Source organism: Rattus norvegicus, chromosome 9 (genome assembly GCF_021556685.1).
Source record: "Rattus norvegicus strain SHRSP/BbbUtx chromosome 9, alternate assembly SHRSP_T2T, whole genome shotgun sequence".
Taxonomy (NCBI): Eukaryota; Metazoa; Chordata; class Mammalia; order Rodentia; family Muridae; genus Rattus; species Rattus norvegicus.
Window position 1 is genome coordinate 27,622,756 of NC_141542.1, and position 142,026 is coordinate 27,764,781.

At 47.4% G+C, this 142,026-nt stretch overlaps 6 protein-coding genes across 60 annotated transcripts in view; 3 read left to right on the forward strand and 3 right to left on the reverse strand.

Annotated features, from left to right (window-relative positions):
* Positions 1-32,536: 32,536 nt before the first annotated feature.
* Positions 32,537-46,668, reverse strand: Unc5cl (unc-5 family C-terminal like). Of its 4 annotated transcripts, none has more exon segments than NM_001106882.3 (9): positions 32,537-34,003; positions 36,124-36,237; positions 36,653-36,753; positions 37,562-37,629; positions 37,737-37,838; positions 38,505-38,767; positions 40,033-40,333; positions 40,811-41,260; positions 46,597-46,668. In NM_001106882.3, coding segments are annotated over 8 exon segments (1,557 nt in total). In that variant the 5' UTR covers positions 41,196-41,260; positions 46,597-46,668; the 3' UTR covers positions 32,537-33,780.
* Positions 46,669-49,434: 2,766 nt separating this feature from the next.
* Positions 49,435-52,822, forward strand: Tspo2 (translocator protein 2). Of its 11 annotated transcripts, XM_087568124.1 has the most exons (7): positions 49,435-49,500; positions 49,949-50,043; positions 50,164-50,291; positions 50,802-50,959; positions 51,232-51,421; positions 52,093-52,234; positions 52,453-52,822. In XM_087568124.1, the coding sequence occupies exons 5-7, from the start codon at positions 51,252-51,254 to the stop codon at positions 52,627-52,629; spliced, it is 489 nt and encodes a 162-aa protein (XP_087424250.1). In that variant the 5' UTR covers positions 49,435-49,500; positions 49,949-50,043; positions 50,164-50,291; positions 50,802-50,959; positions 51,232-51,251; the 3' UTR covers positions 52,630-52,822. The 11 variants fall into 11 exon arrangements, with proteins under 11 accessions (XP_087424250.1, XP_087424253.1, XP_087424260.1 ...); XM_087568127.1 differs by lacking the exon at positions 50,164-50,291 and having other exon boundaries at positions 49,889-50,043; positions 50,761-50,959; XM_087568134.1 differs by lacking the exon at positions 50,164-50,291 and having other exon boundaries at positions 49,889-50,043; positions 50,761-50,959; positions 51,327-51,421.
* A 16,510-nt stretch (positions 52,823-69,332) lies between these two features.
* Positions 69,333-82,880, forward strand: Apobec2 (apolipoprotein B mRNA editing enzyme catalytic subunit 2). Its single transcript, NM_001106883.1, is given in 3 exon segments — positions 69,333-69,586; positions 78,480-79,043; positions 82,501-82,880. Coding segments are annotated over 2 exon segments (675 nt in total). The 5' UTR covers positions 69,333-69,455; the 3' UTR covers positions 79,024-79,043; positions 82,501-82,880.
* Positions 81,312-91,607, reverse strand: Oard1 (O-acyl-ADP-ribose deacylase 1). 32 transcript variants are annotated; one of them, XM_087566999.1, is made up of 8 exons: positions 91,377-91,568; positions 90,973-91,243; positions 90,693-90,769; positions 90,189-90,333; positions 87,766-87,824; positions 86,704-86,816; positions 85,294-85,400; positions 82,862-84,065 (listed from the first exon to the last, which is right to left on the reverse strand). In XM_087566999.1, the coding sequence occupies exons 3-7, from the start codon at positions 90,729-90,731 to the stop codon at positions 85,298-85,300; spliced, it is 459 nt and encodes a 152-aa protein (XP_087423125.1). In that variant the 5' UTR covers positions 90,732-90,769; positions 90,973-91,243; positions 91,377-91,568; the 3' UTR covers positions 82,862-84,065; positions 85,294-85,297.
* Positions 91,608-91,880: 273 nt separating this feature from the next.
* Nfya (nuclear transcription factor Y subunit alpha) lies at positions 91,881-118,273 on the forward strand. 10 transcript variants are annotated; one of them, NM_001413345.1, is made up of 10 exons: positions 91,881-92,005; positions 100,632-100,772; positions 102,149-102,235; positions 105,592-105,738; positions 107,904-108,035; positions 108,142-108,247; positions 108,944-109,110; positions 109,387-109,560; positions 110,031-110,132; positions 115,898-118,273. In NM_001413345.1, the coding sequence occupies exons 2-10, from the start codon at positions 100,698-100,700 to the stop codon at positions 115,949-115,951; spliced, it is 1,044 nt and encodes a 347-aa protein (NP_001400274.1). In that variant the 5' UTR covers positions 91,881-92,005; positions 100,632-100,697; the 3' UTR covers positions 115,952-118,273. The 10 variants fall into 10 exon arrangements, with proteins under 10 accessions (NP_001400274.1, NP_036997.1, XP_087421122.1 ...); NM_012865.3 differs by having other exon boundaries at positions 108,962-109,110; XM_087564996.1 differs by having other exon boundaries at positions 102,149-102,232.
* Positions 118,274-139,928: 21,655 nt separating this feature from the next.
* The window catches only part of Treml1 (triggering receptor expressed on myeloid cells-like 1), a 6,738-nt gene continuing 4,640 nt past the window's right edge, over positions 139,929-142,026 (reverse strand). For both annotated transcript variants that reach the window (NM_001419518.1, NM_001192001.2), the window contains 3 exon segments: positions 139,929-140,487; positions 141,077-141,129; positions 141,537-141,622. In NM_001419518.1, the coding sequence (NP_001406447.1) occupies positions 140,191-140,487; positions 141,077-141,129; positions 141,537-141,622 (436 nt within the window). In that variant the 3' untranslated portion in view covers positions 139,929-140,190.

Genomic DNA, 142,026 nt, shown 5'->3' on the forward strand with positions numbered 1-142,026 from the left:
CGAGAATTCTGTCCTTTCCAGAATTCACACCTCTCTGCATTTTGAACGTCAAGAGCTCACCAGCCCACCCTTTTTGTCTTTGTGCAGAATCTCCCATCCCCATAATTCATAAAAGACCAACAGTGACTCTGAAATCACCTCAAGTCCCTCCAAGGCTGCAGACATAATTCACCGGGCTCCGAGTCCCAAGTTCCTTGCTGCGTGCTGCCGCTGGCTCTACAGACACCTCTCCTGACCTTAATTCGTTCTCCTCTTAGCGAAGCTTACTCTCTTCTTTCCAGTCGGAAAACCTTTCCTCGCTGGAGGGGAAAGAGCACACTAGTAATTAGGCTTCACCACATTCAATACCTTTGGTCGACATCCAATAACTTCTCTAAATAATGCCGTATCTAAGATTTTTGTTAGGATTTACTTATTTTTATTTTACACGCGTGAGCGTTTGCTGAATGGATGTCTGTGCACCATGTGCATGCAGTACCAGCAGAGGCATCAGATCTCCTAGAACTGGAGTTACAGACGGTTGGGGGCCATCACATTAGTCCCGGGAACCGAACTCAAGTCCTCTATAAAAGCAACGAGCACTCTTAATTGCTGATCTGTCTCTGCAGCCCTACCTATACTAAACCTTTGCTTGCCCAACAGAGATAGACAGCATTCCTTGAGCTCATCCCCTCTAGCTCACATGAGGCAGTTTGCTACCCTGCAGATTGTCCACGGCTTAATCAGCCCTCACCCATCATCTAGGGGACCCAAGAACCTTTCGCCCATGTCTTAATGTCCATGGCCACTTTCAAATCATAAACCAGTTGCTTTGATATCTGTGTGTCCTCTCCTGCTGACGACAACTGCTCCTTAGGTTCGGTTCCTCTCTTCCTAAGAAGACAAAGAGCTCTGAGTCCTGACCTTTGCCCTACTTTTTTGCTGTGTTTTATTTTATTTTGTTTTGTTTTGTTTTGAGGTTTCTCTGTATACCCTGGCTGTCCTGGAACTTGCTCTACAGACCAGGATGCCCTCGGAATCAGAGATCTGCCTACCTCTGCCTCCCAAGTGCTGGGATTAAGGTCATGCACCACCGCAACCAGAAATTTCCCTTGCTTTTTTTTTTTTCTTCCCTTAAGGACTGCTGTGATGGTTAATCTCAGTGTTGGGATCTGGAATCAACTGAGAGGCATTTTTAGGGAGGCCGAACTGAGAGGGAAAGACACACTTCCAGAGTGGGCAGAACTAGATTTAAGGAGGTCCAAGGGAGAAGCAGGGAAGCTTTGCCTGCCTACCTTCACTCCTTGCTGGTCAATGTATCTACTATGCTGTTGCTGCAGCTTCTAATGTGAGCTGGACACCAACAACTCACCAGGAGTCCTCCAGCCTTCAGCCCAGACTGGGACTCACACCCTGCCCTGTGAGCTGAACAACTATCAGATTCTCAGACTATCCAGCGTGCAGATGGACACTGTTGGACTACCCAACCCGTAAACACATAAGTCAGTCTAACAAATCCCCTTTGTAACGTATCCATTCTATTCCTCTAAAGAATATCCACTGTATTCCTCTAAAGAACTCTGACTAGCAAGACTAGCAATCCATCCTGCTGAGGAGAAGACCCTACTGCCCCTTCTTCAGAAACACTGTATCCTACAAAGCCCTTGATTGCAGTCCCTGGGGTCACCTGAATTTTCAGGCTTTGCATGCTGGGAGCCCCTCCAGTACCCTGGCATGTAGCTCCGATTCTGCCTCCAATCCTCACTATTTTTTCCTTCCGTTTTCATGCTTCGCCTTTTTAATCTAGCCACGAGAGAGATTCACCTAGTTCTTCAGTTAAATTACACCTTTCCCTCTCCACTGGCTCGGTGCTTTTTAAAGCAACAATAGCAGAGAAAGTAAATGAGAATCTAATGAAAACAGTTACCTGCAGGGCATGGGTGGGGGTGGAGTAAAGAGCTGGAAGCAGGACCGTGATTCCCCTGTGTGTGCTTTTTCATATACATACTCTTTCTTCAAGCATTCGAATGTTTTTTCTTTTCATACTCATGGAAAGGTTTTCAAAAAAGGAAAACCCAAAGTTGAATTTTTAACAGGCATGAACGAGTCTAACTCTAAATCAAACCATATAGAAAACTGTCATAAAATTCAAACCGTCTGGACAGTTTCTAACCACCCACCTTTCAGCAGATACATTCTTTTAAAAAAAGCAAAGAAACCTGGGTTTGGTCCCCAGCTCCGAAAAAAAGAACCAAGAAAAAAAAAAAAAAAGCAAAGAAACAATGTGTTCACCTGACTCTGGGGGCTTAGTGACGGTAGCATGGGTGCCCTTGTCTGTCTGAAAGCACTCACATGTGTTGCAGAATACAGAGTGCCAGTAAACCTGTTAACCCCATGACCAATGAGGAAGCCATGTCAGTGGCAGCACCAGAAGGGGAGGCAGGATGCTTTGAGCATCAGTGAGCATCTAAAGTTTGTCTTTGTGTGTTTGAGTTCATGAGCACATGCAGGGTAGTGTTGTTCAGGAACATGTATGTGCAATGCATATGTGTGCACATGTGTGTGGAAGCCAGAGGTTGCCATCAGACCTCTTCCTTGACTGTTCTGGATACTGTATTTGTAAGACGGGATGTCCTCACTGAATCTGGAGTGCTCCAGGTCACCCAGACTGGCTGGCCAGAAATTGCACTGTCTCTCCTCGCCAATATAGGTGCGCACCACAGAATCTGGAGCTCTTACGGAGTACTGGGAACTGAATTTCAGGTTCTCTTGTTTACCAGCAAGTACTTTGATGTCTGGGCCATCACTTTAGCCATAAATTCAAGGTTTGTTTTTAAAGATGGGACCTTTTACCTCCACCTGCAGTGTTTTATAAAAAAAAAAAAAAAGGAGACAAGGATAGGTTTGGTAGAGCTCAGTATGGTGCAGTAGGAGGGGGGCCTCTGCAGGCCCATGCTGAGGCATCCCTTCCCCCTGAGGTACCAGCCATAGAATGGTTTTAGTATAGAATGGAGTTTATTTGGGGCATGGGAAGGGAAGTTAAAAGAGAGTAGAGACAAAGAAAGTAGAGGGGGGTCATGGAAAGAAAGGAGGGCAGGGGGAGGAGGAGAGAGGGAGAAAGGAGTCAGACAGAGAAGAGAGTTGGAGGGAATAAGAGACTTAGAGAGTCAGGAGGGTGTAAACAAACCTATCTATAGTAAGCCAGACCTACCTGGTTACTGCCAGAAAACTACTGGGTGGAACCCAGAAGGAATGCTAACATTCCTCTGTTTTGGTTTGATTTTAAAAAGGAAAAACTAGAGAGAGGTGATGGTGAAGCAGGAATAGGTCATGACCTTCACCTACTTTCTGCTAACTTTGGGGGTGACATGTCTCTGGGAAACCTAAGAAAATGGGCATGGGGATGTTGGTCTAGTCTTAGGAGAGCTGGCTGTTGCCTTGCTGTCCATGGTCTGTGGAAACATCTGTCGGTAGAAGGAGCAGGTCCAGGGGCAGCATCTGTGTCTGTGGAAGTAGATTAAAGCATCTGTAGGTTGCTTCTCTGGAGCTGTCCTGGATATAGATTTTGAGTAAATGCCTGGACTTGACAAGATGCGTGCACACACACACACACACACACACACACACACACACACACACATATTATAGGTAGAGGATAAAGTTAAGTATGTTTGGAAGAAAAAAAATTCCCTTAGGTATACATTTGAAACCCTTAGGTCTTGATGGTTGGGGTGAGAGGAGTCCCAATCCCAGGGCACAGAAGAGGAGTGCCATCCTCTGGGACAGGTAGCAAGTGGGAACGTAGGTTATTGATTGACAGATGTACTTATCTGAATAGAGTCTGTGTGGTCCATGAGAGGTAGATCAGAGTGGGTTTCCCCAAGCTCCTAAGTTCGTAAAAGAAATAAGTTTGTTAACAATATGAACAGTCTTTAAGATGAGCTTACGGAAGACAAAAACCTTTTGCAGAGCAGAAGAAAGAAGGGCTTTTCTTCTGTCTATGAGACCAAGTGCATATACATTTAGCATAATGAGAAACATGTTTAAGTTTACATTTAAAAGACAATTAAAGGAAACTCAAGACTTTGAGCATGTGACTATGATAGCTGATCGTATAGTTTAGCCTGAGAAGCACCTTAAGTCTATAGTTAAAAGACAAGCAAAGGAAACTTAAAATTTGAACTTGTGGTTGTTAAAGTTGAATTGCACAGTGGGATGTTTTATTAGGGTTAGGATAATCTATAAGAACTCTACTGATTCATGTTAGGTCAATGGCGTGATAGTGGGAGGAAATATGAAGCATTAGTCACCGGGACTGAGTTTAGGTAAGGAAGTGACAGCAGGTTACATCTGTGAGAGCTCACATCTGAACTTGTGAATCCTTCATCATGAAGCCTATGAACAAGGCAAACCTGTCTCTGATAAGAGATCTGGTAGTCTTAACTAGTCAACAAATTGACTCGTGAGTTAGTATGGCGGTGGATTACCTTGGGGTAAGGAGCTAGGTCTGTTTTCTAGCTGTCAAGCTGCAGTTAGCTTAGCTATCAATGTAGACAGAAATCTGGGAAGAATAAATAATAATCCAGGAGTCACATATTGATGACAGAGGCTTGTCTATAGTCCACTACCCAGACAGTTCCCAGGTCCCGGTGGTCTCCATCTTAACTGGGGCAGTCAGTCTGGCTGTCAGGACAGAAGACAAGAAGCCTTTTCCTGTAAAGGAACATGGGCAAAATGATTCGCCTTGTCATAGACAATACAAGACATTTAACTGTCTGGGAATCCTCCGTCCACAGTGTAGGCCAAGCCCTGGCAGCAGGCAAAGCAATGGTGGTGTTTCTCAATTGTTAGCATACCACAGTCTAGGTAGAATCTTGTCATGGTGCTCATATCTTCTCAGAGACCTTGATCAGTAAACTGTTAGGCTTTGGGAATCTCTGTCCATCATAACAAGCTTAAATATTTAACATCATATTTAGCAGATTTCTGACAAGATTGAGAGCCAGTATCTATTAATCACATCTGAGTTAGACAACCTCTGTTTGTTTAACTATTTGTTCTGGATGTATCTAGCAAATCAAGAGAGCACCTGGTAATTTACCAGTGGTAGCAAAAACAAGGCCAGACATATCCTTAAGTCAGTAGTCTTTAACTTTTTTACTGTTGCAAATCTTAATTGGAAAGTGTCTTGAAAGGCTTAAGTCAGGCTGTACTCCTAAAAGGCAGCAAAGTGAGGACTGCCCATAACAAAGATGGGGGATGGTCTTGGGACTGCCCTCAGTTAAGATGGCGCTGAAATGGCAGTTCTGCCCGAGGGGAGTCACATGTTTGTATCTTAGGACAGAATGGCACAAGTGGCTAAGTATCTTAGAATGGAATGGCAGAAGCATGACAGAGACAAACATAAAGATGAATCTAAGCAGCACAGTGTGAGGGGTGCACCATAGCTTGGCAGCAGACGGTGGCAGTGCCCATGGAAGCATAGGCAGCGAGTACTAGGCAGAGAGCAAGAGCGAGGGGCAGGGCAGAAAGTGCACAGTGGCAGCAGAATCAAAGGGGGTGAGGAACCCGGAGTGGCAAGGGAATCAGTGGGAGGGGAAAAGCCTATGGATCACTGACAAGAAAGTTGTAGACGTTTTCCTTTTAAAGTGCCAGTGAGTGGGCATTTAGAGTTACTGGTTTGTAGATAATGGGGCCAAATGTAGCCTCTGAATTAGACAGGGAGGCGTGAAAGTGAAGACATTTCCTTCAGGGTGAGAGTAGACACTAGAGGCTCGACTGTCCAGGCATCCGAGGAAAAATGCAGTAGCTAGAAACAGCAGCTGGACCAGATCATCACATCATCATGGGATAAAATGTGGCTGAGCTCAGGCCGGCTCTAGGTGAGAAAAAGGAAGCAACTCAGAGGAGAGAGAAAGTTCTCACCCAAAGGAAAACATCTTAGAACGAAGGGTCAGCAAGAAGGCCAATCACGAAGATTGTGAGTGACTCCATCCTCAAGGATTCTAGGGTGGCTGCGAGCTCAACGGCAACCAGGGGACATTTACACTGACTAGTTGGGGAGGGAGTTTACGGGTTCACCAGTGTTTGGATGGATGTATTGAGCAATCTGATGTCTGGAAAGTCCACGAGGCAGGGGAGATGTGAACCTTCAAGTGTCTACTCCAAGTCTCACAGCACCAATGTTGTGTCTTCTAAAAAAGGAGACAAAGATGTGTTTGGTAGAGTGCGGGATGGTGTGGTGGGAGGGGATGCCTCTGAGGGCCCACAATGAGGCATCCCTTCCCCCTGAGGTAACAGCCATACACAGGCTTAGTATAGAATCAAGTTTATTTGGGGCATGGGAAGGGGAGTTGAGAAGGGAGGAGAGATAGAGAAAGGCGCACACACACACACACACACACACACACACACACACAGAGAGAGAGAGAGAGAGAGAGCATAAAGAGAGAGATGGAGGGGGATGGGGAGAGAGAGGGAGAAAGGAATCAGAGAGAGAAGAGAGTCAGAGAGAATAAGAGAGTTAGAGAGCTAGGAGGGGGCAAGCAGCCCCTTTGATAGTAAGCCAGGCCTACCTGGCTATTGCCAAGTAACTACTGGGCAGAGCCCAGAAAGAACGCTAACACCAGCCATTAATAAAACTAACGAATAGCAGTACCTCAAAGCCAGATGTGGTGGCGCAGGCTATACCTCACAACCGTAGGAGGCTAAGTCAGGAGGACAAGGCAAGAAGGGAGGAAGGAAGGATGAAGAGTGACAGGGAGGAAGAGAGGGAGGAAGGAAAAGAGGGAGGAAGAAGAAAGCAAGAGAAGAGGGGAAGGAAGAAGAAAGGAGAAAGTAGAGGGAGGCAAGGAGGGAGGGAAGGGGGAGGGAGAAGGGAGGAAGGGAGCGAGGGGAAGGCAGGAAGGCAAACAGCAGTACTCCACAGTAACAAGCACAACAGGATCTTGGCTTTTTTATACCATTCTCTGTGACAGGAGTTAGGGCTTCTCCGAGGTGTGTCCTATCCATCCATCCACAGAGCAGAGAAAGTTCAATCCTGGAACATCAAGTGGTCTTGAAAGCCCAGACAGTGCTCAAACACTAGTGGAGACCTGGCAGGGGGCCCAGGGCCAACCTGAGAGGCCAGGCCCAGACTGGGAGCACTAACTCTTTGCTAAGACCCTGAATCATACAGACTCCTTGAGCCCATGAGGACATGCAGAAGGTGGGCTGTCCTCTTTACAAGAGAACAGCTGCTCTGGGGGGCGGGGGAGAGAAGAAATGATGGAATTGGAAATTAGCGTTTTACAGGCATTTCCCCACAAGGGTCAGCAGTGAATCCGTTACCACCTGGTGTAAAATGGATCTGGCACTCACGTAGTCTGACGTTCCCACCCACCCTCAGGTTCCTTATTAACGAGAGAGGGGCAAACGTTTGACGGATGGCTACGGCGGACACCAATTAACCAGATGCTCACACAGCCTCTGATAGCCGAACCACCTGACACAATAAAGCATGAGAGTACTGCCTGTGAGGTGTGCTCACCAAAGCACTTCATCTCCGCCACCATCAAGAAACGGACTCAGAGATCTGGGTTGGAAAGTCCTGCAAGAGACCAGTGGCCCAGAGGGGGCTGATTTCCCAAAGAACTGTCAGTGTCCACGAAGTCCAGATCATTTTAGGTTCAAGGTTAAGAAAGTGGCACTGAAATGTATGATCCTTGGCTGAGAGTAGCCACAATGGGGACATTTAAATTTGAATAAGATTGAATGTGAACCGGTATCGGCCTGTATATCTCGAGAGCAACGCAGTGACTGTGTGAGAGAATCGTTTAGAAAACGCACACTGGCATGTTCTATGGCAGGCATTAATACGTCTCCAGCTTACACTCAAATGATTCAGATTTGTTTTGTGTTTTGAAACAATTTCTCGCAGCCCAGGCTAGCCTCAAAGTTGCTTTGCAATCAAGAATGGTATTGGCTCCTAAAGCTCCCGCATCTACCTCCCAAGTGTAAGAATTACAGATGTCAATCACTTCCTGTGGCCCTGGGGATCCAACCAGAGCTCCGTTCATGCTAGATGAGGACTCTACCAATGAACTACAGCCCCAGACCATAGTGAAAAAAATTTAAATGAGTGACAGAAGCCAGGAGTCACACCCGAGGCAGAGTCCTGAATTTGCTACGTAGCCCAAGCTAGCCTGAGTTAACAGTTTTTCTGAAAATGAGAGAAATGGAGACAAGATGGACACAAGCAGGCTAAAATATTAGTCACTACTCACATCCTACCCTTCTGTGCCTCGGTTTCTTCTTCTGAAACATGAAGGTCATTGTGTATACTATAGGGACATATTGTATGTATACTGTAGGGATATATTATATGCATATTGTAGAATGTATTGCATGTATACCATAGGATGTGCTGTATGTATACTGTGGGATGTATTGTATGTATACTGTAGCATGTATTGTATGTATACTGTAGGATGTGTTGTATGTATACTATAGGATGTATTATATGTATACTGTAGAGACATATTGTATGTATACTGTAGGATGAATTGTATGTATAGTGTAGCAACATGCTGTATATATACTGTAGAGATGTATTATATGCATATTGTAGGATGTGTTGTATGTATACTGTAGGATATGTTGTATGTATACTGTAGCATGTATTGTATGTAGACTGTAGGACTATTGAACTAGAACAAAGCTAATTTCATTAGGCCTGGTAGCACAAATCTGTAATCCCAGTACTCAGGAGGCATAGGCAGGCCTGTGAGCTCGAGGTCATCCTGATCTACATAGTGAGTTCTAGGCCACCAGGGCTACATCCTGAGAGCCTGTCGGGGGGGGGGGGGGGAGAGAGAGAGAGAGAGTTAGTTGTGTGTAGGAGCAGTCCTTTAGACACAAAACCCCTTATGAAGCCACTGTTGTTTGTCAACTTTCATTTCCTGCCTCCTCTGAGAAACCAAGATGAAAGACATAAGAGGTGGAAAAGTTGGGGCTGAAATCCACTGTGCTGCTGGAGGAGGAAAGAGGGAGATGCTGAGGCAGCCTCCTGGGAGTGGGCAAGGAGTTAGCATTCCTTCCAGGCTCCTCCCCACAGTTACCTGGCAAAAGCCAAGTAATGCCTGGCTTACTATAAAAGGGGCTGCTTGGCCACTCATCACTCTCTTACTCTCTGCTCTTTCTCTCCCTGCCCCTTCTCCGTCTCTCCCCATTCCCCTCCTCCTCCTCCTCCTCCTCCACTTCCTCCTCCTCCTCTTCCTCCTTCTTCTTCTTCTTTGTCTTCTTCTTCTTCCTCCTCCTCTTTCTCTTCCTCCTCCTCCTCCTTCCTCTCTCTCTCTCTCTCTCTCTCTCTCTCTCTCTCTCTCTCTCTCTCTCTCTCTCTCCTTGTCTGCCTTTCTCTGTCTTTACTCCCTTCTCAACTCCCCTTCCCATACTCTAAATCAACTCTATTCCATACTATATCTGCCCTATGGCTGGTACCTCAGGGGGAGCAAGGCACCCCCTTCCACCTCTACCAAAACATATCCTGCTCTCATTTCTTCTTTCATAAAACACAACAAAAAGAGTCTCGTGTGTGGAAGTGGTCAAAGACAGGGGAGGAAGGAGTCAGGAAGCTCCCTCTCTGCTCTCTTATGGACTGTGCTCTGTTGTCATGATTCAGAGTGTGGAATCAGACACAAGGCTCAGACCCCAACAGCACCCATTGCTAGTGTTATATCCTTGGGAAACCCCCTCAACTTCCCTATTTCTATGAGGTTGGTGAGGTAACTGTCTCGAGAATCACCTTCAGGCTTCGAGGAGGTACCGATCCTCATACAATGCTTAACCTGATTCCCAGCACTGAAGAAATCTGTGTAAATGTTTAATACTATCATGAATATTTCAGGGATGCCCGCTGCTGCCTCCTCCACCAGCTTGTCTCAGAGTCTGCCCAGAATCCTGGGGTTCATCGGTGCTCTGGGTGTGAGTCCTGATAGACAGATTCATACCATTTGTTTGAAGAAAACACCTCCCCTACTTCTAGACAAACATCTGGAGAGTTTCCTCAGAGAGAAAAGACTAGAGAACATAAAACCCTGGCAGGCTAACTCCTCCTCTGGACGAGAAGACTATGTCCCAAGGATAAATTTTACCTTTTCTGAGCTCTATAGCTGTCTTGAGTTGGAATCATATGGGCGAACTTGGGAGCCATGTAAATTAGCACAAATTCCACAGAGAGCAAAGTATAAGTAACTTCCAAAACTTTACACCTCCCTCAAACCTGGCTTCTAGGCTATTCACACACCTATGCTTGTGTGAATGCAAAATGCTGCCCGTACAGCATCAGCCTCCACAGAATTCATCCATTACAGTGAAGAACAGCACACAACCTAAATGTCTACTCGCTAAGCCCACAGTCTAAGACTGATCCTCGGGACCTGTTTTAGCCAATGTTCTGCTGCTGTGAAGAGACACCATGACCAAGGAAAGAAAGGTCCATAAAGGAAAAGATTTCGTTGGGGCTGCCTTACAGTTTCAGAAGTGTAGTCTGTTATCAACATAGCAGGAAGCACGATATCAGGCAGGCTGACATAGTGCAGGGAGGAAGAGAGCTGAGACTTCTACATCTGGGGTGGGAAGAGAGATGCTGGGCCTGGCTTGGGTTTCTGAAACCTCGAAGCCCACCCCCAGTGACGTACCTGCTCCAACAAGGCCACACTTACTAATTCCTTCAAATGGTGCTGCTCCCTAGTGACCAACTCTTCAAATCTCTGAGCCTATGATAACCATTCTTATTCAGACCACCCAGGACCCATGCAACAGGAAAAGAGAATCAGCTCCTGCAAATTGACCTCTGGCATTCATACATGTCTTTTGACACACGAGCCGCGCGCGCTGACTATCACACACACACACACACACACACACACACACACACACACACACACACACAGAGTGTTTTTTTTTTTTTAATGTTTTTAAAACTCTGGGCTAGTATGTGCTAAGTGGTAGTCCAGGGTCAATTCCCAGCACTGTAGCAGAGGGGAAATCTATGAGCATTATGAAAAGTTCTGTTTTCTATTGCTGTGATAAATGCCACGACCAAAGCCATTTGGAGGAGGAAAGGGCTTATTTTCCTCAGAGTCCGCTGTTGGGGAAGGGTACGGCAGACCTGGAGGCCTCCTTCAGCAGGAGCTGACGCTGAGGCCATGCAGGAGCGCTGTTGGCTAGCTGGTTTGCTTGCCTGCTCACCATCTTCCTTACAAAGCCAAGACTCTCCTGACTGAGGACCGTACTGCTCTGGGGCTTGGGCCTCCTAAGTCAGTTCACCAGAAAACTCCATCTGATGGACATCTGATGAGACCAATTCTTAAACTGGGACTCCCTCTTCCCAGGTGTGTCAAGTTGACCAGAACAGACCAGTGCACAAATCCATTACCAAGCGAGACGCTGGTGTATACAGACAAAGAAGGGGAAATCGAGGGAGACCCGTGTGGACCATTCCCACATCTCTTTAGTATGTGTAAAGTAACTCAGAAAGAAAGCTCCAGAAACTCTAGTGTCTCTTAGGAAGAGGACAAAAGACAGGATTATCCCTGGCTCCCCTCCTATGCGCCCTAAATCTTTAATGATGGCCATTATGTGAATTTAAGAGTACTAGCACTGGAGTCAGACTTGGTTCAAAGTCTAAGTGGCCGGGTCCCATCACCTCCAAACATCCATTTAATCACTCTAAGTGTCTTCCTATGAATGGCAATGGAACCTTGTAAGCAGGCCGCTGGGAAGCACTTTAAAGTATTTGAAAAACAAAACAAGTAGCCCGGTAGTCACCAAAAAGTTTACCTTTGCATAAACGCAAGCTGAGTCTGAATTTGTTTCTCTCTCCCTCTACTGAGATTACTAGAGGCAAGGATGGGCTCTGGTGGTGGGCAGAACAGAAAACAAAAACAACAACAAAAGTAACAACAACAACAACACCCCCATAAGGATTAATTGTCCTCTATCCACAGGGGACAATGGCCCCTCAGTACTTACACACTGTGGAGTCCAACCTATTCATTGTCCAAGTCCCCATCCCAAGATGCGGGATCCTTAGCAAGGATCCTGTGACCTGAACAAAGCAGAAACTTAGGGTGTCCTTTTATACGTGGGGACCATGCCAGGGAGGTGTGCATGGGTATAAAGAAGCCCATCAACCAACCGTGAGTCTCCAAGAAGAGAAGAGGGAAGAAAACCTGAGTCCTGTCTCTTCACCGTATCAGCGGCACCTGCACCGTGACCACACCTTCCAGGGCGCCGAGATCATCAGAGCTACTCTGCTGCCCTCGGCTCAGTAGCCAGGATGTGGAAGGAACTCTTCCACAGGAGTCAGAGTCACATGAACACAAGGCCAAGCGTCTACACTCAGGAAGCAGAGAGGGCTGCAGCTTGTTCTCTTCCGTCTATTCAGTCTGGGACTCCTTCATGGAATGGTTCCACTCTCAGAGCCCGTCTTCCCTCTTCCCTTAAACCTTTCTGGAAACACCCTCCACAGACACACCCAGGGGCCTGTTTCCAGGGTGATTCTAAATACAGTCAAGTTGACTGGTTTGGGACCCCTGACAAGGGACTGAGGTGTATATTTTACACATCAAAGCAGACCTGGTCTCCAGGTTCTCCCAATATCCCTCAGTTCCTACCTGGCAGACCCTGCCTGCCCCACAACCTTGAACTTGGGCTATCCTTCCCCCAGAAGCTCCTCCCTATATAGTCTAAACATTTTGTTTGCTTGCGCTTGCGCTCTCTCTCTCTCTCTCTCTCTCTCTCTCTCTCTCTCTCTCTCCCCTCTCTTACTTCTCTCTCTCTCTCTCTCTCTCTCTCTCTCTCTCTTACTTTTCTCTCCTCTCTCTCTCTCTCTCTCTCCTCCCCTCTCTTACTTCTCTCTTCTCTCTCCTCTCTCTCTCTCTCTTACTTTTCTCTCTTCTCTCTCTCTCTCTCTCTCTCTCTCTCTCTCTCTCTCTCTTTCTCTCTCTCTCTCTCTGCAGCACACACACTTTCCCTCTATCTCTTCCCCCTTCTTCCTTCTCTCCCCATGGTGACTCTCGGACTTCCTTCCTTGGGGCCAGCAAACTCAACACCCCCCCCCCCAAGAGTTTACCAATAAACCTGCCTTTAATATAACCTAACCTGGCTTGAATTGGCTCATTTCACTGGTGGAGAAATAACCTATCACTGACAAGGAAGATGGTCACACTCACAAGTTGCCCTCATAGGAAAATAGTGGCTTGCACGGAGTAGTTCTGTTCCCTGGGCCCGCATTGTAGGCACAGTATCCTTCTTCCATTGGCAATTTCACCGGCTGTAATTTCAAAATCAGGAGGCAAAGGTCCAAGAGGGGGAAGGATACAAGACTGGACACAGGGCAGAGGAGAGATTTGGCAAAGGTCCCTGGAATGACGGGGGAGGAGGGAGTGATGATACACCTGCCACATGGTTGAGACAGATGTGTCCCAGAGGCAGGGACCTGGGATGTAAGCCAGGCCAATGTCCTAGTTGGGGGGGGGGGTGAAACAGCAGACATGCTCCATGCATCACCTACAGGCTCTGTTACTCCCTCCACTCCCTTCTTTCTTATGAGCCTTAATTGTTTCAAAGACTGAGTCAACAACTCTTCTTCATAAAGGTAAAAGACCTGGACCCCAGGAGTCTGGTAAGAGTGGGTAAGCTTGCTCTATGGAGGATGAGCTCCACAGTCCTCCTGGAACTACCTTATTGCCTCCGTGTTTTTTTATGTGTGTAGGTTGTACGAGCATGTGTGCATGCCAGTACCCACAGAGACCAGAAGGAGGCCTCAGATCCCTTGGAGTTAGAGTTAGAGGACCCAATGTGGGCCCTGGGGTCACGACTTTCTGGTCCTCTGATAGGTCAGTAAGCACTCGTAACCACTGACCCATCTCTCCAACCCCATCACTCCCAATCTTCTTCCAGGAAAGGCTCAGAAGGAGAAAGCCATTCGAGTCCACATTACGATGACTCCCATGAAGAAGTCAACCTGGTCGCCATGTTTTTCCAGTCCACATCAGACTTGGCCTGTCTTTATTTACTGTTAGGAAGCAAACTACTTTCTGTGGTATACAAATCTGTACATGTGAGAAAACATCATAGACTTATACATGAAGGTACACCCTAAGAAAATGAGTGTAAATCCCTGCGTGTGGGTAACCGATTCCCAGACTCCTGCAGACTCAGTCACACAGATGTTCTCAACCTCTGTATAAAATTGGGCAATAGTAATACATATCCACATCCCCCTATATATTTGAAACCATCACCAGATGACTTATAACGCCTAATGTAAATACTTCTCACATGTATCGTTTAGGAAATGATGGTGGAGTGGTCATGACCATCCACACCATTTGAACACTTCGTCACCATCATTTTCTCCCTTTCTAAAACTAGCACGGGTGGTCTAGAGAGATGGCTGGACAGTTAGGAACCCATATTGCCCTTTGCAGTGGACATGAGTTAGATTCCCAGCACCCAAGTCAACAGTCACACCTGCCTGGAACCCCAGCCTCCGGGGATCTGACGGCCTCCTCTGGCCTCCACAGACACTGCTGTGCCATATCTGTAACCCCAGGCAGACACTCAGATGTACACATTATTTTTAAGATAACATAAACCTTTGAATGAGCTTGTGCTAATAACACAAAATATAATGGTAAAACAACGAGCTTCGTTGGGGTGGCTATCCATGTGTGCAGATAAGCACCTCATTTCTGTTCACCCCTGTTACCCCTCTCCCCTCCCTCCATGTCTCTCTCTCTCTCTGTCTTCTACTTTAACACCATCTTGTTTTCCAGCTGTGATCTTTTTTTCAAACAAATATTTTCTTTTTATTTGGGTTTTTTTTTCTTTTAGTTCTGTGTCTTTGTATAGCTTTGTGCATTTAAGCGTGATATCCAGAGAGGCCCAGCTAGCGTTACAAGGTAGTCATCACAAGCTTCCAATATGGATGCTGGGAACTGAACCCAAGCCCTCTGCAAGACCAGAATGTGCTCCTAACAGTTGCACCATCTCTCCAGTCCTCAATAGTTTCCGTTCATGGCTGTCTGGCTCCTTGGACATAGAACCTGAGAGACAAAGGAAAAGCTGCTCTTGAGAGGCTGGGGGTCTGAGGACGTGGGTCTGGTTAAGTGTCTTGTACCCATGTTCCCTCTATGGTTTTGATAATGCACTCGTCAGTCAGATGCCACCCTTGGGGTGAATGGCAAGTCCAGAGGAGCCCTCTGTTCTGTTTTGGCAACTTCTTGAAGTCTGTAATTTTTTTCAAAATAAGAAGCTGGCAAAACGATGTGTATAGAAACAGCCTATTGAAATGACAGGGCTAGAGAGAACCAGTGGAAGCCCCCCTGTAGTTCCTGGTGAGGCTAATAGTGGTTCCATCTACACAGGGCATTAGCCGAGGGCCCTGCTTACAATGGCTCATTACCATTACGGCTTTTAAACCTCAGAATGGTGTGAAAGCAAGCTGTGCTGGGTGGAAACCATGTTTCAAATGTTGGTCTTTCCCAGGCTGGCACTATCCAATTTCACCTCTGTCTCCTTGCCAGGCAGTAGCTGCTCCAGGTCAGCTAGGTGATTGTAGAGAAAACAATCTATTTGGACCGCACTGCTCACATCTGAGGAACATTGTGCCTTGCGTTCTCACATATCATCACGTAAAAAACACTTGAGTGTGTCCAACGTCAGGGCAGCAAGCCAGGAATAGCCATTCGTGAGAGATAGGACTTGCACAATTGACACTCTCAACTCTCTTAAAGAAGCAAGCTGGTGATGGATTATCCGTGTGACTAAATCTACTCTCTTCACACAGAAAAGAACTACACCGACTGATGTTATAAAGAAAAAGAAAAGAAAAGAAAACAAAACAAAACAAAAACAACAGCAAAAAAAAAAAAAAAAAAAAACCTTGGGGGGAAGAACTGAAGGACCCGAAGAGGATAGGGACTCCACAGGAAAACAGAGTCAACTAACCTAGGCTCTTGGGGGCTCCCTGAGACCGAACCACCAACCAAAGGGCAGGCGTGGGCTGAACCTACCACCCCCCGACACATGTAGCAGATATGCAGTCTGATTTTCATGCGGGTCCCCCAAAAATTGGAGCAGGGGCTGTCCCTGACTCTGTTGTCTGCCTGTGGATCCTGTTCCCCTAACTGGGCTGCCTCGTCTGACTTCAGTGGAAAAGGATGTATCTAGTCCTGCAGTGACTTGATGTTTCCAGGGTGGGTTGGTGATGGGGGCTCCCCCTGCTCAGAGGAAAAGGGAAGGGGATTAGGGAGAGGAGCTGTATGAGGGTGACACTAGGGGAAGGAGGGTGCAGCGATTGGGACGTAAGGTGAATATATTAATTAATTAATGAAAATAAATAAATAAATAAGAACCACCAAAAGAAGGCAACTTGAGATACCTTTCTAAATGTCATATTTACATCATCAAGTACATTTCTCTTATAGAAAATTAATAAGGAGCATATGCGTTTGCTTAATAAATGGTATTGTTTTAAATGAGAGAGAAAGAGAGACAGCAGGTGGTGGTAGTACATGCCTTTAATTCCAGTTCTCTGAAAACGGAGACAGAGGCAGGAGGATTTCTGAGTTCCAGACCAGCCAGGTCTATAAAATGACAAGTGTCAGGACAGCCAGGTCTACAGAGAAACCCTGTCACAAAACAAAACAAAACAAAACACAATTCAGGAACAACTGACAATCCAGACTAAGGCAAGAAACCTTTTTCCTGTGTTAAAAAAGCATTCACGTGCTCCTGGGTACACATGCACAGATGTTTGGAGCGAGTCACAGGGGCTCCAGGATCTCAATGTCATCGTCATTTTCAGAACACAGAGGCTGAAGGTGCGGAAGCCCTTAAGTAGGAGCTGACTAGGATAACCGTGGGAGAGAAGTTTTCGCCAAAACAAATATTTAATATTGATGAAATGAGCTTCTCCTGGAAGCGCCTGCCCCGGCATGTATTAGCCTCATCAGGAGTTCATGGCAAAGCCTGGCTGGAAGGCACTCAAGGACAGTGTGATGCTGCCTAGAGTGGGGATGGTGCGGGGATCAAATCAAAGCGTCTTCTAAGCTACCACCCAAAGAACCTCCCAGCATACAAGAATGTGAACATGCACATGGCTACCCTTGCCAAGGCTGGGGAGCCTGGACAGCACTGGTATTGTTTAAAGGCGTGGGTTTTAACTGATTAACCCGTCAATAGATTAGACAAACAACATACTGTTCAAGAATGCTCTGAACACTGCCTGACGTGACGGGAAGGACATGTAACAGCCTTGGAAAGATCTTGACTTTTTTTCATGTATATGTATGTAGTGCACGTGCATACACGTTCTTGTGGTGTGGGCTGTTTCACGTGCATACGTGCATGTGTGTGCTCATTTGTGCTTACTGGGCTAGATGTCAGGACTCTTCAGTTACTTCTCCCCCTTATTCCACCCCCCCCAACCCCAGAGCTGAGTACTGAACCCAGGGCCTCAAGCGCTCTACCACTGAGCTAAATCCCCAACCTCTCTGCCTTATTTCTTAAGACAGGGTCTTCCCCTGAACCTGGAGCTCACCAAGTGGCTGCACCACGTGGTCTTAGGGATCTGCTAGTCTCTGCCTCTCTAATTCAGGCGTTGTCACCCAGCTCTTTCCGGGGAGGAGCTAACTGTTGTTGCTGTTTGGTTGGTTGGTTGGTTGGGTTTTTTGTTTGTTGAGACGGGGTCTACAATGTCTTAGCCTGGCTAAGTAGGTAAACCTTGTGGATGACCTTGAACTTCTGATCCTCCTGCCTCCACCTCCCAAGTGCAGGGCATAGAGGCATAAACCACCACACCCAGTTAGGAGGTGCTGGAGATTAAATCCAGGACTTTATGCTATCTAAGCACTCTACCTCCCTGGCCTGAGTCGTTATCTTCTAAAGGCGGTCTGGGAAATGGTTCCAGCCTGAGAAGAAACCTGAACAGTGTAGCAGTAGGGCTCTGGGCAAGAGTTTGAAGATACATTGTCTCATCCTTGGGCTTTCTCTGCTGATGAAGAAATACTATGCCGTGGGAGCAGCCCCCCACCCCAAGTGGAAAAGGAACAGGATGCCTAGCTACTCCTGACTCAGCAGTCTTTCACAGCCTCAATTTTATGAGTAGCCCATGTTTCCACTTCATCTACCAACTCAGGGGCTTACCCTTTGAGCTACCACGCAGGTCACAGCAGTTGCCGCTTTTATCTGCTCTTACAGAACTTTATCTACCCTCCTCAAGTCACTTCCACACCATAATGCCTAGAAGTCTCTGGATGTATCCCTCTCACGAGCCACTAGCATTACTCACCCCACCCAGTCCACAGGTTCCCTCTGTCCTCGGGCACTCTGAAAGGTTTCCGAGTCAATCACGGAGCTCAGGATCCAAGAACTACCTCTTGATATGGGCGAACCCTTTGGAATTCTGTGTGGAAGGGTGAATGCCCAATCAAGCGCCGGAACTCCCTGCCTGAGCACCAAAGGAAGGCTGTACAGAGAGCCCATGTCATTCGCCACCTCAGACTTAGAGATGAGTACCAGCTTTGGAAAGGCAAACAGTCATCGATGGAGCTAACATTTGCTGAGCAATCGGCCCATGTTCAGCCTCGTGAGTAAACTTGTCTAATCTGGATACACAGGGAGTCTGCCGCAACCGCAATATCCAGTGCTAGCCCAGCAGCTTCCGGGGAAGAGCTCTTAGTTGTCAGACAACTCTGCTCAGGCAGAATGGGGAACTCTGGTTATTTCCATGTGGTTTTTCTCCCATTCCCTAATATGGGATCGTCTTTGGCACTCAGAAGCCAGGTGTATTTGCTTTTGACAAAACACTGGCATAGGTAACTTAAAAGAGGAGGGCTTATTTGGCTCATGATTTCAGTCTATGGTCCTCAGCAGTGCTGATCGTGAGCCTTTGGGGAGGCAGAACACTGTGCAGTAAGAGCCTGGGGGATCCTGCAGGACCCTCCGACAGAGGCCGGTTGCCTAGTGGGGAACAAGCAGGGAGCCAGAATTGATGGTGGGATGTATTCGATACTGTGATGGCTCATCTTGGTTGTCAACGTGACACAGCTAGGAAAAGGGACCCTCTCACTAGAAGAAATGCCTCTGTCAAACTGGCCTGTGGGCATGTCTGTGGGGAAGTTTCTTGATATGGAAGGACCCAGAGCTCTGTGGAAAGGACATCTCTGTGGAAGGTGGGCCTGGGCTATACAAGTTGAGGGTAAGCCTTGGAGCCTGTCCAGTTCCTGCTTCAGTTTCTGATCGAGTTCCTGCCCTGACTTACACTAAACTAAAGTGCAAGCCCAATAAACCTCTTCTTACCCGCAAGGTGCTCTTTGGTTACAGCCTCAGAAAACAAACCAAAGCTGTAGCTTGCCTTATAGCTGTGACAAAATACCTGGGGAAAGAAAGGAACCAAGGAAGGACAGGATACTTCTAGGCACAGGTCACATTGTAGTCACATGGGGGAGGTGTGGCAGGGAGAGTGCCAAGCAGCTGGTCACATTGTATCAGTCAGGGAACAGAAAGTTCAGCTTCTTCTTTTTACTCCATCTGGGACCCCAGCCCACAGACTGAAAGTGGATCTTTCCCTCTCAGTGAACCAAATCTAGAAACTACCCCCATAGACAGGCTCAGAGGTGACACAAGATCCCATTAAGTTGATAAATGACCATCACAAGTGGCAAGGACAAGACACGGCCTAAGAGGACTTAGGAATTCAACCCTCCTCCAGGTGGACCCCACCCTACCTCTAAAGTTTCTAGAACCTCCCAAAATAGCACCACCAACTGGCGACCAAGTCTTCAACAGTGAACATTTCATATTGGAACCATGACCCTGGGCCATGCTCTATGCTTCTCTGCAGCCAGGGGAAAGAAGAGAGGCAACTGGAGGAGCCATCAGGACTATTGTAAGCACTGGGTATGGAAGGATCCTCTATTCCTCCCTTCTCCATCTATTCTCCCTCCATCTCCCTCCATCCTCCCTCCATCTTCCCTTCACCCTTCACTCTCACACACCCCTAACTGCACTGAGACAAGGGAGATGGATAAAGTAGGCCAATGTGATTTTTTTGACAGGGTCTCATGTAGCCCAGGCTGGCCTCAAATTCTCTGTGCACCATGAATTTCACCTGCTTCCACCTTCTAATTGCTGGGATGGCAGGTGTGGTGGTTTGAATATGCTTGGCCCATAGGGAGTGGTACTGTTAGGAGGTGTGGCTTTGCAGGAGGAAGTGTGTCACTATACGGGTGGGCTTTGGAGGTCTCCTCCTATGCGCTTCCCATTATGGAAGAGCACTTCCTCCTAACTGCCCGAGGTTGCCAGTCTTCTCTCGGCTGCCTTTGGATCAAAATGTAGAACTTTAGACTCCTCCAGCCTCACATCTGCCTGGATGCTTCCTGCCATGATGATAATGGACTAACACTCTAAAATTGTAACCCAGTCCCAATTAAATGTCCTTTATAAGAGTTGCCTTGATCATGTTGTCTCTTCACAGCCATGGAAACCCTAAGACAACAGGCATGTGCCACACTCCTGTTTTGTGAGGTGCTAAGGACAGACTGAAGGACCTCCTACATGTTGGTCAAGCGTTCTATCAACAGAGATATACCCTTAGTTATGCCTCTCTACTTGAGACAGGTCTCCTTCAATGGTCTAGGCTGCCCTTCAACGCCAAATCCTGCTGCTGGGCTTGGATGGTGGGTGAGGACCACCATGTCCTCCCCCCCGTGTGTTTATTTTACACTGAGAGAAAGACATGCATCCTGGTGTGCAGCTATCCCTCTACGACCCTCCCTTCCAGGTGCACCTTAAGATGCTCTTCATGGCTGAGTCCTTGCCCTGGGTAATAGCTATCTGATCCGATCGATGAACTTCTGCCAAGGCAGTAGAGCTGAACCTCTTTTAGATAAAATATAAGTGTTGTGTGTTTTAACAGAGAGATAATGGGGATGTGAGATTTAGCACAGATATTTGATTCTGACCAGGGTCGGGGCTAAAGCAGACTTGTTCTAGCGGCATGCTGGTCCACACTCCAGGAAAGGGAAGACTGGATTTCAACTACGATGTTCACTTGTGGAAATCACTAACCACTGATTCTCAGAGCTGGAAAGGTGGCTCAGTGGGGGATGTGCTTGGGGTGCAAGCATGAGGACTGAGTCAGCATCTATGCAAAAGCAAGGTGCAATGCTGTATGCTTATGACACCAGTACCAGGGTCAGGGGTGGGGAACTGGAGACAGGTAGATCCCAGGGGCTTCCTGGACAACCTGAACAATGAGCCTCTCTCTCTCTCTCAGTGAGCCTATGAATCAAAAACTAAGGTGGAGATAAAAAGAGGAGATCACCCCACACCGACCTCTGACCTTCATATCTGTGTGTACATGTGCATGCACTCTCCCCCACACCACACCACACCATATCACACACACCCCACATATACATAACATATCAGCTTGAAAATCATTGTGACCCTCAGCCTTCAGCTTCCTGAAGGAAAGAGCTCCAAGCTAGGATGTGTACATGGCAAACCGTGAGGGGCTGTCACGTGTTTGAGCTGGTTTTGTTCTGAGAAGATCTGAGCTTTGGATAAGGAGGTTTCTAGTGGTGGGCTGGTGGGCTGCAAGGAATGTGCCCAGATTACGAGTGTGTGTATGTAGGTGTGTGTTTGCGTGTGCAGCCATTGATTGCCCACTGATTTCCGATCAAGCTAACGAGCTCCCGCTAAAAGCGTTCCTGGATATCTAAAGCAAATCAGATACTCCTGCGAAGCCCGTAACAGTCACATGGCTGCATTCCCCGGGTATTGGCTAGTACACAGCACCTAAGGAATAAGGGGAAGGGGCACAAGTACCAGAGCACAAGGAACTGTGGAGAAGTGGGTTAGAGGAAGGAGAACTGGTTGCTCTCTGGTTTCCAAGTCCCAGAGAGTGTGTTCACTGGTAAGGACAACCAACACATTGCGCAAATTACTGAAATATAATCTACCATAGGAGCCTGCTTGCCACGGAGCCACAGTTGCTCTTTCTTTTGAGTGCTTACGAGGTGCCAGGTGCCTTGGGGTGTCACATACACACTCCCATTTAACTCCTGCCTCCCTTAAGACGACACTGCTATGGTGCTGGCAAGAGTGCAGATTCTGATCCTACAGATAGAAATGCAGCCCGATGGCAGGCCATGGCAGCACATGCCTTGAATCTCAGCACTCCGGAGGCAGAGACACACTCTGTGGTCTAGGTTCTAGATCAGTCTAGTCTACGGAGAGAGTTCCAGGACAGCCAGTGCTACACAGAAAAACCCTGTCTGTAAACAAACAAATGAGGGAGGCAAACAAATGAGGGAGGGCAGAGAGGAGGGGAGGGGGGAGAGAAGGAGAGGGACAGGGACAGGGACAGGGAGAGGGAGGCTGAGCAACCCACCTAAGACCACACAGCTGGGAAGAAGACTCAGGATAAAATCCCATGCCAGTCTGATTCTTGACCCTACATCCAACAACCACAAATACTGCCACAGGCCTGAGTCTCCTCATTTATGAAATGGGGATATCACAGCCTGCTCAGCTTGCCTTATAGGGCTCTTTGGAGAAAGGGTGGCCAAGATACAGCCTGGGACTGGGGAGATAGGTCAGGTTGTAAGGTGCTTGCCTTGCAAGTGTAAGAGTAGAGTCGAACCCTCGGGACCCATGCTTTAAAGAAAACAAGTGTGATATTAACCGCTTGTTGTTCCACCAGTCCTGGAGAGGTGGAAACAGGAAAGAGGTAGATCCCTGGTGCTTTCTGGTCAGCCAGAATAGACTGCTTCACAAGTGAGGCTGTCTCTAAAAACAGATAGATAGATAGATAGATAGATAGATAGATAGATAGATAGATAGATAGATAGATAGATAGATAGATAGATAGATAGATAGAAAAATAGATAGATAGATAGATAGATAGATAGATAGATAGAAAAATATAAGGGTCTTTTTATTAATTAATAAATTAAGGCCTGAGAAATAACCCTTGAGATGTCCCACACCTGTGTGCAAATCCATACATCCATGCATGTGCAAAGACACACATTTACACACAGATAAAACGTAACCAACTTTTCATTATTCGTTCATTTTACTTTATGTGCACGAATGCTTTTTCTATTTATACATCTTTGGGTCACGTGTATATTTGGTGACCTTGGAAGTCAGAAAAGAGCATCAGATTCCCTGGAGCTGGAGGTACAGGTGACTCTGAGGCACCACATAGGTTCTGGGGACTGAACCTGGGTCCTCTGGGAGAGCAGCCAATGCTCATAATGCAAGATCATCTCCTTGGCCCTGAAATGTTAAAGCTTCTGCAAAATAATTAAGCACCACTGCTCCCACGTTCCTCCAGGTGAGGCTTAAGAAAATCTTCCCTCAAGATACTTAACAACAGCGTGTTGTGTTTGCAAACCTCTGGAGGTAGTGGATTCCGTGTTCTCGGCACAAGAAATCAGCTCATGGCGTAAGGCACGTGCTAATTACCTCTACTTAGACACTTTACAATGTATACACATTTCAACACAAGCGACTCAAAAAAGAAACAAATAAAGTTAGCCTCCTCCACTTGCAAACAACATGAGAAAAGGGATGCTTTGATTCGCCTGGCAGAGAGCAGTTCCAAGCCAGAGAGCTCACGGGTTGTTTTTTTTTTTGTTTGTTTGTTTTTTTGTTTTTGTTGTTTTTTTTGTTGTTTTTTTTTTTACCCCAGCAGAACATCTAGGAATGAATGATGTCATTATCACACGGCCAGGACTCTCAAGAAGTCCATGGAGAGAAACCAAGACGAGGGACCCCCAACTGGTATCAAACGGCATGGAAGTGGACATCCGAGTCTCCGAAAAAAACTTCAGCCAACAGCAGCCTCCTGAAAGCCCGTAGGCAAAATTACCCCAATCCTGACCTTAATACAGATGGTGAGAGATGCTAGGGTTGGTCACTAGCTTGGAGAGCAATTTGCTAATTCCCAGTAGAGAAGTGCTGTTGGGAGCTATAGGAACGGGACCTAGGATTGGGGAGTAGGGAGTAACAACAGAGTCACGTGATGAATCCCGGGACTCGGACTCCAGAGACCAGCATCAGGGTCCAGATCTGAGTTTATTGGGCAGTGCATAAGCTTATAGACCGGGTTCCAGCCAAGCCCAAGCCCAAGCCCAAGGCCAAGCCCCTAAATCCTCGGCCAATCATATCTCGCCACATTGTCACCATGCCCCAGGACAGCCCTGCCTGATGAGATATGCAGAAAGAGAGTGGGAGTGGGGGTGGGGGGGTGGAGAGCATGATCACCTGTTAGGGCTTCTCTGAAGATGGGGAAGCAGCCACAGGCCTGGGCTCGGTTTCTTTTTGCTGTCTCACGGGTGTTCCGGGAGCCATCTTAGATCTAATGCTGTGTACTGCAGATCAGGGCTCTCTGGGAGTCACAGGAGACTGTGGCGCCTTGCTCTCCATCCCGCTTTTCCCTTCACAAGGTTGACCTCCACACGCTCGCACTGAGGGCCACTTTGGCTTCAGAGACTCCATCTTGTACATAGTTTCCATTTTATACTAGGCTAAACTCTAAGGAACAACTGAATTCCCAGGACCGGCTTCTGACCCCAGGTGTCCCATATAAACCTAGACCACAATAGACCTCATGCCCTATGGTTAGCACCCAGCCGGGACTGAAACCCAGCAGCTGCTAAAGGGGCTCTTATTGGCTGGCCTCCATCCAGGCCAAGTTATTAAGAAAGTCATCTGAGGTCTTTGACACTTAGCAACTCACTTAAGATGCCAGATGTGAAAAACAGCTAGAAACATGTAACATGTGCCTGTACCGGCCTGGTGGCCCCTATCTAATTACCCACCTAACCTGTGTTTTTTTTTTTTTTTTCCTTTAAAAGACTCCTCTGTCCTGCCCCCACCCCCTACTGACCCGGTTTAGATTCCAAACCCAGCCCTGTCCCTGATATATTAGTTTCTGAATAAAGATATTTTTTGCTAGCTCGAACTTGGTTTTCACAGTGGATTATTTCCCAGATTCTTGAACCCTAACAGTGTGATGGTTGGTATGAAAAATCTATTTCACAGACTCCCGGGGTAGATGGGCCTCTAGGCAGACCTGTGGCCGGTTATCCTGGCCATGGTGATCGAGGTAAGGGAGTCGGAAAATGTGCCCACTGTGGTCAGATCCTAAACTGTAGAGGTAGAGAGAGGAAACCGGGCAGCTCTCCCTCTCTCCCTCTCTCCCTCTCTTCCTCTCTTCCTCTCTCCCTCCCTTCCTTCTCCCTCCCTTCTCCCTCTTCCTCTCTCTCGAAGCTTCCTGGCTGTGGATGCCCCATGACCAGCTGCTTCAAGCTCCTGTGGTGCGTCTGCCCCACCGTGGGAGCCAATACCTTGGTCTGCGTGCTAAAATCAAACCTTTCTGCCTTATGTCCAGTACTACATCACAGCACTAGGAAAAGACAACGGCAGAGGCAGAGCTTAGGCAATCCGATGGCTTCGTTCCAATCCACAGAAGCTAATTCCAGAAGAGTGTAAGCAAAGGGAGAATGTTCTGGAAGTATATCAGGATTTGTTAAACACTGGGGTCCAGGCTTAGGAACCCCAGTAGCCTGACAGACCCCCCCTCCCGCCCCACTGCTGCCCAGACTCTAGGTAAGCCAGATAAGCCCACCTCCATGTTATATTTTTAGTTTTAATTTTAACTGTGTCTGTGTGTGGATCTGTGTGAGCATGTACACTTATGAGCACAGTGCCTGTAGAAAGCAGATGAGGGCTTCAGAGTCCCCCAAGACTGGAGATTCAGCTGGTGGTGAGCCACCTAATTGTGGGTGCTGGGACCCAAACTTAGGTCCTCTGCAAGAGTACTGTGCACTCATCACCGATGAGTCATCTCTGCTGCCCCTTTTCCATTGTTCTTAAGAGCTATCAACCATGCCATCAATCAGTGTGGCTTAGGCCTTCCAGACAGTTGTAATGTAATGTCACAAGCAAGGTAGTTTCAACAGCAAACACGTAACATCTGGGGTCCTAGTCAAGTTGACAATCAATATTAAGATCTTGCAACTTAAGGGAGATAGGATTTCTACTTTGACTCCTGGTCTGAGAGGACTTCCTTCCATTTCTTCTGGGTTCATACGGGGAGTCACAACGGGGTCATGTAGTGAAGCAGTGTGGCTCATTTCATGAAGGACAGGAGGCAGAGACAGAGAGAGACACAGGGACCAGGACAAGGCATATTTGTCCAGGGATGCCTCAATGACCTACTTCCTCCAAATAGCTCCAACTCCTAATTTCCACAGGACCCAATTACGTCATCAAACTGCGAACCCATCTAGGGAGTTCACTGATGAGTTTAGTGCCCTCATGATTTAATCGGTTCCCAGAAGCCCCAGCTCTGAACTCTGCTTTGCAGGGAAGCCATTCTTCCGCACAGGATCCACTGGCAGAACAATTCACATCCGAACTGTACCAGATGGTCTCTTCAGCCAGAGCGATCATAGCCTGGCTTTGGGGAAACCCAAACACAGCAGACAATGAGACCAATGTGACCCACTCCTGCGAATTCCTGGACAGCCAATACCACCTTCTCCCTGGCACATTTTGACTTAAAAGATCATAAGATCATTTTGACTTAAAAGATCTTAAGATCAGATCTCACCATGTAGACCAGGCTGGCCTCAAACTCACGAAGTCCGACTATCTCTACCTCCTGATGGCTAATAAATGTGTGCACCACCGCACCTAGCTGTATGCTTATGTGTACGCAAGATTTTCCAGCCTGAGAAGGTCATGTCCTGGATCGCCGTCCACTCCATCTCTACTCTGTTGCACTCAGGAACTTTTCACAATCCCGTCTTCCCCCCTCCAGCATTTCCCAGCCATTATTCTTCACTCCCTGATGGGATCATTCCTGGTATGTTTAGAAACCGAATCTGCTCTCACCCTGAAGGCTGATGCCCAATATGAAGCATACTCCTGTCCTTGGGCTAATATCTCTATAACGCAATGGCTTTAACCAGCTAAGATTGATGCTAACATTTTTTCTTTTGGCCAGAAGCTGTAACATCTCTGCTAATAGCAAACTAGTATAGACAAGACTAAAAGCAGCGTGAGAAAGATCATCTACAGACAAGAAAATAAATGAAAGTCCTTCATGATGATTCGAAGTACAAAGTAAGATTACACACACACACACACACACACACACACACGCACACACACACACACACACACACGGCTTTTAAAAGAATGAATAAATGTACTGGAGAGAGGGCTCAGTGGTTAAGAGCATCATATGCTCTTCCAGAGGACCTAGATTCTCCATCAAGAATGATATTGGTGCCCAAAACCATCTATAACTCCACATCCAGGGAATCTGGTACCCTCTTCTAGCCTCCTTGGGCATAGATGCACATAGTATAAATACATACATGCAGGCAAAATATCCATACACATAAAGCAAGTTAAATTCTTTTAAAGATGGCATATCTTAAAAAAAAAAAAGCCTCTAGCTCTCACACCTGTAATTCCAGCACTCAGGACATGAAGATAAGAGAATTGTTATAGGTTTGAGGCTAGCCTGGGCTACATTGTGAAATATCACATAAAAATTTATTCAAGGCTTTCGTTATTTTCAGTTTTGCTTTTTAATATAGGAAATGATGATTTCGATAATGATGATTTTTCAATGTAAGATTATCATTGTTTTTAAAGTTTTGTTGCATTTGTGTTTTATATGTATGTGGGCGTGTCCGTGTTGAGGATACTTCATGAATACAGCGTCCATAGAGCTAGAAGAGGCCAGCAGATTCCCCTCGAGCTGGAGTTACAGGCAGTTGCGAGCCTCCCATTGTGAGTGCTGAGAACCAAACTTGGATCCCCTGAGAGAGCAGTGAGGGCTGTAACTGCTACTGATCTCCCAGCCAGGACTGCCATATTTTTGTTTTGTGTAGTAGGGATGTGTTGTTATTATTATTTCTCTTAATACTCTCCCATTATATCACAGACCCTTTAACATCTGCAGGAGAGGAAGAGTGTGGTGCAGAATAATGGCTGGGCCTGATCAGGGAACACTTGGCACGTTGACAGGGAGAGAACAATAATTCAATTCAGCATTGCTGCTCAACTCTGTGTCTGTGTGTCTCTGTATGTGAGAAAACCAGAGGACAGCCTTGGATGTCGCCCCTCTGGGCTGTGTTGTGTTGTGTTTGTTTGTTTGTTTGTTTGTTTAGAAACAGGTTCTCTCACTGGACTGGAGCTTGTCAAGCAGCTAGGTAGCAGGCCAGCAAACCCCAGGGATCCTCATGCCCCCACCTCCCCAGCACACACACCTCCCAAGCATGCACCGCTACACCCAACGTTTTAAAATCTGGGTTTTGAGGCTCAAACTTAGGTTTTACAAGCCACACGCTTTACCAAGAGGGCTATTCTTCCAACCTTATGGTACTTTTGCCAGATACTTACTGGTCTTCTCCATTTTATTCCTGAGTAAAATGTGAGAGGCATGCAAAAAGAATAAGTGCCTTTCCCTCTGACTCCTACCATCGCAAAAACTCCAAGAGAACAAGACACTCTTCATCACTGAATTTTTATCACCAGTAACTTGTGCAGGGCTTAGCATAGGATAGATGCTCAAAAAATGTAAGATGGATAGGAGGTTGGAAGGATATGGATAAGCAAATAAATGGAGATGGATGGATGGATGGATGGATGGGTGGATGGATGGATGGATGGATGGATGGATAGTCATGGGTATGTGGATAGACAGATAGATGTATGAATGGGTGGATGGATGCATGGATATGGATGTGTGGGTGGATAGATGGATGGATAGAAGGATGGATGGGTGGATGGATGATGGACATGGGTGTTGGGTGGATAGATGGATGGATGGATAGATGAATGGATGGGTGGATGGATGGAAAGGTGGGTGGGTCATGGATATAGATGAGTGAATGGATACAACAGATGGTTGATATGGATTGATGAATGGAGACAGATGGGTGGATGTTCAAACACAGTACAAAATTTTAATCTGCTGGATCCAAAATCTAGTCAGTCCTATCTAATATATATATATATATATATATATATATATATATATATATATATATATATATATATATATATATATATATATATATATCACACACACATAGCTACTGAGCCTTTTGAGATGTAGCTAGAGCAATCGAGGAATTAAGTCTTCATTTTACCTTGTTTCAGTAAATTTAAATTCTAAGATAAATTCCTAATTCTATTTTTTTTTTTGGTTCTTTTTTTCGGAGCTGGGGACTGAACCCAGGGCCTTGCGCTTCCTAGGTAAGCGCTCTACCACTGAGCTAAATCCCCAGCCCCCTCCTAATTCTATTTTTAAGAACGCGTAGTCTGTTTGTCTTATGAATGCAAGCGTCCTCTTTCGACTATAAATGTAACGAAAGCCAAATAGATATTACGCTCTCAAATGGCCAATTAGCAAACACTGCTTTCTATCACTGTGAAAGAACACCTGAAGTTAGCAACGTGTAAGGCAGGAAGGTTTGGGCTCGGTTTCCAAGGTTCCTCCTCGGCCAATAAGCCCAGTGTCTCTGGCCATGTGGTGGCCTAGAAGACCATGGTGGGGACATGGAGAAAGAAGAGCACCTCAGGGTGGCTGGGAAGCAAAGACAGCGTCAAGGAAGATGTTAGGCTCCATCTCCTAAAGGTTTCATTACCTCTCTCTTAGGGACCAAGCCTTTAACTAAGCATGGGCTCTGCAGAGACATTTCAGATAGAAACGAGAGCAGCACACAGGTCGAATGCGCCATAACTGTAAAGTGCATCCCAGATGCCAGACCCTTCATATAGAAAATAACCTGAAATATGCTGATGGGCCAGCAAGACAGCTTACTTAGTAAGTAGAGGTTCTTGGCTCAAAGCTCTGAGACCTCAGTGCAGTGCCTGGAACTCACGTAAAGGTGGGAGAAGTGAACCAAGCCCACAGAGCTCCTTCTGGGCTCCACGTAGGTGTGCACCCATCACACATAGCAACGACACAGCAATAATAATAGTAAATGAGGACCAGGGAGGTAGCTCAGCACATGAAGAGCTTGCTGCACATGGCTGATGACCTGAATTCAGTGCCTAGAACCCTCAATGGAAGGAGAGAACTGATTCCCAAAAGTTGGCCTCTGAGCCTATACATGCCTGCTCTATGTGTCTCTGTCTCTGTCTCTCTCTCTCTCTCTGTCTCTCTCTCTCTCTCTCACACACACACACACACACACACACACACACACACAAATTAATTCAAAATAGTAAATTTTAAAATCTTTTAAATATGCCGCTAATTTTTGAACAATTGCATGTGGAAATGATAACATCTGGGACATACTAAATTTAACAAAAATATATTATCCGAATCGATGGCCCATGCCTCTTTGTTACATTAAGTTTTTATTCCACTTGTTTGTGGAGCAGGAAGTCACATTTGTACCATAGTGCATGTGTGGAGGTCAGACGTTAACATGCAGGAGTCTGTGTTCTCTCCTCCCACCAGCTGGGTCCTAGGTATTGAACTCAGGCCGTCAGGCTTGGCAGCAAGCACCTCTGAGCCATCTCAGTATTCTTCTTTTTACCTCTTCTGATGTGACTCGTAGAAAACATGAACTCGCATGTGATTCTCACTGTATTTCAATCGGATGGCACAGATCTGGATCTCACTATGTCATCACTGGCGTTCAGAATGCATACTGAGCTAGGCACACTGGTGAGGGTCTAACCCCACATCACCCACGGACTCCCCCTGCCTGCTCCAAGACTCTAACCCCATGGGAGCAAGATTAGACAAGGCCTCTCTGACGTTCATGAGAGCAGTGTCTTGAGTTTGTGTCTCAGGATCAGACAGGTGTCCTATCAGGGAAAGCAGCTGGAAACGAAGTCACAAGTAGCCACCAATGGATCTAGTCAAGGGCAATGCACAGGGGAAAGCAATCTCCATCAGCTGCGTCCCTGTGTGACATCATTGCCCAGTCTGTGGACTTGTGTGCCTTGGTGAACTTCTATTATTGCTTTGTTCCAAGAATAAAAAGGCCCCACCCAAGTCAGCTCCAAAGTGAGGACTAATCGCTAAGTCTTCTGACACTCATTAGGGCACACCCTTTCTTGACTTTAACTGCCGGAAAGATTTACTAATCAGGTGAGAACCGGTCCTCCCTACAGCACCCACACAGCCTGCACCTGCCCCAGGCTGTCCAAGCATCCGTTTTCTAACCCTAGAAACATTCTGAGAAACTGGCCTGGGCAGTCTGTGATTGATTAATCTTGGTTGTCAAGTTGACTGGATCTGGAATCAACTCCAAGGCAATCTTTGGATACACTTATGAGGGATTGGCTTTGATTTTCTTATTTGAAGTGGGAAAGACCCATCACATGGTTGGGCAGGGAGGGGCACCTTCCAGTGGCAGCTCCAATAAAAAGAAAAATCAAAAGGAAAGGCTTTGCCTTTTGCCTGCTTGCCTTTGCTCAGGCTGACAAGTTTATCAACTCTGTTGCTGCTGTAGTGGCTGCAGCTCTTCACTGATTCCCCTTGCCCTTCTTCAGGCTTCCAATGTGGACCAAAGTGGCTCTCCAGGAATCATCTGTACCTTTAGCACACATCGGAACCGCTTAGGAACCCAGCTACATGCACTAAACAACTACCAGGTTCTCAAGTCTCTTCGGTGCCAAGGCAGCCATGTTGAATGTTCAGATCCTATCCTATAAGCCAATCCAATAGTCACTCTTTTAAAGGATGTACATCCTTTAAAGGGGGATAGTTTAACGGATAGTCCTGTTCCCTTAACAAGCCCTAACACAAGCCAGAAAGCATTCTGGGATGGATAACTGGACTCCCACAATCCCCCTCTCTGTAACCCCCGTAGCTTCAGTTTGCAACATAAAATTGATTGTTCCAGAAAGGACTCCAACAATGCCTTTGATTGGCCTGCAGAGCCGAGAAGGAGCTGCAGGAGCTGGAAGGGAGGAAGGTAACCTTCAATGGCCAATTCTGAGCCAGGGCACCCACTTGGACAGGCCAGCAGTGGAGTAGGAAAATAAGGGCTGAGGGGGACAAGTCTGATGTGCAGAACATGGAGGAAGCATCCACCCCAAATCTGAAGGCTTGCCTCAAGAATGAGGAATGAGCTGCCTGAGTGACCGGTCTGTGTTCATCCCAGAAGAGCAAATTGCAAAATGCTCGTTTGTATGATCTTATGATCCAAAGTCACTGGGGGCTGGAGAGACGCCTCAGTGGTTAGGGTCATACACTGCTCTTGTAGAGGACCCAGAGTTCAGTTCCCAGCAGCCAAGTCAGGAGGTTCGTAACCTCCTGAAACTCCAGCTCCAGGGGATCCGACGGCCTCTTCTGCCCTCCATTGACACCTGTGCTCACACCCACACATATCCACACGTTATATAATCGAAAATTAAAAATTCAGACCTTCGTATCAATCTTGGCAAAACAGAATTATGAAGAAAGGCATTTTCACATCTAATAATTAATATTGCTCACCAATCAAAAGTACCAATATTTTAATTAAATACCGAAGCGGATTGTTATTACCTCCAAAGAGATTGTCTACCTTTGGACAAATGAAGAAAACTATCCGTAAGCAGGAGTATTAGTAGCCAGCACTGCTGACTGGATCGGGTCGGGGATGGGGGTCCTTTAACCCCTAGTCTTTAATCCTGACCCTAAGGGGGATCTTGATCTGTGAGGGAAATAGCTCTACTCGTTCACTCCTGGAATAGCCGAGGTTCTCTCAGTAGCCTTCATACATAGCATTAGCTCAGACACTTGCCTGAGGGAGTGACTGGATTTCTCTTCCTAATAGAGAAAGAAACACAAAGATGGGATTCCATAGCTAGATGGAGACAGAGCAACATGAAGACACAAGTAACGGAGAGGCTGACTCTGAGACAGGGCAAGGGCAGGAAAAGGAAGCGGGAGACTTAACACTCTCAGCTGGAGGCGGAGAGGCAGGGGGTGTGCGTCCTGAGGCTTCTCAGCTCCGTGATGAGAGAAACAATGGCTGGGAAGGAAGACAAGGTGGGAGCTGCCCGTGAAGAGATGAAGGGGGAGGAGCAGGGCCTTGAACCCTCTGCTACCCATCCCTCACATCAATGAAGCGAGCTCGTTACAGCATCCCTGTGCACCCACCCTGTGCACCCACCTATTCCCCGAGCCCCCCAAAGATCTTCCCCAATATCCTCTCTAGAGATTTCTCTTTGTTCCAGCCCACCTCAGCGCCCTCCCTTCTCAACAAAGTTACACACCCGTGACATCCCCTAACCACAGGGAGATACTGTCAAGAATGTTGCTCTCAGCTAGCTGGTAGAACATCTCCATTTCGAAGAACCGACTCCAAGGCAAGTTCAAAGAAGCCGACGTTCCTCACAATCCCAGCTTGGTGCTGAGACTCAGTGCTCCATGAATATTTGTGGACTGAGCAGTCTCTGAGGTATGCCTGCAGGGCCACCTGGCCGTCCGCGAGAAAATTAAACAACATCTTGGAAGCTGGCTTAGCTGTGGCCATCTCCCAGACTCCCGCGCCCCCTACTGACCAAGAGCGAACCTGCACGCAGGGCAAAGTTGGCCGGTAGGATACAGAGTTATCCTGATGCAGGGCAGATGATAAGGCTATCTGGCCTCACTGGGGGTTCCAGCTCGATCCACCTGGAACTGCAGAATTGGTCCCCAGCTCAAAGGCATGGCATGACATGGCCTCTTGAAGCACCCTGCACGGCCGCGGAGCCTGCTTAGAATTTCTCATCCAGCTCTAGGCCACAGTTCTCCCAGGTACCTCCGCGCAACCTGGTAGGGCTGTCCCCCGGAGTCCGGTTAAGGTAGTTCTGAATGGCAGAAGCGCAGTCCAGCCGCTCCATGGAGGTCATGAGGTAGTGCAGCTCTTGCAGACTGCCATTCTGTTCCTCAAACAATTCCAGAATGGCCGCGGCGGGGCTACGCTGGCAGGACAAGAACCTGTCTCCAAGGGCCAGGGGTAATGATGAGAGGAGAGCAAGGAGCTCAGGAGACGTATGAGATCCACTCCGCACCTCTGCACCCCACCACTCCCCTCCTTGAGCTCCGCTCCTGCTAGCCTTGCCTACTTCCCATGAAGGGCGGGGGTTTGCAAGCTAAGAGAAGCCAGCCCTCGGCTCCTTTTAGGTCAACCTGAGTGGTATACTAAAGCAAGCTTAAGCAAGCCATGGGAGCAAGGCAGTTAGCAGCATCCCTCCATGTCCTCTGCATCAGGACAACTCCCCACCTCCACCCCACCTCACCCCGTTCTCCCTTGAGTTCCTGCCCTGGTTTGCCTACAAAACGGGCTGTTGCTGCGATAAGCAAATAAACCCTTTCCTTCCCAAGTTGCTTTTGGTCATGGTGCTTCATCACAGCGATAGAAAGCAAACTGAGACAGGTGTTAGCTACACATTTCTCACTCAGGAACCATGAACATTAAAGGAACCAAACAAACAAGCCCATGCTTTAAGTATGCTTATGATTTTGTGTTGGATCCCGTTCATAGTTACTATGACGACCCTCCATTGTTTGGGAACCTTTCAGAGTACCTTTTACTTAGCAGCCAATCTCCAACTCCTGACTGCCTCCTTCATCCACCACCTGGGGATGCTGTGCCTTTCTGACCTGCCCTGTCCTCCCCCCATCCTAAGCCTCCTGTCCCCACCCATCTCTAACCTATTCTGCGCCTACTCTGCACCTCAGCGGCTCCCCCCAACCGGAGCATCCTCTCTGGTGTCCTTTCTTATTCCAGTTCTGCAGCCCTCTGGTTATTTTTTCTTCTTCTTCAACTGTTTCTGTCTCTTTCTCTTCAGTGCTCTGTAATACTGAACGCACACAGGGGGCACCCGGAGTGTTTGTTGTTATTCTCAAGTTCTCAGAGCCCCTTGTTATCGATCATTTGTGCTCCTGGGAGGCGAAAACCTATTTCACTCTTGGATCCAGGCACATAGACAAGCACTTGACAACTGTTTAAATCTCTTCTGCTTCCAAGGTCTGGCTCTAGCTCATCTCTGACTGCTGCATTCACAGCCTGGACTCTAGGACCTAGCACGGAGTGGTTCTTCTACTGATCCCTTTGCGAGCCCCTTGGCAGGAGCTCCAGTTGCACTGCCACCGTGATGGCTAACACCTACTGTGTTAACAAGCAACAGGCGTCCTGCTCCACACTGTACACACATCATCCTATAATCTTCTTTTCTGTGCCTTGAGCTACAGTGTGGCAAGCTAGTACCAGTGACTTGTATGGTTCCTTGTGAAATATTTATTGCACCCCCTACAATGAGACAGACTCATGCCAAAAGAATGGGCTTGAAGCCCTGGGGCGACAGCGAGGTGTTCTAAATTCTGCAGAGGCACCCGGGACCCTTCTCTTCAACTGTGAGGCTCTCACTACTTTGTGTCTTTCACTTTCGAAATTCACAGGACAGACACAGAGGCGTGTGACAATATACAAATGGTGTCCACTCTACACCTATCCAAAGAATGAACTAGGAAGAAGGAACTTGGTCAAGCTCGGACATACAGAGGGCGGTGTTTACATCACTGCACCAAAAAATCCCGGAGACTCTTAGAAAATAACTGGAAACTTAGGATCCATCTGCATCCTTCATCCCTGGACTTGAACAATGTTAAAATAAAACTCTGTAGTAGAGAACTGAGACCCTGAGGGTGTCCTGGGACCAAGTCACCTTCCCCAGACCCTGAGAGAGTCTACCTGTCTTCTGGTCTTTGTCCCGTGACTAAATTCTAAGGCAGTGATGAGGAACTGGAGTCTTTCTCTCCCCAGTTTGGCTAAACTAGACATAGCTTTTTATCAGTTTCTATTTCTCAACTTCTTTGGGAATACGAGGAAAAGAGGTGGCCAGTATACAAACCTGAGTGTCTGGTGACAGTCACTCTGGCCCTTGAAGATGTAGAACTGACAGAAAGAGCTGTCCCAAAGGGACTTTAGAGGGACTCAGTAGCTGTTCACTAACTTTCAAGTCACCCCCTTATTCCTAGCGCAGCTCCCAGGATATCAGGAAGTCCCCCACCCCAGCCTACCTTCGAACTCCACTATAGATGTACTTGTGGCTTACCGGATTTTCATGCCACAGAGCCCCAGGTGGGAGGCCAGTTTGCGCCAGTCATTCCCAGTGACACTGCTGGGCTCCAACAACATCTGCAGCTGCTCAAAGAGCTCTGGGGGCAGCCTGAGGCAGGGAATAGGGGGTTTACAGAAGGAAGGTTCCACGCCCAAGGGCTGCCACACAGTCACGAGGTCCTGAGTTCAATAATCAGCACCCACATAAACAGTCTAGTGTGATGGCACGCACGTGTGACCTAGCCACAGGAGGAGAAGGAGACCCGCAGATTTCTGGGGTTTGCTGGCTATCTAGAGCTCCATGTTTACCTCAACAACACCCACGGTTCACCTCTGGCCTCCATGTGCTTACACACACACACGCACGCACGCACACACGCACATGCACACACACATGCACACACCACACGCACACGTATGTACACACACAGAGATCCAGTCACTCTCCCATCCTCTCTACCTACTGGTGCCGAGACAGGATTGGCGAACATCCCTAGGCAGTAGCCAAAGCCACCTTTACTCACCTGTTGCACAGGGGCGGCTGGGAGACAGGAGGGGGAACCGCCCAGGTCTCCTCCTCTGAGGCCTGGAATCTGAGGATTTCCATGTATTTGGTTTCCAAGCCCTGAATCACCAACAGGGACGGGGACACACTCAGGGAGTCATGAGAAACTCCTTCCCCGAGCCCCCCTCCATTCCTCATGACTCTCTTGCAACCTGTCGCCAGAAGATACAGCCCCCTCCCTACCCAGCACCCTGGATCCTCTGCCTCCCAGACTGCAGAACCCTACAGTCAGACTGAGGTTTGCCCCTGAGAACAATAAAGTTGCATACGGTGCATCCTATGCTGGCAGAACACAGAAGACACAGGCCACCACCCAGTCACAGAGCTTGACCTCCAGCTCTCATCCCCAAATGACAAGGTGTGGCTGGCTGCCTGCCTTCATCTTGCAACATGCTACTTTGGTTTTCCAAACACTCTCAAACCTGACCTGTTCATCTCTTCCCTGAGGCTGCAGGAGGGAGCGAGGGAGAGAGGGAAGGAGGAGAAAATATCTACCCCCCCCAACTTGGTCAAGCCCTCCTTCCTTCCTAGTCTCCCCCCACCCCCCAAAGAGACATGGAGATGGTCACCTTGGAGGAGACCAGGTCTCCCAGATGCCCCCTAGCGGTCCTAAGTTGGAAGAAAGAGTTAATGCGGGATTCGAGGGTTTTTTAACTTTCTGATGCATTCATCCATCCATAGAAAGGGCGCAGGGATGCAGAATAGCTAGGGGGCCAGTCGGTCTAAGTCCTTCAAAGATCTGGCATGGTGGCTCTACGTCCTCTTTCACTGCTTTGTAATTAGGACCCTATGCAGTGTGTACCGGACCCATCCCCCTTCCTAGACCTTCCAAGGCCCTGCCCTTCCTCTATGCCTCTGCACAACTCACATCCTGGAAGGTGTGCATGGTGACAATGATCTCATTGGTTAAAGTCGAGCACTCTTCATTCCCATTGGCTACAAAGAGAAGCAAGATGGGTGAGCAAGAAAAAGACTCAGGGGAGGACTGCAGAGCAGGGTGGCTAGGAGGGGAGAACCAGGATCGAACGGGGCTCCTGGCCTACCTGACTTTCTCCGGAAGCAGAAGGAACGGAAGGGGCACTTTCCATGCCAGATGTGGAGATGGGGAACCAGTTGGCTACTGCTGTCATCCACATTCTCCCAACCTGGGGAAGGACAGGGCAGAGGGCCTTAGAGGGTAAGGCCTGCCCCAAGTCAGAGGTTGAGGGGAGGCATCAGGATGGCTCAAGGCAGAAGGGTCTCAAGCCAATGGGAATCAGTGAGCTTGAGGGGCCGCCTCAAAGTGGTTGTTCTATGGCTTTGCTTTTATTCTACTAGTACTAGAATATATTATACTAGTAGTATACTACTACTACTACACACGCGCGCGCGCACACGCACACGCATGCACACACGCGCGCGCACACACACACACACAGCCCTCAGCCTCCCATCCTCTACCTGACCTCTTGAAACTGCAGAACACCCCCAGAAATGTGCCTGTCCACAATCACAGAGAGGATTCCAGAAACACGGCCAGCAGTTCGAGCTTTAAGAAAAAGGCCCTGGCAGGCAGACAAGCTCAGAACACAATTCCCAATCCAAGGTTCCTCTCACTTCCAGCCTCCCACCTAGCGTCCCTCTGTTCTAGGCTGGCAAGGGCTGAGCAGGAGATAGAGGAAAGAGAGCAAAGCCAGGAGGTCCTCACAAGGCCACTGGTAACCCATTCCAGGAAATAAACCTGGGGTTTCTGGATTTCTTGGAAGGCTAGAGGGGGGCCTCCCTCTTATCCAACTTCCTATCCTTCACCCCCTGGGGCCCACTCCCCTCACCCTCGGAGATGTACTTGAGCTTCAGGCATTGGTCTGCTCGGGCCCCAGTGAAGTCGAAGAGCTGGCAGGGCCCGCGCATGCGTCCTCCATGCGGCTGTTCGTTGGTGATAGCCCACTGCAGGGCGCAGGGAGTATTGTTTAGGAAGTAGACGCGCAGCTGAAGGTGTGTCTGCCCTGGTGCCAGTGGGGAGCAGAACATTGCCAGCTGCAGCCACTTGCGGGCTGTCTGGCCCAGGGGTGGCTCCAGAACACAGGTGTAGAGACTGTGGAGGGAGAGGATGGCAGAGAGCTACACATAGGCACCCAGAAAGATCGGATAGACCCCAAGGTGCCTACCACCAGGCTCCTGTCATCTGAGGGGTCTCTATGTGGGTGAGGAGACCACTCCAAATAGGCATAGAGGGAGGACCAGGTGAAGGACAGAGTGGCTTAGAGGATCAAGAAGTGAGTGGGCCATGAGGACTGCGGTGTTCATACTGACAGGCCCTAGAATCACCTTGGGGACAAATCTCTGGGCATATCAATAAGGGAGTTTGTCACTTGAGTTACAGAAGTGGCAAGACCCACCCTGATGAACAGGATGGGATTCCCGGACTGGGCGGAAAAAACAAACGGAGTAGTGAAAGCCATCTCTTTCTCCAGTGCTTGACTGAAGAGGTCAAGCTGCCTCAAACGCCTGCCGCCGTGGTTAACTGTACCCTTGCGATGGGAACCCAACTAACTACTCCTTTCTTCAATTGCTTATGTCAAGTCCATGTCACGGCAGTAAATGACAGTACTAATACAGTGACCGCCACCTCCTAGGGAGGAGAGCCAGTGTGCATTATCTGGCAGTGGAGATGAAGTCACCACAGGGTCCCCATGACTCGAAGCGGGTACACATGGTTCTCAGGTCAATGGGTGATGAGCAGTATAGGAAACAGGGGATCTAAGAGCCTACGAGATGGAGGACAGACATGGCATGGGCCTGAAGGGGACAAGCTACCCTTAAGAGTTTAGAGACCGTCCTGAAAAAAGACACAGGGTAAACAGAGGCAGCATTAAAAGACAGATGTGGAGATGGGGCAAACTCACTACAGGAGTGCCCAACCTTTTGACACTGAACACAATGACGTCATCCACAAAGTCACATTCAAGAACCACGCAATTGAATTTCAAAAAAAAAAAAAAAATCTAATGTTCTAAGCAAGGTCTACTATTTTGTGTTGGGTCTTGTTTGTAGATATTCAGGCTGCCTGTGGGTTGTGGGTTGGACATGTTTGCGAGACAGAGGGATGAGTTGAACCGCGTGCCTCCATACAGGCACTGAGACAGCAAGGGGTCATGGTCTCAGATGGCATTTTGAGGATAGGACTATCATGAACATTAGAACAGTGGGCTCAGAGAGGGACACGCACAGGGAGTTCAGACAAAGCTAAGAAGGAGGCAGAGAGAAAAGACAGTCAGAGAAACACAGACCGAGAGGACCTGCCAATGGGGACAATCAGAGATGCACAGGAGGAGGACGGGCCAATGGACAGAGCCCCACCTGAAGTGAGAGAGCAGGATACGGCACTCATCCCTGGAGGTATGAGTCCCCGGCTGGCCCAGGGGCCTCCAGTCCTTGGCATCCAGCAAGGAGGTATTGCTGCTGTAGGCACAGACTTGACTCGGCTGCTGGGCGCAGTGCTTGAATGTGAGTATGCAGGGCTTCAGGAAAGAGGCCCCGTGAGGGCCGCAGGCCACCACAGGACTCACTAGTCCCTGTTTGTGAGACAACGACGGGGCATCTGTCAGGTCCCAAACCAGAACCAAGGACACCCTTTCCTGGCGACCCACGGTCACGGCACCTGGAGAGTCAAAGGGTGGAAGTGAGTCTAGCAACTAGAAATGTTCTGCCCCTTGGAGGAGGCCAGTCATAGTGGGTACAGAATCAGAGCCCCGAGCCTGCAGAATGCTGAGAGGCTGAATGGAATGAGGAAGCCCACCATGAACTATCTTGGGGTGCAATTTCAAGGCAGTCATCCGTTTCCTCCCAGGGTCATAGCTACTTGTAATGGGGATCTGTGTGACTACGAACCACAGTTTGCCTTCTTTTGTTTGGAGAATTGTCACAGCAGGCTGGCTTTCAAGCCAAGCATTTTACCTCCACTTGCTGGTAAACTGTCCCCTGCCCAAAGTGGAGATGCCATCTTTGGAATCAAAGAAGCTAAACTATAAATACAGTTTCCCAAATTCCAAAGTTGTCTATGGGTGGAGCTCAGGTAGGGTACCCTAACCTGATGTCTGAAGAAGTCCTTGCCCAGAAGGAGGCTGGGAGTGGTTACCTGGAGGGATGAGCAGGGAGATGCCCGTGTCTTGCAGCATCAGGCATCCGCCGCGGTGATCTACCTCTCGAGCAGAAAACACCAGCAGCTTGTTCATCAGCTGTCGGGTGATGGTCTGGCCCCGGGTAGGCATGTGGAGTTCCTGATAGAATGCAGCTACCTCCGGTAGCGTGGGGGCTTGGCACTGCTTTGGGAGCTCATATTCTGGTAATGGAGTAGATGGGGACACTGGCTCTTCTGGGTCATCCGGCTTCTGGCAGGACCCTGGCGGCCACCGACAACGGTGCCATCGAAGACACTGAACCAGAAGAAGAACACTGGCCACAGGGATCCCCACCAGCAGGAGGAACTGGAAAGGTTGCACAGAACTCTCCTGGGGGCTCATCCGCCTGGTCACTCAATCAGTGCTGCTGGCTCTTCCACACCCCTGCATCAGTCAAGGCCGAGGGCCTGGAGGGAGAGTGGGTAGAGTCAGTGGGACTGGCCTAAGTCTTTTTAATGTGTGGAAGTCAAGGCTACATCACCTGCAGAAATATCCCTCCCCTTTCTCTTCCCTTCCCCCCATTTGTTCACACACACACACACACACACACACACACACACACACACACACCCCTTCCAGAGCTAGGCATGGTGGTACACATCTCTAAATCCAGCTATAATGAGGCAGGAAGATTGGGGTTCAAGGCCAACCTGGGCTATCAACTGAGACACTGTCTCAAAAATAAAGAGCTTCCCACAGTTCTCCGCGACCTAGTTATAGCAAAGTAAATCCCGGGACATAAAGAATTGGTGTCCAGAGTTAGGGGACAGGAGTACAAAGCCTGCCAATCACTTTATCTTTATGCTCGATGTATTGTTTAGTTTACCCCAGTGTCTTCACCCGTCCAAACATCTACTTCTGAGTCAGTAGCAATACACACCTATAATTCTAGAAATCAGTAGGCTGAGGCAGGAGGATCCTGAGTTGGAGGCCAGCCTGAGCTACATAGCATCTCAAAGACACAATCCACCTTTGTCTATGAACCCTCATTTAAAAAAAAATGTGCAAGGGAAAAAAGCAACCTCCAATCTCGTGAGTGTAAAGCACATGTATAAGCTGAGGGAAGAGCTTAAGGGTAGAGGCTTCTGCACACACGAGGCCCTGGGTTTGAGCCTGAGGCATACTGCATGTGTGTGAGCAGGGGTTGAGGGGTGGAGAGAGAGAGAGAGAGAGAGAGAGAGAGAGAGAGAGAGAATTTGTATTTAATCCCACATGCTCAAGTGTTATTTTGGCATGCTGCGGATATGAGCTCTGCAGTCCACACTCGCTCTGTAGGGAACGACTCCTGTCTTTGGAAGAGTCTGGAAAGATACAGCCCCGGCCTGTTCTAGTGATCCCCACTGACAGTCGTGACCACTGGAGAATACGTACGGGAATGAATTCTAGCAATCTCTGTATTCCTTGGATTCTCTTCACCACAGGCATGCCCTTTGTGTAAGCTTTATAATTGTGTGTCTGTGCGTGTAGGACAGCATGCGTGTGAATGTCGGATGTCAGCCTTGAAAATCACTCTTCAGGACCCATCTATCTACCTTAGGCTTTTTTAAAAAGATTTATTTTTATCATTTTTTAATTACATGTAGGAGATCTAGTGCCTAGAGAGGTCAGAGGCATCAGATTCCTCTGAATCGGGGGTCACAGACAGTTGTGAGCTACCTGACATGGGTGCTGGGAAACCAAACTCTGGTCCTCTAGAAGAGCAGCAAATGCTCTCAACTACTGAGCTACCTACCTCTCCAGACCCCACCTTTTTGTTTGTTTGTTTGTTTGTTTGTTTGTTTGGCTGGCTGGCTGGCTGGCTGGCTGGTGAGTTGGCTGGCTGGCTGGTTTGTTTGGGCTTTCACTTACTTACTTACTTCATGTACATGGGTGTTTTGTCTGCATGTATGTCTGCGCACCAGAAGAGGATGTAAGAACACACTGGGAGTACAGACGGTTTTAGACGGTTGGAAGCTACCATTTGGGTGCTAGGAATTGAACTCAGGACCTCTGGAAGAACAAGCAATGTTCTTAACTGATGAACATCTCTCCTGCTCCTGGCTTGGGCTGTTTGTTTGTTTGATTGTTTGTTTGTTTGTTTGTTTGTTTGTTTGTTTTTGGGACAGGTTCTCTCACTAGGACTTCCTGGAGCTCACTGTGGAGGCTTGGACGGATGGCCATAATCCCCAGGAATCCACCTATCTCCCCCTTTCCAGTTCTGAGATCACTAATGCAAGCCACCACACACAGATTTTCCCATGGGTACCAGGGATCCAACTCAGTCCCCATATTTGCACAGGAAGTACACTGCCACTTGGGCCATCACCCCAGTCCTGGGAGAGGGAGACCTGGAGTCCCAGGACTTTGCACATCTTAAGCAGGCTCTCTGATACTCAGCTCTAAGTCCAATCTGATGGTTCCTCCTCGAATTTCTTGAAGGTCGGAGGGGAAAAAAAACAAAAAAACAAAAAAAAACAAAAAAAAAAAAACAAAAAAAAAAACCTCTACCTGGCAATTAATGGGGCTGGAGCGGGGTCATGTGAGAAACACCTGTAGATGATAAAGCACTATGCAGATGTGTGTTTATTCATGCCCCGCCTTGTGCCCGAAAGGTCCGAAGGTAGCTCCCAGTCACTCAGTACAGCATGATCAGCAAAAGTTAAAAGTGGAAATGAAAAAGAGAAAAAGAGGAAGAAGGGGGGAAAGGCACGGCCTGCAGAGATGAATTGAGGTGAGCTAAAAGCACACGTTCACTGAGGGCTCACCTGATAACCTAGCAGTGGTAGTCATTGAAAGTTTGGAACTTTCTGGTAACCTCCAGTATACATGTCAGCTCCCTTGCATCTGTTTCCCCCCTTCTATCTCCTCCTTGAACCCTGCTAATTCCTAAGGCCCCACACTCGGGTGGGACCAGACTTTCCATGCCCTGTGCACTCCGGCCCGTGGCTTTGGCTCGATGCAGCCCTCGAGTGGTTTACAATCTCCCGGCTGTCAATCGGCCTGAGAAGCTCTTCCTTACATGTTGTCACACCAGCTTTCTCACCAGCTGCACATGAGCACCGGGGAGGAGGGGTGGGGGAAGTGGGTTCCAAAAGTGCCAGCAACGTCTTGTTCAGCCCCGGAAGAGCTGTTGAAGGAACGCAATTTCTCCATCTGGCAGCTGGATTCCTGGAGACAAGATGTCTTCCTTCATAGGAGGCTTCTGTCATTTATCGGGTTGTTCGATAACCAGAAAAGCTTCCACTGCCCCCTTCCTCTCCACCAGTCGCCTGACGCTAAGCTTAGACACTTCGTTCCCTCCCGAAGACCTAAAAGACTTCTCTCCCTTCCCAGCCCCTTCCCAACAGGGACAGACACTCCTCTGCATCAGCATCATGGAGAACCTGGGAGGGACCGGTCTCCCCTGCATCCTAACTGTGTACAGGAGATGGGATTTGGCTCATGTGACCTTGAAACGCAACCTAGAGGCCTCAGCCTGCTTCAGCCAGGCCAACTGCAAGGCCACAGGTGAATGAGGCAAGTTGGCAGTAGCCGGAAGCAGGCTTAGTTAAGGAGGCAAGTTCCCCCAATCCTCATATCCTTCAGCACTTTCACCATTAATGATAGTTACGACTACGAAACCTGTAATAGTAACGGCTTGGCTCACATCATCCTCACATGGGCCACTGCTGTTTGTGTCTTCCTTGCACAGATAAGGAAGCTGAGGGGGGTTTGCCTGACGCAGGAATGAGGAAGGATTGTTAAGGAGCAGCATCAGATGTCCAGCTGGGAGTGATGGGTTTAGAGACACACACCCACTTACCCCACTCCTCCTAGGGCTCTTCATTCCCAGAGGGGGGGGGGGTGAGAAAAGAACAGAAGTGAAGAAGAGAAGGATGGTTCTGCTTTGAGATAGCAGCACTTGGGAGGCTAAGACAGGAGGATTAAGAGTTTGAGGACATATAATGAGACTGCATCTCAAAGGAAGTCAGACAAGCAGGAAGGAAGGAAGGAAAAAAGGAGGAAGGAAGAAAGAAAAAGGAAGGGGCTAGAGATGGATCTGTGGTTAGAGCACTGGCTGCTCTTTCAGAGTACATGAGTTTGATTCTGAGCACACACATGGGGGCCCATGACCATACATAACTCCAGTCCTAAATATAATCTGACCTCTTCTTTGTGCGCATTACATAATCATGGTACACACACACACACACACACACACACACACACACACACACACACACAGGCAAAACACTCACGCAAAGTAAATAAAACCAAGAAAGCAGGAAATAGGAGGAGGAGGAGGGGGAGACATGGAGAAGGACAGAAGGAGAAAGAGGGAGAAGAGAAGAAACAGAGGGGAGGGAGGAGAACAGGAGAAGAGGGAGAAGGAGAAGAAGAGGAGGGGGAACTAAAGGGAACCAAATAGAATAAAGGCATCTCTGGGTCCCACGACAAGTGATGACATTTCATGCCAGCCCTTTAAGGTTCCAGTGGCAGGGAGGGGCAGATACAAGAGAATGAAATGGGAGGAACTACTCTGTTACTATAACAACAGCCTTCTCAGGGCCTCTAAAGACCAGAGTCCAAATCCCCTCCACCTCACTGGGTCACGTCCCCTCGCCCGGCTGCCTCACCTGTAAAATTGGTGTGTACCACCCTTACAGCTCCCTGGGCCTCTCAAGGGAGCCTGCTCACTTCTCTGGCCTGAAGCAACCTAACTCTTCCCCAGCCCCAGCCTGGGGTCTAGCGGATCACTCTTCCAGACTTTCTTAGCCCTCACCCCATCCCCCACTCTGATCTCAAGAAGGGAAAGAAGCCAAAGTTTAGTAGGAGGCTAGTCTATAGCGCTACAAACTCACTGGCTTCTCCAGCTCTGCACTGGACTCCTCAGAACCCAATTCTTCCAACTCGACTGTCTCCAGAGTGCAGAGCACTCTGGGTAGCATTTCCCCTAAACAAGGGGCATTAGAATTCCATTGTCACCTGCCTTCAGAACAAAGACCCAGACTCCTGCTGCAAAGATCTGTTCATATTTGCACATACTTAGCCCTCCCCTCCTTCCTGTTTCTCACCGCACCTCCTGATAGAGTGCCGAGTGCTTTTTGAAGACAGTAGTAAGTACGAGCCTGATCTGGGCTTGGCGGGCACAAGCCAGTAATCCTAGCTACCCCGGAGACTGGAGGAGGAGGATCACAAGTTCAAAGCCTGCCTGAACAAACAGATGGAATTCAAGACCATCCCAGGCAATGTTGTAAGAGCCTGTCTTAGAAAGTAAGAACCCTGCGTGGTGGGGCATGCCTTTAATCTCAGCACCTGAGAGGCAGAGGCAGGCAGATCTCTGTGAGTCTGAAGTCAGCCTGGTCTACATAGTGAGTTCCAGGCCAGCCAGGGCTACATAGTAAGATTCTGTCTCAAGCAAACAAACAGAAATGTAAAGTCAAAAGGGGACTGAGGAAGTAGCCCAGTGGTGGAACACTTGTCTCGTACACCCAAATCTCTAAACCCCAAGTCTGTAAACCCCAGTACCAGGACACACACACACACACACACACACACACACACACACTCCAAGACAGAATGAATGAAGCCACACCCGGTTCAAGGCCCCTATTCATGCCCCCACTCCTGACCACAGTGGAGTCCTTCCTTAAGGACTAGCCCTTCCTTAAGACCTCTTTCCTTCTCTCCCTGTGCCACCCCACAAGGTGGTAAACCTGGCTCATCCCTGGCTCTTCCCTGGACCCCATAGTATACCCATTCCCTTGCCCCAGATAGCACTTGCCTTAATGTCGACTGGCTACCCACGGGGCCCGTCCAGAAGCAATAGCTCCCTCTGTAAGAAACAGAGAGGTCTGCCAGACCAGTCTTCAGGCCAGCAGACAAGTAGGTTTGGGCGGGGAATCCAGGTAGGTGTGGTCTACCATTTCCCGGCACAGTCCAGCCTCCTGGTCCTGCTGGTGGGGGATGGGGGCAGGCGGAGAGTGTCTTTGTCCATCGGCCAAGTCCAGGTAAAGATCGGAAGTAGCAGAGGATGCCAGAAGTCAGTACACTTCCAGGGCAGGTCTGGGAGGGGGTAGGAAGAAAGGCAGCTTTGGTGCAGGTCTTGCATCTAGAAACCCTCTTGTCACAGTGCCCTCTGCTGGTGAGCGGCCGTCCCTACCAAAGGCAGTATGGCAGAAGACTAGAGAACGGAACCTTTGCCAGAGTTTGTCAGAAGATTCTTACAGGGTCTGGGCCAGAGATTGCTGCTCAAAGAAACTCCCTGGTGACAGTGTAGCTGGTCCAGGTACTCTGGTCTCTGTAGTCCTTCTGGCATGGGGAGATCACACAGGTATAGAGTGTGGAGAACTCACGTATCTGCTCCCTGCCCCTCAGAATTGGCGGGACACTGCCCTTTGTAGCAGGACACTGCCCCTGGTGGTGGTGGGGAGAAGTTACCCACCTGATGTCTGCTGTCTGAGTATTGTCTGAATCTTCAACACCCGGTCAGCTTTCCATGGGCTCTTGCATTGACTACATATCTTGGCTTTTGAGAGGAGCGCTTCAATAAACATGGGAATGCAGAAAGGAAATCTGGGAAGAGTGGGGAGCTGAGGGGTGGGGAGATACTGATCAATGGATTACAGTTTGTTAGAAAGAATAAGTCCTGGTGCTCTCCGAGACTCCCATGCAACAATGTGTCTATAATTAACAGTGGTGTACCTTACATTTTGAAATAGTTAGAAAACAAGATTTCGACTGTTCTCACAATCCCAACGATAATGTTTGGGGAAATGAATATACTAATTACTTTTATTTGATCATTACAAAGTGGATCGGCATATCAAGACATCTTGCATTATACCCAATGAATATGTAGTTACTCAGCGATCAAAAATAAAAATGCAATTTTAATATATTTTTCATTTTTATGTATGTGTCTGTGTGAGTACATGTCATCTGTACACGGGAGCCCTCAGAGACCAGGAGAGGGCATCAGATCCCCTTGAGCTGGAGTTACAGACAGCCGTAAGGCCCTTGCTGTGGGAACTGAGTTCAGATCCTCTGCAAGAGGCATGAGGGTGCTTGACTATGGATTCATCTCTTCAGCCTCTAAACAAGACTTAAAGGAAGGGGAGGGAGGGAGGGAGAGGGAAGGAGAGAGAGAGAAAGAGAGAAAGAGAGAAAGAGAGAGAAAGAGAGAGAGAGAGAGAGAGAGAGAGAGAGAGAGAGAGAGAGAGAGCTGTAACGATAGCTTAGTCAGGAAAGTGTTTGTGTTATAAGCACAAGGACCTGAATTCAATAGCCAGAATCCACCCATCTCTGCAATCCTAGAACTGGGGAAGCAGAGACAGGCAGGACCCTGGGCACACTGACCAGCCAGCCTAGCCAACTTGAGCTCCAGGCCAGAGAGAGAACCTGTCTCAAAAAATTAAATAAATTAATAATTAACTAACTAAGTAAATAAATAAATAAAATATAGGCTCCTACTGAGGCTCTAGGTTGTCCTCTGGCCTCCACATGTGCATAACTATCCCTCCTACACATGCACATGCATGTACACATGTACATGCACATGTGTGTGCACATACACACACACAAAAGAAAATATAAAGTAGCTTTTTCTCCTTCTTTAGTTAATTATTCTCCAGCCTCTTGTCTCTTTCTGCAACCCCTTCTCCTCCGCTTGCACCCTTGGGAATAGTTGGGAAAGAGAAGGAGATAAATACACACCAGAGAGCTTCTTTGAATGCCACTAGGTATCCATGGAAAGCAGCCAGCCTGGTAAAGGGGACCTGGAGCCTAAGGACAAGCAAGGAAGGGTGCCCAGAATCCTGACAGGGAACAAACAGGGGAGGTGTCTTTCTTTGTTACACAAAGCTGTCTGAGTCACACAGAAACCTGGACTTTGCCAGCAGACAGGGTCATTCTCCCCTGACCCCCTTCATGGTGGCCTGGAGGTAGAACATTGCCAGAAAGCACCGGGCCACTCCTGCCCAGATTCCCTACCCACCTCCACTGCCTGCCACCTTCATCTCTGAAGCACAAAGTGCTTGGCGGCTGGGGAAGCCCTGCCAACTTCCAGTTCCCAGCCAACCGGGAGGCTGTAATCAGGGACCGTGTTCATGGATCATGAACTCATTTCCAAAGCTGGTGCTGGCCTCACTTGGTGACCATCTGCTTCCAGAAAGGCTCTAGGGAAATCTGAGGGTCCCTACCATCCCCAGGGACACAGAGCTGGGACATACAGAAAGCGTAGGTACCAATTGGAATGTGGCTCCAGGCTGGGTTATTTACAGACGGTCCAGATCTCAGCATCAAGGGGGCTCTCAGCAAAGATCAAGAAGCAACTGAGGTGAGGGGGAAGATGAGAAGGAGAAGTTCCATGGTGGAGTGTTTGAAAATAAACATAAACCCTGGGCTCATTTAATCCCTACTATCACACACACACACACACACACACACACACACACACACACACACACACACACACACACACGCACACACACTCTAACAGATCAGGGAGAAGCTTGTGGATAGGAGCGCTCATGCACATAGCAAGAGAGACTCCCCCACAATGTCATCTCCCTTTTTATCAGAGAAGGGCAGGTTGACCAGGAGCTTGGCTCCACCTCTTTCCAGTCTCTCGTTGGCTTGTGCCTTATACACATCCTGAATCATCAGGCCTGGGAGGTGTGTGCCTGAGGTAAGTCAGGAAGGCCTGGGGACAGGAGGATTGATGGATAGCAGGTAAAAAGAGAGTGAGCCCAGTCAGTGAGAGAGACTCCAGCATTGGATTAAAAACCCTGAGGTAGGGAGATGGGAAGGCGGCTAAGTAGACAGTGAGAGGCAGATACGCACCATGATCTGTCAGTCACTCTAGCACACCAAAACAATCGGATTTTTATTTCTGTCAAGTTCCATTGATCTTAAGACAGAGGCTGAAATACCGTAAGCAACTGAGAAGATTGATACTGGCTGGGCCCTTAGCTGGAGGAGAGTCTAAACTTTGGCCTACATGCAAATGGCACACAGAGAAAGCAACATGTAAATGAGATGCAAATGACCATGACTTTTTTTTTTTTTAATCAAAGACCAGACTGTTGTGGCCTTGAAAGTCAGGCCACCAGAAATCTGGGCATCTGTGTTTACAGACCAGACCTGTGGGAATGGAGAGATGTGGAGCACATCCTGGGGCACCAGGAGCAGCCAGTCGAGAGTGAAGCCTTCAGAGAAAGGGATCTACAGTGTACGTCCGTTGGCCACGCCTGAATTGGGCAGACCAACCTCTTGAGTGTGCCAGTCTGGTCTAAAGAGATAAGATTGGGGCTGACGAGTAGGACAATTGGGACTATAACTGTCCCAGCAGTCCCTGGCTCCTACATTCAGAACATGGCTGCCGTGTGACTTCCTGGGGAGATATGGACAAACATCTTTTTGCCCCAGAAAGGACACTGATGAAAACTTAAAGAAACAGTCCCATCTAAGTCCAGCATGGTGAACCAACGAATAAGTTTCCCTTCCCCCTCCTCCCTCCCCCCCTTCCCCCTCCTCCCTCCTCCCTCCTCCCTCCTCCCTCCCCCCTCCCTCCCCCCTCCCCCCTCCCCCCCTCCTCCCTCCCCCTCTTCCCTCCTCCCTCCCCCCTCCTCCTCCCTCCTCCCTCCTCCCTCCCCCCTCCCTCCTCCCTCCTCCCTCCCCCTCTTCCCTCCTCCCTCCCCCCTCCTCCTCCCTCCTCCCTCCTCCCTCCCTCCTCCCTCCTCCCTCCTCCCTCCCCCCTCCTCCTCCCTCCCCCCTCCTCCCTCCCTCCTCCCTCCTCCCTCCTCCCTCCCTCCTCCCTCCCCCCTCCTCCTCCCTCCTCCCTCCTCCCTCCTCCCTCCTCCCTCCCTCCCCCTCCCCCCTCCCCCCTCCCCCCTCCCCCCTCCCCCCTCCCCCCTCCCCCCTCCTCCCTCCTCCCTCCTCCTTGCAGGAAAAGGATGCTTTGATTCAGAGGAAATCTCTACACAACAGTGTTACTTCCACGATGGTCACCGTCAGCTTCAGTGAGACACGGTCTTTGAGACACCAACCGCTTGTAATCTGCCTGGCAGCCCCGTGACGCCTCTGGAGGGAGATAAAGATCAAACCTGGTCCTGACTTCCAGGAGTCAGATGGCCACTGTAGAGAAAGTAATGTGCCCACTCCAGATTAACCTCACTGAAGTGGTCCACGCCCCCCGCCGTGTCTGCTGAGTGGCGTAGGAGGGGAACATAAGGCCCAGAAAGGGGGGCGGGGTACTAGAGACGGTCAGGGGTCAGGACTAGAACTGGGCTCAAGACAGGGGGATCTCCACGACTAGATCTCCAGTGAGGAACTCTGGCTGGGTAATTAATTATAAGGTTTGGAGGCCCAAGAGAAGGACAGAGGAAGGCTTATCCCAGCATGCTCTCTGCCTCCCCAGATCTTGCCCCTCTGTGGAGAATGCAGCTTCAAGGACCTGTCTTTGTGGGTGTGCCCCTCCTGGGGCCCATCCTGATTTGGATGTTCACTCATCAGCTATCCAGTCGGTGTGAGGATGAGAAGAAGTTACCTTGGTGCCCACCCCACAAGGTCATATTGCTCGTGTGGGCGACCATCTACTCTGTCATGGGGTGAGTGTGTGGCTTTGCAGCGGCGGGAGCAAAAGTGTCCTGTATATCCAAGACTCCAACAACTCCTCTCCAAGCCTCCCCACTTCCTGCCTCTTCTCCAGGATACCCAACTCCTCCCACCCACTTCCTTCCACAAGCTCTCCCAGTTTTATCTTACTTTATGTGTACGAGTGTCTGTGTCTGTGTGTCTGTCTCTGCGCATGTTTGTGTGAGTATATGTTACGTGTGAGTGCCTACGGCAGTCAGAAGAAGGCATCGGATCTCACTGGGAACCAAACGTATGTCCTCTAGAAGAACAGGAAGTGAAGAGCAGGAAGGACTTTTTTTAAAAAAAAAAATTATTTATGTATGCGAGTACATTGTAACTATCTTCAGTTACACACCAGAAGAGGGCATCGGACCCCATTACAGATGGCTGTGAGCCACCATGTGGTTGCTGGGAATTGAACTCAGGACCTCTGGAAGAGCAGTCAGTGCTCTTAACTACTGAGCCGTCTCTCCAGCCCCAGCAGGAAGTGTTCTTAACTGCTGAAGCATCTCTCTAGCCTCTCCCTTGGCCCTCAGTGATGCTCACACCCACCTGCCCACAAGCCAGAGGCAGGTCACTCCCTTGACAGAGAAGAGGCCGTAGGCAGAGGACCTTTATTCTACAGAACACCTTCTCTCTGCAGCTACGCCTCCTACCTGGTATGGAAGGACCTCGGAGGGGGCTTCCGGTGGTCCCTAGCCCTGCCCCTCGGCCTCTACTCTTTCCAGCTGGCCCTCAGCTGGACCTTCTTGATGCTGTTCTTGGTAGTTGACAGCCCCGGGCTGGTAAGGCACGCGGTGTTCCATGATGGGAGAAGAATGTGAAACTAGAGGGCTCCTCGCCATATAGTTGATATCAGGAACCAGCAGGCGACACATTCAAAATCCCTACAGTGTGCAGAGTGCCCCAGGGATGGGATCTCTTGGGTCAGAGTACCGTAGGAAGGCAGAGGGTCCTGGCTCGTGAGAAACAATGGCTGCATCCTCCCAACGCTTCTGCCCAGGCCCTCCTGGACCTCTTACTGCTCTATGGACTGGTGGCAAGTATGGTGCTTATCTGGCAACCAATCAACAAGCTGGCTGCTCTGCTCCTGCTGCCCTACCTGGCCTGGCTCACTGTGACCACCGCCATCACCTACCGCCTGTGGAGGGACAGCCTGTGTCCGTCGTACCAGCCTTAGCCACCCAAGAAGAGCAACTGAAGCACCTGGATACAGAAGGAGGGAGGACGGCAAGAAAGCGGAGAAGCTGTGGGGCTAAGTGGTGTGGCCACACTCCTGGATCTTCCTGCTGCCCTATCTCCTTACACTTGAGAGATGTAGAAAACAAGGGGCGCTTTCTGACACACAATAAAACCCTGTTGTTGACCCTGAAGGCCTGACGTGAGGTGAGTGTGGATGCCTGGGATACAGGGTTGCAGAGTGGAAGCTTCTGTAGGAGTGGCGAGTGGACCACCTTCCCTCTCACATGCCTCCCCAAGCCCAGCACAGGGCTTAGCACTCCCCTCAGGAGCAGAACTGGGCCAGTAACATGGCTCAGCAGGTACAGGACTTGCCAGCAAAACAGATAGAAACCCAATTCCTATCACTGGGATCCACAGTGTTAAAGGGAGAAAAAAATTACTTCCAAAAGTTGTCCTTGAACCGCGCGTGAGCACTATGACACGCTCGGGGACACACCATACACTACATGCAGATGTGTGCACACCGTATGTGTCCATGCGTGCATGTGTGTGGTGCACTCCTGTCACTCCAGCAGCATTCGGGAAATGGGAGTAGGAGAACCGGGAGTTCAAGGTCATCCTCGACTATACAGCAAATTAAAAAAAAAAAATCTTGAAATAGCGCATAAAAGCAAAACAGAAAAAGAGAGTAAACAGGGCTGAGGGGCAGCACAATGCCTCAGCAGATAAAGTTCCTGTGATAGCCCAATGATCCCAAGCCCCTTGTGGCACAGGTTGTCCTCTGATAGGGAAGAGCCTCGGAGGGAAGGGCAGTCCAGCGCTTGGGCTGGAAAGTTCAGGGTTGGGGGCAGGGTGTACGGGGAGAACCTGGAGTCCAGGTCTGCTTTGATAGGCTAAGTAGGCACCTCAGCTGCTGGTCCTGGGTTTGAAACTTAACACCATACAGTACACTTTTACATGGTATGTTGATAGATAGTGTAACTCTACTGCCTATTACGTGGGTCATGCTAAGTACTATGAGATGAGCTCTGATTAGCTAACAGCTGGCTTATTTTATTTTCATTAGGCTTTCATCTTCAATTATTTATATCCACGCATTACTGCTACAAGGGAAGGTCTGAAAGGAGGAGGGGAGTACAGGGGGTCGAGAGGAGAAACCAGCTGAGCTTCTTGGACACCTTGGCTCTTGCTTCCTCCTCTGCAGATGGCCTCAGTGGCGGTTCCATTTTGTCTCCTCCCTCCTCTTTTTTTTTTTTTCTACCTCCATTCCAAAGCCTTCATCGAAGGAAGAAGTAGGTGGGGCTGTGCCCTTGATCCCTGTACATGGCGAGCTAAAGGACTCCACATCTTTCAACAAGGGGTCTCCACCTGAGGCATGATGGGAAATGGAGTAGGAGCATAAGGGAGTTGTTTGTGGCACCCTGCCACCCCCGTATTGTGTGTGTGCATGTTTGTGTGTGTTAGATGTATGTTTTTTGCATGTGTGTGGGGTATTATGTGTGTGAGTACATGTAGATTTTATGTGTATACCCATGTTTTCATGCCTCTGGAGGCCTGACTAGAAATGCCCTCAATCACTTATCTACCTTTTTCATTGAAGCAGTGTCCCCCGGTCAAACCCCAGCTTGCCCTGGGGATCCCATCTCTGCCTTCTAAGGCTAGAGTTCAGGTGGGCTCTCAAGCCTAACTGGTATTTGTATGGGTTTCTGGAAGTCCTCACAGTCATGCAGAAAGCACTTTAACCCCTGAGCTATCTTCCTAACCCCTGTTGGCGGTGTTTTGAAACAAGGTCTTACTTATGTAGCCTCAGCTGGCCTTGAACTTGTGTACCTGCTGCTTCCGCCTCTCAAATGCTAGGATTGCATGTATTAACTGCCACACCCAGCACAAGACAGTGTCTAACACTAACCAGACACTCCAGGGAGGAGGCCTGGGCACCAATGCTTGTGGGATACCCACTCTGGAACCTCCCTGGATATGGCGAGGACTGACCATAAGTGTGTGAGCACCAGGACACTGCAGCACTTATGAAATGCATATCCCTGGAGCCCCAATTACAACTCTGTCTTGGTAACTTCGGGGGTGGGCTCCTGACATCCTCGTGTTGACTGGGCTCTGCACCATTTTGGCCCACTGAAGTTCAAGGGTTCTAGGCTGGGGTCACTTCTCAGAGCCTAACTCCTGCAGTCAGTGGTCCTGTGAACCCAATTTGGAATCTAAAGCAAAGTGAAGTCTGTCAGGAAAGAAGCAAAGTCTGCCAAAAGAAAGGCCCCATGTAGCATCAGTATTTGAGAAGGGTACACAGCGGCCCTTTCTAGAACTTACCCACCAACGCTGTGGTCTCTCTTCCTCCATGAAGGGAAGCTCAGGCTGGCAGGGCAGGTCACCTGTCCCCAGCAGAGCAAGCATGCGATCTGCCCACTTTTCTCTCTGCAGAGAGAGCAGAGACCAATGTAGATACTCAAATACCTTTGATGGATAAAATGAAGCAGCAAATGAACACATTGTCACCCTTCGAAAAAGGAAAATCAAAATGCCATTGCCCCTTGCCCCCACCCTTGCTATTGGATGGAGTGGAAAAGGGATTGCATAGTTCTAGAAACTTCTGATTCTGCAACCATGTGGTGAACCACTGTTCTGTGTAGAGCCTTGCTCCCCACAGTGTGGCCAGTGACCTGGCACGTGAGAGTCGGATCACCCTGGAGGCTAGAGACAGTAGACTGCAGAGGCTGGTAGTCAAGTCCTGGAGGCAGACTATCGTGGTGGACCTGTGAAAAGTTCCCCAGACTCGTGCATTGGAGGTGCTGATACGAAAACACCACTCTTGGGGGCTGAAGAGATGGCTCACTTGGTAAACTGTTTGCTGTGCAAGCATGGGGCCAGATCCCTGCCGTCCACAGAAAAGCCACGCAAAGCAGCACTCTGTAACCTCAGTGCTAGGATGCAGAAACAGGGCATGGATGAGCCTGGCTAGCCGGCCACCCTAACAGAAGATTCAGTGAAAGCCCCAAGCTAAAATTAATAATAATAATAATAATAATAATAATAATAATAATAATAATAAAAACAATAATGTAGAAGCTAGGTATGGTGGCTCATGCCTCTGGTTTCAGCACTCTGAATACATCCCAGCATTCAAGAGGCAGAGGCAGGTGGATCTTTATGGGTTCAAGGCCAGCCTGATCTACATAGTGAATTCTAGGACAGCCAGAGCTTCACAGAGAGACCCTGTATCCAAAAAGATGGTAGTGGTGGTGGTGGTGGTGGTGGTGGTGGTGGTGGTGGTGGTGGTGGTGCTGCTGCTGCTGCTGCTGCTGCTGCTGCTGCTGCTGCTGCTGCTGCTGGTGATGGTGGTGGTGGTGGTGATTATGGACTGGAGAATTGGCTCAGCAGCTAAAAATGTTTGTTGCTCTTGCAGAGGGCAAAGGTTCAGTTCCCAGCACCCATATGCTGGCTCGCAACCATCTGTAACTGCAATTCCAAGAAATTTGATGCCCTCTTCTGGTCTCCACTGGAAGCAGGCGCAAAAGCATTGCACACTCATAACATACATGGCGGGTCAAACACGCATATGCATAAAATAAAATAAATAAATCTTTTTAAAAATTAAGTAAGATTGGAGAGTGGCTGAGGAAAATTAGCTTCTGGCCTCCACTCACATATGAACACATAGTACCCAACACACACATCTACACATACATATACACACATACACACACATGCACACACATACACACACATACACATACATACACACGCATACACACGCATACATACACACACATACACACGCATACATACATACACATGCACACACATGCACACACATACATACACACACATGCACATACATACACATAGACATACACACACACATACACACACCTGCACACACATACATGCACACACACATACACACATATACACATACACACACATGCACACACACACACATAAACACACATAAATACACATGCACACACACATACACACACCACAAAACCCCCACACCTCAAAGGGAATAATAGGAGTTTATCCTGGAACCAGATGTGAGTGAGCATGTCCCAGGAATACAGATTCAGCTTGGAAATTCCAGGTTCCAATGTGCTAACATTTTTATGAAGTTTTTACAGTGACAGAACCAAGAAAGTCACAGATCAATCATTTGCAGCTACAGTGGTGAGCCCAGCTGGCATGTGGGTCAGGGCGTGCTGCAGGTCTCTGATGCTCTGATGACACTCTCAACTTCCGGCTTGGTGGAAGCCATTAATTCTTGAATACACTCCTAAAGGGTTTACCTCTGAACCATAAGCACGTTCGGTCAGATGCAGAGGTGGGTGAAGAATGGCTATTAAGGTGGCTAAGGATAGCTCAAAATAACTTGGCTCTGGATCAGCACCATTCCAACTTCCCACCAGCAGAAAGTTATGTAAAGGTTGGAAAATCACTGAAGGAAGACCCCAGACTCAGAGACTGTGCAAAACAAGGAGCATTTATTCTGCAGAAACATCCAGCCTGCGGGGGTCAACCATTCTGCAAAAGGCCCAGACACAGGTATGCAGGCTATCTGATAGGGAACCAGGGAACTGTCTAGAAGGATTAGATGATCTAAAATCTCACTGACGGGTACTAGGGGTTCACATGTGGTCAGTGGTCTGCATTCCTATGTCATGAACATTTACCGGTAGGGTGATATAGGGCTGCCCAGCGCAGATGGCCCATTCTGAGACTTAGGGTCTGTTCCTGGAGTTGGTGCCTTGTGGCTCCCCCCACCCCCGAAATCAGTCCTGGTCCTTAAACGGAGATAAATGGGGTTTCTGTTGTCCTTTCGGTTGGAATACACAGAATCCAATCATGTCACTCATTAACTTGGCCAGCGTGAGGACTTCCCAGCAGCTAGACTTCACAGTTCTCATCTGTAAATCGGGGGACCTCGCAGCTTTGTGGAGAAAGGGTCAGTGGAATAATGGGAGAAAGGGTGTCTGGCACAGAGAAAAGGATCAACCGATATTAGTCATTCTAGCACGGAGCTCAGGGAGCCGCCGTTTAATGAACAGCCAGCCTTGAGAGAGAACCAGGCTGCTCCAAGTTGCAGGCTGTAGTCCCTGAACCTTCTAACAGCCAGGAATCACCCCCTCAGATCAGTGAGCTAGTCCAACTGTGGTCATAGGACCAAAATGACTGGCTTTTGACCTTGTACATTCCTGTGGGTTTGTCTGTTATATCAATGAAACTACTAAAACATGGCTAGGGCAAGTTCAGTAGTGGGAATTTGCCTAAAATTAATGGGTCCAAGAAAACTTTGTTTTGCAACAGCTTTGCTTTGCTTATCTTTCTATTTATACCAGTAACTTTAAAAGCTTTATTTGTTTGTGTGTGTGTGTGTGTGTGTGTGTGTGTGTGTGTGTGTGTGCTTGCATGCGCGCAAGCAGTTGTGAGCCATCTGGTATAGGTGCTGAGAACTGAACTTGAGTCCCCTGTAACAGCAGTGTGCACTCTTAATGACCTGAGCCATCTGTCCAGCCCCATGTCTAACTTTAAAAGAATAATAATAATTGATTTCATTTTAATTTATGTGCATAGGTGTGGGAGTGTCAGATCCTCTGGAACTGGAGTACAGACAGTTGTGAGATGCCATGTGGGTACTAGGATTGAACCCAGGTCCTCTGCAAGAGCAGCCAGTGGTCTTAACCACTGAGCCATCTCTCCAGCCCCATAACTTTTAAAAGCAGTCTTAAATTGGTCCAGGGAAACGGCTCAGGTAAAGAGAGTTGCTGTCAAACTTACTTACCTGAGTTTGATCCCCTGGCCCACACAGTAGAAGGGAATTGACTTCCAGAAATTGTCCTCTGTATGTATACTGTGACCCCATGCCCCTCCCCACACACAAATACATGTACTAAAAATGTAAAAATAAATAGTTTTAAATTTACAAATTTTAGCTATGCCTGAGAAGAACAATATACTGTTTGTTTGTTTGTTTGCTTGCTTGCTTTATGGATTTTTTTTTGAGACAGGGTTTCTCTGTGTCGCCCTTGTCCTGGGATTTGCTCTGTAGGCCAGGCTGACCTCAAGCCCAGAGATCCATCTATCTGCCTTTGCCCACTGAGAGCTGGGGTCAAAGACTTTCCCCTCCCCCGCCCAGCTCATTAGTTCAGTTTTTTAAAAATGTTTTTGTTACATGTTTTTATGTATATGAGATGCCTGCGGAGGTCAGAGAGTAACTTGTGGGAGTGGCTTATCTCCTTTCACCGTGGGGGGTTTGGATATACAACTCAGGTCATTATATTTAACGGTAAGCAACCTTGCCCACTGAGCCCATCTGACCAGACTAAAACAATGATTCTTACCCAAGCTCTGTTCTCATACCATGACCTTGGACCAGTGAGTACCTGGGAAGTACTCGAACCTGGGAAGTACTCGCCGTTGTCATCATCCTTGTCTTCTTCTTCCTCTTCTTCTTCCTCTTCTTCTTCTTCCTCTTCTTCTTCTTTTTCTTCTTCTTCTTCTTCTTCTTCTTCTTCTTCTTCTTCTTCTTCTTCTTCTTCTTCTTCTTCTTCTTCTTCTTCTTCTTCCTCTTCTTCTTCTTCCTTTTCTTCCTCCTCCTCCTCTTTCTTCACCGAGATCATTTTATCATCATCATCATCATCATCATTGTCGTCGTCGTTGTCATCATCATCATCACCACAGACATTACAATATTTGCTAATATAGATATTAAGCTGACCCTCCAAGATGATGCATCATACCTATGAGCTAACTCTGAGTTCCCTCAAGACAAGCAGAAGACACAAACTTGGAGTCTATATGTATAACTTTAAATTTTCAAGCCTTATTTTTAATAATGGTTCTCAAATGCCTTAACCTCCCTTGTAACCCAAAGAAAAGATATGGGTTGAGCATGGGGGAGGAGGGAGTGGACCTGTTAAGAAAGATCCTTTAGAGCAACTCCTGTCCGTGTTGTCTGGAAATCAGCAGTCCAGGTCACAGGTTAGCAGGCAGTGGCAGCTTCATTCACTCGCAAACACCTAATGGATACACCAGCCGTCCAGCTTAGTAGAGTTGCATTAGCGACAGGACCTAGCAGAGACAGACAGGCCTCAGCCTCGGCTCGAGTCAGCAGGAAGGACCAACAGGATCACCAGGAGAAGGTCTCAGCTGTGCCTCTCTCAGGGAAGCGAAGATCAGCAAAGGCATGAGACCCACAAGTGTTGCACAGCTAGCTGTACCAGCAAGTCAAGCTCTGTCTCCTTCACTCTGTGGAGTCCTATTTATACCCTCCAAACATCACGTGTCCTCCATGTGCCTTGTCTCAGCACGTGCGTCCAATCCTTGAAGTGGCAGCGAACTGTAGTACACCATCAGACATTTGCTGGTGCCTTTCTATTTATGGCACTGCAAATGCAGCTCAACGACACAATGCAAGGCAGACCAATACATGCGTGTTGTTAGCAAAGAGTCCTTCATCACGTGTCCTTTCACATGCTTGCTTTAGCAGAACATGCTCTCTCCTGCGTCTGTTTCAATGGCACGTCCTTTCATGTGTTTGCCCCAGCAAAACACCATCCAATTGACTTTCCAAAGAACCCATAAGTTTCTACCTCACAGAGCCTCTAGTTTCAGATTCCTAGCCCACTGTGGAAACTCATTTGGGGTTACTACCTTTTGAGGACTCAGTTACTGGAATTTCCACAAAAACAAATAAACAAAACTACCATATCTCTGGGTCCTTGATGCCTTTTCTAATTTACAGAAAAACAACAGAAAATATACAAAACAGGCCTAGAGAAATGGCTCGGCAGCTAAGAGCACTTGCTGCTCTTGCAGAGAGCTGGAGTTCAGTTCCCAGCATTCATGTGGGGTGGCTGACAGCCACCTGTAATTCTAGGCTATCTGATGCCCGCTTTTGACTCCTACATGCATGAGATACATACATACATGCATACACACACACATGCATATACACAGACTCACATACACACATACATACATACTCACATGCATATACATATACATACACACATACATATACACATACATGCATAAACACATACACATATATATACACATACATAGTACATGGATACACACACATGCATGCATACATACATATATACATATACACACATACATGCATACATACACACATACATACATACATACATATAAAAATCTCTAAGCATATACAAAATGAGAAATGAATGGCGTATAGTTTGGGCCCTTCTCAGTCTGTCTCTGCCTTCTCTGCCGCTGTGTTACAACTGACAGAGAAGTGTTTCAGTTAGCTTTCTCATTGCTGTGACCAAAATACCCACGAGAACTAGGAGAGAGGCGTACTTTAACATCTTCAGAGGCTCCTCCCCATCAGTGGTTGTTCCATTCCCCCGGGCAGAGGATCAAGGGTGGAGCACGTGACAGCAGAACGTCTTTCCTTCACGGCATATGTGGGCTTGAAGCAGAAAGAGAGGAACCACGAATAAGGTATATTCTTCCCAGACCTCCACTCACCTAGTTTCTTCGGCTAGGCCCAGCTTCCTAAAGTTTCCAGAACCCTCCAAACGACACCACCCCGGGTTCAACAGGGAGACTGTGGGGTGCTGTACTCAAACCACAGCACGGTGGTAAGACAAAAGGCCAGGAAGTGTGTGCGTGCATGTCTGACTGTCTGTCTGTCTGTGTCTGTCTGTGTGTGTGTGTCTTTCTGTGTTTCTGCATCTCTCTGTATGCATCTGTTTCTGTGTCTCTCTGTGTCTGTATGTGCCTCTGTGTGTAGCTATCCATCTCTGTCTCTCTCTGTCTCTCTGTCTGTCTCTCTGTGTGTATATGTCTGTCTGTCTCTCTCTGTGTCTGTCTGTCTTTCTGTGTTTCTGTGTCTCTCTGTGTGTCTGTGTGTCTATGTCTTTTGGTGTCTGTGTGTCTATGTGAGTGTCTCTGTGCACCTGTGTATCTCTGTGTCTTTCTCTGTCTCTGTCTCTGTCTCTCTCTCTTTGTGTGTGTGTGTGTGTGTGTGTGTGTGTGTGTGTGTGTGTGTGTGTGTGTTGAGGTAGGATCTCATGTCTCCCAGGGTGGCCCTAATCTCTCTCTGTAGTCCAGGATAAAGGATGACTCTGGATTCCTGACTCTTTTTACCTCCACTTCCCCAGTGCTGGGATGGCAGCTTGTGGCCCACCAGGCCTGGTTTATGCAGTGCTGGGGATGGAGCCTCAGGTTTCCTGCACATGAAGCAAGCACCCTACTGGCTAAGCTGCATGCTAGCCCCTGTCTTCACTACTAAAGAGAATGCTCACACACCCTACCACTAAGTCAGCCAGGAAAGGGGCCGCCCCATGCCCCAGCCTGCTCTCTCTGTTCCTCCCTGTTCCTGGTGCTGGCGACTCTCACGCCTGATTCACAAGCAGAGCTGAGCTCATCATGTCTGTTGGTGACTTCTGTGGGGTCAGCGCTGTATGTCATGATTTTGGGGGCCTCAGACCAGCAGTGAGCAGACCTTCCAGAAGAGAGCTTTGCTTCACAGTCACAAAACATGTGAAGCGGGGCTGGGGATTTAGCTCAGTGGTAGAGCGCTTACCTAGGAAGCGCAAGGCCCTGGGTTTGGTCCCCAGCTCCGAAAAAAAAAAAAAAGAACCAAAAAAAAAAACCCAAAACATGTGAAGGTCTTTCCACCATGTATGTGGTAATCAAACTCATGTCACCAGGCATGGTGGCAAGTGCCTTTATCCACTGAGCTATTTCAATAGCCCCTGGTTTTGTGGGGTTTGTTTTATTTTGTTGTGTTGCTGTTTTGTTCTGAAAATATGGTTTTCTATAGCCCAGACTGCTGCAGACTTGTTATGCAGTCAAGGATGATGTTAACCTTTGACCCATTTGCTTCCACCTCTGCAGTGCTGGGACAACAGGAGTGAAATACCACGTCCAGTTCATGTGGTACTGGACATTGAGGCCGGGCCTTCCTATATGCTTGGCAAGGTCTCTGCTATGTGAGCTTTATCTGCGTGCTCCTGGCAGTAGAGACCAGGTCAAGGGTCTCTTCTCTTACCTATTCCTACAGGGACCAACACTTGGAAAGAAATAGCTTTCTCAAATTGTGTGTGTGTGTGTGTGTGTGTGTGTGTGTGTGTGTGTGTGTGTGTGTGTAAACGCCAGTTCCCTGGAGGCCAAAGGTATTTGCTCCCCCCTGGAACTAGAGTTACAGAGTTATAGTCTGTGGGTGCTGGCAACCAAACTGGGGTCTTCTGAAATAATAGTACGTTCTCTCAACAGAGTCACGTCTTCAGTCCAGGACAACTATTTCTAAAGAACTCTAATTTTGAAAGCACTCCATTGTACCTCCACACACTCAAGTCACCTTTTCACGCACAAAAGCAGGAAAGAGCCATCATGGTTATACTGGAGGCCTTAGGGGTGCCGTCAGAGCCCGATTCAATCACTACCTAGGGCTTAGATCACTGGGTTCTCCACACCATGCAGAAATCGTTGCTCAAAGGAGCCCCCGTCCCTGCAGGGTCCCAAGCCTGCATCCATTCTACAAACCTTTCTCCTCTTATGGGCTAAATTCCCTTCTCAAATGTTGGTTGTTGAGCTCATAGTTTATTCCAGGGAGTCATTGGTTGGCCTTACACGCACCCTTCAAAGAGGAACACAATTAGTCACCCTAATGGACACTCTTCTTAAAAGATCATTTTCCTCAAAGACTCCAGCTAGGTAATGCCAGGCAGCTTGGGTGGTGTCAGGAGTGGTCAGTGGAAAGGAAGCTCATGGTGACCAGGACCAAAGTTCTACACCGCCCCTGTTTGCCCAGGGCAATGTGTCCTTCTTGATAAGGCAACTATTGTGTTTTGTGCAGTAGAAGGCACACCCCTGATGACCCTGTGATTTTGGTCTTTTCTCCAAGCCCAGCCTCAGACTCCAGAAGACCCTTGGCCTTCCACCCCCGTCCCCAGCCTTGGTTCAGAGCCTTGGACACCTCATGTTTATGTCAACAGAGTGGTTACTAGAGAAGGCAGGCTTCTGCCCGCCAGGGGGTGTCTGGTGCCCAGCCCAGCCAGTTGTTTGTGTTCCCCGTCTCGGTAGTGACCGGAGGGGCAGCACGCCTGGGCTGGGTCTCTGGACAACACACTGTTAGGGTCCCAGCTGTCCCTGGACATAAAACACTCACTCTGTCAACACACTCCTGAGGTATCTTCTTTCACAGAGTAAGAATTTAAAGGTTCCCCTAATGGGGCTTCTATTTTCCGCCAGCCCCTCTGCTGGCCTCTCTCCTTATCAGGGAAGGCAACTTTGTATCCCTCCAAGACCCAGTGAACAAGAGATCGTCTGTTCCGGGCCTTGACCCCTCCTGCTCAGCCAGCAGAAAGACCCTGAATGTTTTCTGAAATGACTGTGGGGAATGAAAGGCGGGTGGAGGTTAAGTCTGCACATTTCCCTCAGTGTAACCAACCTCCTTCCAGCTACTACCACCAGCAGAAGGGGATGTGAAGAGAGACCAGGAGTAACCCCACTTTGGTTTCCACCCAAACTATGAGGTATCACTATACCTGTAACCACAACACTTAATGCTGCTCAGCCCCAAATATATTCCAGAGCCAGCTTTCTCAGCAAGAACTCCTTCTGGGCAGTCCCACTCCCCACCCCACCCCCACCCCCCACACTTCCCTTCCCTTCCTCTCCACATCCCATTCCTCAGATGGTCTGGGAGCCTGGCAGCCGCTGTAACTGACTAATAAAGGCTAAGGACATGGCTCTGGAAAAGCCAAGAGTTCTACCTTCCCTCGAGGGAGGGACCATCTTAGGCCAGTCACTCAACCTCCAGGCCTCAGTTTCCTTGTCAGTAAAAACAGGCACCCAAAACAAGACCAGCCAGAAATTATATCCTGGTGAGGAATAAATTAGTTCATTTGCAGGTGTTCAGGGGACTGACAAGCTAGCAGCCAGGGACTATGAATGCCTTCACCAGAGCTACTGAATTCCAGGCATCATGACACAGTGGGAAAAGCCTTGGCTGGGATCACATTTCAGCACCCCACTAAACTCCTTGAGTATGACCTTGAATCACGTACCCTGCTGTGCAGTCTGAGGACTGATAGACCCGTGCCCCAAAAGACTTCAAAGGGGACAGGGTGTGCTGGCCCTAAAGAGGGTATAGGGGCAACTGCATGGGGAGGAGCCAGGTTTCTGGCACCCAATCCCCCCTAGATTAGCTGCCGCATTCTGTGAGAGAAACTGGCCTGATTTGGAAAGGAGAGCCCGGGACCAGTTAGGAATTCAGGTCCCTGGGAGGTGCTATAAATAGCCAGCAATGGCCAAAGGGCCTCCAGAGGTGGAAAAGCTGGTCGGAAAGCTGGAAAGAAACTGTGGAAAAGGAAGCTGCAGTCATCTATTTGGGGACAGGCCCAGGGTGCTCTCCCAGGTGGAAGGGTGTAGTAGAAGCAAGGGCCAGCCTAGGCCACCCCTACACTCTCTCCCAGAGTCCCTCGGAGCTACAGGGAGGGTCAGGAAACTCCTGCCAGCATTCTTCAGTACCACCCTGTGGTCTTTGCCCGCCCACCCTAAGTCAGCATCGCATTCCTTAGAACAATGGCATAGGAGTTTGAGAGGGAAACTGAGGCCCAGAGATGTGAAGTAACTACCTAAGATCCCACCCTGAAGCAGGCTAAGATGGGGCTGATTCAGGCTACTTTCCCTTCCTCATCCAAGGTTTGACTTGAGAACCAAGGTGTAAGAACGGGTCCTTCGGGACAAAGTCTTTCCCTGAGGACTAGTGAGCAGACAGGGTCTGTCTTCCAGAGATCGGAGACCCTTCCTCAGTTGATCCAAGCATAGCACCGTAACTGGAAAGAGGGCGAGGGCCTCGTATTTACAACGCTTTAGAGATGCCAAGTAAGGAGTATGTGGATGCAGCAGGAGAAATGAGGCTGGGCCTGGCTAGGCTCAGAAGCCCTGAACACAACCCCACGCTGGTCTTATACAAATCAATATCCCTCTCTGAGCATTCTGCCCCTTTACTTGCAAAGGGAGCCCAGTAACTCCCATGGTGAGACTGAGTGGGCCGGGCCATGCCTGAGTGCCGGATTAGTGCCCCCAGATGTTATAAAGACAACAGGTCCTGCAGATTCATCTCTGTATTCACTACGGCACCCGGCTCATAGGCGACCTCAGTAAATGTTGATTAAACGAAGCGGCGAAGCAAAAACGCTTTGCGTCCGAGTGCTGCATGCTTGCATCTTGACAAACGAGCGTTGCCGTTTACCGCTGTTGCTGACGTTGCTTTGTGATCACGGGCGCTATTTCCCCCAACTCGAGTTTGAGTCTCCTAAGATTTATATCGTTACCTCTGAAGAGTTAAAATAAAAAACTTCATAAAAACTGCAAAAGAACAGCACATAAGGGGACAGGACAGAGCTGGCCTGAGATGTGCCCGGCCAAGCCTAAAAGCAAGGTCGAGGGATTGTTCCAGGAAGGGGGGGCATCCGGACGGACGGATGACTCCCTGCTCTACAGATAAAGATAAGACGTTCTCCTATATTGAGAACACCCCAGCCCGCACGTACTGCTTGCAGATGAGACCTTGTACCCATTTCCCTTGCTGATAACCACTCGAAACCCCCTGGCTTCTCCTATATAAACCCCTGCCTGAAGAGGCTCAGGGCCGATTCCTCTGTCTCCTGTGTGAGATACGTGTCGGTCTGGGATCTCGTTAATAAACGCTACCTCTTGCTGTTACATCAAGACTGGCTACTCGCGTTTCTTGGGGGCACCCCAACCCGTGACTGGAGCGAGAGTCTCCCCAAGTTTGGGGGTCTTTCACCTCCAGACGTGAACACTATCTGTAATCGATTTAATGAGTAGGAAAAAGCATATAATTTGTTGTCCGACTAGAAAATCTCAGGTAACAAAAGCAACATTTGTGGTAATTCTGACGGGACAGCAGGGAGGCAGTGTGACCGTCCCGGGTACTATAGATGGTCAGAACCCACATTAACAGTGCACCCTGCTGCTCAGAACTCCAGAAATGGGAGCCCCACACACAGCCCTTTGCCCTAGTCCCACTCCAGACCATTTCCCTAGTATACTTTCATCATTTTTTTTTTAAAGACAGAGCCTCCTGTAGGTCAAGCTATCTTTAAACTTGTTACATGGCCAAAAATGACCTTGGACTTCTGGTCCTCCTGCCTCTACCTTCCCAGTGTGGGAATTATTTATCTCTAGTTTATTCCATGCTGGGAATCAAACCCAGGGTTTTGGCATGCTAAGCAAGCACGCTACCAAGTTATGTACAGAGCCTGTCTACCTGCAACCAATATCTTTAGAGTCCTCATCTCAACTAGAAGGTGGTCTTGAGGGTTTCCCTGAGGATTCTAGAGCATTTGTACCACCCCAAATATAGACACCTGGAGAGGGGCATGTCAAGCACTCATCACATGAGCTGTCCAGTTGTCCTACAGTGCCATTCTAGCTCAATTCCTTCTCGGTCTGGCTCGATCGGTCTTCTAATGGTTCCCCCAGTATAGTATAGCATCACGTCACAACGCGTAGATAATATATTATAGCTTGTAGAAGGGCCTCTTAGAGCCCAGGCTGGCCTCATCCTCAGTCCATAGTCAATGCTGGCCTTGAACTCCTGACTTTTCTGCCTCCTCCCAAATGCTGGGATTACTCTCTGCCTCACTACCCTGACCCTGCAAAACCAGAAGTGGGACATATATCCCAACATGTCCATAGCCTGTTTGTCCAGCTGTCCCTGCTGCTTTCTTGAGCACAGCAGGAAATCTCAGGGCCTCTGTCCCCACCCGTAAGAATTCCCCTGCGCACACCTTTCCCTACCTCGACTTCTTCCCCCACCCCCTCCACGTCTGCTGGGAACACTTTCCTTTTAGATAGTCGGATGAATGTTTTCTTTGTCTCCCTCTGACTGTTCCGTTTCTTTCCAAAGTCCATCCCTATTAAAAAGTAATCTTTGGGCTGGAGAGATGGCTCAGTGGTTAAGAGCACACATTGCTCTTGCAGACGACTGGAACCCGGTACCCACAAGGGGCAGCTCATAACTTCTTGTCACTCCACCTCCAAGGTATCTGACGCCCTCTCCTGGCCTCTGCAGGCGCATACACTTATATGCATGTATGCACACTGACTTAAACACAGATCACTAAAAATAGAAAAGTAAGGACAAGGTGTACTGACCCCGGCCTTTAATCCCGGCAGTTGGGAAGCAGAGTTAGAGGCAGATAGATCTCTGTGGGTTCAAGGCCAGCCTGGTGTTTCCAGGACAACCTGGGCATCCTAGAGAGTCTCTCTCAAAAACAAAGAAACAAAGGAAAAGCAAACATCTTCTTAAAATGTAATCTCACCCTTTGTCTTTTTCAGACCCCTCCCTGCCTGTTATCCCCTGCGTTTACCAAAACATCTGATATTATTTTCCTTAGCTGATGTAGCAGCTGACGTCCACAAGCTGCAGGCGAGCAGGGCTTTCCCTTGCTTCTTTCTTTGGTCTGCTCTGTGCCTCGGTGCCTGGAACAGTTCCCAGCAGAGAGCATCTGCTCAGCATACATTTGCCACATAAGCACGGGACTGATGGAGGGGATGAAGGCTGAAAGTTTGCCTCGTGCACCAAACTGGCCTTTTAGCCCACCGATGCCACTTAAGGTCGAATGATCTTAACCCCAACCCTTTTGTGAGTCTCAGAGTCCCCATGTTTACTGTGACAAGAGCACATGTTGCCTTCCAGGGTTACAGTGAGTCTTATACAGACGTCTACGGGTAAACCACCAAACTCACTGACCATTTAGAAACTCTGAAGCTCAGTAAATATGACATTACTACATCTGTACACGTAGTGGTCAGCAGTTGGAGAGACAGTTAAACTTGATCCTCAACCATGAAAAAACGGAGCCTGGATTCCTGCACCAATAGAAAAGGCTGTGTGAGGGGTTGGGGATTTAGCTCAGTGGTAGAGCGCTTGCCTAGGAAGCGCAAGGCCCTGGGTTCGGTCCCCAGCTCCGAAAAAAAGAACCAAAAAAAAAAAAAAAAGAAAGAAAGAAAAGGCTGTGTGGCCTTGAAATCCCTGTAAACTAGGCTCTGAGCAGGGCAGAGGCCTGAGAGTGGCTGGGGCTTTACTACCTTCTAGCCTAACTCAGACCGTGAGGCATTAGATTTGGGAGTTAGCCTGCCTCAAAGAAATAGGCGGAGATTGATAGAGGAAGATACCTGATCGGGTCTTCTGGCCACACAGGCGGGCATAAGGTCATGGAAATGAACAAGTGTGGACCCACCCACCCACCCACCCACCTGGCTCACAACAAGCAAATGAACCTGCAGACCCTGAGTAGCAACAGACATTTTCCTCTCAAATCATTAGTTTCTATTTCAGGCCCCCACAAAGACCTTCTTTTCCTGAACCTGAGTTCCGCCAACAGGAATGGCTGGGGTCTCTACAAGTCCGTCTTACATCACAGGCCTGTTTAAAATCCTGAGAGGCCTTCTCCCCTACAGTTCCATCAAGAGATGGAGAAGAGTTGGCCCAGCCCTCCCCACCTGCCAGCTTCCTGTCTGCCTGCTGATAAATAGGGGAATACACATGGCCAGAGTTTCCATTCCCCCACCCTGTCACCCGTCAGTCATTCAATTAAAAAAAGATGAGTGAGACAGCTCCAGGGGCGGGGCGGGAGGCCCTACTTATAAAACCTGCAGCTGAGTTGTGGGGAGCACCAAACCTGGTCCTCTTTCTGTCATCCCCAGCCAGGCTTAGCTGCTGACAGCTGCTTGGGACTCTGCCTCCAGGCCCTTGGCTGGCTTGGCAACCTCTCCACCTCTCCCAGTCACAGCTCCTCCATGGCTCAGAAGGAAGAAGCCGCTGAGGCCGCGGCACCAGCCTCTCAGAACGGAGACGATTTGGAGAACCTAGAAGACCCTGAGAAGCTGAAGGAGCTGATCGATCTGCCGCCCTTCGAGATCGTCACTGGGTAAGCCTTGTATAGGGGCTGGGTCTCCTTCCTGGGAGAGTATGGGGTCTGAGCAGGCTGTGGAAGGTTAGGACAAGAGTAGTGGAGGCCAAGGTCAGCTATGAGCTCTGTGTCCAGTATGCTAGCAGGAGGCTTCATGGCAGCAAAGGCATCTTGTATGTATGTATGTATGTATGTATGTATGTATGTATGTATGTATGTATTTGAATCAGTGTTTTACCCTGTAACTCTGGCTGGCCTGGATCACACTACATAAACCAGGCTGGCCTTGAACTCACGGAGATTCTCCTCCTGCCTCTGCCTCTTCATTGCTGGGATTAAAAGCACGTACCACCAGGTCCAGCTACTCCTGGCTTTTTGAGGTGACAACTTGGACCTCTTAATCAGAAGGATGTAGGAGGAGTGCCTCGGGCGGGAACGGAAGCCACAGAATGAAACTACACGACATTTTCTTCATGGTGATCTCTGACCATGTGCAAAGGCAGGATAGGACCCCCGCCGAGAGAAGTTTCTGGAAGAGTGGTGGTATGGATGCTGTGGAGAGGGAGGAGCCCTGGTGGCAATCGGGCTTGCTGGGTATTGGGCATCACCTGCCTGTGCATTTAGCCCAAACCCAACAAGTCCGGAGAGAACAGCACATTTAAAGATGGCCCCAGCAAGACAGTCGTCGCCAAGACTGCTTAGGCACAGCCTATAGCAACTGGGCTCAAATTTGTCTACAGGGTCCCCTCTCGTCCAGATTGTGCCATCTCCAGAAATGAACACAAGTAGTCTTCCTCTTTACCTCTCTCTACTCCTAGAGAGGAAGATGCCGCTAAATCCAAGGCAAAGTAGGAAGGGGCTGGGAGGGCAAGTTTCCTCCCTGAACTATGGTTCCCCTTCACAGCAATGCACAAAGGCTGGGTGAGGGCACACCGAGTCTCAGGAGGACAAAGGCATGAAGGAGGAGAAGCAGCCCTGGGGAGTAGTTTGGACTGGCTGTTTCATGTTTGACCTGTATTGCCCCAGGCCTGGCCTCCATTTTCCTATTTCTAACATGAGGAAGCTACCCGACTTGATTCTTAATGTCCCTTCCTGCTCAGATGTTTTCTGACTTCTAAGAGAGCCCAGGGGGAAACGTTGCTTGGTTCCTGAGATGTGAGTAGCCATTGAACTTCTAGTCACTCTTGCTTACCCAGATAAGCTTGCTCTCATCCTAGGATTAAGGCACCAGCTGGGCACAGACTAATATAGACACAGGGGAAGCCTAGGGCGAATAGGCCAGCAGGGCCCTCCATTCCAGTGGCTCGTCTATGGTGGAGGATCCTTTTACTGACACCCCGGCGTCCTGGACCATGCTGTCCTGGGTTACACACATACCTTCCGCTCTATGCAGCTTTTGATCTCTCAGGTACAGGGCAAGGTGGGTCAACAACACAATTAGACTGTTATTTGAATTGAACACACATCGGGGTCCCAGGGCAACGGAGCCCGAAGGTTCTCTAACAACTGACATTTGTCTAAGGCTTCACAACACAAGATGTGGTCAATAGAATTTGGTTATTCACCCTCAGGTAATGATGAGAGAGAGAGAGAGAGAGAGAGAGAGAGAGAGAGAGAGAGAGAGAGAGAGGAAGAAGAGGAGGAGGAGGAGGAAGAAGAGGAGGAGGAGGAAGAGGAAAGAGAAGAGAAGAGAAGAGAAGAGAAGAGAAGAGAAGAGAAGAGAAGAGAAGAGAAGAGAAGAGAAGCAGACTCAGGGAAACTAAACAATATATCTAAGACCAGAGAACCAGGAAGCAGTACTCGGTCTTAGGATTCCTAGCTAAGTGTCTTGCCCACAGGTCTCCCATGGAAATGAGAGTTGGAGGTTTCCTATGACTCAAGGCTCAGAGAAAGGGGCACAGAGGGGTACCATTCTGAGCTCTGAGAGCACTTCTGGATGGAGGTGGAGCTCTGTTTCTTGCACACAGACAGCAGCTGTGGTGATCTGTCTCTCGGGCCTCTCTGGATAAACAGATACTTAAAATAGCCCAGAGGTATGGCTGTGTCTTTGCAGGGCCAGTAAAGATGTCTCTCCTTCTCCTCTTTCCTACAGGGCCCGAGAAGCTGCTCCTTTCCTAGTCTAGACGCCACAGGTCTAAAATGCTCCTTAGACTTGGGCTGAAACTCGTAGAAGAGTAGGGGTCACTTGGCAGGAACAGTCTGGGGTGAGGAGGGTTTGTAGAGGAACAAGGAGAGAGATTTGTCTGTTGTGATTCTGTTTACATGGGGCACTTCGGATGGACAGGCAGACAGACAGAAAAGAGTCCCGAGTACAAGAATAAAGGAAGATAGTGGAAGATTCGGGAAAGGGTCTCAAACTATCCGTGTGGGCTGAAGGCAGATCCTCGCATCTGGAGAGGCGACTCTGCCCACCTCTTCCCTGGACTGTGTTCAGGGATTTCCACCGCTACTCTGAGGTCTCCACAGTGCAGGGTTTACACCAGAAGAAATCAGCAAATAGTAGGCTTGCAAAATGGCTCAGAAAGTAAAGGAGCTTGTCGTGCAAGCCGGCAACCTGAGTTCAACTCCCAGAACCCGCACAAAGGGAGAACATTGTCCTCCGGCCTCCAAACAGGTGGCATGACATGCACACACTGGTATCCACACCACACAGCATGTGCAACAAACATACACACACATGATGGTGTTGATGATGGTGGTGGTGGTGGTGGTGATATAGAAATCGTGTTACAACTTAGGGAAATTTTTTTCCTTCCCACGAAGAGCTGGGTACATTTCTCTCGGTTCCAGAAGTTTCTCTTTTTGTGGTTTGGTCCTTTGAATGATTCAACTTGAGGCTTAGAGAAGATGTCATCCATCAATAGTAGCAGAGACTTATTAAGTGTCTACTATTGTTCCAAGTCCCAGAGGTTGAATTACTCGGTCATTTGCATATAGAACTAAACCTCGGAGGGACAGAACTTTACTCAAGGTTAGCCAGAGTCATAGGGCACAAACCCCAGGACTTTATGACCACAAAGCAACCACTACCCCCAAGCAAATCATAAAGAGGATCTTTATATCCACAAATATTTGCCACCCATGAATTGCTTGCTTCTGTCGGAATAGCTCTCCTACATGAGAGCAAGGGCTCTCACTCATCACTCTATCCCTAGCTCTCAACTGGTACTCAATAAATATTTGCAGGGCCAATGAATGGACCTAATGAATGAGCACTTCCGTGTGTTAGGCTCTCGCAAGCCACTGTGACAGGAGACGAAATGGAGAGAGGGATTCTTACACAGAGAAGAGCAGAATACAGAGAGACGTGCGGTTCTCAGCACAGACAGAATTTCCCAGGCATGCCCTTGCAGCAAGCACTGGGATGCTGAGGGACAACATGATCCCCATCTTTCCATGTCTGCCATGGCTGACCCTGGCTTGACCTAGCACCATCCTTGTAAGTGTGGCATCATGTATGTGTCTGTAGACGGCACAGTTGCTGTCACAGGGGTAGACTGGGGATACATGGCAGAGTGAGTTTTCTTTCCACCACACCGTATTCTTCTACGCTTGCTTATTTTACTGTATGCATGTAAGTGGTTTGCTCACTCACGTCTATGCAGTGAGCCTTCAACACCAGTTGTGTGTGCGTGCAAGCTGTGTGAGCGTGGGAGCATGCATACCATGAGGTACACATGTGGAGGTCAGAGAACTCCCTTGAGGGTCTATCCCCACCTTCACCTCTTTGAGGCAGGGCCTCGTGCCTTTTCCACAGTGTCCATTTGCTGGACCATGAGCTGCCAGGGTGGCTTCTGTTTCTACTTTCTATATTCCCTTAGGAATGCCTGGGTTACAGGCAAGGGCCCTACCACATCTAACTTTTTACTTAGGTTCTGAGAATTCAAAGTTGGGTTCTGACTCTTGCACAGCAAACACTTTAGGCTTTTTTTGAGACAGGCTCTCATTGTGTAGCTCTGGCTGTCCTGGAACTAATTAAGTAGACCGGGCTGCCTTCCAGTTCACTGAGATCCACCCACCTCTGCCCTCCCCACCACCCCCAAGTGCTGGGTTAAAGGCGTCCGCTCTAACACTCACGCCCTATTCATAAGGCCACATTGTCTCACCCTGGTCTCTGGAGCATGCTGGGGAGTGCACTACTAGAACCAGGAAACAGTCCACCGACTGCCACCCTGGCCTTCAGGGAGGTCAACACTGTGGAACGAGAGTCTCCCATAGAGAAGACACAGACTTCCTGTTTGCCTTGGGCAGAGAGCTTCATGCAGCCCTGCGAATCTGGCATCCTCGCCTGTTCTAGAATCGTCCGCTTTGCTCTACCCTCCTCTCCCTGAGCGGCATCCCATAGTGAGTGGGTCTGAGAAAGGTGGTTCCTGAGAGCGCCGGATCTACCTACACAGATGTGAGGGGAACCTGAACATGTCAGTATCGGGTCTTCCCTCCTGAAGGATCTGGACTTTCCACTTCAGGGTTACTTTGTAGCAACTCACCTCTGACCAGCTAGATTCTAGGGATTCCTGTGCTGCTCCCTCTCACTGCATATCTGTGGTTAGGAAACGCAAATGTTTTAAAGTTTACACCTTAGAAAAAACATACTACATATGCCCATATCAGGTCCCCCTCATTCAGCTAGATATTAGGTTCTGATTTTCCCTATTTGTTCCACTCAATGCCCAGTTCCTAAAAGAGAGGACTGGAACCATACCCCAGGTCTACACCCGAATGAGTGACTAAATACAGAGAAACAAGACTTCTGGCCAATTGTCGCTCTAGCCTACCCTCCCAACACACATGTGCACACGTGCACAATTACACAGAAGACAATGCCCACTGCCTCTTTAGCAGGGAAATCCCCTGAGGTCGAGAGCAATGTTTAGCTGCACTATGTTATTAGAAGAAAGGTTTGCAGTGGAGAAACTAGACGCCTCGGCTTCCTCTCTCCCCCTAAGGGGCGAAGAAGTCTTGGTTTATCCTGTGTTTCCCCAGTGGCCTGAGATACTCCTTTTACCCAGCTCCCTGCATCGATGTCAGATCTCAGCCAGCCCTTTCTTGACTGAGGTAGTTCACAGGAAACCCGAAGAACCTCATTTGACCTTTATGCTCCTCACCAGAAAGCCTTAGTGAGGAGTGGAAGGAGCCAAGCAAGCTCAGGCTCTAGCCAAGCCAAAGGAAAGTGTAGGCCGCAGGCCCTCCCTTAAGCAGCTAGAGCAGAGGCCCTGTGAGGGGCAGGACAGGCCCTGGGCTGCTGGCAGAACTGGCTCAGAAATGGATATTTATAGTGAGGTGACCTTTCTTCCTCTCCCATGGGTTTAAGATTTCTGGGTCCTCTCTTCATGCTCAGGGAAGAAGAGGAGGGGGCAAATGTCAGAGTTTATGAGGGAGGGGCTTCAAGCCATACTCAGTTCTCATCCATTGAGCTAGCTTGCTACTGTCGGCTGAGCCAAATTCTTGCTTTTAATGAGGCTACAGTGAGCAAAGTTGGAGCAATGCTTTGGACGTCGGGGGAAGGGAAAGAGCACCAGGAGGGGAAAAAAGCTCAAAGTACCATATGGAGCAACCACTGTGAAAGTCCCAGGCCCGTAAGGTAGACTTAGGACTACCGACACCTCCTTCTCCCAGGACTCTGCACAGGGGAGGCTCCGGGTTGGTCTTGGGAAGGGAGAAAAGGAATCTTGTAAAAATTTTTAAACGTCCAAAAAAAAAAAGTTTGGGCAAATAGATAGATAGATAGATAGATAGATAGATAGATAGATAGATAGATAAATAGATAGATAGATAGATAGAGCTGGAGGGTGGCCTGGTGGGGAAGTGGAACTACCAGGGAGTCTTCTTCCGGTTCAAATGAAGAAAGACATCGGGAGATTTGGTCCTGATGCAATGTGAAGTAAATAATAAACTCTTTCAGCCTGGGATGGAGGGGCTTAGAGAGCTAAATATAGCCCTGAGGGAATCCGGGGGCTAGGTCCTCACCTCAGACAGATCCATCTTCATATTGGGAACTTTACCTTGACAGCAGGGTGAGTGGGAACGGGAGTGGAGAACATTTAGCAAGGGGAAGTTAAATCCCCAGGTGTGTGTGGGGAGGTCCGTGGAGGCGGGGGACTTCCTGTGCTCTAACATTCGGCTGCTTCTCTTTAAGCAGCCAAGGTTTGGGACACTAGGGGCCTCCCCTGCAGCCCTGGAGTATGCTGACCCTCCTGGGGAGAGAGAAGAAGCAAAGAGACAGGCGATGAGTGAGTTAGTGGTGTCCCGGGCCACGCTCTGCAGCAGGTGTCCGCACGTTGATTGCACGTTTATTCTGCAGAACTGGGGACCTTGCTGGCCTGGCAAGCACTCTCAGGGAGCCATGCCCCTGCCTAGCGACCAAGCAAGACCTCTGGCAGGAGTTCCTCCTTTGTTTTACAAATGCTAATAATGTTGTCCCCAAACTGTTTGCACAAGAGGGTCTGCAGGTACCTTCTGGGAACCCGCCCCCAGTTGGTTCTGATTGGTAATAAAGATACCAGCAGCCAATAGGAGTAGAGAAGCAAGGAGAGCGCCCTGGGCTCTGGGCCAAGAATGCAGAGCCCAAAGGGCTATACAAATGGGTCCGGAGTAGCCAAAATGGAACGCAGAAGTTAGTAAGTAGTAATTCAGAATTATCCATGGGAGATAGAGTCTACCAGCATGGAGGCTAGGCAGTCTCCCAGCTATTGCGCTGCATAGGGCGTATTAAAATACAAAGGTTGTGTATGTGTGTCTCTTTCATTTGAGAACATAAAGAATTGAGGCGGGCAGCGACATTGTCACCGGGATTTATTAATTAATAATTAAATCAACACCTTTCCATTCCTGACTTGGAAAAAAAATCTCATTTTCACTCCCCCCCCCCCAACCTATACAGGTCTAAATTGTAGGAAAACACTCACGAAAGAGGAAAATAAGAATAATCTTTGAGGGTCGCAAAGCAGCCTCAGCAGGTAAAAGACGCTGGCTTGGCTGTCAGTCCTCATTACCCAAGCTCCACCCCCACCCCATCCCCACCCCGGGCCTCAACTTCTCTTTGTCCTTTGATTTCCACACACATGACTGGCACGGGTGCCTCCTCCCCGTGGATAAGTAAGTAAATATAATTTTAAAAGAATGTGATCATCAACTCCTATGCCTCTCCGCTCATTAATGGCATGCTGGTCTTTAAAATGCCCAGCTACTCCCACTCCATTTATTGCCTGATATAACTCTCCCCTTAAACCTTCTACTTACCAAGTCCACTGTCCTAAGACATCTAGTGGGCTCTTGAGATCAACCTCAGGCTATACCCAGTCATGCTGCATCAGCCAGGTGGCACCACTGCGATCTTCCCTGGAGGTCACCTACAGCGCACTTTTCTTGAGGAACTGGGAGACATTTTGTATGGCCTCGCGAATCAAGGTGCAACATTCAAGAGCCTCCACACTTTGTCTAAAGCTTGCCCTTGTTGCTGTAACCAAACGCAATGGAAGAACAGTTTCTTTGGGCTCACAGTCTGAGGAGATATAACCCGTTGGAGCCTGGAAGGCATAAGTGAGGTGGTTGGTCGCATGGCATCCACAGCCAGGAAGCTGGAATCAGGGAACGCTGGTGCTTGGCGTTCTCTCTCTCTCTCTCTCTCTCTCTCTCTCTCTCTCTCTCTCTTTCCATCAGTCTGAGACCTGAGCCCATGCCATGGTTCCTAAAATTCAGGGTAGTTCTTCCCTTCTCAGGTAAATGCCCTGGAAACTTCCTCACAGACATGCCTAGAGGTGGTATCCCCGGGTGATTCTAATCTAGTCAGGTTGACGAACCAATCCTCACACTCCGGAGATTCTCTCCTGCCCACTTTTGCAATGTTCTAGCATTCTGGGCTGTTTATTTACATCTCGGCAGTCTAACTAGATTCTAGCCGCTAGATGACAGTCACATGGAGGCCAAGGGCCAAGTCTTTCAAGACTGAAATGACACAAGCTTAATCACCCAGTGGTATACCCTTGCATAGACTCGTCGTACAGGTAATTCTTACAGATAATCATGTGAAACCCCTTTCAAATGAGAAGCAGCCAATAGGAGAACACTGTATTACATGATATAGGCCATTCCATGACCAAAATGCAATCTATGTGAGCTTCGATGAGAAAGGAAGGCATGAGACACTCTGTAAAGTCGTTGTCTTGTTCCATCGAGAGAAATTTCACATCCTACTGCCTCATTGTGGAGTGTGCTGATGGGACAGGGGTGGCACTCACCCACTATCCCAGAACTTGGAAGACTGAGGCAAGATGAGCTGGAGTCCCAGGCCGGTTGGGCTAACTGGACCCTGTTGAGAGAAAGAAATGAGGGAGGGAAACTAGGTCAAATGTGGACACATCGGGGTCACTTCTTAGTGGGGTAATAAGAATACAAACTCAAATCCAGATTATCTCTGTCCCTCCCATTGAGCTCTATGTGAGAGATTTACTTTTGAGCCAAGCATGGTGGCTCATGCCTTTACTCCCAGCACTCAGAGGTAAATGCAGGCAGATCTCTGTGAGTTCCTTGTCTATATAGTTTGTTCCAAGACAGCCAGGGATACGTAAAAAGACCGTATTGTTTTGGAGGGGTGAATATTTTCATATTGATGTGTATGCGTCACTGAATGTGTACAGGTGACTTTGAAAGCCAGAAATGTGTGTCAGAGCTCTTGGAACTAGAGTTACAGGTAGTTGTGAGTTGCTGAACATGGGGGCTGGGAAGTAAACGCAAGTCTTCTAGAAGAGTAGCAAGCCCCCGTAACCTCTGGGATCCACTCAGTGTGTGTAGTCAGTGTTAGCATGGACGCGGCTCATTTTTCAATAAGAATGAAACGGGCCTTGGAGATCTGCCTGCTTTAGGTCCTAGAAACAAAGACTCACCATCCCCTTCTTGTCCCCTTGACCTACAGGGTGCGACTGCCTGTCAACTTCTTTAAGTTTCAGTTCCGGAACGTGGAATACAGTTCCGGGCGGAACAAGACCTTTCTCTGCTATGTGGTCGAAGCACAGAGCAAGGGAGGCCAAGTGCAGGCGACGCAGGGCTACCTGGAGGATGAACACGCTGGTGCCCACGCTGAGGAGGCTTTCTTTAACACCATCCTGCCAGCTTTCGACCCGGCCCTGAAGTATAATGTCACCTGGTATGTGTCCTCCAGCCCCTGTGCAGCCTGCGCCGACCGAATTCTCAAGACCCTCAGCAAGACCAAGAACCTGCGGCTGCTCATCCTGGTGAGCCGGCTCTTCATGTGGGAGGAGCCAGAGGTCCAGGCCGCCCTGAAGAAGCTGAAGGAGGCGGGCTGCAAACTTCGCATCATGAAACCCCAGGACTTCGAGTACCTCTGGCAGAATTTTGTGGAGCAAGAAGAGGGTGAATCCAAGGCCTTTGAGCCCTGGGAGGACATTCAGGAGAACTTCCTATACTATGAGGAGAAGTTGGCAGACATCCTGAAGTAGGCAACAGAGCTCAGCCTTCCGTGAGTTTTCCTGGTGCCCTGGCACCGTCTCTCTATTAACTGTTCACTTGAGCAGAAAGGTTTGAGCTCAGGTAGGAAGAAACGCGAGTCTCATGGGCTGCATTCCTCTGAATGGATTGGTTGTAGAAACATTCAAGAACATTGTTTCTGAATCCCCCTACCTAAATCCAAGTGTTAGGGTTGAAGACATGGTTTCTCCATTAATTGCATTGGCTGCTCTAAAGTTTGGCTCCCAGCACCCATACTGAGTGGCTCACAGCTCCCTGTGACTCCAGTCCCAGGGTACTTAACACTTCTGGATTCCAGACACTAGAATGCACTTGCTCAGATCCACATGCAGACGCACAAAAGTAGAAAATAAGGGCTGGAGAGATGCTTAGTGGTTGTGAACACTGGTTATTCTTGCAAAGGGCTCAGGTTGATTCCTTGCACTCACATGGTGGCTTAGGACCACCGGAACTCCAGAGACTCCAAGACCCTTACTGTTGGATGCTTTCTAGATCCCTAGTTCCAAAGTCACCAACCGCCTCTGTTCTTCTGTAACACAGGGTTTTCAGTCTTGGGTGGCGAATTTCTTTTTTCATCTTTTTTTTTTTTTTTCATTTTTTATTTTTAAAATTATGTGTGGGTGTTTTGCTTGTATGTATTTTTGTGTACCGTGTGCATGCCTTGTATCCAAGGAGGCCAGAGGAGGGCATTAGATCCCCCTGGAACTGGAGTTACAGGCAGTTGTGAGGCACACGGTGTAGGGAATGAAACCCCGGTTGTTGGGAAGAGAAACCAGAGCTCTAAAGCTCTGAGCCATCTCTCTAGCCCTGTATTTATCCTACTTTCCATTTGAACCGGATCTGCCCTCTTGCTTTCAGAGGGCTATTCTTTGAGGGCTCTCGGTGATTGCTATGTGGGTGCATAAAGGCTAGGGCATTCTTCTCAAAGGGAATCACCATGAGAACTAACTCATGGAGAGTCAAACTCCATGAGGTGAGTGTCTAAAGGGTTAAGAGGTGTTTGTAACTAAAACAGCATAGAAGCCGGCTCCTACAGATGTCAAGAGGTGATAGGAGAACTGGAAATAAAGATGAGCTGTTTAGGCAAATAATTAGGACACAATTAAGGCCAATTTGGCCTCTTGCTGAGGGTAAATTAGACTCTCACAGAAACAGGCCAATTATCCTCAGGAAAGAGGGTAAAAGATCCTTCGCTATCTTTTGAATTTGGTCTGATCTAGTTTGCTTCCACAGAACTGCTGTGACTGAACCCCTTTCCAAGGCCAGAGTATTACTGATCAAAATCCCCTGCTGTTGGTGAAGGATCCTCACTGCACTCCTACCCGAGTTTAATTTTGGAACGACTCCCGTATTCATAAAACATGGACGCAGCATGCGTTCATGAAGATCATCCAATTTGTGTTTGACGTTTCTCACTTCCAGTACCCTTAAGAGAAGATGCAGCTTCTCGGACATGTTCTGGAAGGCTGAGGTTCCGGCCCTGTGTGTTGGCAGGTGTTTGCTATTAGGCGTGCCCACGGGGTGCCCAGGCATCCTCAGGCTGAGCATCTTCCTGTCCAAGCGGACACACTCTCAGAATAGTCTCCTTAGCCAAGGGACAGAGCAGAGATGCTTCATGAAGTAACACAGGAGACTGGGTCGTGACAGCAGTAAAGAAAGACTCATGGTGGATCCCTGAAAATGCAGAACTTGCTTAATTTAAAATTCCTCAAAGACTTTTGTTAGTGCAAGCACCACTAGTAGCCAGCATAAGACTCACCAGAACGGTGACTGCTGACTTAATTTTAACCCTGACGTGTTTTCTTTTGCGGTCTTCAAGGGGGAGAGGCATTCGGTGCTGTGTGCCTATAATCCTGGCACTCCAGAGGCAGAGAGGCAGGAGGATTATGGGTTAGAGGCTATCTTGGGTTATGTCAAGTCTCAGGCTAACCCACGCTACGGAATGAGACCTTGTCTCGAAAATAAGAGTCAAAACTAAACAAAAAACCCAAGAGTGTGGGCTGTGGGTAGTTCGACAGTAGAATGCTTACAAAACCCAAAGATTTGCGATAGGGTTGTGAAATGCTTTTCTAGCATGCATACGACTGGATTCAGTTTCTAGCTCTGTCAACGAGAATAAAAATAATCTGAGCATGGCTGTCTATGCCCATGCTCCCAGCACCAAGAGGTGAGTTGAAGAGAATAGAGAGTTTATAGGCCAGCCTGGGCTACATACCCTACCTCAAAAACAAAACCACCTCCCCTACAAAAATTCCACACGTTTAATGAGATTACATTTATTTATGTGTATGTGGAAGGGGCACATGTCAAGGCACACACGGAGGTCAGAGGACAACTTACCAGAGCTGGGGCTGTGTTTCCACTGTGTGAGCCCCGGGAATGGAGCTCAGGTGTCCAGCTTTGCTCCTTAACCGACTGAGCTAACTCTCCAGCCCCTTTGAAGACTTTTACAGCCCACTTCTGCCAGCTACCAAACTAGCAAGTCTTCAGGGATCTTTTTTACTTTAATTAAAATTGTGAATTTCAATGATAATTAAAGTTTTAGATTTGGATCACTGGGGGTTTTGACACTCAGTAAATAATCCGGTACGAGGGAGAAGTACGTGTCTAAGTCAGCTTATTTTAAAATAGAATATTTTGGGCCAGCGGGTCACCTAGTAAAGGTGCTCACCACCAATCCTGAAGACCCGAGTTTCATCTATGGGACCCACATAGTGGAAAGAGAGGACTAATCCCCAAAGTTATTCTTCAACCTCCAAACCTACATGCCGCCCCCTGTACACATAAATAAGTGTAATGTTAAAAAGAATTTAACTCCTTCTTGGGTATACAGATACAACATTTTTTTGTTTTTGTTTTTGTTTTGGAGCTAAGGACTGAACCCAGGGCACAACAATATTCTTGAACCCATCAGCACACTTCCTTTGGCATATCTGTGGGTCTTCTGAGTTCCTGAGGGCAGGTCAAATACAATCCAAAAAAAAAAAAAAAAGCCATGACAGTCTACAAATGCCCCTTAAGAACAGCCAGCCCTACTTAAAGTTCACTAAAAAGCAAGCACTTTAGAAATACAATTTGTCTATCTCTTATTTTTATCTTTTGCTTTAAGAAAGACTGGCTGACTGGCCCATGGGAAGCTGAGGTAGACAGCTGAGTTCAAGGCTAGCCTGGTCTGTGTTGTAAGTTCTGGACCACACAAAGCTACAGCAGAGCATTTGTATTGTGTGTTTAACGTAAGAGAGCAGACTCCAAACAGATCTCTGGGGCTGTGCTAACACCACCACAGCAGTGAAGAGACAACCCCAACACCAGCTCAGCCGGGAAGCACAGGTGGTCCCGGAGAGGACATCCAGGGTCTTTTAGGGAAAGCAAAAGAGGCTTTAGTTATCTCTGAGGGTTGGCTGTCGGGAGTTAGCAAGGCTCTCAGTAACGTGCTGTTTTCCATGAAGGTCTGCCTGCTGCCACTCAGAGCAATGACCAGGATGGCATCCGGGACATGCCTGGCTTCCTGATTCTACTTGGAGTTGGACATCTGATACCTACCATTACCTCCCCTCAGAGAACTCAAAACACATCTCAGGCCATCATTCATTCAGCCATGCCTTCCAACATGGCTCTTGGAAGAAAGGAAAATGAAGACAAGAAAAACGTGTGATGTGGGCAGCAGGTACCTGGGGGTGGAGGGTCTTGTTGCCTCTCCAGGGGTGCTGCCTGAGACAGAGATTCATAGTCAAGGTTTGACTTCAAAATACATCTAGAAAAGTGTTTTGAATTGAGCTGGCTTTTTAAAAGACAAAATAGCAACATCAATAAAGGAAATAGCGTTTTTTGTGGCCTGTTCTTTTAAGAAAGTGGGACATTGGGAAGTTCCCATGGTCAGAGAGCGGATACCTAGGTGCAGGGATTTTGTAGGCTAAGAACCAAGCCATGGCATTAGGAAGATGAAGCCAGGTCTTGACAGTGAAGAACGCTCTCCCAGGCTGACTTCCCACCATGGTCCTGACCTGAGGGCTGGAGAGATGGCAATGGCTTAGGGTGTACAGCTCTTGCTGCAAGCACGAGAACCTGGCTCCAGATCCCCAGAACGCACATGAAGCAGGATGTAGAAGCACGAATCTGAGTACAAGACGAAGGCTCGAGAATCCCTGGAGGTATGTGGGCTGGCCAGCCTGATATACAGTGGCAACCAGGAGACTGACTGACGTAAAGTAAAAGTGTGAGGCAGCAGAGCGTCTGGGTTGACCAGAAGGTGGACTACGCAAGGCCCTCGGTCCATCCCCAGCATTACTGAACACTGAAAAAAAAGAAACAATGCGCTCCTGGGATTGTATGTAAAGGATGGCTTTTCCTGTCCTTTGAGTATGGTGGGGGACACAAGGCTCAGAATTTTATGACATCCACATCCCAGCAGCCAAGCAATAAGCAACTTTCTTCTCCCTAAAGTGGGGGTGAAAAGTAACAGCTGAATGTTCACACCGTGAGACTCCAACAAGCAGCACTTGGAAACGATGACAGGATGGGAGCAGGGGTCACTTCCCAAAGGGTTTGTCTGAGTCCTCGCAGAAGTGAAAGCACACCTCGTGTCTGTCAGGGTGCTTGGGTGTCTGTCAGGCAGACTAACTGGGCTTCTGAGGAGGTGGTGTTCATCCAGTTATCAGGCCGCTCTCCTTTCCTCAGGTTTCATGTTCGATAAGTCACTGGAATTTGACCCAAAGGCACTTAATCACATCCCTGCCAAGGTCCAGAATGTCACCGACAGCCAATCAAGCTCCCTGACAAAAATTAACTATTAACCATAATCCCCTTAAAAGCAAAGGAGCCTAGAGAGCTACTGATGTGACCAAGTGTTCAGATGTTTCCACAGGAGCTGAAGTGGAGGTGGTGGAGGAATATCTAACACGAAAGGCTGCAGAGTCGATCCACGGGAGAAGGAACGGAAAGATTTCCCCGAGTGACTATCATGATCTGCCTGCCCATCACGGCTTTCATCTGCTTCATGGATTCAGGCTTTCCCCTACAATTTTAGACACACAGAAGATTCTAATGAAAGCTTTGGCCTAAGTCAGTAATGGACTCCTCCTCCCACACCACCATGTAGAACTTGTCTGTCCAACCCCCCCACCTCCCAGCCTCAGGCAGCAGGCTGCAGTCTGCTAAGAACATGTCTCACGTACCCAGATCATGTCACCAGCGCTCTCCTGGTGTCCTCACAGCCCCTTCTAACTTACTTGTTATTTTTACACCGGAACAATCGCCCATTCCTGACCAACCAGCATCCACTAGACTAGTCTGTGGGGAGTCTGGCTGTGTTAACGTGCAGTACCACCACTCTGGGGTACGGAGGATTCCTAGCTGCCCCAATAACTCTAATAACAGAACAGTGACTAAAGCCATGGGCTTTATCTTCCCACCACAGACATGGTGCTTGTCCTTGGTTTCAGAAAAGGGACAATAATCACTGTAGTGCTCCTGAGATTCCAGTTCGCTGCGTGTCACAATCTTTAGGGAGGGGAAAACACCACTCGTCTTTGCCCCTGAGTCTTTAGTGTTATTTTGCTGGCCTCCTGATTAAGTCCAGGCATGTCCAGTCACATCAACTATACAGCAGACAGTAAAGAGCCCCCAAGCACTCTAACCCCACCTTGTAACCAGGCGGACACAGTCCTTGTCCATACCTACCTCTTACCTTGTTGCTCTTCCCAGTGAACCCTGGCTTTTCAAAATTAAGTCCCAGGTTTAGCCTGACCCCAAGATCCAGAACACAAACGTTCACGCGTGCAAACCTCAATGAACCCAAGGGAAAAGTTTATTGTTGCACTCTTGACACACTGTGATATCATGACCATAACCCTCTCCTGTGATGATTTCTGATGACTAACACCAATGCACAAACACAAAGATGTCAAAGAATCTTGAAAGTTTACCTTTCCCACAATTTCTCTTCAAAAGAAAGAGAATTAGAATCAACGCTGCCACCCAGTGGCCAGACAAACAAATGCAGTAGTGGCTAAGCAAAGCGGGCCCTAAAACTTAAGCTTCCCTACCTGCTTTCCTGGCTAGTGACAAACCTCACCCTCCTGCTTGGGTACAATGCCCTCCCTATCATCTTGGAGTACAGAAAGCCACAGCTGGCCTGTGACAGAGACGCCCTCACACACACTGTCCTCTGCCCATTCTGAGGTGGTACAGCTGCTTGGGGCTCCAGCTTCGTAGATGGCCTTGGGCTCACCCAACATCTTCACCTGTTCAGAGTGTGTACACGGTAATCTTGATGTCTGTTGACTCAAACACCTCTTCAAGAATTGCAGATACATTTTCCCACTGCAGACGATCCAGACCGCATCCAATCCTGAGAGCAAAAGAAAACACCATCTTTCCTTGTCTTTTGATTAAGATCAAGGGTGAAAACAACAACCCTGGTTATGGTGAAAGCACTCAGGAACCAGCTCCCTTCCCTCTCCCTCTGAGCTCTGACCAAAGCAGTCACCCTGGCTCACACCTATAGGAAGTCATGATGAAGGAGCTCCAAGTCGACTCACTCAGGACAGCTCTTAGGCGGCCCTCATATCTGTTTTCCAATTATTTCTAATTACTTTCTAATAATTATTCAGTCTTTGACTCGAGGCCACTAGCCTAGCTCCCCTCTTTCAAGGAAAAGTAACTTGAGTGGCAGGTAGGTGAGTGTACCTGTGTTTAAAACGCACTTTACATAACAATGTTAGGAGCACACAGAGGGGGAGGATCTTAGAAAACAATCAAAACGGACTGTCCAAAGACCCCGCCGGCTGCAGCCGGAGTGAGCTCTTTCTCTTGTCAACTCTACCACCTGACACTTTCCCTTAATCTGACACTGTACTGATCCTCAGCAGCCTTAGGGACAAAGGGGCTGCTTAAAACTGCCAATTTATATGATAGCGGGACAATAAAGTTCCTGAACAGTGACTTTCAAGTTCCTGTTATATAAGCCATGAGTACACTGAAGGGATGATGGGCTAGAGAGGGGCCTTTGGCTGCTCTTCCAGAGGACCAGGAGTTTAATTCCCAGCACCCACATGGCAGCTCACAGCTGTCTGTAACTCCACTTCCAGCGATCCAACATCCTCACACAGATATACATGCAGGCAAAACACTAATGCACATTAAGAAATAAAAAGACTGAAAACTACTAGAATAATAAAAGGAGAGGGGATATGGACCAGGTCCTCAAGCAAAGGGTCACCGAAGACCATATCATTTAAGTCCTCAGACAGACATCAAGGACACTCTGACTGCTACCCACAGGAACACAAGCTGGCATGTAGCATAAAAGGCAGAGGTCACTGACAACTTTCCTAGCACCAACAATTTGAGGTCAGAAGTAGCCCGAGGGGAAGGCAGTTGCTCTGTCTCCATCCTGAGATTCCACTGCTTTAGGGGTAGAGGCCAGCGCTTCACACACAGAACCACGGGCACTCCCCATGGAGGAGAGGAGGCGGGTGGGCCTCCCATCGTTCACCGGATTCATTCAAGTCAAGCTAGAAGACAGCTATGCTATGGCAGCATGGCCACTTAGTGGGGAGCTCTGACAAACAAGGACCTGTTTACACCTACACTCTAGGCGTGGCCTGGAAGTTAGAGATTAAATTTCACCAATCAATTCAGGATTCCCTTGCCTGGGCATGGAGAGGTCAGTGACGCCATTCTTCAAACAATGGGACTTCATGGCCTCTAAACTCTTCCGTAGATTCTCATACGTTGGCTTGTGTGAAGCCCGTTTCTTTGTAATCTGAACACAAAAGAAAGGATTCGAATTCTCATTAGCTCCACCTCCCAGTACAGCAGTCAACAAAGCAGCAGTGATCAGATTCCTCTACACCCAGAAAATTCTAAGAATAAACACGGCTTTATAGATTAATTCACTTAACTCTTTAAAGCAGGGATGGCAACATCCTCCAGCCAGAGAAAACCCATCAGTGACTGAGAAACACTCTGTGAGTAACAAGGAAAACGTCGGCATAGGAAAGCCAAACCCACTGCCATGCCTAAGATCCCCGGTGAAGGGGCACACTGTGCCAAGCCCTCATACTGCCTGAGCAACCCCCTTCAAAGCCTGTTCATTTAGAAATCATGCTCCTTGGCTTTTTATTTCTCTACAGCAGCAGCAGCAAGAGACAGTTCTTCTAACTGAAAAGCAGTCTTGGCTTTTAAGACCCCACGTGGCAGGTTAGTGTGTCTCCCAAGTGTTTGCTATCCTTAAGTAAAGGCTTGTGGGTTGGCTCTAAATCACTCCCACCCCGCCCCCAACTGTAAGGAAGGGAACCTCTTTTAGGACCAAGATAGGGTAAAAGATAAAGAATCCTATATCCTATATTCCCCAAAGCAGGCAGGAGAGGAACAGAACATTTAGTGGCTCTTAACAGAGAAGACTAAAGGCCCTAAGGGAAATCTCTCTTGAGATATGGTTTCCTCTCACTATGACTAAGAAATAACAGTGGATCGCCCTAGGTCTGCCACTCTTAGACCACAGGCCCATAGAGGACAGCAAAGTTGTCTCGCCATGGAACTGGGGCAGCCTGGTACACCTGCCAGTGATCCAAGCAGCCAGCACCTCTGGAGCGGAGCTAAGTGAAATGGGAGCTGTTTGGCATCCTTTGCTGTCTAGGATGGAGCGTTGCCAATGCCGAGAAGTCATCTACTTGCCAATCTACACGGTATGACGATTTGCCCCATCTTACCAAGTAATATATATATCGCCCATCTCTCTTCAGAACAGCCACTTCTCCAGACTTCTTTTCTAAAAGCAAACAGTTATTTAATAGTAAAAAGGAAAAAGGTCTATTTCCACACTTATGATAAAGCAGTTTTTACAGACCTGACCATATTTACCCCAATTCCTGTGATCTGCTCACTTATGTCTTAAAATTGTCTTAGAATGGACCGCTATTCAAAAGTTGTCAAACATATTTATTCACGAGATCTTGTATATATGTGTGTGGGTGGGGGGTGCACATCCACACATGTACAGGTGGGCACGAGACAAGAGGTCAATATTGAGTGCTTTCTCAACTACTTTCCATCTAATTATTCAAAGTATTTACTTTTATTATTTTTAAATTATGTTCATGTATGCGTATGTGCACAAGTACAGGTGCCTGTGGAAGCCAGAGATATCAGATCCCCTGGGACCAGAGTTACAGGCAATTGTGATACCCCACGTGGATGCAATCAAATTAGGGTCTTCTTCAAAAGCAGTACCTGCTATTAGCCACTGAGCCATCTTTCCAACATCCCCACCCCATCTAATATTTTGTTTTTCTCTCTTTTTCTTCTTCTGTTTTTTTGAGCCAGGCTCTGTCGATGAGACTGGAGCTCCCTGAATCAGCTATACTGGCCAGTGAGCCACAGAGATCCACCTACCTTCATCTTCCCAGGATTGGGAACAAACATATTTGTGCCTAGCTTTACAAAAATAAAAGATGGGTTCTGAGGATGAAACGTCCACCTTCATGCTTGTTCAGTGACTGAATCACGCCCCTATCCCAACAACCACCTTTCAGTGTTGTATTAGACATTATAAGAACACTCCTCCTTTGCACCCCACTCCCTACTTCTTTATGCAGCCCTGGCTGCCCTAGAGCTTGCTCTGTAGACCAGGCTGACCTTGAACTTACAGAGATCTGCCTGCTTCTGCCTCGTGACTACGAGGATCAGAGGTGTATGCAACCACACAGTGCTATGAGAGCCACTGAAGGTCCTAAGTTATTCCATTATCTATTCAGAAACAGTGCCATCATTTCTGTTGTTGTTCTTGTTTGTTTCCCCAAGATAGGATTTCTCTGTGTTAACAGTCCCAGCTGGTCTAGAACGCACTCTGTAAACCAGGCTGGACTTGAACTAACAGAGATCCATCTTCCTCAGTCTCCTAAGTGTTGACATTAAGGGCATGTACCACCGCCATCTGACTAATGTCATCATTTTAAATAACTGTAACCAAAGGCAGTAAGCTTTTGTCCCAGCTTTATACAAAATGGTACAGTGTCTTAGCAGTCTGGAGAACTAGCTCTTCTGCAGAGGGTAGGGCTGAACTATAGTCCGAGATTATTTCAGAAGCTCCAGATGTACTCTAATACAAAGTTCTCATTTAAAGTCACTGGCAGAAAGTGGTGGACGGATCTGTAAAGTGGTTTCCAAACCACACTTCACAGGTCTAAGTACATAGCCCGGGCTGGCCTGGAACTCTTCATGGAGACCAGGCTTGTCTTGAACTCACTGTGATCCATCCCTCTCTATATCTCAATCACTGGGATCGAGGTGTCTTGCAACCATTTCTGGCCCAAATCACACTGTGAAGAATTAAGTTGAGAAGGCCTGCTGTCGTGGCTCATGCCTGTAATGTGCATTTTCAGGAGCCTGAGCCAGCAGGACTGCTAAGAGTTCAAGACAAACTTATGTTTCACGCCAAGTGCCAGGCCAGCCTAGGCTCCACAATGAGACTCTACTTCTAAGGAAGAACAGAGTAATATTTAGGACAGGACCCTGACCGCCAAAGCACATGGAACTTGATAAGGCCTTCAGTTAACCAAAGTTTGAGAGAAGTGAAATACTTTGGAAGGACAACTTTGGGGCAATGAGTTAATCAGTAAAGTGCATACTGCACAAACATGAGAATCTTGGGGTGATTCCTAGCACCCACATAAAACCTAGGTGTCAGGTACACACTGTAGAGCCCAAACTGGAAAAACACATCCAGGATGCCCGGCACTAACCCAATGGGGCTAAATGAACAAACTCTATGTTATTAAGAGATTCAAAAGAAAAAGGTGGAGAGCAAACAAAGACAGATGGTGCCAACCCCAGGCCTCCTTACATGCATGTATCTGCATACTGCAAACTCAGACACAAAAAGGGGGAAGAGACCGGAAACTTTGACAACTCTGATTAGTGTGGTAAAAATCACATCAGATGCCAATCTTGAGGAAGTTAAAAAAAAAAACAAACAAAAAACTCTAGCAGCAGTAGCTGCACAACAGCAACAATAACCCCTTAACAGTTAAAAGCAGTCACCAGAAATCTCTTTGTACATGTACACGGAGTCTAATGGAAGACCACACCAGGCTTCAGCCAGCATGAAACAGGATACGATGCTCTCAGAACTCACGTTGACTTAACAGTTCCTGCACCCCTCCAAATCTCTTCTTGAAGAGAACAGCTATTCCAGCACCCATTCGACAATCCTCACTGATACAATGGGCTAGAGAGTCTGTTTTGGGGCATGCGAAAAGATCTCCTTTCACATAAGTGATCTAAAATGTGCAAAGGAAAAGAAAAAGGTTAAAACCAGAAAACTGTTTCTCCTTTCAGATCTTCAACAGAGCCCCACCCCTACTGCCCCAAACCTGCTTCTCTGACACTCTGAATTAAAAACATCCCTTCCCATCTTAAAGAATTAAGCACTAAATTTTAAAGTATCTGTAAAAGGGAAGTGAGGGATGATTGTTATCTGCCTAGGATTGTATTAGCCTTTCCCCAGTAAATCAGCTTGAGAGAAACAAACAGGGAGGGGCGAGAATCCAATTATTGGTTTAATTAAAAAGTGTTTATGCTTTTGACCTCAATTACTCTGAATTTCACTTCACCGATAAATTTAATAGCTGTTACGCACTCGACTTCCTTCTGGATCTTCATTAATGCGGCTGGCCATGATACTGAGTCGCTATTTCCAGAATTTAAGAGTTTCTTCTGCTAATGAAAAGGAAAAGCAAGTAAAAACGGCGCAGGCAGCCTGAACATCGCGTGTTCAGATCACCCTGACAACCCATTTAGTTTTCCCCACCTCCTTAGCGTATTATCTCTGAATTTGAGTTCACTCAATCTCTAAGAGGCAACACAAAACAGCTTTCCAGGAGCGGAAGAAAAGGCGGTCCCAAGACACACCTCCTTACTTTCAAGCCTTCTCCTAGCAGGGTAGGTTTAGGACAGTCCAGTATTTCCCCAGAGAATATGGCTTAGAATGGGAAAGACTTGACCACAAGCGCATTGAGCGGCAATCAGAGTGAATCGAACTCAGGTGGAGAGAACAGCTTCTCAGGGGACGATCACCAACTGTCTTGGAGGTGCAGGAAGGAAAGTGTGAAATGACTTCTCATTCTCTCCTACTCTAAGGAGGGAAGTCCTGGGATCCGTAGAAAAGTGGGTGCTGGGGTCATTCTTCACCTGCAAAGGAATCGGCCGTCAGCAGGCCCTCCTCCACGCAGGGAAGGGTTCGAGATGAAACCCTCGAAGATGGGAAGCAACAGAAGCGCCCCGACACAGAACAAATCCCGCCAAAGCCTTTGATTGTACGCACTCTAAGATGGCCGCCCCCATCCCTTAACGGGGCGGAAGTGAGCCTCTCTAGCTAGGTAGCCGTGCCCGCTCTCTGTAGTAAAGGCTTCAGAATTTCCGGCGGTAAATTCCGTAGGTTCCCGCTGCCGCTCAGGCATGCGTACCGAAATACCGACCCCTACTAGAGAAGAAGAGCGCTTGCGCATTTGGCCCTAGGGGGTGGGTCCCAGTGGACGCTTAGATATAGGTGGACAGTTTAAAAAAAAAAAAAGGTGGAGGCGTGTTAGCGCCTGCGTAGTATATAACTCAGGGCGGTGTTTAAGAAGACTAGTACGGAGCTTGTGGAAGGCGCCTGCGTACTCCTCTGTCGGAAGGCGGTGTCAAATCCAGGAAGTGGGTGGGGCCTCTGGAACGCCTGCGCAGTGCTCCTCCCAGGGGCGGGGCCAGATTGGCCGGGGTTATGGGGCGTGGTCTCGAAGGCGCTTGCGCGAAGGCGGTTGGAGGGAGGCCCGATTCCCCTTTGTTCAGATTCGCCATTTTGCGAGGCAGCGGCAGTGGCGGCGGCGGCGGCGGCTGGAGCCTCTGATTGGGTTTCGGGGTCCGGTACTGGAGCCAATCAGCGCGGGCAGCGAACCGGGGGAGCGAGGCACGGTGAGTATGAGGAGCCAATATCCAGCGGCCCAGAGCCGGCCCCAGCGCCCCGATTGGCGGGTCTCGCTGACCACTCAGGAGAGGCCCAGGCGTCCGTCGAGCCCGGGAGTCGAGCCGAGGCTGCCGGAGTTGGGTAGCCAGCAGCCCCGGCTTGGAGTTTGTGGAGGCCTACGGGGGCCGTCTAACGTTGGGATGGCGCCCTGGAGCCAGGCTTTTTGGGATCTGGATACTCTCCGGGTGCCGGTGGCGGATGCGCCGCTCGTCCCGGATCCTCGGGTCCCGGGAGGTCAGGTGGCCGACCGCCCAACCACGGGTCGTGGCGGTTTCCCCAAGTCGTTCCAGCCACATCCTACGGCCTGTTCTTGTGTCCCCGCGTTCCGGGCCCCGGCGAGGTCCACGTACCCTGAGCTCTCCACAGTTGGGACTACAGATCCCGAGCGAGGTCAGGCGGAGACGCGCGGCGCGGCCTCCAAGACCCACCCCGGGGCCGTTGGCGCGCCTGCCCCTCCTCTCGGCCCGCCACCGGGGCTCCAGGCCGGCGCCGTTACCACCCCTTTCTGGGTCGTCATTTCCTCCCCGCTCTGCCCGCGGTGCCGGCACACCTCCGTGCTGGATCCCAACCAAGTGCTCTTCCTCTTCGGTGTGTCGGTGTTTGAAACCTTGCCTGATAACCTTGTGCATTCTTAATGATTGGGGGCACTCATCTCTCAGTTCCTATTTATCCATACCTCCTCCCTTGAACTTTCTCCCTTGGATGCTCTCTGGTTTTGTTTTCCTTTAATCTTTTTTGTGTCAGTCTCCGCTCAATAACTCAGCCCACCGTGTCTTTTTTCTAAAACACTTTGGAATCCCGCGTGAACGTTTTCTCAATTGATGATTTAAAACTTGCACATGCTTAGATTACACCACACCACACACCCACTCGGGCGACAGGAAGTCTTCCAAGGGCTGCTAGCCATAGTCTTTGGCGGGCATCACCCAAGTGCTGCAAGGAGGAGACGGGTAGGAGCCATACCTGCTCAGTGGAGATTGACTGGTGCTAGTGTTTCATAGGGATCTAATCTAGTATCGAGAAGTGCTGTTTGCATGAGGAAGCCTATTTTCATCGCCACACTTTTGATTGGGTGTTGGAGGATAATGTCCTCGGAGAGGAAAGACTGAAAAGAATAACTGGAACAGATAGTGCTGTCGGACGCAGAAAGGCCCAGGAGTACTGAGTTTAGGCGGGAAAGACCCATTTGTAAAAACCTTTGCAGATGTTACAAAGAAATTTTTTGAAAACAGTTTGGACTGGAGGTTAAAAGTGGCCTAGAGTGGATTTCTTCCCTAACCTTTCGGGGAAAGGTTGCTGACCTGAAGATTCTACCCCATAATAATGGCTGGATTTTTTTTTTTTTTTAAGGAAAAAAAGGAATTTTTTTGCCTGGAAGAGGGAAATTATCTTTTACTCAGGTGAAGCTGGGAACCGATTTTCTGTGTATGAGTTTTTAACTGATAGGGTTTGAGAAAGCAAATCCAATGTTCCCCCTTCTAAACCAAAACAGCTTGCAATCACATTTACCCTTAAATTGTTTACTAAATTCCCTTATGTTCGTTTGCCTTTTTTAGTTGCTGTAAACACCACACCAAAAGCATTTCATTATTATTTCATTTTCCATCATGAAGGGAAGGAAAGACCAGAACTCCACCAGAAGCCATAGAAAGGTGCTGTGTGCTGGCTTGTTCTTCGTGGTTTTGACAGCCTTTCTTGGTTTGGGCCTTCCCACATTAAAGAAAATGCCCCTATAGGCTTGCCTGTTGTCCATTCTTAAGGGGGCATTTTCTCAGTTGATTCTTCTTCCTCATTCTGGAAGACCCTAGCTTATGTCAAGTTGACCAAAAAAAAAAAAAAGCCAGCACACATTACTTCTTCCATTTGTGATAAACGAACTACATCAGTACAGTCTTTATAGGTCTATTTGTCTTGTCTTTGGACTGGGTTTTTTAACTTTGGTTGGAATTTTAAAAATGGATGCATCTGGCCACTTCAAAACTGCCAAATGTTTTTGTGGACAAAGGGCCATTATCTGGTCACGGTGACTCAGGCCTGTGGAGCCTCCCCTGGTTTCCTCTGCATCTGCATTTCAAGAAAAAGTAGATTCTCAATTTCTCGAGACAGAGCCCAAATGTTTTCCCTTTATTTGAAATACTTCACCGTAGACTAGTATCATCTGGGTAAGATCTCACATTTAAATCTAATTCACATGACACCCTTTCCTAATGTTTTTCTTGGTTTGTCCTCTGGTGTATGATTGTCAGGTCAGATGGGCTTATTTTAGTCGCATTTCTGGGCATTTCCGATTTTGCTATCTTCAGATAGGTTACCTACCTTTCTAAGTGCTGGCCAACTGCTTCTGTGCCATGTGAATGGTCAGAAAATGCTATGGAAAGAGAATGTCTCAGAGGCCAGAATAAATCCATTTTCATTCATATTCATTCATGTTCTCACTTTCAAAACCACATTCACAAGTTTGTGGAAGAGCTAGACAGACTAAATCCAGCTCTTGATTCTGTCATAAACTTGGGCAAAGAAATGCTTGAGGAAAGAAGTGTGTCAGGTTGTGCCACAGTTCTGCTGGCTGAGGTGACAAGGAAGGAGCATGTAGCTGCACTGGAGCCAAGAAGCAGGCACTATGAGCAGTCTGAGGCTTGCGCTCCAAGCTCTGTCACTCCCTTGTCAATACAGAATGACTGCTGAATTTGAAGCTGCCTCTGTTTTTACCCTCTGAAGCACAGTGGGTCTCAGTGGCCTGAGAATGGAGCATTTGTATCAGCGAGGTAAATGAATTAGATCCAAGTGTTCCTTACAGCCATTCCAGTCCTCTTGTCCACTTCAAGCTCCATTCTGCATTTAATCTGATATGATGCAGATTTAGGAAATTTAGCCAAGAAGAAAGCTTTATAGGAAAGAGTCTTAGGGCTAGTGGAAGTGTTGAAATACAGAGGGTGAGTGTGTTTTTTTTTTTTTTTAAACATCAAAATGTAATCATTGTATATGTCTATATTTGGGTGAGTTTTTAAAGCTCTCCACACCTGTACAGTCCCCACTTGAGAAAAAGGATGAAAACGTTGGTCATCCCCATAATGGCTGGCTTGTTCAGTCAGTCTCCTTCCCTCCCTCCCTCAGGCTTCAGGAAATCCGATTTGTTTTCTGTCTAGGCTACTGCTGTCAGTTTCTTATCATGGGGCCATGCTTGTTTATATTGTAGCCTTAATTTATTAGTCTGGAGACAGATACATTGTTAAACACAAGGTAGACTTGGAAACATTGGGTAGACTATGGTAGTGCAAGCTTTTTAATCCTAGTAGTCAGAAGGCAGAGTCAGGTGGATCTCTGAGTTTGAGGGCAGCCTGGACCATGCGACCACCATGCAGCTACCTGTCAACACCCTTGAGCCTCCTCACCCCAATAAGGGAAACATTGGTTTCCCTAGTGCAGCCACTTAGTTTGGCTGACTCTCCGTATCGGACCTGGAGTCTCCACAACCAGCTCAGTCAACCGGCTCAAGAAAGGCTGGTGTAAAATTCTGCAAATTTAGCCAGCTTTTCAGCTGACGGGATTAATATTCAGAATACAGAAAGAGCTCAGAAATTACAAACAAAATAATCTAAGCAATAAACAAGTAAATAGATTAGACAGTTTCAGAAGAAGACAAGTGACCTGTAGATGTATTTAAAAATAACATACTGAGCCATCAGGAAAATGCAGATCAACTTATACTGTAATTCCTTCTTACACCAGTCAGAATAGCTGTCATCAAGGAAATAAAGAGTACTGGTGAGGATGGGAATAGCTCGTAAACCTCATGGGTTGGAATATAAGTTAGTTCTGCCGCACTAGAGTATATGGAAATTGGTGTATTAAGTCAGGTTCTCCAGGAATAAAACAAGAGACTGACTGTGTGTGTGTGTGTGTGTGTGTGTGTGTGTGTGTGTGTGTGTGTGTGTGTGTGTGTAAGAGAGAGAGACTGTGTGTGTTATTAAGGTGGCTTACAAGTAATCTAACTAGTCCAGCAATGGTGTTCTACCAACAAAAAGGCCAAGAATCTAGTTGTTCAGTTCATGAGGTTGGATATTTCAATTTTAGCTGTCTTCAGTATATGCCAGAATCTAGAAGTACTAGGTTATACAGTCAGGGAAGGAATGACGTTGCCAACAAGGGCAAGCAGCAAAGGGCAAATCCAGGTCCTTTATATGGGCTGCCACCAGGCATAGCCAGATAAAAGGTAGGCCTTCCCACATCAAATGACTTAACTTGGAAACAGTTCTCACAGGGGTGCCCAGCTGCTTGGGTTTTAGCTAATACCAGATGTATCAAGTTGACCCAAGAAAAGCCATCATGTTGTAGATATCCTCCCACCCCCCAAAACTCACCACTATATATATGATCCTGCTATACTGTCTTGAGAAGAGTGTACCAAAGGACTGCACTTCGGTGCTGCACCTTCACCACCGAGTTAGGGAATCTGTAGGTAGGTGCCAGTGAGTGAACATAACACTCAATGTATTATATGTTATTGTTTGTAGGGAAATGGATGAACTGGAGCTTTATAGTAAGGGAAAGAAGGTACATTTGTCTTCAGAAAAACAAATACCAAATATGTTCTCTTATATGCATAATCTAAATACAGACAGGGATTATTTATAAAGTGAAAAATAGTCAGAGTAGTCCAGACAGGTTATGTGTATTGTAAAAACATACAAATAAAAGCCATTGTTTTATACAGTGAACACGTGCTAGTAAGGTAGCAAGCATGTTTGCATACATTGCTAATGAGGTAGTGATTAAATTTAGATATGTTGCCATTCACATTATCTTCCCTTTGCAAGACTTTAAGTTCAAGTCAGAGCCAGAAATCTATGCATTGAGTAGTCCATTAGAACCCACAATAAAGGCATAGTGGTCTATTTTGGTTATGGTAATGAGCCTGACTTATTTTTATTGAATATTTCCCCCTACATTGTAATATACCAATTTCAACTTCCAAAGAGTGAAGCTGAAGTTATGATTGAATACCCATGTACCTACTACTAGACTCTATAATTACCATCTACCAAATTAAATGCTGGTTCTTCTCAACAAACTCATTTTACTTTGTATCACTAGAACTTACTACTGAGGGGAAAACACAAGATATAGAGTGAGAAAAGAACACTGTCCCATCCAAGTACTGAGAACTGATCAGTTCCCACCTTGCTTGGCTTGTGAGATAAGGAAAGATCAGACTTTTCCAGGGCTGTATGGTAGTAAAGGATATGACCTTTCTGAGGAGGGCCGCATTGTCCCTGGAAATAGTCTTACGAACTGACAAATGGGGTTTTGTGAAATTAAGATTTAGCAAAGTACATGGCCTCCAGAGTAGAAGTTTTGCCAGCATATCATTTGTGTTTGCCTGTTGAAGGAAACCACCCATCCTCAGGATAACTACCCTCCTTTGAGACAAGGTCTCTCGTTTTGGGGCTCACCAATTAGGCTGAACTGGAGGCCCAGAGGTTGTGCTATTCCTGCCTCCCCAGCTCTGGCCTTATAAACAGTCCAGCACACCCAGTGTTCTGGGCATTCTGGGATCAAGCTCAGGAGGCAAGTACTTTACCAACTGAGCCATCTTCCCAGAACCGTGAACATTAAACACCACAAGACTAGAACTGCCGGTTATAAGATGGGCTCTGCAGTTCTCAGAAGGACACAAAGGGCTAACATTTTTAAAAGTGACCCACCTCCCTACCTAAGTCAAAACAGCTGTCATCTAGAAAATAAAGACCAACAAATGCTGCTGAGGATGTAGGGAAGAAGAGTCTTAGTCATTTACACTGCTGCTTTGTAGAAATGAATGCAGAGCTTTCTCAGGAAATAAATAGATCTACCATGTGACTCAGCTGTGTACTCCAAGGATTCTGTGCTACCTCAGAAGTACTTGTGCTCTACTGTATGCATGATAACAAGGAAGTAGGACCAACCTAAATGTTCTCAACAGAATGGATAGTGCAAGTACCATGCTTATGTGGAATGGAATTTTATACAGCCATAAAAAATGAAATTTGCATGAAAAACATAAATCTGGAAAGTTTTATGTGATGGCTGTTCTTGTCAATTTGACCACATTTATACTTAACTAAAACCCAAGGAGCTGGGAATACCTGTGAGGAATTTTTCTTGATTAGAATCATTTAAAGTGGGAAGACATATCTTTAATCTATATCATTTGAGGTAGGAAGATCTGCCTTTATTTAGGATACCTTCTGCTGGTGGCAACTTATATATAAAGGACATGGAAGAAAGAAACTTTCTCACTGGGTCTTGGCCTGCTTGCTCGTGCTTCTTTACTGCATGAGGCCTTCTTCAGGGTTCCTAAGCTATATACTGAAGGCCACTTGAGACACCCAACCTCATGGATGAACAATTAATTACTGGATTCTTGGACTTGCTGTTGGTAGACAATCATTGTTGAACTAGCTGACCACAGCCTGTAAGCCGCTCTAACCTCCTCCACATACATATATGTCTGGATTTATTCTGTTCTCCAGAGAACCCTGACTAATGCATGTTACATTAAGCAAAATAAGTCAGACTCAAAAAAGCACATGTGTTTTCCCAGGGCATAGCAATCCTGGCACAGGCAATCACAGCTTGCTTCCATGATACTGGTGAGTAGATGTTTGTGTGGACAGATTGTATACCTAGAAATGGCGCCACAAGATGGGTAGAAGAAAGGATAGTGGAACATAAAATAAGTTTTATAGGGGCTGGGGATTTAGCTCAGTGGTAGAGCGCTTGCCTAGGAAGTGCAAGGCCCTGGGTTCGGTCCCCAGCTCTGAAAAAAAGAACCAAAAAAAAAAATATATATATATATAAGTTTTATATGTCAGTGTTTAGGCACATACTTGAATATTGTTAGGTACCTTTCAGTTTCTAAGGAACAACCTTAAGTAATCAACCAAGAAAAGGTTCATTTGGGCTCACCGTTTAGGCTTTGCTGCAGGGTAAATATACCAAGTACAGTATAGATGGGATTTGGTACTAAGCCAAGTTTTAAGCACCCCATGTGGGTATTGAACCACCATGTGCTTGGTCAAGTTTTAAATGCCTGCTAACATCGATACCGTTTCATTGCAGTCACTATCCTGGACTATCGCACAATTCCCAAAGCTTTGCTACAGTAGTTCTACTTAGTGCTACCTAATGGAGTTTGAAACAGGGTCTCACTATGTAGCCCTGGCTGGCCTGGAATGAACTCCCAGAAGACTTGAATTCAGATCTATCTGCACAGGAAATTTGGGAGTTTGGTTTTGTTTTTACTAGACATGATTCTATAAGGTGGAGTTTGTTTACAGGCAAAGTGTCTCAGTCAAGCATAGGCTGTCCTGAACTTATTGTGTAGCCCAGGCTGGCCTGACACAGGTGGTCCTTATCTTCTGTTTGCCAAGTGCTGGGATTATTAGCATAAGACACCCCCCCACAGACCCACTTAGAGTGGAGATTTTGATAAGCAAAATATTTGAACTACTTAGTTTATTTGAACCTCTAGCTTGAGGTGTTCGTGACATATGTAGCTCAAGAGAGTAGCATGTTTGGGCCCCAGTGTGTATTCAAATTCTGTGACATAGACCTGCTGCCTTGAAAGTAGACCTTGCCACAAGAGATGCTCTGACAGTGCTTCTAAGTGTTATTCTGGTAATATTGAAAGGAGGTCAGTTTTATTAGCTTAACTGAGTTAAGAAACAGGAAATAGGAAAGCACACCTGGGCTTATCTGTAATGTTGTTTATAGGAGGGGTGTTGCATCCTAAGTGTTCTGATCTGGGTGGATTTATATACCATTATTGGTAAGTGGGGCCTAGTTAGAAGTGGGTTACTGAAAGGAGTGTTTGTTATTGAGGACTAGATCTTGCCTGGCCACTTGGAGTATTCATTCTCTATGTCCTGGCCACCGTGGGGTGAAAATGTACTTTTCAACCCCACACACACTCAGAGTGAAAGTGAAAATAAAATACTGTGGCTTGTTTGTTGGTTCTGTTGTGTAGTCTCTGAAGAAGTCAATTTGTGTAGCCCAGACTGGCTCAAACTTTTAGCCTCCTGCCTCAGCCTCTTATTGCAGATACCCACCACTAGCCTGACCATGATTTTTTTTTTTTCTTTTTTTTTTAGGAGCTGGGGACCAAACCCAGGGCCTTGCACTTGCTAGGCAAGCGCTCTACCACTGAGCTAAATCCCCAACCCATGATACTTTTTTAATACTGTGTTATGTAGTTCTCTTTTGTTTTTAAAAGAGGGGTGGGAGGATATATGAACATCTCCCTGTGGTGTTCTTTTTTTTTTTTTTTTTTCGGAGCTGGGAACCGAACCCAGGGCCTTGCGCTTGCTAGGCAAGTGCTCTACCACTGAGCTAAATCCCCAACCCTGTGGTGTTCTTTTATAGTCTAAATACTGCAAATTGTATGTATGTATGTATGTATGTATGTATGTATCTATCTATCTATCTATCTATCTATCTATCTATCTATCTATCTATCTATCTGTATAGTAAGTATCTTAAGAGGGCCTTTACTGATTGACTCATTTTGGGCTTTTGTCCTTCCCTTTTTGATAGGAGTCCCTACCTGGCAGCTGCCTGGGATCTGTAGAGTGAAGCTTCAGGACACAACGTGGCCGGGCCATGGAGCAGTATACAGCAAACAGCAATAGTTCCACAGAGCAGATCGTGGTGCAGGCTGGCCAGATTCAGCAGCAGGTATGGGAGCAAGTGTGCCTTGACCATCACAATACCACAGGGCAACAGAGCAGCGGGGTTGTCTATAGTTCCTCTGTGGAAGGACTTGGACCCATTCTGACCTTAGGAAGCCTTGGTCTCATGACTGGTGCTGTGCTATGAATCAGTCTGTTGCCATCTGGTACCTGTTCTTCATGAAAATCACTTTAAAATTAAATCACCCTCTTTTAGCTCATTGAAATGATACCTACCCCGCTTTTCTCTGCATTAAGTCTGCTTATTTTCCTTATTTTATGCTAACTTGTGATAAAGTAAGGATTTGGCCATAACAGGCAATTGTCAGATTCCAGCCAATCTGTTCAGAATTAATTCTGAACTGTTATGGTTTAATATTAGAATAATATTTGTGTGCTATTCTATGGTTAAGTGCATATTGAAAAGGATTGCCTGACACTGGCTTCTTCCAGTAAAGTTGGTCAGATGTTTGAATTAATTCACAGATACCACTTTTGATGCTTTTACCTGGGTTAATATTAGTGAATCTCCCCCTGTCTCCTAATCCTACACTTTGGAGAGAAAGACATCATTTCTATTTGATTTTAGGCCAAGGCTATTGTCCTCAGGGTGTTTTCTCCTGAGAGTAGAGGTTCACTAGGAATAGCAGGGAGGGTGAGGGAGTATTGATGGTGAATTTGAAGCCACCGATAGGGGGAGAGGCTGCTCCACATTAAAGGGGGAGATGGCTGAGCATAGGCCTCCCCGCCTCCTTCCTGTCCACACTCTGCTGTAGCACTGGCAGCTTCCTGAAGTGCCTTAGAGAATGGGCCTTAGAGGGGTCTTCCAACTGGGCAGAGCCTCGCTGAGGATCTCTTCTGTGAGGACTTCCCCAGGGTAGGAAATAGGTTGACTTTCTGAAAACATTGCCTCTAAAGCCGTCAGTTGGATAGGAGTAAATCTTCATTTGGGATGTAAAAGCAGTACCTCCTGAGACTGCCATCTGGATCAATCGCCATGGCTAGGTCCTTCCTCCATGGGGATGCTGTTAAAGCCCCAGAAACGTCATTGTAGTTTCAAGGCTTTAAAACCCGGTGGTTTTGTTCTTGTGACCCTAAGGAAGTAGAGATCCTTAGCATGTTTAGCAGAAGGGAAAAATTCCTAGGGAGGATGCATTATAAATCTTGTATTTTAAGTCAGAAGTCAGAAGTATGCTCTGAGGTCTACTCTGGGGACAGCTCTTGCAGCATGACAGCTTGAATGTAGGGAGCCCACACCTTTGAGTTCCTGTGAAAGATGAGGCGCTTTTGAGGCTTCCTTCCTCTCCCTCAGAGTGATCTGCCGTCGTGAGCTGTACATTTCCATCCTGATACATTTCAAGCTCTTCCTCTTCCTATTCTCAGCAGCAGGGTGGTGTCACTGCTGTCCAGCTGCAGACTGAGGCCCAGGTGGCATCCGCCTCAGGCCAGCAAGTCCAGACCCTCCAGGTAGTGGTGCCCTCTCTGATTCTCTGTGAGCGCTGCATGAACGCTGCCTGTCTGCTGCTGTTTGTGTTTGGATCTCAAATTGAATGGCAAAGTTGCATGCATTTTGTGCTGCTAACCTGTCTCTGAGGCCAATGTGCCAGTGTCCCATGCCAAAACATGTAGTGACTGCTGTGTCCGTTCTCTCAAGTATGCACTAAGTGTTGCTTTAGAAAGACCAGGAAACAAGCAACAGGAATACCTTCTACGGGTGGATCCTACTCAGTGCTCAGCTCCCAATCCGGGCACATGGCAGAGTTTCAGGAATCGTGTTACACTGGAAAAGGGAGTGTGCACATGAGGAGAGTCGGCTATACCGTGTTTTGTTTTTGCTAAAAGTGCAACTTGACTACTGAACAGCCATTGTACTAAGCACAGTTTATCTGAGACTCACTTCTCTCTAAGTGGCAGCATAGGACCTGGTGACACATGGTGTCTTGTCTCAGCAATTGGGATATAGAGGCAGGAGGAATGAGAGTTTGGGTCAAAACAAAAAGTTATTACTAGTTACAGTGATGTGCAAAAAACCCCAACTGGAGCTAAGGGATGCTGTTCTGCAGTGTTAGATATGCTCCTTAAATATCCTAAATGCCGGTGAAAAGAAGAAGAACAGCATGGTCTTTTCGGGGTCCATTAAAAACTAGAGGTTTTGAGAAATTGGCAAGACTCAGGTCCCTGCCCTGCCTTTATTCCTCTGTTGAGTTGGCTGACTCAGTAGGGCCTCCAGAGTCACCTGGCCTCTCAATTTATCAAGAATGTTGCTAAGACCCTCCTGCAGTGACCACTCCTTCCTGTCACTGCTTCTCAACCTTCCTTGTATCGAACCCCTTTAAAACACTTCCGTACAGTGTGACCCCAACCATAACATTTTCATTGCTACTTCATAAGTGTAATTTTGCTACTGTTATAAATTATAATGTAAATATCCATGTTTTCTGATGGTCTTAGGCAACCCCTGTGAAAGGGTCTTTCAGCCCCCAGAGGGTTGCAACCCACCAGTTGAGAACCATTGCTGTAAGCACTTGACCCTCTCAGCCTGTCCCAGCTCTGCCACTTAGTAGTGTTTGTGATGACACACAACCAGTGCTACATGTATATTAACATAAAAGTAGTTCACTTTGTCTTCCTGCAGAGTTTTAGTGAGTATCAGGGGGAGTAGCAGCTCTCTGTTCCTGCTTGCTTTACCTTTTTAATACATGAACTGGTGTCTGGGGTTTATCATTAACCACGGTATGAATGGGAATGTAACCTGCTCTTCACTATGTGGCTTCTTGTCCTATGCATGAGTCCTTGTGATCGTTTGTTGTAGACACATGAGCTCCTCAGCCTCAAATCCTTTACCGCATGCATATATGGCATGTTAGTGGGGGAGGGGTGGGTGGGTGGGCAGAGATGATGGAGAACCAGAAAATTAAGTAATTTTACATTTGTGTCAACTTTGGGGACCGAGGCAATGGCTCAGTGTGCCTATTTGCTATGCAAGTGTGAAGACCTAAGTTCGGATCCATAGAAGTCATTCAAATATGTGGGTTTGTCCTGTAACCCCAGCACTTGGAGACAGAAACAGGCAGAACCTGTGGCTGGCTGGCTGGCTAATCACAGAGACTGTCTCAAAACAAGGTGGCAAGCAGTAGAAGACGACATCCAATGTCTGCTTCTGGCCTCCACTTTGACACCAAGAACTGCCCAGCCTTCCAGTGCGCTGTAACAACACAGCTGTGTCAGCTTACTTAGATCTGGATTGCAATGAAGAGAAATGGAAGTAATGGGGCTTCTCATGAGCCTCATCGTGTTAGGAGAATTCAAATAGTTCTTTCTCTTACTCCGAAGTTAGGCTTCTGATGCATTTCCTAACACAGCACACCAAAGCACTGGTGCAGCAAAGGGAATTTAGATGGAGACTTGGGAGGAGAGAATGTGAACAGATAGGCCGTAAAGTCTTCAAAGTCATGAGTTTCTCAAGGAACATCCCTGAGATTGGGCTGATGGTTCTGATGGAGAGTAGAGGAGAGCCTTACACACACCTAGGACAGGGTGACTGCACAGGTGGTTGGTGCTGTTGGCATTGACTTCTGTGAGTGTGTTAGTCTCTTCTGTTACACATTGTCCCTTGAAACAGACACACTCTACAAGGAGTTTAGGATTTGTCCTGTTACTCCTCAGTCCAAAGCAGCTTCTGTCTGGCATTCTTGAGTTTTCACACTTGGGTTCAAGGTGTGACTGAGCATTTCATCAGCTTCCTTTAGAGAGTGTCTGTTGATGCGGAGGACTTGAAAATTGGACATTCTATTTACACACAACAGCTGTCTGATTTCAGGGTTTCATTGCTTCTGATAACTATAACTACGATGCAGTTTGAAGAACTACCTTGATGATCACAAACTGGCAGTAAAGTATTTCTGACCAGTGTTGGCTTTGTTTGCTTTGAAATGGGGTCTTACCAGGCTTACCTGGAACTTGCTGCAGCCCATTCTGTCCTAAAACCTATGCTCCTCCTGCCTCAGCTTCCTGTTCACAAGTCTGTAGTGGTAGGCTCTAAGCAGCAGCCATTCCTGGACTCCTCAGAGTAGGTTAGAGGTGAATATTCATTCTTCACTTTTGCTTGAGGCCCTGGAGGAAGCTCCAGGTGGCTTTCCTAACTTTCTCTCCTGGATGCAAAGCTAGGGCCCCATTCCCTTTATGTATCAGTGCCACCTCCTCCCACCACTGTGTCTCCAGCCTTTACCAGAACCGGGTCTGAGTACCAACTTCAGAAGGCAAACAGTCCTGCTAATAACTTGGCTGCTTTCTTGGATTCAGCCTGGTTTTGGTGATGAATGCCTTACAGCTTGGCCCTTAAACAGAAATATCTGAAGAACATAGACTTGGAGCTGTAGAGATGGCTCAATAGTTATGAGCACATACTGTATACACCATGTCAAACAGGTCTTAATCACCTGTGTCAAGCCCCAGGGGGATCTGACTTCCCATTCTCTGTGTAGCAGCGTATGCACATAATCTGCACGCACACACACACACATACACACACACACACACACACACACACAGAGAGAGAGAGAGAGAAGAGAAGATTAGCGTTAAAACACTGTTTCAGGCCAGGTTTTAATCTCTGCACTTGGGAAGAAGAGGCAGGAGTTCAAGGCCAGCCAGCTAGCACTATATAGAGAACCTGATGGGTAGGTATGACTGACTGACTTTGCTAAATCTGCCTTGCCTCTCCTCTTCCAGGCAGCAGGATAGTTCCAGTGACTGATTGTCTTGATGAAGCTGCTGTGTCCTATGCTCTTTCATTGTTGTTATTTTCTTTCTTTCTTTCTTTCTAGGTTCAGGGGCAGCCATTAATGGTGCAAGTCAGTGGAGGCCAGCTGATTACATCAACTGGCCAACCCATCATGGTACAGGCTGTGCCTGGTGGACAAGGCCAAACTATCATGCAAGTACCTGTGTCTGGAACACAAGGTTTACAGCAGGTGAGTGGTATTTTAAAGTATTTAGGTTGTACATCAGTGTAGAAGTCTGGTTTGAGTGTGGATGGTGTATATATTCATAAGTGTACCGGTTGTACATACAGGTTTGTACATACATGTGGAAGCCACATGTTTTCACCTTAGTTTTTGAGACAAGGTCTTTTACTAACTGGGTGGTCTGGGAGTCCACTGGTGTCTGCCCTACCCATGCCCATACTCTGCTCCTGGGCTGCAAATGTAAACTGCCCTGCTGTGCATTCCTGTGGATGCCAAGGTTCCAGTCAGAGTCTTGTGCTGTGCACCACATGCCTTTACCTCTGAGCCGTCTCCCTAGTCTGCAGAGCAGACGTTTTGAAGAAGAAATTGCTGGAGGGTGGGGGTCGGGGTGACACACACCAAAACCCAAAACCTAGCTGCTTTTCTTTCAGTCCTACCCTTATTTTCCATTTAGTCTTCCCGCCTCTGCTGTGCCGTCATACATAACGGGAGCACAGTAATGGGGTGTAAACAGGTGTTCCTTGCTACCTGAAACCCTGGAGCAAAACACTCCAGAAATAGGTGGATTTGCTGACTTGGCTGCCAACAGTTTTAACTGTGAGTTAAGTAGTATTCTAGTCCTTAAGAAAACTTGGGCAATGTGTAGCCCAACAGAAAGGTTCCATGGCCTGCTTTCCTTCCCTTTCCCTTCCACCAGCAGTCAGTCAGCTGGAGAGTGGTAGGGACTTGAGGCTCTAAGCATGTCCTTCACCGACTCACCTTTCCTAGAGTGACCTAGAACTGTGAATCAGGGTGCTAGATCTGGGATGCTTCACAGGATCAAAGGAACTGCAGTGGTTACCAGATGCTTACCAAGCCAGGGAGAAGGAAGGTGGAGTCTAGAGTTGGGCGTATTCTAGAGTATAAAGTACTAGACATTTTGAGTTGTGGGGCCTTCCTAAATGCTTTCTCGTTAAATCTTTTAAAGGTTTATATCCAGTACTCAAGAGCATAGGCTTGTGTTCCTTAAGCAAAGTGTTAAGGCATTTTTGTTTGTCAAGGTTCCAGAGAAAAACATTTAAAACTTCTTGTCAAGATTCTGATGATACTCCTGATCCTGGTTACCTGACAGGATCTCTTGCTTTTCATATTTGTAGTGTGAGGTTTGGTGCTCTAAGACCTGCAGGGTAGAGGTAGGAAGAGCTGGTGATGACTAACAGGGGTGCTGAGTGACAGTGAGGGATATCTCTGCTGTGGAACAGCACATCTCAGGGATTGTTGGCTTACACCAAGAAGTAGTCGTATTAGCCATTTTCCTGCCAATCACAGTCCAAGGGTGCTGGTCCAGCATGGTGGGGAAGGGGCGGCAGCAGGAGGCAGAGTGGCGGGTGCTGCTGTTCTGCCCACTATCTCCTTTTCTAGTTCAGGATCCTATCTCGGAGGATGCCACCTCTGTTAATCTAAGCTAGAAACTCCTTTAACAGACATGCCTAGTGTTTGTTTTCTTGGTGATTTCATATCCACGCAAATGGATGGTTATTCATTTCAATTTCTGTGAATCAGGAGTCTCAACAGCTGATCTGTCTATCAAGGACTTAATCAAACTATGGCCTTGGCTGCCATCCGCTTAACATTTGACTTATAAAGGATATCTTTTAAAAGTTGTTTTACTTATTCATTTATATAGCACTTCAGAGTATTTTTAAGTAAATAGACTTTAAAAAATAACCATGCTACCAAGGATTATTTTTTTAAAGGGACACTAATTACGTCCCTCAGACTAGCCTTGAATTCCTGATCATTCTGCCTCTGTCTCCCAAGTTGTAGAATTACAGGCACATTTCTCTATGTATTCCTGGTCTCTAGTGGAATTTGTTCAGCTATTTCAGAAACCAGAGAGTAAGGCTGGAGAGATGGCTTATCAGTTAAGAACACTAGCTGTTCTACCAGACGACCCAGTTCAATTTCCAGCAGCCACCTGGTGGTCACAGCCATAGTAAATAACTCCAGTTCCAGGGGCTCCAACTCCCTCTTCTGGCCTCTGGACACCAGACACACACATGGTGGCACACATATCTACATGCAGGCAAAATACCCATATACCTAAAATAAAAAGCAAAAATAAAACAAATAAGGAACCAAAGGACTGGTGTCAACATGGTGCCGAGCTTTCTGTGTATTTGCTTCCACAGATACAGTTGGTACCCCCTGGACAGATCCAGATCCAGGGCGGGCAGGCTGTGCAGGTGCAAGGCCAGCAGGGACAGACCCAGCAGATCATCATTCAGCAGCCACAGACCGCGGTCACCGCTGGCCAGACTCAGGTCAGTCCACCTGGTTCCCAGAGCATGTGGATGAAGAACGTCATGGGAATTGGGTCTCTGTCCATGGGTCTCTGGCCTCCATTAAGTGTGTCATTGTTTTCTACAGACACAACAACAGATTGCTGTCCAGGGACAGCAAGTGGCCCAGACTGCTGAAGGGCAGACTATTGTCTACCAGCCAGTTAATGCAGATGGCACAATCCTCCAGCAAGGTAAGCTGCAGTGGCACTTTTCAGGGCATTAGTTTCAGCCTTCTAGTACCTGAGAAGTGCTTCAGAATCTTTATGAAGTCCATGTCACGTTTATACGACAACAGGCTTTCCACCACATCTGCAGTGACTGTCAGTCGCCATATGTGACCAACCTGTTGCTGCTTGGTGACTAGAGCTCCTCCCATTTCACTGTGGGTCTCTACGTCTACTCATATAGGTGCTTACTTAGAGTCACGAGAAGGCCTCAAAGCCTTGGTCTAGCTAAGAAGAGGTAAAGAAGAGTACAGAGTCTTAGAGAAGTGCACCCTTGGAAGAGATGGCTAGACAAGATCTCCTGTGAGAAATCTGGACTTGGCTTCAGGGAAAACATGCTCAAAGTAGACCTAAATGCTCTGGCAGCTAAGTCTAGAAAGGATATCTCAGCCAGAATCCGTGGTAGTGGGTGGGAGTACGATTTATTTGGAATTAGCCTAGACTGTTACACTTTTAAAAATGAGTTTACACCGGACTACTTAGCAGAGCAAGGTGAAGCAGTAGAAGACACTTGCTTTCTCCCATGGTGTTTGTCAGCTTATCCAGGAGGGTATACAGGAGCCAGGTGGAAGGGACTAACCGTTTTCCCTTCTTTCTGTTCCGTGTACCTGTTCTTTGTTTTTTGTTTTGTTTGTTTTTGTTTTATGTTTTGTTTTCTTAAAGTTACAGTCCCTGTTTCAGGCATGATCACCATCCCAGCAGCCAGTTTGGCAGGGGCACAGATCGTTCAGACAGGAGCCAATACCAACACAACCAGTAGTGGACAAGGGACTGTCACTGTGACACTGCCAGTGGCAGGGAATGTGGTCAACTCAGGAGGAATGGTCATGGTAAGGAGTGTCCCCACACTGGAGGTTTGGGTGGGCCCCTCCTGTCTGAGCTGGTGTTGTCTCTTGTGAAGTTTCCTATGCTAACTTTGGGGTTGAAGCTAGCTCCATCCTTATGGCACTAGCAGTGTCTACGTCCACAGGAAGCATAATTCATTCCGATGCCTTCCAGGTACCAGACTAGTCTAGACTCTGGAAAGACAGCAGGATGGGTACGAATGGGCAATTTCATTTAAACTTTTCATGCCGGTAGTAAGGTCTGCTCTCTTGTCCATGCAGATGGTACCAGGGGCTGGCTCTGTGCCTGCTATCCAAAGAATCCCTTTACCTGGGGCAGAGATGCTGGAAGAAGAGCCCCTGTACGTGAACGCCAAACAGTATCACCGCATCCTTAAGAGGAGACAAGCGAGGGCCAAGCTAGAGGCAGAAGGGAAGATCCCAAAGGAAAGAAGGGTGCGTATGGCATGGGGAGTGCTAGGCAGGACGCTGCACAGTTGTGCATCAAGGTTCACTGTAGGACCAGTGACAAAGCAAGGGGCTTTTCCCTTTCTATAGCAAAGAAGTCCAGAGAAAGCTTATCCTCAGGACTTCCTCTTGTCTTAGAGCTTCAGTGCTCATGTGTTGGCTGTGGTTCGAAGTGGCAGTTGGTCTGCAGCCAAGGGAATAAGAAGGTGGCCTTCTCATTTTAAAGGATTTGCCTGCATCCGATGACCCAATCTAACATACCTATAGATTGCATAAAAATGGGGTCTCCTCCTATTCTGCCATTTGTGCGACCAAACCTGAGTCAGTCACTGAAGCCTATCATTCCGTTTTCCTCGTTCCCTGGACTCGGGTTGCACTGTGAGGATCCTTTAACTGTAGACTCTGCGGTAGGTTACTGCCAGCTCGCTAACAGTTGAGAATCTTATGCTCTTCCCTAGAAATACCTCCATGAGTCTCGGCACCGACACGCCATGGCACGGAAGCGTGGGGAAGGGGGCCGCTTCTTCTCTCCAAAAGAAAAGGACAGTCCTCACATGCAGGTAAGGAGATTGAATACTTCCTTTCTCTGGTGCCTACCTTCTCTCTCAGCAAAGACTGCCCGCCCTCCCCTTGAGGAAGAAACATACTCTCTATGCATGCGGTCTCTGGTGCTTGGCTTCCTTTCTTTTTAGGAACACTGAAAGTTTCAACCCAGGCTACTTTTACTCTTGGTTTCTCAGGTCTTTGTTTTTTAAGGAAAAGTTTTACTTTTGTTTATTTATTTATTAGTAGTCGGAAACAGTGTTGTGTGTCAGTTCTTGTGTCAAGCATTGTAGTAAACTTTTATTTGTTGTTGTTCAACCAACTGCAACCTCAGGCCCATGGAATAGAAGGACATCACCATTTTTTACAGTTGAATATGAGTTCTTGAGACCTTAAGTAACTTGCACAGCTGAATCAGCCCCGGAAGTGCAGTCCAGTCATCCCACTTACTCTGGAAGCTGAGGCCATGCCTAGGCTAGAGATGAATTCAAGACGAGCTAATTTAGTGGGACTTGTTCTCATAAAGGACTAGTGGTGTAGCTAGCTCACTAGTGTAGAGTATTTAACTGACATATGAGTTCATGGGTTCGAATCCTGCTTCCTCCACAAACAGACCCATCAACTGAATTCAGACCCAGGCAGTAGAACCTCACTGGCTATCTCTTATGGTTCTGAGTCTGTGTATCCGAACTGGAGTGCTTGTTCATTAGACTGTACCTAACAAGTGACTTGTCACCACCCAGTCATTGCAGTTTACATGGTTCAAATTCTGAAGTTCTTTTAGTTTTGCCTCTTGAAACATGATTTGAATCTGTTTATTGTACCCTCCTAGCTGATGGCAGCCTGGCCTAGTCCTCTTTCTCTGGTTTAGATGAATAGATCTACCCACTCTCGTGCACTCTTGCCCTCGCTTTATGTTTCCCACATCTCAGGGTGGTATTCGTGGTATCACACCAGTCTTAGCCTGCCTTTGTTCTCTCACTCCTCGTATATAAGTCAACCATGGGCCGGTAAGCGCATGTCCGCATCTAAATTCGCTTTCTCGCCGTGTGTCTGTTTATCCTGCCAGGTCCTTTGTCGTTACAGTTTCTAGTCTATCATGTTCTTGTCTCCATCATTTCCGTGACTATCTCTTCTTCTCTCTTACTAGCCTAGGCTGTCCTCAAATTTGTAGTCCTCCTGCTCCAGTTTCCCACGTGGTGGGGTTCCAGGACCAGACCTCCACAGACTATTCTGTCCTCCTTACTTTTAGGCCTGGCTTAGATCTGAAAGGTTTTAGCCTGCTCTCATCTGTAGTAGAATTCTTCTTTTTTTTTTTTTTTTTTTAATCTATTAACTTGAGTATTTCTTATTGACATTTCGATTGTTATTCCCCTTCCCAGTTTCCGGGCCAACATCCCCCTAGCCCTTCCCCCACCCCTCCTATATGGGCTTCCCCTTCCCATCCTCCCCCCATTACCACCCTCCCCCCAACAATTTTCACTGGGGGTTCAGTCTTGGCAGGACCAAGGGCTTCCCCTTCCACTGGTGCTCTTACTAGGCTATTCATTGCTATCTATGAGGTTGGAGCCCACGGTCAGTCCATGTATAGTCTTTGGGTAGTGGCTTCGTCCCTGGAAGCTCTGGTTGGTTGGCATTGTTGTTCATATGGGGTCTCGAGCCCCTTCAAGCTCTTCCAGTCCTTTCTCTGATTACTTCAATGGGGGTCCCGTTCTCAGTTCAGTGGTTTGCTGCTGGCATTCGCCTCTGTATTTGCTGTATTCTGGCTGTGTCTCTCAGGAGAGATCTACATCCGGCTCCTGTCAGTCTGCACTTCTTTGCTTCATCCATCTTGTCTAATTGGGTGGCTGTATATGTATGGGCCACATGTGGGGCAGGCTCTGAATGGGTGTTCCTTCTGCCTCTGTTCTAAACTTTGCCTCCCTATTCCCTGCCAAGGGTATTCTTGTTCTCCTTTTAAAGAAGGAGTGAAGCATCCTCATTTTGGTCATTCTTCTTGAGTTTCATGTGTTCTGTGCATCTAGGGTAATTCAAGCATTTGGGCTAATATCCACTTATCAATGAGTGCATACCATGTATGTTTTTCTGTGATTGGGTTACCTCACTCAGGATGATATTTTCCAGTTCCATCCATTTGCCTATGAATTTCATAAAGTCATTGTTTTTGATAGCTGAGTAATATTTCATTGTGTAGATGTACCACATTTTCTGTATCCATTCCTCTGTTGAAGGGCATCTGGGTTCTTTCCAGCTTCTGGCTATTATAAATAAGGCTGCTATGAACATAGTGGGGCATGTGTCATTGTTATATGTTGGGTCATCTTTTGGGTATATGCCCAAGAGAGGTATAGTTGGGTCCTCAGGTAGTTCAATGTTCAGTTTTCTGAGCAACCTCCAGACTGATTTCCAGAATGGTTGTACCAGTCTGCAATCCCACCAACAATGGAGGAGTGTTCCTCTTTCTCCACATCCTCGCCAGCATTTGCTGTCACCTGAGTTTTTGATCTTAGCCATTCTCACTGGTGTGAGGTGGAATCTCAGGGTTGTTTTGATTTGCATTTCCCTTATGACTAAATGTTGAACATTTCTTTAGGTGCTTCTCAGCCACTCCATATTCCTCAGCTGTGAATTCTTTGTTTAGCTCTGAACCCCATTTTTTAATAGGGTTATTTGTCTCCCTGTGGTCTAACTTCTTGAGTTCCTTGTGTATTTTGGATATAAACCCTCTATCAGTTGTAGGATTGGTAAAGATCTTTTCCCAATCTGTTGGTTGCCATTTTGTCCTAACCACAGTGTCCTTTGCCTTACAGAAGCTTTGCAGTTTTATGAGATCCCATTTGTCGATTCTTGATCTTAGAGCATGAGCCATTGGTGTTTTGTTCAGGAAATTTTTTCCAGTGCCCATGTGTTCGAGTTGCTTCCCCACTTTTTCTTCTATTAGTTTGAGTGTATCTGGTTTGATGTGGAGGTCCTTGATCCACTTGGACTTAAGCTTTGTACAGGGTAATAAGCATGGATTGATCTGCATCTGCATTCTTCTACATACTGACCTCCAGTTGAACCAGCGCCATTTGCTGAAAATGCTATCTTTTTTCCATTGGATGGTTTTGGCTCCTTTGTCAAAAATCAAGTGACCATAGGTGTGTGGGTTCATTTCTGGGTCTTCAATTCTGTTCCATTGGTCTATCTGTCTGTCTCTGTACCAATACCATGCAGTTTTTATCTCTGTTGCTCTGTAATACTGCTTGAGTTCAGGGATAGTGATTCCCCCAGAAGTCCTTTAATTGTTGAGGATAGTTTTAGCTATCCTGGGTTTTTTGTTATTCCAGATGAATTTGTAAATTGTTCTGTCTAACTCTCTGAAGAATTGGATTGGTATTTTGATGGAGATTGCATTGAATCTGTAGATCGCTTTTGGTAAAATGGCCATTTTTACTATATTAATCCTGCCAATCCATGAGCATGGGAGATCTTTCCATCTTCTGAGGTCTTCTTCAATTTCTTTCCTCAGTGTCTTGAAGTTCTTATTGTACAGATCTTTTACTTGCTTGGTTAAAGTCACACCGAGGTATTTTATATTATTTGGGACTATTATGAAGGGTGTCGTTTCCCTAATTTCTTTCTCGGCTTGTTTCTCTTTTGTGTAAAGGAAGGCTACTGATTTGTTTGAGTTAATTTTATACCCAGCCACTTTGCTGAAGTTGTTTATCAGGTTTAGTAGTTCTCTGGTGGAACTTTTGGGATCGCTTAAATATACTATCATATCATCTGCAAATAGTGATATTTCGACTTCTTCTTTTCCAGTCTGTATCCCCTTGATCTCCTTTTGTTGTCTGATTGCTCTGGCTAGAACTTCAAGAAATATATTGAATAAGTAGGTAGAGAGTGGGCAGCCTTGTCTAGTCCCTGATTTTAGTGATTGCTTCAAGTTTCTCTCCATTTAGTTTAATGTTAGCTACTGGTTTGCTGTATATGGCTTTTACTATGTTTAGGTATGGGCCTTGAATTCCTATTCTTTCCAGGACTTTTTATCAGGGGTGTTGAATTTTGTCAAATGCTTTCTCAGCATCTAATGAAATGATCGTTTATACAATGTTTATATAATGGATCACGTTGATAGTTTTCCGTATATTAAACCATCCCTGCATGCCTGGGATGAAGCCTACTTGATCATGATGGATGATCATTTTGATGTGCTCTTGGATTCAGTTTGCAAGAATTTCATTGAGTATTTTTACGTCAATATTCATAAGGGATATTGGTCTGAAGTTCTCTTTCTTTGTTGGGTCTTTGTGTGGTTTAGGTAAAAGAGTAATTGTGGCTTCATAGAAGGAATTCGGTAGAGCTCCATCTGTTTCAATTTTGTGGAATACTTTGGATAGTATTGATATGAGGTCTTCTATGAAGGTCTGATAGAATTCTGCACTGAACCCATCTGGACCTGGGCTCTTTTTGGTTGGGAGACTTAATGACTGCTTCTATTTCTTTAGTTGAATAGAAATAGTTTCTTTCTATTTCTTTAGTTATGGGGTTGTTTAGATGGTTTATTTATTCCTGATTTAACTTCGGTACCTGGTATCTGTCTAGAAAATTGTCCATTTCCTGCAGATTTTCAAGTTTTGTTGAATATAGGCTTTTGTAGTAGGATCTGATGATTTTTTGAATTTCCTCTGATTCTGTTGTTATGTCTCCCTTTTCGTTTCTGATTTTGTTAATTTGGACACACTCTCTGTGTCCTCTCGTTAGTCTGGCTAAGGGTTTATCTATCTTGTTGACATTCTCAAAGAACCAACTTTTGGTTCTGTTGATTCTTTCTATGGTCCTTTTTGTTTCTACTTGGCTGATTTCAGCTCTGAGTTTGATCATTTCCTGCCTTCTACTCCTCCTGGGTGTATTTGCTTCTTTTTTTTTTTTTTTTTTTTAACCTAAACATAGTAAAAGCCATATACAGCAAACCAGTAGCTAACATTAAACTAAATGAGCCAGCAAAAAGAATCTCCAGCTCTGCAGTCTCAGGAGAGCCCACCTGTCCAGGCGGTGAGCTCTCTCTCCCACAGGGATTGGGAGCAGGGAGCTGTGGCTCTAGTAGAATTCTGTTACTCTTGGATTTTCCCATAGTTTCATCCTTTACCTTATTAAAAAACCATCAAGAGGTTTTCTCTTATTTGGTCCACATTGCTTTCTTTACTGGAGAGTAAGTTCCATTAAAATAGACAGTTTGTTCTGTTGTGGTTTTGGGAGTTAGCTTAAAATTCAGTTCTGAACAAATGCTCAAAAATATGGGTTGGATTAAGGGATTCTTTTTGCTGGCTCATTTCACTATCAGCAGCATGGAATTCCTCCACACTCACAGGGCCTCTTAAGCTGGCCATGAGCCTATATCACATAGTGGTCTGCCCACAGCAGTCTGCAGGTTCCTCCTTAGTGAACCACACTGCAGACATCTTGACAACCCTCTGTTCTTGGTGGTGTCTGCGCATGTTTGTGATTAGGAGCTGCCAACTGTAGGCCTCAGTGTTAAAGGCTCTCCTTATTCTCCATGCTGACCTGGGAAGTTCCCTCACCTCTTTTCATCTGCATCTTCATCTGTAGAGTGGAACACTATTAAGATTCCTTTTTTTTCAGATTATCAGATATAAAATAATGGCACAAAACTACAGCATGGCATTGTGCTTGCTCTGGGGCTTTGTCCTAGCCACCCAAGTACCTAAACTCCTAAGTCATGAGAGCCAGGGATTCCTGTTGCTGGTGTAAAGGACTGATGTATTGTCCTTCTCTGTAGGATCCAAACCAAGCTGATGAAGAAGCCATGACACAGATCATCCGAGTTTCCTAACCACAGGAGGGTGGCAGAGCGGATGAGTCACAGTCCTCTCCACTGTTCCTGGAAATGGACTGACTTCCAGTTGGGCACTGACAGTCTCACTCTGCCCTTTCTCAGGACAGAAACTACTTAGCTCAGTATTACAGCTGCAGTGATGGCTGACAAACTGAAGAGGCAAGCTTTTGTCTCTCCCTTTCATTGAGGACCTGTTCAGACTGTTGGTGACATTGACCTTTTACAAATTTGGATGATTAAAGAGGTATTTGCCAGCCCAGCATTACAAACCCAGCACTTATGTTGAGTGGTTAAGCCAGCCAGTCAGCCATTGCAGTAGGGGAGAACAGCCTTCTCAACCTGGTCCTCAGTCAAGGCAGCCACAGCCTCTGCCCCCCTGTGGAGTCTCAACAGCGTCCATCCCCTGGTGGGATGTCGGGCTGCCTGATGCAAGGCACTGCACTCAGGTGGCTCCCTGTTAAGACAAACTAAGCTGCAGTCTTCTGACCTGTGCTGATAGGAGTCTGCCCACATGCTAGGTTGGTATTTTTTTACTTCAGTCAAGAAAGTACAAAGAAGATATTTTTGGACTCAGGATGAAAGGATAGAAAACCTAGGGGGTCTAGAAGGTACATTTCTAGCTTTGACTGTGGTCTGCGCATTTCTGTTAACAGCCATTCTGGGCCATAGTTCACACTGTGGCCACTTTAGAGACAGTTTAGAGAGTAGAGAACAAAACTTCACAACATCTGTGCTGAAGTATTGAGGATGTTCACAGTTGTTCTTCAACAGAGGCAAAGCTAGGAGATTTAATCATGGGCTTTATGGCAGCAAGTAGGAACTGGAAGGGTCTGTGCATTTCAATCCAGAGAACACGTGCCCTGCCGGCCGAAGTGCTTGGGTAGAGCATGGGTCTCCAGCACGGCTCTCAGGATGAAGAAAGCAGCCACATTCACACTGACACTTCGGACGTGCACTAGAAGAGAAAGAATCCTCATTGCCTGAAGAAGCACTGTTGAGACCGCTGTCCTGGACGCAGACTGGAGCACAGCGTGGAGGAGAGACATATGTGTCGCCCTTGCTTGGGTGGATGAATGTTCTTCCCATGGCAGCTGATTTCTTTGGTGCCAGTTCCCACTGTTTTCTCCTTTCTCTGTAGGCCTTGCAGCAAGGTTTGCTCACTGCATCAGTGCTGTGGGAACCAACAACCTGCCAGGATTCCTGCAGGGTCAGGAATTGGGCCTCAGAAATATGTTTTCTGGACAAGCACTCTACCACTGAGCCACACACATACCCTAGCCCCAGCCCCAGCTCTGTAGATGCTGAGGCCTGGAAAAAAAGACCAAGGTTGATACATCAGAAGAGTTGGCTGCCTTCTCTGCAATCAAAGTCAAACGCAGTCCTTCCAAAGACACGTCTAAAGACTGGCTCTTTGACTTTGTTAAAGATGGAAAGACTCTAACCTTATAAAGAATTATCACGGGGAGACCAGTTTAATTGGAGAAGCATGAAGTAAGCCATCTCTTCCTATCCCAGGAGTCTTGCCATTTCTTCTGGCTTCCAGAGGTCAGAGGGGGCTGATCCTTTTTAGTAAACTCACTACAAACTTCTGGCTCTCACATGAGCTTCCGGGTGTCACTGAAAACCGTGAGGAATCTCTACCTTTGAGGGGGAGAGGATTCTAAGGGTTTCTCCAGGGATTCCTCAGACTTAACTGTAGTGCTTCAGCCAGCAATTGTAGAGTGCTATTTATTTGTGTCTGTGAGTTTGTACATAACCCTAACCTCATATTGTTGCTGAGTTTCATTTTGAGGAAGGCAAGTTTGAGTTTTCTTTCCTTTAATGTAGATGCTCGGGTTTCCATTTTGTTGCTGCATTGCAGTTGGCCCATGGCCCTGTGGGTGTGGTCCTTCTGATTCTAGCACAGCGTAAAAAGAGCCCACAGAGGCCAGAGAGGCTCACTTGGATTTCTTTTTGTTTGTTTGTTTAACTTAGTTCTTTTTACTTGTTTGTTCTTGTGATTGTAGTGATGGCTTCAAAGATACAGAGTAAGTGGAGGAGTGGGCTGCTGGTCTACTGGGCACTCTACTTCCTGTTACAGGATAACTGTAAATGTACATATTTTAATTGCACTGGTAATGGGACACGCCAGTGTCTAGACCACTGCACCAACAGCCTCTCCTGGCTACAGGGTGCCTGATAATAATGTCTTGATTTTCCTTTGGGACTCAGCTATGTAGGTCTTCCCCCGCCCCCGCCCCCCAGTAGGGGAGTACAGGTGATCACTGTCATTGCAATTGCTTTTCTTTTTTAATAAATTTATAAAAATACTAAAAAGTAGCTTGACTTTTGGTGTTTTCATTTGTTTTTGGTTTTTGAGGGTTCATTTGGTGGGGGAGGGGCGTTGGTTATTTTGTTTTCTTTTAGTTTGGTTTTTTGGCTCTTTTGTTGTGTTTTGAGACCTGATCTGGCTATGTAGCCCAAGCTGCCCTCCAATTCAAGATCTTCCTGCCTTGCCTGGTGTGCACTCCCATACCCAGCATGGATGACAGCTGAGGAATCTGCATGCCCTGTGCCTGGAAACTCAGTGTTAAAGTTGTGACTTTAACACATGAACATGTGATGTCAGGGGTCAGGTCTCTCTGCTTTGTGCTCTCTTGGAAACGGACATCAAAGTAAGTAATCCCCTGAGTAAGTTAGCCTTCTATCATTTTCCATGTGGTAGACTTAAACAGTGAAGATACAATTCTAATATTTTGAGCAAAACCAAACTCCACAGTCTGGGGCTATGTAAACCTGAAGGTCTCATTTCCATTCTAATGCTCTAGAGACTACGTAGCCAGGCGTACTCAGTACTGAGGATGGGAAGACAGCAGTCCATGGGCTTTGCTCAGCAGCCAGCCAGGCTGGTGGTGTGGTTGCTGGGGAGCCCTCCCAGCCTTAGGCAGGAGAGCTGGCCCTACTCACTCGGCCAAATTGAGAGCTGGCTGTCTTAGGGTGTTATTGAAGCAAACAGACACCATGACCAAGGCAGCTCTGATAACGACAACATTGAACTGGGGCTGCCTTACATGTTCAGAGGTTCAGTCCATTATCAAGGTGGGAGCTTGGCAGCATCCAGGCAGGCCTCGTGCAGGAGGAGCTGAGAGTTCTATATCTTGTTCAGAAGGCAGCCAGAAGATTGACCCCTGAGGCAGTAGGAGGAAGATCTTGCCCACCCCTCACAGTGAAACACTTCCACCAACAAAGCCACGCCTCCTAATAGTGCCACACCCTCAGCCAAGCATATTTAAACGACCACACTGGCCTTGGTTCAGCCCAGCAGTGCTGGCAGGCTGACCAAGTCATCTTCTCCCAGGCCCAGAACCAGGGCTCTGAGTTGGTCTACCCCAACATCTCTGAGCTGCTAGAGCACCTGAAAGCCACAGGATCTCCATGACACAGGGCAACAACAGGACTTCTGAGTGCAGTCCCAGTGAGGCATATGGCAGAAGTCAGGCCTTTGACCACACCAATTGATTGCAGAAAACGTTACAAGATGACTAGACAAAAGGAAATAGATGCCAAGATGACTTTTTTTGTTTTCTTTTTATTAATTTTTCCTTTGGAAGGGGGCAGGATTGCAAGAGTAGAGGTCACATACCACGGGGCAGCAAGGTTAATGGGATCAGAGTGCATGATATTGTAAGGGCCCATGATTCGATGAAGAGTGGTGCCTCAGACTCAATAGTATGTAAATGCAAAAGAGTGTTGTATTCTGCAAAAGTCCGGTTTTGTTCTGAGAAGTGGGGACAGTTTTACTCATCCACTTCCTGCTATGACAATGAAACCACAGCTTCACATAATGGCCTCTCTAGGCCTCCGTGTAGGGATACCCCTGACAAATGCCTGACCTTAGAAGCTTTCCTTAATTATGGAGGGAGAGTCCACAACCCATTTCTTCTATTCTTGGCTCCAAAACCAGGGCCACTTAGCCCAATGTGCCAGTTTCTTCAGCTTGCTGAGACTAGATCATGGTCCCCCTTGTTCATTTACATCTTCCCCAGATCTGTTCTCCACGGTTTCCTTCCTTTCCTGAGCTTGGGTATCCTGGAATTTGCTCTGTAGACCAGGCTGTCTCTGAACTCAGATCTACTTGTCTTTGTCTACTAAGTACTGGGATTAAAGGTGTGTACAACCATGCTAATTCCTAAGCTTTTGTTTAATTCCTTTCCACAAGGTGGAAGCTTAGCTGGGTATGGTTTTGTCCTGAGATCACTGTTGTGTTTATCCCATTTAACATTGGGCTTTCTTTCCTTTAATCTTTTTATCTCCTTAAACAGAGAATTTAGCTCCTTTCCACTTCCTGGAACCCCTTTCCTCCTTGAACTACACATTTCATATTTTTCCTTGCTAGGCTTGCTTCATTTTATCAAAACACTCTTCATAAGGGTGGACATTAATTACCACACCACAGAATCTATACTAGACCATTTCGAGATTTCCTTTGCCAATAGAATTAATCTAAAACTCTTCACTTTGGCCTCGAGTAAGTTTTTGAGACAAGGGTAACAGTCACATTCTTTGCCAAAATATAAGAACTGTCTCGGGGCTGGAGAGATGGCTCAGCGGTTAAGAGCACCCGACTGCTCTTCCAGAGGTCCTGAGTTCAATTCCCAGCAACCACATGGTGGCTCACAACCATCTGTAAAGAGATCCGATGCCCCCTTCTGGTGTATCTGAAGACAGCTACAGTGTACTTATATATATAATAAATAAAATAAATCTTTAAAAAAAAAAAAAAAAAAAGAACTGTCTCTAGGGCACATTCTTCTCCTCTAAACCATCTTGAGGCAGGTCCTCACAGTTCAAGTCGCCCTCAGCACCACTGTCTCCCATGTTCCAACTAGGATGGCCATTACACCTCACTTAAAGCATCCAACACACTTTCTAATCCAAAGTCCCAAAGTCTACATTCCTCCAGACAAAAGCATGGTCAGGCCTAGTACAGAAATACCCCAGTCCCTGGTACCAACTTCTGTTTTAATTGGGGTCTTTATTGCTGTGAAGAGACGACATGAGCACAAAATATTTAATTGGGGCTGGCATACAGTTAAGAGGTTTAGTCCATTATCATCATAGCAAGAAACGCAGCAGCGTGCAGGCAGACATGAAGAAGGGCCTGAGAGTTCCGAATCTTGATCCCCACACAGCAGGGAGAGAAGTGGCCTCAGCTGAGACTTCAAAGCCTAACTCCCACAGTGACACACTTCCTCTAGCAAGGCCACATCTCCTCCAACAAGGACCCTTCTACTAATAGTGCCACTCCCCGTAGGTCTAGTAGGGCCATTTTAACTCAAAACACTACAGGGAGAAGAGAATTTATTTGATTTATACTCCATATTGGTGTTCAGTGTTGAAGGAAGTCAGGACAGGAACTCTAAACAGGGCAAGATCCTGGCGGCAGGTGCTGATGCGGAAGCCATGGAGGGATGCTGCTTACTGGCTTGCTTCCCCTGGGTTACTCACCCTGCTTTTTTATAGAACTCAGGACCACCAGCCCTGGGATGGCGCCACCTAGAATGGGTAGGTCCCTCCCCCATTGATCACAAATCGAGAAAATGCCTTACAGCTGGACATCATGGAGGCATTTCTCCAACTGAGGATCCTTCCTCTCTAATGACTTTAGCTTGTGTCAAGAACTGTCCACAAAACCAGCCAGTACATTGAATATATATCAGCCAAGATTTCTGTCCAGGAGACTCAGAAGATAGTTTAGCAAGTAAGAGCACTTGCTGTGAACAAAAGGACCCATGTTCAAATCACCAGCACTTACATAAAAGCTGGGCAGGGATGAAAAAATATGCAGTCAAAACATTAAAAAACTAGTAATTAAACACCAAACTCTCAAAGCATCTAATCAATACATTGGCTAATAAAAGGGAGCATTTGATGGGGATAATTATAGCTTTTATTGGACTTTTCTAGAGTCCATGTTTGTAAAAGATATTGGAACCACTAACTTAGGAAAAATGAAAGAAAATAAGTTGTCATAATTTTAGCATTCATCATTACCTTTTTCCTGCCTACGCAGTGTTTTATAAAAAGCATCCTAGTGCCAGAAACTGGTCTTGGCTCTGCGGCCACATGTAGCATGTTAGGATAACCACATACATGTTGGGTGGTGGATAAAAATGAGAAGTAGCAGGGGATGGTACCAAAAGCCAGCTCAGCGTCCAAAGTAAACTAAGGAAGGCTGTGAGGTGTGGTATCAGTGGGGACCAGAAGCTGGTGATATTTGGCTATTTAACTGTCTCTTGCTATTTTGAGGCCAAAAACTGATGATGGCTTCTGGCAATTAACTCCTGCTGATAGCAGCATGGAATTAAGAAAAGAAACTGAGTTACTTGGGCTCTTCACTGTTTATAGGATGATGTCATACAGCTGAAGGCAGGTACAAGATAGAATGAGGCCTGTCATTGGACGGGAAGGAAGGATGGGCAGAAGAGTTTGAGGGAAAAGGAGGAGGCTGGAATGGGAGGAGACTAGAGAAGCCACCGAGAGAACATGGAAGCTGATGTTAAGATTCCACTCTACACCTTTACTGGTTGTTATGAATGTTCTTAAGGGATAGATGTGTCCAGGGCTTTGTATGTCTAGGTGGGCAATTATATCTTATCAATTGGATCAGAGGTTATTGTGTTGTGTGTTCTTTCATGTGGCGATTTAAGTTTAAGAGAGTATGTGGTGGCTGAAGACACTAGCCTGCCTTGGGGACTGGATTGGTAGAGAGATTGCTGCCAGGCTCAGAGAGAGGCCATCGGCAATGTGATAGGGGATGGAGCAAAGCAGGTGAGAGGCTTTGCTGACTGAGATTAAGATATCTACTGGTGGGATTGGGGATTTGGCTCAGTGGTAGAGCGCTTGGCCCTGGGTTCGGTCCCCAGCTCCGGAAAAAAAAAAAAAAAAAGATATCTACTGGATATCTTGGGGGCACGACAGTGCAGGGCCTAGTGTGAGGTAAAAGACAACATTTTTTATAATTTTGCAGCAACAACTCTTTCACTCAGGAGTTGCTTGTTTGGCTAGGCAAGAGACTCAGAGTTTGTTGACTCTTTCTGAGCTACAGAGAAAAAAAAGAAGAGAGAAAGTCAGGTACACACACAAACACATGCACACTGAATGAAACAGAAAAGGGCTACATTGCTACTTTATTGTTGTTCTTAGTTTTCATACCTTTTTAGACAAAAAAATTACCTCATAGCAGGCAGAACCATTACAGCAGGATAATCGATCACATGGTTTTCTAAGCACTTTTACATTCCGTAAATTCATAGTCAGTGTAAGGCAAGACTTCATGTCATAGATTGATAAGGTTTAAGGAGTTTCAGCAGAATTGTGTACATGTCTTTTCATTAAGTCTAGCAACTGACTAAGCACTCCTTAGCTATCTTCTAGCTCTACAAGTTCAGTATAAGTTCAAAGCAACAGTTTTTATGTCACAACTTTGCGAGACAATTTATCTGCCTTGTGTCTTGTTATTTTGAAGTGTTTAGCTAAATTAGTCAGTCACTTATTTTCTATACTTACACCTACAATAATTTGTCTATTCCCAGTTTGTGATCTTTAGTTAACAGATAGTGGCCTCATTCCTAACCTATAAGAAATATTTTTCTTGATCATAGCTTTCTTTTCCTAGTGCATTTAGCCTGGGCACATGAAGGTTTACAGGGTTCTATTTATAGCTTTTATTCTATAGGGACCTTGTGATTATTTGTATCAATTCAGGAGTTTTGGACAATCATTATCAGGAATTATGAAATCATCAATTCATCTAAACAGCATTATTACATGAAAGTACATATTCATATCGATTCTATCAATAGGGTGGGTCAATGCCCAGGAATCATTAAGCTCTGTAATAGTGGCAGGACAGTCTTATCAGCGGTGAGAAGTCCTGGGACAGTCTTAGGGGTCCATGCCTCTCAGAGCATACCCATGGCAGTCATGCAAAACAGTGGGCCATCTCCAGAAAACTCACTTGCTTGTCATAGTCTTTTCTATATAAGATTCTGGGAGGTGAGTTTTAATCAAGTGCTTAGAGAATGTCTTGCAGAGGTATGGCGTTACAGCAAATACCTGAAGGAATACCAGATCTGAGACAGTGAACAGGCATGAATGGAGGGACGCATGGTCATGCCTTCTGTGAGGAGGAAAGGTGAGGGACAATAGATGAGCTCAAAGGAACTGGGGAGGGCAGGTTGACAGACGGCTTCATAGGCCACCGGAGGGCTGGGTGTTTGCTCTGAAAGAAATGGGGAGCTAGTGGTGGAGCCTGCAAAAAAAAAAAAAAAAAAAAAAAAAAAAAAAAGCAAGATTTACTCTTATTTCTATGTATTTATTGTGTAGGAGGGATGCCATGGAGAGCCTGTGAGGTCAGAGCAATCCCTAATTTTATATTATACATAGATAGGGATAGATGAAATAGATGTAGATTAGATAGAGGTAGAAATGGTTATATGTGGATGGATGGATGGATAGATAGATATGTCACTGTGCCATCCAAGCTAGCTGGCCCATGGACTTTCACAACGCTCCTTTCTAAATTCTCATCCTGCTTTAGGAACGCTGGAATCATGGGTGAGAATTACAGCCTCAGCTTCCCCATGGATTCTGGGGACTCAAGTTCTCATGTTTACTTACACAGCATGTTCTTCACCCGCTGAGCCATCTTCTGGGTCCATTCTGGATTTTGTGTTGAGAACAAGCCGAAACAGAGAAAGAAGGAAGTAGGGAGAGACGTCAGAAGGCTATCGCAGTCAAACAGCAGCGGTGGCATGGACCGTGGTAGCAGCAGAGAGGGAAGGGGTGGGAAGGGTGCCCTTTTGTCTCGATATAGGTAGCACAGTTCATTTGTGATTCTGTTCTGGAATGTGAGATGTTCAAGAGTCAAGGATATATCCCAAGTCTCCCAAGGGTATTTCTTGAGTCTCGAGACAGATGGAAATAATTCTAAACTGCAGAAGAAACAGATTTGGGGGAAGACTGAGAGGCATGTGCTGGAGATGCCTGTGAGGAACCAGAGAGCTGTGGAGGAGGCATCTGAGTGTGTGGGTCTAACACCAGAGGAAAAGGCCAGACTAGAAATACAAATGTAGGAGTTATCACTACATACCCTGAAAGTTATGACACAAAGTGAGGGCATGTCCTAGTTTGCTTTCTGTTGCTGTGGGAAACAGCATGACCAAAACAACCTGGAGAGGAAAGCATATATTTCACTGGTCACAGTCCATGAAGAGAAGCCAAGAAAGGAACCTGAAGGCAGAAACTAACATGTTTTCTCCCTGGATGAAGCAAGCCAAATTAAAAATATAACAGTAGGTTTATTGAAGGCAGCTCTTGGGTGGGTTCACTGGTCACAGAGAACAAGGTCAGAGAAATTGCCACACAGGCAGGAAGACAAGAGAGACAGGAAGCAGAGAGAAAAAGAGAGTGAGTATGCACAGAAAGGAGAAAGAAGAGAGACAGAGATGCACACAATGAGAGACACACACCGAAACAGACAGAGACAGAGACGGGCAGACAGATAGAGAGATCTGGGGTCACTGGCAGGTCCTTTTATCTGCAGCACACACTTGGCATGCCTGGTGCCAACAGGTGGTAACATGAACAATTGCTAGGTTCCTGAGAGCATGCTGCAAGACTCTAAGTGAGTCTTAACTACTGGGAGACCCCCCCACCCCAAGTGAGGCATGAGAACGGAATTCGATGCAAACGCAAGAGGTTTATTTTCCAGTGTGTCGGGGTCAACCTTCAACCAGCCACTCATGGTGAGTGACTAGAAGGTGACCCTGAATGGCTATACCAAGCAGTTTTTATACTTTTTAGGGGTACAGGTTACATCAGCAAGGTTACAGTTTAAACTTATTGGCTAAGCATATTGATTGACCTTTGAGTCTATTGGTTAGCAAGCATATGACATGCATGCGAACTCTATCTGGGACCAGAGGGTCAGGTGACTATCAGTCAATACATTCTGCAGTTTTTCAAGAATGTCCCTGCTCCTCCCGAGAACTGTGGGTGGAGAATGGAACTTGGCCTAGCCTTGACCCAAGGTGGGAAGCTGGTACTTGACCTAATCTTGACCTGAGGCATTGGGTGTAAGGCTGGCAAAAGCCTCTAGGGTCCTTCACATGAACCCCGTAACTTACCAACTTTCTACCAAGCCAAGCCTCTTAATGGCTTCTATACTTCAGTGATAACTAGGGTCCTTTAATGCCAGTGGAATTGCCTCTGTATTAACAGGGTTAAGGTTAACGGTCCTGGATTTGAAATCTGAAAATGACCGCAAAGGACCACTGTTTACTGGCTTGCTTCCTCTGGTCTGCTTTCTTTACAGTTCACTTTCCTAGGAATGTAACCACCCACAGTGGGTTGAGCCTTCTACAGGAATTAGCAATCAGGAAAATGCCTCACTGACATGGTCTCGGGCCAATCTGATGGAGAAGTACCTCTTCCCAGCCATGTCCATATTTGGATCAAGTTGAGAAAAACCAACCAGCACAATGAAATGAGGATAGAAAAAGCTTTAAAGGTTTGAGTGACAAGGGTTGGTTTAGCAAGAGAACCCAAAAATAACTTGTCAGCCAAGAGGAAAACAAAAGGATATGGTGATCTAGACACACAAAAGAGGCAGCGCTGGAAAGAGAGCTGTTAGAAGCTGGGACTGGGAGGATGGCTCCTAAAGTACTTTCCACCCAAGTATGGGGACTTGAGTTCAAGCTTCAGAACCCACAGTCATGGTCACATGCACTTCTAATCCCAGGACTGGGAAGGAAGAGACAAACAGATCCCTTTGGCTTCCTGGCCAGCCAGCCTAGCTAAAAAAGCAAATTGTTGGTAAAAACCCTGACTTAAAAGTTAAGGAGGAGGGGACTTGAGGAGCCACACTTGAGGTTGACATGTATATATGCACAGAAAGCGGCGGTCCATCTGTCTGTTAGGTTTGTGTGTGGTTGAAATAATGATCTATGATGTAGATTGGATGGGAAGGGTTCTAAAGAGCAAGGGTCTTTCATTAGAAAAAAGCAAAGAGGTGGTTGGTCTATGTCATTGAAAAGGAAAACCTTGGGTTGAAATGTAGAAGGAAAAGCATGGAGAGAAAGTAATTTGTCTAAAGGCCAAGCAGTGGGAATAAAATTAGAAACGTGGCAGTAGGAGCCATTTCCAGGCTGGCGTGGAGGGCCGTGCAGGCAGGCAGGCAGGCAGGCAGGCAGGCAGGCAGGCAGGCAGGCTGATGGACAGAGTGCCTAGACACTACCAGAGGTGCTGACACAAGAAAGAAGCCACATGAAAACACCACATGAATGTACGGTGCGACTGTTTGTTGCTCTTCAGGTTGCTGGGGCCTCTGTAGACCTTCAGCAATCCTCTCAGAACAGAGACACAGAGAAGTGGCCCCTCTGTGTGCAACTGCTCGCTTAGAAGAGTTCTTCAGAAAGGGACTACTGACCATGGTCCAGCTCCTTCGAGCCTTAGGCTACACCAGACTCTACCTTGGATATCTCAGTGTCTCCATCAGTTGGGAAAGGAGGCTTAGAGGTGATGGGTTTGGGGCTGAGAGTTCAAGGCCATCGCTAGACCAATACTATTTGTTTGTATGGTTTGTATGTGGCACTATTAGGAGGTGTGGCCTTGTTGGAGTAGAGTGTGTCACTGTGCGTGTGGGTTTAAGACCCTCACCCTAGTTGCCTGGAAGCCAGTATTGTGCTAGCAGCCTTCAGATGAAGATGTAGAACTCTCAGCTCCTCCTGCACCATGCCTGCCTGGATGATGCCATGGTCCTGCCTCAATGATAATGGACTGAACCTCTGACCCTGTAAGCCAGCCCCATTAAATGTCCTTTATAAGAGTTGCCTTGGTCATGGTGTCTGTTCACAGCAGTGCAACCCTAACTAAGACAAATACACTGTCTTTGTTGTATTTTCTTAAACTATTTTACCGGGTTCTTGTATCTACCTCCCATCCAACACCCTAACACTAGGTAGGAGAGAGAGGTTAGAGGGAGAAGGAGATGTAGACCATTTTAGGCTACTTCCTGCTCATTAGGGGTGTTGAGTTTCTTGAGGCAAGTCCAATTTTTTTTTTAAAAGAAAAAGATTTATTTATTTTATGTGTGTGAGCACACTGTCACTGTCTTCAGACACACCAGAAGAGGGCATCCGATCCCATTACAGATGGTTGTGAGCCACCATGTAGTTGCTGGGATTTGAACTCAGGACCTCTGGAAGAGCAGTCAGTGCTCTTAGCCCCTGAGCCATCTCTCCAGCCCAAGTCCAATCTTCTTTGTCAGGCTAATTCCAACTTCTCATCAAACCACAATAACAGCAACCAGGAGCAGCTGGGGAACAGTTAGGAGGATCAAAGGAGGAAACAGACAGGGGAGCAGCTGGCTTTTATGAGGGTGTGGGAGGCATCCAAGCTCAAGTCCCTATTCTCACCCAGGAGGTGTCCTTACCCACAGAGCCATCTCCCCCAGGAGATTATTTTTATTTTTAAATTAATATAAAGTAGCTAGTTTCCTTATGGCATTTTTCTCACATACTTAGTTTGCTCGACATCGCCTCATGTCCTTCTCTTCCCCATCTTCCTGCACTGCCCCCCATCCAACATCTATTTATATGCTTCTGACTCCGGCATGCTTACCAAGACGCAGCATCTTAAGGGCAGGGGTTCTGCAGTGAATAAACGAAAACTGGAGCTGATTTGGAACTCGCGGATACGCTCTCCTGTGGCCCGACCCATGCCACGTGCTTGCAGGAAAATAGGAAAACTGCGGGCGCTCGGGTATCTTACACTTCCCCAGGCATTTCCCCACATTCTATGCCTGGAGACAGTTCTGATTCTGGTCACAGATGTTCTCTGTATAAATAGAACCGTGAAGTGATCTTTAAAATCCAGGATTGCGTTGGAAGTAAAAGATCTCCCTCATCTCCTCCACCGGCTTCCCAGTTCTATAGCTGTTCAGCAGTTTTGCAATTTGTCCACTCGAGGAAGAGTCAATGGACAGACATTCCCAAGGTCACGATGTCCTTGGCCTGGCCTGCTCCTCCACTGACTTAGATCTGCTGCTTTATAAGGAAGATAAATCTTAATGAATGAACGAGCGACAGTTTTGTTTTGTTTTGTTTTGTTTGGAGAGAAAGAATGAACATGAAGTTGGGTGGGTAAAGAGGTGGAAAGGATCAGGTAGGAGATGAGAGAGGGAAAAACGTGATTAAAATATACTGTGTGAAAATAATTAATAAAAAAAGAAAAAGAAGGGAAAAAACTAGTCCAGGGCTCTGCTGTATTCCTAAGGAATCCAGACCTCCAATGGAGCCCAAGATTTGGACCACAGGTCATCATCCTTAAGCCATAGCCTGTGTCCTATCTCTTAAGGTTTGAGGAGCATGTGTCACTTACAGGTGTCTTCCTGCTAAGTCTTCTTTGTTTCCCCTTTCCATGAGTCCTGCACCCCAGTTCCTACCTTAACAACATAATTTGGCCCAGCTGCCTTCTCTGCCCACAGGATTATTGTACGGCCCTTTGATGAGTATCTGCACTTCATTTGACACTGAGTACAGCTGTGTTTTAATCTCTAAGGGGAGGGGCAGAAAGATGGCTCAGCAGTTAAGAGCACTGGCTGCTCTTCCGGGGGTCCTGGATTCAATTCCCAGTACCCACATGGCAGCTCACCACTGTCTGTAACTCCAGTTCCAGGAGTTCCGACACTTTCACACAGATACATATGCAGGCAAAAACGTCAGCACACATAAAAATAATAGTAAAATAAATAATCTCTCAAAGAAACATGTATGGACCCATTACTCCCTAGCTACATGGTAATGTCTCTTCCTGGATTTGTGGGAGAGGGTAGAACTGTAGAGGTACACGGAAGTCATTCTAAGTCATTGTACGCCCCTCCAGAGGCTATTAAATATCTTGAATAACTTTTTTTAAAAAATAGGAGCTCATCATTCAGCCCGATTATTCTGGAACTCAAGACTCTCTTGCCTTAGTCTCCAGGGTGCTGGAATTATAGTTGCACACCACCAAGCCGAGCTTCTAAAAGCTTTTAAAGACACTTTCCATCTAGCTTCTTTGTCTTACTGGAAAGATTCTTTTGTGTCCCTCCCTTAGCCCAAGGCAAGGCTGAATATCACTGGCCCCTAGTAGGTCTTCTTGAAGTTGTGGCTACAGCTTTTATTTTTCTGTAGCATCTTAGTTCTGACACTAAGGAAGAGCCTAGAGCCTTACATCAGTGTGCTGGCTAGTTTTATGTCAATTTGACAGAGGCTATGATCGTCTGAGATGAGGGAACTTTGAGAGAAATGCTTCCATAAGATCAGGCTGTAGGCAAACCTGTGGGGCATTTTCTTAATTAGTGATTGATGGGGAAGGCCCAAAGAATTATGGATGGCACCATGTCTGGGCAAGTGGTCCTGCATTCTATAAGAAAACAGGCTGATCAAGCAATAAGGGGCAAGGTAGTAAGCAGCACCCTCTGTGGCCTCTGCATCATTCCTGCCTCCAGGTTCCTGCCCCACTGAGTTCCTGTCCTGGCTTCCTTTGGTGATGAGCAGTGCTGTTGAAGCGTAAGCTAAATAAACCCTTTTCTCCCCAAGTTGCTTTTGGTCATGGTGTGTCATCACAGTAATAGTAAACCTACTAGGACCCATAAATAATAATTTTGTTAAAGAGCCACAGTTTGTTTGGTGGTTTGACTGAAAATGGCCCCTGTCTTAGGGTCTTACTGCTGTGAACAGCACCACAACCAAGACAACTTTTATAAGGACAACGTTTAATTGGGGCTGGTTTACAGGTTAAGAAGTTCAGTCCAGTATCATCAAGGCAGGAATATGGCAGCACCCAGGCAGGCACAGTGCAGGAGGAGCTAAGAGTTCTACGTCTTCATCTTAACGCTGCTAGCAGAATACAGACTTCCAGGCAGCTAGGAGTAGGGTCTTAAAGTCCACAGCCACAATGTCCACTAGCCCATACCTAGTCCACAAAAAAAAAGAAAAAAGCCATACCTCCAAATAATGCTACTCCCTGGGCCCAGCATATTCAAACCATGACATTCCACTCCCTGGCCCCCATAGGCTTATTCAAACAGATGAGTCTATAGGGGCCACACCTACCCATAGCATAATAAAAAATACATTTAGTCCAACTTCCAAAGTCCCCATAGTCTATAGTGGCATCAACAATGTTAAAAGTCTAAAGTTCAAAGTCTTATCTGAGATTCATCCAATCACTTAAACACCTTTTTCATCTTTGTTGACTACAACAAACTTCTTCTCCTGGGCTGGTTCCACTCCCTGTTAGCAGCTTTCCTCAGGAGATATCCTATGACTCCGGCATCTTGAAAATCTTAGGGTCTCTAAGGCAGCTTTAATGTTATAGCTTTTGGTTTCGGTGTCTGGGATCCACACACGATCTTCTGGGCTCCTCCCTTTGGAACTGACTAGCAGCACTTCTCCAGCTCTGCCCTCTGTAGCACTCTAAGCTCAGGTTGACCCACTCCACTGCCTCTGCTCTTCTTGGTCACCATCCCCTGGTGCTGGCATTTCCAATACATTGGGGTCTTCTGCTGCAACAACGCTTCACCAATAGCCTCTCCAAGGCTCTCTTCATGGTGCCAGTCCTCAAACCCTTTGCATGACCCTTTCAGTCCTGGGCTGTCAACTGCAATTGAGGCTGTACCTTCACCAATGGCCTTCCCTGGCCTCTCACAGTGCCAAGCCTCAGCTGCTCTTCATGACCCCTTCATGCCTTCAAAACCAGTACCACTTGGGTGACTCTTACACATTACCAAGTACAGCTGCAGCATGAGGTACAACCTTGGCTATCTCTGGAACACAGCTTCTTTGTGCTCTCAGAAGATTTCACCTCAGTGACGCTGGTCTCTTCATCACCAGTAATTCCTTAGCTCCGGCTAACCAGCCATCAGTTATCCCAATAGTCCCTTCTATTCTGGATTCTAAAGTCAGAGCCACATGGCTGCTTGCAGGAGCTGGAACATAGCCCCTTGTTATATTACATTACCACCATCTTTCTGCTTTCCAACTCCGTCACTGACTAAGCTTGGCTGTCCTGGATCTTGCAGACTGACTTTGAACTCAGAGATTTGCATGGCTCTGTCTCCTGTATGTTGGGATTGAAGGTGTGTGCCATCGTGCCTGGATTTAAGGTTTTCTTCACCCAGAACCTGCTTTGTTCCAGGCTGGTCCTGAACTCAGAGGTGTGTTTGGCTTTGCCTCCTGGAATTAAAGGTGTGAACCGGGCTGGAGAGATGGCTCAGAGGTTAAGAGCACTGACTGCTCTCCCAGAGGTCCTGAGTTCAATTCCCAGCAACCACATGGTGGCTCACAACCATCTGTAATGGGATCCGATGCCCTCTTCTGGTGTGTCTGAAGAAAACTACAGTGTACTCATATAAATAAAATAAATCTTTAAAAAAAAAAAAAGGTGTGAACCACCATGCCTGGATCTAAACTTAGCTGGGTAGGATCTTGCCCCAAAATTCCTTAATCTGCTACGTCCTAGGACACAGGATTCCACTCCAGTTCACTTCCTGGTGCCCCTTTTATACTCGAACCATAGATTTTATATTTATCCTTTCTAAATTGCTGTGCTTATTTAAAATTCCCTTCATGAGACTTAACCAGAGAACAAGTCTATGCTGGGCATTTTTGAGATTTCCTTTGTCAATGCAATTAGCAAAAATCTCTACCTTGGCCTCAGGTAGACTCTTCAGACAAAGGCAAAAACATTCTTCACCAAAATACCACAAAAACAGTCTCTACAACACATACTGAAATTCTTCTCTGAAACCTCTTGGGCCAGGTCTTCATAGTTCAAATCACTCTCAGCAACTAAGTCTTCCATATTCCTACCAGGATAGCCATTTAAGCCCCATTTAAAGCATTCTACTGCTTTCCAAATCCAAAATCCCCAAATGCACATTGTTTCAAAAAAAAGCATGGTCAGGCCTAGCACCACAGTACCCCAGTCCCCGGTACCAACTCCTGTCTTAGTTAGGGTTTTATAGCTGTGAACAGACACCATGACCAAGGCAAAACTCTTATAAGGACAATATTTAGTTGGGGCTGGTTTACAGGTTCAGAGGTTCAGTCCATTATCATTGAGGCAGGAGCATGGCAGCATCCAGGCAGGCATGGTGCAGGAGGAGCTGAGTTCTACATCTTCATCTGAAGGCTGCTAGCAGAATACTGGCTTCCAGACAGCCAGGAGTAGGGTCTTAAACCCACACCCACAGTGACACACCGACTCCAACAAGGCCACACCTCCTAATAGTGCCACTCCTTGGACCAAGCATATGCAAGCCATCACAGCCACCATAGGCTCATAGAGAGTGGCACTACTAAGAGGTGTGACCTTGTTGGAGAAAGCATTCCACTGAATGCTAAGGTTTTTGAAGCTCAAAGTATGTCCAGAGTCTCTCCCTCTCCCTCTCCCCCCTCCCCTCCCCTCCCCCTTCCCCTCCCTCTCCCCCTCCTTCTCTCCCTTCCCTCCCTCTCCCTCATTTCCCTCTCCCTCTCCCCCTCCCCTTCCCTCTCCCCTCCCCTCCTCTCCCCCTCCCTTTCTCTGTCCCTCCCTCTCCCCCTCCCCCTCCCTGCTGTTAGTGGGTCGAGATGTAGAACTCTCAGCTCCTCTAGCACCGTGTCAGCCTGCTGGCCGCCATGCTCCTTGCTATGATGGCAATGGACTAAACCACTGAAACATAAGCCAACCCCAGTTTTTGGTACCGTGGGGTCATTGCTGTGATGGGCCTGACCGTGTTTTTGTCTGGAGGAATATGGAACAGTTTGGGACCTTGGACTAGAAAAGTGATTGGACACTTTGAGTGAGGCTTAAGGGTCATCCTAGCAGGAGCATGGAAGTCAGTGCTGAGGGCAATTTGAACTGTGTGAGGCTGGGCTCTCCAGAAAAGAATATTAGTAAGTGGCCTAGAGATCGTTCTTGTTGAAGAATGTTGCTTTTGCCATTGTCCATAGACCCTGCCTGAGGCTAAATTGGAGGGTTTTGGATTAACAACTTTGGCAAGGGAGATTTCAAAACACTGGAGTATCGACTGTTTTAAAACATCATTGCCAGGCGTGTGCATATTTACAATGGAAAGGAGCAAGCGGGATATGGGGCTGCCTCAGGCCGTCCACAGCAGCTGACTGTGATTTGCCTCCTGCTCTAGCAAGGGTGTGGATTTGCCAGCTGCAGACAGTTTCTGCAAGGCTGTGACATCTGGGATTCTGGGGACTTTTCAGAGGGTCTATACATGCTAGGGTCCTGAGAGGTGGGTGGGTTGTTGGTTGCTGTTGGTCGTAGTTTGTTAGGTAGTATTGCGAAAAGAAAAAAAAACAAGAAGACTAAATTAGATATCCTGCCAGCAAATGTCAGACTTGCCCCATCTTGATTTTTACAGGGGTTTTAGTTAAGAGATGAGTCTTAAGAGACTTTTAAACATTATGAACTTGATACCCCTAGGTGGCAGGACACAGTCTAATGATAGCATTGCCCCCTTTCTCCGCTATCCTTTTCTCTCTCCTATTTAGTGTTAAGGGGTTGAAAGAGTAAAATAAAAGCGGTGGAGAAGGTGGAAGGAAGAAGAACCCTCAAAGTAGCAAACACAGGCTAATGGATGAATAAACAGATTAATGAAAAAAACTGATGCTAAATAGAACAAGGGGCATGGTGTCCTCAGGCCAAGATCCCACCCAGAGAAGCTTCCAGGCCAGAGAAGTTTGAGGCCAGGCATTTGCCTCATACCCAGCATTTAGGAGCAGACTCAGGCAGATCACTGAGTTCAAGGCCAGCCTGGTCTACAGAGTGAGTTCCAGGACAGCTAAGCTTAGACAGTGAAGGAAACCATTGAAAATAGAAAGCTGGTTGTGATGGTTTGTATAAGCTCGGCTCAGGGAGGGGCACTATTAGGAGGTATGGCCTTGTTGGAGTAGGTGTGTGTCACTGTGGGTGTGGGTTTAAGACCCTCATCCTAGCTGCCTGGAAGCCAGTATTCTGCTAGCAGCCTTCAGATGAAGATGTAGAACTCTCAGCTTCGCCTGCACCATGCCTGCCTAGATGCTGCCATGTTCCTTGATGATAATGGCCTGAATCTTTGAACCTGTAAGCCAGCCCCAATTATATGTTGTCCTTATAAGACTTGCCTTGGTCATGGTGTCTGTTCACAGCAGTAAAACCCTAACTAAGACACTGGTGAAAATGTATTTGAACGAAGGGGCCATATTGCAGCCCCGGCAAGCAGAGGAACTTGGCTCCAGCCATGTGGTTCTGGCTTTAGAGTCAAGGATACAAGATAGGGATTATGAAATCTTCCTCCATGACTAAGAAAAGCCACTGGGACCAGGTGGATGTTGGGGAAGGGAGTGTTTCTGCATGGAGGCTTAGAGAGGCCATTGCATGAAGCCGTAAAGGTGATGCCTGGATTGCCTTGGAGACCCCCACGATATTGGAGAGGCAGAGCTATGGGATGCCTGTCAAGGAAAGCTGCTAACAGGGAGTGGAACCAGCCCAGGAGAAAGAACTGTATTGCAGTTACCAAAGCTGAATGGTGCTGGAGACCTGAGTGAGGAACACTTCGACCTGAGGCATGAGATACGGAGTTTGGAGTTTACCCAGCTGGTTTTCAGTCTTGCTGTGGTCCAGTATTTCCTTATTGCTCTCTTTTTCCTCCTTTGGAATGGCAATATGAATTCTGCGCCATTTTACAGGGGTTTCCGTTAAGCAATGAGGCTCCGAAGAGACTTTGGACTTTTAAACATTATTGAGACTTATAGACTATGGGGACTTTTGAACTTAAACCAGATGCATGATATGGCTACAAGTTTATGGGGGCCAGGAAGGGTAATATGGTTTGAATAAAAATGGTCCACGTAGACGCAGGAAGTGGAACTGTTAGGAGGTGTGGCCTTGTTGAAGTAGGTGTGGCCTTGTTGAAGTAGGTGTGGCCATGTCAGAAAAAGTTTATCCTTGGGGGATGAGGGGTGAGTTTTGAGGTTTTTGAATTGGAATCTAGCTGAAGTTAAATGCTTTCTGTTATGGAAAACGTGATTGAACTATAATCCAGAAATGGAGGGCACACCTGTGATCCAGATTTTGAGGCTGGGGACACAGGCTTTTTGATTCGTATCTTGAGATGAAAAGCTTAGGCCCTGGCAAGGTGGTGCAGTACACACCTTTAATCCCAGGAGACAGAAGCAAACAGATCTCTGAGTTCAAGGCCAGTCTGGGGCAGAGCAAGTTCCAAATCTAGGCATGGTGGTGCAGACCTTTAATCTGGGCTATACCTTCTGCTGGAGGCCTATGTAAGGACATTGGAGGAAGGAAGTCACCTTCGTTTCCACCTCCTTGCGCTTCCTTGCCAGCACGTCTGTTGGAACCTACTTCTTCAGGATTCCAGCTTATACAGAAAACCAGCTGAAACACCTAGGCTGGTGGGACTGAACAACTAGATTCCTGGACGTCCCACTCACAGCTGTCCATTGTTGGGTTAGTTGGACTGCAGACTGTAGGTCATTCCAATAATTTCCTCTAATGTATAGAGACATTGCACAAGTTCCGTGATTCTAGAGAACCCTGAGTAAAAAACTTTCCTCTATAAGAGTTGCTGTGGTCATGGTGACTTTTCATAGCAAGAGAACACTAATTAAGCCAGCTAGTAAATAGCACAGAGCTAAGAGTTGTAGCCCTTCCCCGGTTGGTTCTCCAAGAACTCACAGTTGTAATGCAGACAATTCCAGACTGTGGTGGTTTGCCTTGTGACTTTCCAGGGACACCGGGTTACAGACAAACTCTGTGTCCAATAGAAACTACTTGGTGGGTGTCGGTGCCTGCACTGACAGTGTGTGAATATCGGGCGTAGGTCTGCGGGATTGAAATAAATCAAGCACACAGGTCATCCGTTTTTCAGCGAGTGCCTCCAAGGCTTTACTGAGATCTCCTTATATACCCAAGGCAAAAGCCTTGGAAAACAACAAGGCAGGTGAAAACCCCCAACCAGGAAAACAGGAAAAGTCTATGTGGTGAAAGTTCCGGCCCAATCAGGGGCATAAACAACTTCTTAACAACAACAAGCAGGAAGGCTCAGTGGGGAGGAAGGGTGCCATGAGAATCCCAGCCCCAAATCAGGGGCTAAGAGCAGCTCCCAGAGCAGCTCCCAAGGGTGTAAACAATTTCTTGCTATAGCAGGCTAAAAGGCTCAGCGAGGGGGGAGGGAAACACCAAGGTAGGGCCCAACAGGTGGGACCACAGATGTGGGTGCTTAGAGACTGTTCACCTGGGAAGCACAGCCATAGCATGGTAGGGCTGGGACTCTATTCAGATTTGCTTCTAAAGTTTATGTCCTTGACCACTAGGCTTGACAGGCATTCATTGGCCCGACCTAGCCTGTGGTAAGCTATCCTGGACCCAGCATTCACCATGCTCTTTAAATGACCATGATGAGACCCTCAAGGAAGGGATGGGGATGTGTGTCTATAATTATGATGTCTCACCTGCAAGTTCCCTTGTATTGATCTCTTCGCTATGTCTTGTCATCCTCACCTGTCTACCCAGTTTCCCTGCCTTCTTCTCACCCACCGTATCCCAAGCTCCCCTTTGTATTTTCAAGTACTGACGAGCAGACAAGAGCGAGGGACCTGGAGCAAGATAGACTGGGTTCTGCTCTGAACTCTGCAGCTCATTAGCTGTGTGCGTTGGTGTTTGGGAACTGCCTACCATGACCCAGGCTGGAATTTCATAATTCCTGACTATGGTGGTTTGACTTGTGATGCTGTAGTGTGCTCTGCATCCATTAGGAACTGTATTGAGAATTCTGAACTTTAGTCCTCGTCAAGGGAGTGGCATGCACAAGGCATCCCAGGATGCCCGGCAAGTTCCAGTCAGCCCTACAGTCACCCAGGAAGCAATGCGCACACAAGGATGTGCTGTGCCAGCATCCTTTCCTCTCCCCCTTTCATGTGTGTACAGCAGGGCGTGCTCATGCACATCATGTGCCTGTGTGTGCATGCATGCAGAGGCCTGAGGTTGATGTCATAAATCACATTCTGCCACTCTCCCGCCTTATTCATTGAAGAATCAAGTCCAGAGACCTCCCGGCATGGCTACTCTTGCTCTGAGGATCAGAGGTCTCTAAGTCTGGAATCACAAGGAGATGCCATGGCATCCAGCATTTACATGGGTTCTGGGGACCCAAATGCTAGTCCTCATGCTTAAACGCTGAGCCACCTCCCCCGAGATCACAGCTTTGAAACATTTGCCAGAAGATGCTCAGGACATCCTGCCAGAGCGGAGAAGCATGACTAGGCTTCCATAGCTTAGTGGCATTGGCATGACCTCTCTTCCAAGGTATTTAAATCAAAATTATGGCCCTTTCTAGCTGTACCCTGTCATTGTCACAGTACCGGGGTCCCAAGGTTTCATCTCCCCTTCCTGAATCTCTTATCCCAGAACGAGCAAATCTTTTCCAGTCAGTTTCAGAAGAAATTCCTCAGGGACATTAGACATCCGTCTACCTCTTTTCCCTCTCTGATCCCTTTTCTTCACTGGGCTCTTCCAAGGCCAAAGGGAACAGAGCTGCCACATGGCTACACAGCTAGGAAAACCAGCTGTGGTGGGTTGAATATGCTTGGCCCAGGAAGTGACACTGTTAGAAGATGTGGCTCATTGGAGTAGGTGTGGCCTTGTTGGAGGAAGTGTGTCCCTACGGGGGTGGGCTTTGAGACTCTCCTCCTAGCTGCCTGGAAGACAGTCTCCTGGCTGGCGTTGGATCAAGATGTAGCTCTCTCTGCTCCTCCAGCACAATGCCTGCCTGCATGCTGCTGTGCCTTTTGCCATGATGATAGTAGACTCAAACCTCTGAAACCCTAAGTCAGCCCCAATTAAATGTCGTCCTTTAGAAGAGTTGCCTTGGTCATAGTGTCTCTCCATAGCAACGGAAACCCTAACTAAGACATCAGCTTTGGTAAGACTAATGTCTGAGAAGCTGTCCCACCCCCGGGGCTTGAAAATGCTAAGTCCCTTCTGAGAGGGAATGTGGTGTCTGTTTCCACTCCTGTCTTTCCTCCTGTTTCTTTGTCGTCTTTGCTCCTACCCTGCATCTGTTCTGAGTCTTTATCTCCTCAGTGTCTACTCCACTCCTCGGTACCCCTCATACCCACCCGCCAGCCTATCAAATGCTGTGGCTAATCACAGGTCACTTGCTCACAGGGTACAGAGTGGAAGAGCTTCCTAGACTCAAGCCAATGAATCTGTACTCTCGGGCATCGTGACAGGCAGGGAGGACTTCTGAGCAAGCCCTCCCTAATCCACTGTTCTGTAGTACCCTGACCAGGGGAGAAGCTTCTTCCCCACGGGCACTGCGGTCTCCAGATCAGAGTCGTTCTGGTTCATAAAACATGTGACTAGTGGATCAGGCTTTGTCTTGCCCATTCATACCATTAAGAGTTCACATACCGGGCCCAGGAGGGAAGGGCCATCAATAAAGACTTTGCTGTGTAAATCTGAGGAGTTGAGTTTAGTTCCCAAACATCCGGATAAAAAGCTGGGTGCCACAGCAGATGCCAGCAATCTAAGTTCTGAAGAGATGGAGAAAGGAAGGTCCTTGGGCTTCTCTGGTCATCCAGCTCAGCTTAATTAGCACTGATCAGTGGAAGACCTTGTTTCAAAAAGGAGACTGACATTGACCTCTGGATGCACCTTCACGCATGCACACACACACACACACACACTCCCCCCCTACACACACTCATACACACACTTATACAAGCATGCACACTCATACATGCACACGTATACACACATGCACACTTACATACATGAACACACATGCACACTCATATGCACTCACACACACATGCACACACGAATGTGTGCATTTATACGCACACACATGCACACACACACTCATACACACACGTGCACGCACACACAGGAAGAGCTTCCACATCCTCTGGGTTTATTTAGCCCAAGATGTAATGACAGCAGATCCAGCACCAGGAAGCAGCAGGAAAGAATTCTTCCCCCAAACACCTCAATCATAACTGAGCACCACTTCCTATGTCCACCAAACCAAGATACTAGATCAGAGCCCCCGAGTCACCGGTTGCTGACATACTCTGGGCATAAAAGGCAGAGCTAGTTGGACAGGCTGCCGAGAATTCTCCAGGGGTGATCCCAAGAGTATAAACTAAGGAGTATCATTTACTGGGTGGAGTTTGTCTGTTTGGTAGATCCTGAGCCGGCTCACCGGAGGCTTTTTCACCTTTGCCCCTTCCCGGGAAGACAACTGTGGCATATGTCACAGGCTTGGAGGAGGTCAGAACCTTAGGAGGCAGAGGAGGCTCTGGGGGTGGGGCTGGGGGTTTCCTTGATGGTGGATCAAGAGAAGGGTCCGTGTAGATGGAGTCAAAGGAAGGTGGTGAGTCGAGCCTCATATGTGGTATGTCTGAGGGGAGTCCAGAGTCACTTCTATGGTGGGCTGCTGAGGAAGGGTCCTGGAATAAAAGGCGGGCAAGTCACACCGAGTCACTCTGCCTGCCTGCCCTTTAATGGGAGGTCTGAGACCATAATGGACCCACTGTAATAATCCCAATAGACCAATGGGACAAGAGGGCATTGCTTTGGCCAGGGATGGTGGCGGTGCACACATACCCAAATGCACACACATTTAATCCCCGTATCAAGAGTTCAAGTTCAGCCTGGTCAACATAGCGAGTTTCAGGCTGACCAACGGTACTTAGTGGGACCCTGAACACAAAACAACAAAACCTGGGAGTGGTAGTGAATGCCTTTAATCGCAGCACTCAGGGGACAGAAGCAAGTGGCTCTCCATGAATTTGAGGCCAGCCTGGTCTATATAGGAAGTTGTAGGCCATCTGAGTATAAAGAGATTCTCTCTCTCTCTCTCTCTCTCTCTCTCTCTCTTTCTCTCTCTCTCTCTAAATAGAATGGGATGCTTTCAAGACATCCTTAACCCCAAGGCACTCCCCAGAAAGCACCCCAAGGTACTTCCCAGGAAGGTGAGGGTCTTTTCCCCACCTATCAGTAGTGTGATGATTGAGGGAATCTGCAGAGGTCTCTTACCATGCCTGAATTTCCGGTGTTCTGGGATGGGCCACAGACACCAAGCCTGTTCCCTGGCAACAGAGGACAATAGTCTAGTCCCTTGCAGAGTAGTTCCAAGCCTCTCAAAGCCTCTCAAAAACTTTGCAAGTTCATAGCCACTTTCCCCGCTTCAGCCTCTAGCCCTCTGCCCCTCCCCCTCTGCACCCCATAAGCCTGCCCTCCTTCCTCGCCCACCTTCCAGCGGCCTCAACGATAATCCGACCCCCTGGAGCTCTTCCCTTCCATCCTCTCTCTCTCTCTCTCCAATCCTGCTCCTCACTCTTCACCAGCTCCCTCGGGCCTGGCCTAGTGAAGCCCCCTTTCCCGCTCCTCCATCAGACGCTGGGATTCCAGCAAGATTTTTCAGGTGGGAAACATGCCTGGACTCCTGGCCTCGTCTTCAAAACTGAGCCGCTGGGGTAGGTAGGTGGCTACCTACCTTTCTTTCTGGCCATCACAGCAAACAGCACCACAGCCACCACCAACAGGCCCAGCAGGAGCGCCGCACCCCAGATCAGGGGGATACTGAGAGACACAAAGGGATAGGCTGGTTTAGCCCTGGGACCTGACCTAAGCTGCCAACAAAGAGCCCCGGAGTCGTGGGAGAAACTGCCACTTTCTTTGGGACCCATAATCGAGAGGAAATGGAATGGAAGAAGGAGGGTGGTCCCAGATGCGGGTAGAGGAGAGACACATTTTTATAGTGTCTTTGTTGGAGATCTACCAGAGTTACTGAAATGGATAGATGCCAGTCTGTCTGCTGATAGGAAGGTCACCAGCAGTGGCATGAGCTAGCAGTGGTTTGTATTGAGCCGATTTTACTTGTGCATGTCTGCGGGCGTGTAAATGCATATGCATGCAAGTGACTGCAGAGGCCTGAAGAGAGCCCCGAGTCCTGGGGGGAGGCGGGAGGCAGCGGCGGCTGGAGC

Coding starts and splice junctions, on each gene's coding strand:
- Nfya (NM_001413345.1), top strand. CDS start 100,698: ATGGAGCAGTATACAGCAAACAGCAATAGTTCCACAGAGCAGATCGTG. Junction 108,248..108,943: donor TGGCACAATCCTCCAGCAAG/GTAAGCTGCAGT, acceptor GTTTTCTTAAAG/TTACAGTCCCTGTTTCAGGC. Junction 110,133..115,897: donor AGGACAGTCCTCACATGCAG/GTAAGGAGATTG, acceptor CCTTCTCTGTAG/GATCCAAACCAAGCTGATGA.
- Oard1 (XM_087566989.1), bottom strand. CDS start 90,731: ATGGCCAGCCGCATTAATGAAGATCCAGAAGGAAGTCGA. Junction 90,334..90,692: donor AAGATCCAGAAGGAAGTCGA/GTGCGTAACAGC, acceptor TGCACATTTTAG/ATCACTTATGTGAAAGGAGA. Junction 85,401..86,703: donor ACTGACCTCTCCATGCCCAG/GCAAGGGAATCC, acceptor TTTTGCTCTCAG/GATTGGATGCGGTCTGGATC.
- Tspo2 (XM_087568127.1), top strand. CDS start 51,252: ATGCAGCTTCAAGGACCTGTCTTTGTGGGTGTGCCCCTCCTGGGGCCC. Junction 51,422..52,092: donor ACCATCTACTCTGTCATGGG/GTGAGTGTGTGG, acceptor TTCTCTCTGCAG/CTACGCCTCCTACCTGGTAT. Junction 52,235..52,452: donor TAGTTGACAGCCCCGGGCTG/GTAAGGCACGCG, acceptor GCTTCTGCCCAG/GCCCTCCTGGACCTCTTACT.